Genomic DNA, 144179 nt, shown 5'->3' with positions numbered 1-144179 from the left:
CGACTGGGGCCGCGGTGGTTTGGTTTTGGATGTTAGTTCATGACGCCACCCACGGGTTGTGGTGATTGTAGAAAACACCGCTGCAGTGAAGGTATGGGGGCTCCCGGGAGTGGTGTAATGGCGCAGCTAGGTGTTGACCCCTCTGTGGGTAGGGGGTGTTGGTCCCGGGGCCCGGTTGGCGAGGGCCGGGGTGCAGGGTGAAGTGTTGCGGTGCAGTGCGGTGCGGTGCCTGATGGCACTGGTGTACTCACTCTGACACGAGACACGGGAGTCTCTGGTAAACCAAACGGAGTGATGAACGGGGCCCGCAGCCGGCTGCAGCTTCTCCCAGAATAGGTTGGTGGTTTCCGCCTTTTTCCTGCACCTCTGTATGTAAATGTTTGACTCCTATGCCTAGACACTGGTAGTCCGCTCCCCGACTTGCATATGCCGTAGGAGCCCGTTTGCCCGCAGACGCTGGCTCGTTGCATCTCTGGCCCTTGGCGGTGGCACTTATCCGTACTGGTTGGGCTGTTGCCTTCAATCGGGACTTAGGTGGGAAAGGACCTCAAGTCCAGTCCGCAATCAGTTGATTCGACTCGGCTCTGTCGGTTCAGGGCTTTGTACTGGGTCTGAGTATCCTGCCTGGTGCTCCGGTATCCAGTTGGCTCCCCGGTTTGGTCCCGGCGGGCCACTACCCTGTCCCGGTCCCGTACGGTTCCACCAGTCGTATTCCCGGTCTCCTGCAGGCGGCCACCACGTCTGCTTCCTTGCCAATGGCGACGGGGCTCCGACCCAGCCACCTGGTAGTCTCTTATCAGGGCACGGACACAGGACTGCTCTTCACTCCACCCTGAACTACACTAGACTCGACTTCTCTAGACTGTGTGTTTTCCCGCCTCCAGGCCTGTGAACTCCTCGGTGGGCGGAGCCAACTGCCTGGCTCCGCCCACCTGGTGTGGACATCAAACCTGGAGGGTGGTAACAAGGTTTTTTAGTATGCTTGGTGTTACCTAACTGGGAGGGGGTGTAGTGTTATGTGTGACTACCTGGGACGACCCGACTAGTCCGGGGCGTCACACTTCTGTTCCGTGAGAAACAGATACCAGGAGCTAGCAAGTTCTTTAACTGTAGTCTAAAGCCTAAAATTTCTGCTGAATGTTTAGGAAGGTCCAAGCTCCTGAATAATTCATCTAATTTGAGCTGTGAAAAAAGCTGCGGCTCATTTAGACTAGTGTGAAAGCCAATCACAGTGCAGCTTTCAGTTCTTAGGGGTACTTTGCATACTACGACATCGAAAGTGACGCACATCCGGCGTCGCTGTCGACATCGGAGTATGTGAATCCTTTTTGATATGATTAACGAGCGCAAAAGCGTTGTAATCGTATCATCGGTGTAGTGTCCGACATTTTCATAATTTCGCTGCAGCGACAGGTACGATGTTGTTCCTCGTTCCCCTGCGGCTGCACACATCGCTGTGTGAGAAGCCGCAGGAGCGAGGAGCATCAGCTTACCTGTATCACCGCGGCTCACGCCGGCAATGCGGAAGGACGGAGGTGGGTGTGACGCCCTGGACTAGCCAAGTAGTCAGGTAGTCACAGACATAACATCACACACACCCCCCTCCCCTGGTTAGGCAACAACAGTCAAACAAAATCCTTGTTGCCTCCTCCGGGGTCTGATGTCCACACCAGGTGGGGCGGAGCCAGGCAGTTGGCCCCGCCCACCGAGGAGTTCACAGGCCTGGAGGCGGGAAGAAGCAGTTAGTTCGGTTTTGTAGTTCAAGTGGTAAAGGAGAAACTGTTGGTGTCTGGGTCGGAGCCCAGGCACTGTCAGCAAGGTCGGCAGACGGTGGTGGCCGTCTGCAGGAGGTGGTGCAAGTCAGCGTAACCGTAGGACCGGGGACGGGCGGTGGCCCACCAGTACTGAGTCAGGGAGCAGATTTGTACCAAGCACAAAGGCAGGGCCATCAGACCCCGACCAGGCTAGGAGCCGCCGACAACGGTCAAATCCGAGAGTGACCGGAACCCCAGGGGTTCCCTAACACCCAAGACCCGACAGAAGGCAACCATCCACACAGTGAGGATAAAAAGCCACCGCTATAGGCTAGAGATCCAAGGGCCAGCGCCTGCGGGCAAAACGGGCTCCTTCGGTACATACACGCCGGGGAGTGAACTACCGTTGGGAAACCATCGGAGTCAATACATTCTACAAAGGTGCAGGGAAGGACAGCCACCATCAACCTGTCCGGGGAGAGCAAAGACACTGCAGCCGGCTGCGGGACCCGTCCATCCAGCCGTTTGGTTTACCAGAGACTTTGTGAATCTGTGCCTGAGTGAGTATAACAGTGCCATCCGGCACCGCGCCGCGCTGCCTCCGCAACCCTACACCCCAGCTACCCTGCCTCCCCGTACCACCACCGGGCCCCGGGATCACCAACCCCTACACACAGAGGGGGAACCAACATCCTAGCTGCTCCCTGCCATCGCTCCCGGGATCCCCGTCACCAGCAGCGGTGGTGCCCATTATCACCACGACTCGTGGGTGGCGTCACGAACTATCTCCCCAAACAAACCACCCCCTTTTCACTAGTGGACGAGGAGCGCTGCTCGAGTCCCCGGGTCCGGCCCACCTCTCAAGCCACCGAGCAGCAGCAGAAGCCCCGGACCCGAGCGTAGCGAGCGCGGCCCCTCCGCCCGCGACATGGGCGGGATGTTTACTTCCCGCTCATTTCCGCTTCTATTGGCCGCCTGCCGTGTGACGTCGCTGTGACACCACCAAACTCTTTGGAGACTGGAAAAAAAAAATCTTCATTTCTAACCAATCTAATGACACCAAAATGGCCCACCAAAGTTCACACAAAGGGGTCAAAGTACAGTGCAAAAAAGCAAAACTGTACGTAAGTGATAGATCCAGCAACAAAAGTAAAATTCATTGCTTTTTCTTTCAAATCCACATCTGAGTAACAAAAAATCCACAAAAAACTGCAATGGCTCCGCTTATGAGCCACTTCTCTTCCCCTATTTTCCCATCCCATCATTTGCTCTGACAAACTGCTAAAATCATTTTTACTAACGACGTGTCTGACTGCCAGCTCACTGAGGGATCAGATTACAGCTGCCTATTAGGGTCTATGGAGAGAGGATGAGCAGAGTGAGAGAGACATACCCAGACCATTGCTTATGCTTTCAAGTAAGGGCCTGTGCACACACTGCATATGTGTCCCTTTTTTCTGCACAGATTTGTCACAAAACCTCCAGGCTTTCTAGGAAAGTGAATGAGAATACTGAAGTCTTGTGCGCATGTTGCTTATTTTCTCCTTGCAGATGTGGTGCCATTTTAAATCTGCAGCTTGTCAATTGTTTCAGCATTTTTGTTGCAGATTTAACTACTACTAATAAGAAAAATCTGTAGCAAAAATGTATGTAAAAAGTACATCATAAAAGCACCGAAAATGCAGCAAAAAACACATTTTTGGAATGTGTTTTTCCTCCTATGAGATGAAAAAAATGGTGCAGAAATTTCTGCACCAAACGTTTAACGTGTGCACATACCATAAGTGTTAGAATAGTTGGAACAGCTGAGATGGGAGCGCAAGAATCCCTCTTCTCTGTTGGTGCTGTGTTTGGGAGATATCATAGCAGCTTATCTTCACCCACTAGCTCAGAGACAACTACTGCTGTATAATGTCCTCCATGCTACTGCTGCTTCTGAATATGTGCTGCATGGACACAAAGGAACAGGATTCCCTCATGTGTGTGTGTGTACTGTGTTTGGGAGACATCATAGCAGCTAGTCTCTACCCACCAGCTCAGAGACAACTAAAGCAGTGCAATGTCCTCTCTGCTACTGCTTCTGAACATGTGTTGCATAGAGTCAGAGGATCAGCAATCCCTCATGTCTGTGTGTGCTGTGTGTGGTAGACATCATAATAGCTTGTTTCCACCCACTAGCTCAGAGACAACTGCTGCTGTATAATGTCCTCCATGCTGCTGTTGCTTCTGAGCATGTGCTGCATAGAGACAGAGGAGCAGGAATCCCTCGTGTGTGTACTATGCATGGGAAGCATCATAGCAGTGAGTCTCTACCCACCAGCTCAGAGACAACTAAAGCAGTGCAATGTCCTCTCTGCTACTGCTTCTGAACATGTGTTGCATAGAGTCAGAGGATCAGCAATCCCTCATGTCTGTGTGTGCTGTGTGTGGTAGACATCATAATAGCTTGTTTCCACCCACTAGCTCAGAGACAACTGCTGCTGTATAATGTCCTCCATGCTGCTGTTGCTTCTGAGCATGTGCTGCATAGAGACAGAGGAGCAGGAATCCCTCGTGTGTGTACTATGCATGGGAAGCATCATAGCAGTGAGTCTCCACCCACCAGCTCAGAGACAACTAAAGCAGTACAATGTCCTCTCTGCTACTGCTTCTGAACATGTGCTACATAGAGGCAGGAGAGCAGGAATCCCTTATCTCTGTGTGTACTGTCTATGACAGTCATAGCAGCTAGTCTCCACCCACTAGCTCAGAAACAACTGATGCTGTATAATGTCCTCCTTGCTGCTGCTTCAGAACATGAGCTGCATAGAGACAGGAGAGCAAGAATCCCTCATGTCTGTGTGTGCTGTGTATGGGAGACATCATAAGAGCTCGTCTCCACCCACCAGCTCAGAGTCAACTGAAAAATAAAAACAAAGCCTGTGTCGTGGGCAGAGGGGCCGTGCTCGCTACGCTTGGGTCCGGGGCTGCTGCTGCTCAGTGGCTCGAGCGGTGGGCCGGACCCGGGGACTCGAGCAGCGCTCCTCGCCCACGAGTGAAAAGGGGGTGGTTTGTTTGGGAGATAGTTCGTGACGCCACCCACGGGTCGTGGTGATAATGGGCACCACCGCTGCTGGTGACGAGGATCCTGGGAGCGATGGCAGGGAGCAGCTAGGATGTTGGTTCCCCCTCCGTAGGTAGGGGTTGGTGATCCCGGGGCCCGGTGGCGGTACGGGGAGGCAGGAAGGCTGGGGTGCAGGGTTGCAGGGCAGCGCGGCGCGGTTGTACTCACTCAGGCACAGATTCACAGAGTCTCTGGTAAACCAAACGGCTGGATGGATGGGTCCCGCAGCCGACTGCAGTGTCTTTGCTCTCCCCGGATGGTGGCTGTCTTTCCCTGCACCGTTGTAGAATGTATTGACTCCGATGGTTTCCCACTGGTAGTCCGCTCCCCGGCGTGTATGTACCGAGGGGCCCGTTTTGCCCACAGGCGCTGGCCCTTGGATCTCTAGCCTATGGCGGTGGCTTTTTATCCTCACTGTGTGGACTGTTGCCTTCTGTCGGGTCTTGGGTGTTAGGGAACCCCTGGGCTTCCGGTCACTATCGGATTTGACCGTTGTCGGCGGCTCCTAGCCTGGTCGAGGTCTGATGGCCCTGCCTTTGTGCTTGGTACAGATCTGCTCCCCGGCTCGGTAACGGCGGACCACCGCCCATCCCCGGTCCTACGGTTCCGCTGACTTGCACCACCTCCTGCAGACGGCCACCACCGTCTGCCGACCTTGCTGACAGTGCCTGGGCTCCTACCCAGACACCAACAGTTTCTGTCCTCTCACTTTCAACTCCAAAACAGAACTAACTGCTTTTTCCCGCCTCCAGGCCTGTGAACTCCTCGGTGGGTGGGGCCAACCGCCTGGCTCCGCCCCACCTTGTCTGGACATCAAGCTTGGAGGACGGCAACAAGGATTTTGTTTGACTGTGGTAGACTATCCAGGGGAGGTGGTGTGTGTGATATTGTGTTTGTGACTACCTGGCTAGTCCAGGGCGTCATATTCCCCCTTGGTGAAATGCAGACCGTCCGCGGGCTGCCCGTCCATCACCGGTTTTATTTCTGAAAAATATAAATTAACATGGAAATTACATAAGAAACGGGCAGCACCCCTCTTCCCCAGTCCGGAAGCTGGAACTCGGTTCCAGGTCACCCAAGCAGGAACGGGTACGGTGTCTCGCACCCGGCTGTCATTTCAGGGGACCCCACGTCCAGGGGGACCCCTGACCCCCGGAGGATGGCCACCGGCCCTGGTGCTGGCCAGACCCCAGCCTGCTCCGCTGCGGGTCCTTCCTCCAATCTGCCTCTCCGGAGGCGACAACGGAACACGGCCCAACAAATTATTTACAAGGCCACAAGTTCGTGGTTGGCCTGCAAGTTCTCGGCCTTGTCTCTGGAAGGGGGTTAGTGGGAACACATAAAGTCCTCACGGGGACAACTTTCTTTTTTTTACTGATGGCAATCAGGTGAGGTATTCGGGTAATTAGTGTTCATTCATTCAGATGAAAACTTAAAACAAGAACAAGGTGCTGACGGTCCCCACGGGGACAACTGGGTTGCAACGGAGGACTGCTGCCTTTATTGCTCATTTCCGCACTCCTCGCCTGGCTCCAGGCGGAGAAATACAGACTACATCCCTTCCAGCACACGGCAGGCGCGACGGGGAAGGGCCGCCCGGCATCCATTATTTCCACTCCGAGTGATGTAGGTGGCCTCCATATCATACAAGCCGAAGACTCCTTCTTCCTCTGAAACAGGCTCTGTGTCAGCCACTGAGCCGCTGTCATCTGACTCCAGGGGGCTAATGGCGGGATCCGGTAGGACAGGTACGGTTTCCAGCTGAGCCCAGACCTGTGGCTCCTCAGTGGCAGGCGATTCGTCGTCAGTCGGTGCATGGAGGACCGCCATCGGTTTTTCTGAGTTACCCGCTCCGGCATTTGGTTGGCCGGCGTCCTCTCGGGCCTCCAGGCCCTCGCGGGGCATCAGCACGGACTCCGCCGTCCCCATCGGGGGCGGTGGGCTGAGCGGGGCAGTAAGGGCGGCCAGCACAGGCGATGGAGCGGGCCCTGCAGGGCCCGGGGGTAGACCAGGTCCTTCAGCCACAGCGGCCGGTCCCTCGGGGACATAAGGGCGTGGGTCACTCACCAGCTCCTCCAGCATGGCCTCTATTTCATGCGCCCGCAAGACCGCAACCAGCTCCTCCACTTCAGCGGTCCAGCGATCCAGCAGATCACGCACCTGGGCCTGGTTGTGACAGCACAGCAACATCACTTGGGCATTCAGCCACGCCGCTGTCCCGGGTGCAGGCTCCGGGGACTCGGGGCTTTCAGATGGGGTGGACATACTGGCGCTTGTGCTTCCAGGAACCGGATGTGTAGCAGAGTCCTGGTGTCCCTGCTCTTTATACCTTCCGTTACATCAGGTACACCTGCACCCGCTCCCCCCTTGGTTCTTTTTAGCACTTCCTTCTTCTGGGGGCAGGACCTCACTTTCACACCCTCCCTGCTCGGGGAAGACGCTCGAGCGGGAAATCTTCGCGCCCAAGATGGCGGAACTTCAAATTTTTCGGCCGGACGCCACCAGGTGGGACTGCAATGCGCACTTCTACCAGTAGGTAGATTGGTTCTAATCCTGTTCGTGACGCCAAGTTGTCGCGGGCGGAGGGGCCACACTCGCTACGCTCGGGTCCGGGGCTGCTGCTGCTCGGTGGCTCGAGCGGTGGGCCGGACCCGGGGACTCGAGCAGCGCTCCTCGCCCACGAGTGAAAAGGGGGTGATTTGTTTGGGGAGATAGTTCGTGACGTCACCCACGGGTCGTGGTGATAATGGGCACCACCGCTGCTGGTGACGGGGATCCCGGGAACGATGGCAGGGAGCAGATAGGATGTTGGTTCCCCCTCCGTGGGTAGGGGTTGGTGATCCCGGGGCCTGGTGGCGGTACGGGGAGGCAGGAAGGCTGGGGTGCAGGGTTGCAGGGCAGCGCGGCGCGGTGCCGGATGGCACTGTTGTACTCACTCAGGCACAGATTCACAGAGTCTCTGGTAAACCAAACGGCTGGATGGACGGGTCCTGCAGCCGGCTGCAGTGTCTTTGCTCTCCCCGGACAGGTTGATGGTGGCTGTCTTTCCCTGCACCGTTGTAGAATGTATTGACTCTGATGGTTTCCCACTGGTAGTCCGCTCCCCGGCGTGTATGTAACGAGGGGCCCGTTTTGCCCTCAGGCGCTGGCCCTTGGATCTCTAGCCTATGGCGGTGGCTTTTTATCCTCACTGTGTGGACTGTTGCCTTCTGTCGGGTCTTGGGTGTTAGGGAACCTCTGGGGTTCCAGTCACTATCGGATTTGACCGTTGTCGGCGGCTCCTAGCCTGGTCGGGGTCTGATGGCCCTGCCTTTGTGCTTGGTACAGATCTGCTCCACGGCTCGGTACCGGCGGGCCACGGCCCGTCCCCGGTCCTACGGTTCCGCTGAGTTGTACCACCTCCTGCAGACGGCCACCACCGTCTGCCGATCTTGCTGACAGTGCCTGGGCTCCTACCCAGACACCAACAGTTTCTGTCCTCTCACTTTCAACTCCAAAACAGAAATAACTGCTTTCTCCCGCCTCCAGGCCTGTGAACTCCTCGGTGGGTGGGGCCAACCGCCTGGCTCCGCCCCACCTGGTGTGGACATCAAGCTTGGAAGACGGCAACAAGGATTTTGTTTGACTGTTGTAGACTATCCAGGGGAGGGGGTGTGTGTGTGATGTTGTGTTTGTGACTACCTGGCTAGTCCAGGGCGTCACACCTGCAAATGGGAAAACTGGAGAAAAATGCAACATGCAAGACATATAATGGATAGAAATAGTGTTTAGAATAGAATAGAAAGATTATTTTGAAAAGTCATCTGAAATTACAAATGTACATTTTAAGATTCAGGTGCATGAACTTCAAGATTGATTCTAGTGACTTATGTATTTTTAAAGGGCCACTCCCTCAAGCTTCTGGAATGAGTATATTTAGACAGACAATGTATGGTTTTTTTTTGTTCTGCGCAGCCGGATGAATTTTAGGCACTTTCTATAAATACCACAGAGCGAACGGATCAGCTGCACAGTGCTCAGCAGATGCAATAAAACCTGTCCTCTGCCAAATATATCCAATGTCTTCAGGGGGGAATGTGAGATCTTTTCTATGGGAAACACCCATCAATGCAGTCCTGGGAACATCTGCATTGCTGCAAGATGACCTTGTCATTTTCTATTCAGGGAAAACTGCTGAAGCCGAAACACGTGCGCCCGGCCTGCTAAATGAACATTAAAGGAGCTGAATATTAGCTAAAATGTAAATGAAAATCTGCTGTTTCTACATTCACTCCGATCCGCCGGCTATTTTTAGTCTGCTGCAGTGTAAATCGTAGTGTCCGCAGCGTGCCACTTGTAGGATATTCTCCCCGCCTTATAGAAAGACTAAGAAGATTTTTGAATTTTATCCCATTGTTTTACCTAAATAAAATAATTGATTTTATCTTTGAAAATAATAAAAAAAAAAAATTGAATCCAAAACAAAAAAAGTAAAATAAATAAAAATTACTGAAAAAGGTGTACTTAACCTCTTCAGGACATGACGGACAGTTACATCCTGTGTAATCTCCTTGCCTTTGATGCTGCCTCGCACCCCGAGCCTGCATCCTGTCCAATCAGCCATCATCTACCTCTAAAGCCTGCTTTACACGTTGCAATTTCGCATAAGATATCGTATGCGATTTGCAACGCCCCCATCGCATGTGCGGCACGTTCAATTTGTTGAATGTGCCGCACAAACGATTAACCCCCGTCACACGTACTTACCCGTCCATACGACCTCGCTGTGGGCGGCGAACGTCCACTTCCTGAAGGGGGAGGGACGTTCGGCGTCACATCGATGTCACACAGCCGCCGGCCAATATAAGCGGAGCGGCGGAGATGAGCGGGGCGTAACATCCCGCCCACCTCCCTCCTTCCGCATTGCCGGCGGGACGCAGGTAAGCTATGTTCGTCGTTCCCGGGGTGTCACACGTAGCGATGTGTGCTGCCTCGGGAACGATGAACAAACGGCGCGCAGAAGGAGGAACGACATTTTGAAAATGAGCGACGTGTCAACGAGCAACGATAAGGTGAGTATTTTTGCTCGTTAAAAGTCGCTCGTAGCGGTCACACGCTACAATATCTCTAACGATGCCGGATGTGCGTCACAGAATCCGTGACCCCGACGACATATCGCCCGATATATCGTAGGGTGTGATGCCAGCATAACAGCCGCGCTTGGAGCAAAGCTCTGCCCAATGCTGTTAACCTGTTAAATACCGCTGTCAATCTTTGATAAGTGTGATAAGAGCCAAACCTAAAAAAAAACTGTATACCATATTTTTTGTTTTATAAGACGCACCGGATTATAAGACGCACCCCAAATTTAGAGGTAAAAAAGGTAAACAAAATCAAAAACATATGGGGTCCGTGTTATACTCTGGTGGTGTCTAACTGGAGGGGGGCGGCAGCAGTGGTTGAGCGGGGTTACAGGAGGCAGGGGCGATGCTGCAGTCACTGCGGTGGGGGCTGTGCTGGCTGCAGTGGGGGCTGTGCTGGTATGATGCCCCTGGACTAGTCAGGTCGTCACAGGGTACTGCACGCTCTTTATCTCCCAGTGCAGGACTCAACCCCTCTTGGTTCCGCGTTCCCAACTTGCAGCACTGCCTCCATCAGCATCCAAAAATCACAGTGACACCTCGCACCACACCCTGTCAGGCACACCAGTGGGCTGCTAAGCTGGAATAGCGCCGTCCACCTAGAGGTCAGGCAGGGAGGTGGGAGGTGACAAGTCAGTTCAGTGGTAGCCCTCGAGCTGTGAGGAGCTAGGAGGGAGCGTGTAACTCCCGGGGAGGAGAAGATTGGGTTGCAGACGGTGGTCTGAACCCGGAGGAGTCAGCGACCCGGTCGTAGGATATTGGGACTGGGTGCCTGAGTTAGTCTTGGATGACGGTCAGCAGCAACTACAATAGCCGGACCGAAAGCACGTCGGGGTACTGGACCCTAGTTCAGGGAGAGGCTTCAAGCAACCCGTCAATTAACCTGCGGAGGATAGGGCCTTTATGGACTGTCCTACCGTAGCTCAGAGATCGGGGGCATTAGCGCAATGAGGGAGATAGAGCTTTCCAACCAAAGCAGCCCACTGAAATCCCAAGCATGAGCTCCTGAGAACACAGCTCTTTCACACCAAAAAGTGGGGAGCGGGGCCTGGACAGCTTCAAGCTTATGGGCCACTTGGACACTACTAAAATTTGTGCACGGAGGCAGGCTCCGGACCGTCAGGCAGTACTGCAGGGTATAGAGACCCGGATGAGCTCCCTCAAGAGGGCAGCGGCACTCAGAGACTTGGTTTACTACGTTGTCAGCGTCTGCTTTCCTTCTGAGTGAGTACCTGATCACCCCTGCTCCCAGCAAGCCTGCACTCCCCTGCAATCCCACCATCCCATCCAGAGTCCTGGGACCTTACCTACCCGTGGAGGGTAACGTCATCTGGCTGCCCCATTCTATCACCCCGGGTATTCCCAATGGCAGCGGCGGTACTCCCCTTCACCGCACACCACGGGTGGCGTCATGAACTATCTAATCCCCTGTAAATAATCCCCCATTACATTTTAGAGTGACCCTGAGCCCCCGGGTCCGGAGACCCTGGTGCCACGTGTAGCGACACCCGGATCCAAGCGGTTCGACCGATGCTGGGGCGATACACTGATTGCGGGTGCTGTGGTGGCTGTGTCACAGATGCTCTGACGGCAGTGCAGGCTTCAAAAAAATGGCTCAACGACAAGCTGAGATCTCATACACGCATATGCCACCTCCGGGCGCTATTTTCCTTAAATCTGCTCCTGGGAGATCACTGGGCCAGAGGCGACGCGTGCACAGATGAGATCTTGAGCCAAGAGCGCATTATTTGAAGCCCGCACCGCCGACAGAGCATCTCACCCGCTGCACCACCCTTCTCTACACAGCCATCACCATAGCCAGAACATCCCCACACTGCCGACAGAGCATCTAACCCATCGCACCGCCTTGCTTCACACAGTCCCCACCACAGCCAGCACAGCTCCGCACTGCCAACAGAGCATGTCACCCACCACACCAGCCTGCTCCACACAGCCCCCACCACAGCCAGCAGAGCCCCCATCACAGCCAGCACAGCGCCCATTCTCAACCTCCCAGTAAGCAACATTCGGATTATAAGACGCATCCCTTATTTTCCTCCCAAATTTTTGTGAGAAAAGTGTGTCTTATAATTAGAAAAATATGGTAAATCTGGCATCAATGTAATCATACTAACTTGAGGAATAAAGCCATCTTATTACTTATACCACAAGATGAACAGTGTAAAAAAATAAATAAATAAAGCCAAATATTCAACTGCTGTTGATTTGTTTATTCTACCTTCCAAAGATCGCAGTAATGTGCGGCTCTTATTTATCCTGCACTCTACGCTGAGCACTTACACTGGGGATTACATGTAAATCTCTGCAAAAACGTGATTCATATAAAATTCCTAGTATGAGAGATGGAGTCACTTTGAACTCCTGTCTGACCTGTGGTCCGGCGGTGTCCATCTATTTACTCATCTTTTTAAGTGTGCACAAAGTGTGGTTATCAACAGTTTTTTGCAACTTTGAAAAGAAGGACACCACTGAACAGAGGCCAAGTGTAACTCTGCTGCCTCATTAGTGAATGGATCTGTTGGGGATTTTTACCTGAATCATGTATTTCAGAGATATAGATGGAAGCACTAATATAGGTGCTCAGCAAAAAGCACAGGATAAATGGGAAGTGATCTAAAATGTTCTGTACCACAACTTGCCAACAACAGCATTCAACTCAATCTAAAGAAACAAGTCACCACTCAGGTTTCTCATCTGTTAATGGAAATATAGGGAGCCTCCATGTTACTGATAGCACTAAGGGCGGCTTTGCACACTACAACATCACAGGTGCGATGTCGGTGGGGTCAAATCGAAAGTGACGCACATCCGGCGTCACTTGCGATGTCGTAGTGTGTAAATCCTAGATGATACAATGAACGAGCGCAAAAGCGTCGTTATCGTATCATCAATGCAGGCTCCAACATTTCCATAATGCCGGTGCCGCGACAGGTACGATGTAGTTCCTCATTCCTGCGGCAGCACACATCGCTGTGTGTGAAGCCACAGGAACGAGGAACATCTCCTTACCTGCCGCCAGCGGCTAAGCGGAAGGAAGGAGGTGGGCGGGATGTTTACATCCTGCTCATCTCCGCCCCTCCGCCGCCATTGGCCGCCTGCCGTGTGACGTCGCTGTGATGCCGCACAACCCGCCCCCTTAGGAAGCAGGCGGGTCGCCGGCCAGAGCGACGGTCGCAGGGCAGGTGAGTGCATGTGAAGCTAGCGTAGCGATAATTATCGCTACGCCAGCTATCACAAGATATCGTACCTGCGACAGCGACAGGAGCGGGGACTATCGCGTGCGACATCGCAGCATCGGCTTGCGATGTCGCAACGTGCAAAGCCCGCCTAAAGCTCTTTGAAGTAGCTACGGCTCCCACCCAAAAATAAAGCTAGTAAAGTCTGGTCACCCAAATCCATATACCCCCCATTCTGAGTACCAAAATGTGTCTAAGTCCCCCTTCACACGCACGTGCCTCCGGTACGTGTTAGGTCCGTTCCTGCACGTACCGGAGACACAGGCACACATACTCCAATGTTAAGCAATGTATTGAGTTACACGGTCGTTTTTCTATACGATGCGTGTTTCCATGTGCGTGATATATTTGTTGGTGCGTGAAACACAGAAGCATGTCCGTTTTTCTCCGGCATCACGGGTGTCACACAGAACGCAAACGGACCACACGGAGGTGTTCCGTGTGACACGCGCCGGAGAAAACACGTGTTTGAGAGAAAAAAAAAAACTTTACTCACCTTCTCCTGCCCTCCTGTCTCTGCCGCTGCTGTCACTTGCTGCCGACCACTTTTAAATCACATATGGGCCAGGAGAAATTGTGTAACGGACTGTATAGTCCATTTTCTATTATTACCCTTTCTGAAAGCAATATTTTAGTGGCAAAATGGTAATTTTTTTTATCTTCACAGCCCAAAATTATACAATTCTGTGAATACTATGAGGGTTAAAATTGCTCACTAAACCCCTACATGAATTCCTTGAGAAGTGTAGAATGGGTTATCTTGTTCGGAATTTCTGATGTTTTGGTATGTTAGGGGATCTTTAAATATGACATGGCAGCCATAAACTATTCCAGCTAAAATGGCGCTCCTTCCCTTCTAAGCCCTGTCATGCTCCCAAACAGTAGTTTTCCACCACATATTTGTTATCCTTGTACTCAAAAGAAATTGCACAACAAATCATATGGTCCACTTTCACCTGTTACCCTCATGTAAATGAAAACATTGGGGTTAAGGCAACATTTTTGTGAGTTAAGGCTGCTTTACATGTGTCTATTTCTCGTGCGATCGCATTTTCGATCACACACGCCCCCATCGTTTGTGCGTCACGGGCAATTTCTTGCCTGTGCGCACAATATTGTAACCCCCCGTCACAGTCACTCGTACTTACCTTCCAAACGACCTCGCTGTGTGCGGCGAACATCCACTTCCTGAAGGGGGATGGACGTTCGGCGTCACAGCGACTTCACACAGCGGCCGGCCAATAGAAGCGGAGGGGTGGAGATAAGCGGGACGTAAACATCCCGCACACCTCCTTCCTTCAGCATTGCTGGCGGGACGCAGGTAAGCTTCAGTTCATCGTTCCTGGGGTGTCACACGGAGCGATGTGTGCTGCCTCGGGAACAATGAACAACAGGACGTTCGATTTTTTGAAAATGAGCGACGTGTCAAAGATAAACGAGAAGGTGAGTATTTTTGCTCGTTCATAGTTGTCACACCCTACAATATCACTAACGATGCCGGGTGTGCGTCACTTACGATATGACCCTGCCAACATCTCGTTAGATATATCGTAGCGTGTAAAGCCCACTTTAGAGGTATTTTTCAATTTCACAGCTCAACGTCATAATATTCTGTACAGCACATGTTGATTCAAGGTGCTCAACACATCTAGATAAATTCCTTGAGGGGTTTAGTTTCCAAAATGGGGTCACTTGTGGAGGGTTTTTGCTGTTTGGGCACATCAGTCGCTTTGCAGACGCGGCATAGCATCCACTATCTTTTCCAGCAAACTTTATGCACCAAAATTCCAACAGTGCTCCTTCCCTTCCAAGCCGTGTTGTGCACCCAAGCAATAGTTTTCTACCACATATTGGGTATCCCTGTGCTCAGGAGAAATTGTACTAAAAATTGTATGGTCCACTTTCCTACTACCCTTGTGAAAATGAAAAACTTGGGGTTAAAGCAATACTTTTTTGGTAAAATGTATTTGCCCATTTTTATGACTCATTGTTATAAATTTCTGTGAAGCACATGTGTTCAAAGTGCTCAACACTTCTAGGTAAATTCCTTGAGGGGTCTAATTTCCAAAATGGGGTTACTTGTGGTGGTTTTCCACTGTTTAGACAGATCAGGGGCTCTGCAAATGCGACACCGCATACACTATCAATTCCAGCCAATTTTGCTCTCCAAAATTCAAATAGTGTTTCTTCCCTTCTGAGCACTGCTGTGTGCCCAAACAGTAGATTTCCACCACATATGGCGTATCGGCGTGCTAAGGGGAAATGGCACAACAAACTTTATAATGCATTTACTCCTGTTACCCTTATGAAAATGAAAACAATTAGGGCTAAAGCAATATTTTTGTGGGGAAGAAGTAAAATTCTTATTTTTTTTCCTACCACATTGCTTCAATTCCTATGAAGAACCTAAAGGATTAATAAACTTCTTGGATGTGGTCTTGAGCAGTTTGAGGGGTGCGGTTAGAGAAGACGGTGTGAATACAGAACTGCAAATCCCCTGCACAAACATATAAAAAATAAAATCAAAGCAGTAGATTAAAGGGGTTCTCGGGTTTAGAAAATCCATTTACATATATAATTTGAAGAAGTTCTGAGTTAACAGAGCGGGGTCTTCTCTTGAGAGTCCTGATCTCCTAACCTGAATGCATGGTCTCCTCCAAAGAACATCACTCTTTAGAAACCTTATTCTGTCCTTTTTTACTCAGACAACACTTTGAGGGTCTCAACAAAAAGAATCCTTACCAGCTAATTGTTGTATGACTCCATTTTCATTGTTCTTTTAAGACCCTACATATCTTGGGTGAGTCCTACTCTTACGGAAACCGTGACTCAGCTGCGATCTCGCTAGCGATCTCGTTATGTGTGACGGTACCTTAAGCCTTTGAGGTCAGTGAAATCAGATCTGATTATGGTGTGTTTTGAAGCTAAAATTATTGCTCACCTTCACCTTTCCACATGAACATGATCCTAAAGAGGTAATGCCATAACTCATTTACCCTCCAATGTAGAGGACAACTCTGCATGGAGACAGAGCCATACAAAATTGGAGAACTATAGGGTCATGGGCATCTATCTTCTGGATCTGACATAAATGTTCAAGGTGATACCCTTTAAGTGAGACAGACACATTATGATTTCTGTTTACACTTTTTTGAGTTAAAAGTTGGTGATCCCTATGTCAGAGTCTATGGACACCTTTGACGTGGCAACATTTTTTTTACTTATGTTAGTGGGTACTGTAATGTGGGCGTCACACGGGACGATAAATCGCGCGATCGCATAAGCGATCGCACCCGCCCCCGTCGTTTGTGCGTCACGGGCAATTAGTTGTCCGTGGGCGCACAAAGTCGTTAACCCCCCGTCACACGTACTTACCTCCCGGGCGACGTCGCTGTGGGCGGCGAACATCCTCTTCCTGAAGGGGGACGGACGTTCGGTGTCACAGCAACGTCACACGGCAGCCGGCCAATAGAAGCGGAGGGGTGGAGATAAGCGGGACGTAAACATGGCACCCACCCACCTCCTTCCGCATTGCTGGCGGGACGCAGGTAAGCTGTGTTCGTCGCTCCCGGGGTGTCACACGGAGCGATGTGTGCTGCCACAGGAGCGACGAACAACCGGCACACAGAAGGAGGAATGAGATTATGAAAATGAACGACGTGTCAACGAGCAACGATAAGGTGAGTATTTTTGCTCGTTCACCGTTGTTCCTAGCTGCCACACGCTACGATATGTCTAACGAGGCCGGATGTGCGTCACTAACGACGTGACCCCGACGACATATCGCCAGATATATCGTACTGTTTGACGCCGGTATTAGTTAAAAGTTTAAATTGCTTCATTCCTTCATTCATTCATTCACTCATTCATTCATTTCATTTTCTGACCTCCTGATATGGGCAGAGTTCTGCTGTCTTCACTATCTCTCATGTATCAGCACATTTACCAGGATTGATTTCCCATTACACTGTTTATGTGCTTTCCTACCTATTGTCACGATGACTTTAGGATAGCGAGGAAATCAGGGCTCCTAAGTAGAGATGAGCAATCCTGCCAAGGATTGGATCGGGTTGGGATCGCCGAACTCACCTGGGTTCACCAATCCAATCCACTATCCTAGCCGAACCCATTGAATACAATGGGAGGCAAAATTGCAAAATGTATGTTTAATAAAATGGTGTAGGGGGGCTGCAAAAGACAGAAAATAAAGAATGAATAAAGCGGGACATACTTAACGAGTCTCCCCGCGACTTTAACACTACTTCTGGGGCCACTAATTATCCCTCATACATATTCACTGGTTTCCCCTCCCACCTGCATCTCTGATTGGCTGCAGTTTGACCGCAACCCCACCCTTCTGACAGCATCTGTGATTGGTTGGAATCACACACGATGTCAGCATCCTTATCATGGTGTAAATTAAATTTAAAAAATGGCGTGTGGTCCCCCAATATATTGATACCAGCACAGATAAAGCTCACAGCTACAGGATGCAGCCCTCACCTTATCTTGGCTGTGTATCGAAATAAGAGAAACTGTATGCAGTTTTTATTTATTATTTAAAGAAATTATTTTTTTTAAAAAACGGCTTGCTGTCCCTCCAATTTTGATGCCCAGCCAAGATAAAGCTGACAGCTGGAGGCTGTTATTCTCAGGCTGGCGTGGCCCCCCCCCAGCATAAAAATGGCAGCCTGCAGTCGCCTCAGAATTGTCGCATCCATTAGATGCAACAATCCAGGTGCTTTACCCGGCTCATTCTGATTGCTCAACATATTCCTGCATCCAATCTACCCCTCCTGGCACAAAAAAAACACATCAAACCACATGTGCTATAATGTGGTTAGGATGAGTTTTTTGGCCAGAAAGTATAGATTGGGTGCAGGAATATGCTGTAGAAATTTCAGCATCAAATCTGCATCTCTTGGCAAAAAAATGTACAAAAATGATTTTCACGCTATTTCAGTGTGGTTTTCTGCCAGGAGGTGCAAATTTGGAATATCTAGTTCAGATATTTCAGCACCTCCTGGTAGAAAACTCCACCAAAACGGCGTCAAAACCATTTTTGTGCATTCTTTTTACCAAGAGTTGCAGATTTGGTGTTGAAATTTCTACAGCATAAAACACATCAAAGCCACATGGTTTGTGATTTGGTCTTGATGCGTGTTTTTGCCAGGAGGTATTGATTAGATGCAGGAATATGCTGTAGAAATTTCGGCACCAAATCTGCATCTCATGGCAAAAAATATGCAGTTTTCTGCCAGGAGATGCAGGTCTGTGAACTCAGTGACCACACCGGAGGGGAGGTCACTGTGTTTATTAAGGTCCCCTGAGGTCAGGTTACCTGTGGTCACAGGTAGAAGGCCGTGGGATCCTCCAGCTGTAACCACAAATAACCCGAGTGAAGTGACCGCTGATCACTACATCTCAGTCTCTGCCTGAAGTTACAGCGTGCGGTCATGTTCTATGGCCGCACACTGTCAGTTCAAATTTAGCAGAGCTGGATTGGTTGTGGAACCTTGTGTGGATTTTGTCAGACCTAGGTCTTTTGGGGCTTAATAAAGTGGTGAAAGAGGAGTTTTTTTTGTATTGTATTTCAAATAAAGGATTTTTTCGATGTTTGTGTTTATTTCTTTTCACTTACAGATTAGTAATGCAGGTCTCACACACCCTCCCCATTACAAATTCAGGGCTTACTGGCAGCTGTTAGCTGTCATTAACTCCTTATTACGCAGATTGCCACAGCACCAGGGCAATTTGGATGAGCTGGGTAAAGTTGTGAGATTGTCACATCTAATGGATGCGACAATCCCGGGCTGCTGCAGGCTGCTATTTTAGGCTGGGGAGTGGCAATAAGCATGGGACTCCCAGGCATGAAAATACCAGCCCCCAGCTGTTGGACTTTATCTTGGCTGAGCATCAAAATTGGGGAGACGGCACGCCATTTTTTTAAATTATTTATTTATTTTTTAAAACCGCATGTGGTTCCTTTTTATTTCGATACACGGCCAAGATAAGCACTTGGCTGGGGGCTTTAGCTGTGCTGGCATCAATATATGGGGTGACCGCAAGCCATATTTTAAATTTATTTTACACCAGTATAAGGCCGCAGACAGCGTATATGATTCCAACTAAACACAGACGCTGTCAGAAAGGGTAAGAACGTAGTCTGACTGCAGCCAATCATAAACACCGGTGGGTGGGGAAAGCAGTGAATATGTATGAGGGATAATGAGCGGCCCTGGAAGTAGCATTACAGCTGCGAGCAGACTCGGTAAATATGTCCTGCTTGAGCCGTTCCTTTTTTTACAGTGATTTCCCTGGTCAATATGTGACGCCCTGGGCAAGCCAGGGGTCACAGGTCATTGCACCACCACACCCTACACCCCAGTTAGGCACACACAGCTAACCCAAAATCCTTGTTGCCTTCCTCCAGAGACTGATGTTCACACCAGGGGGTGGGCCAGGCGGTTGGCTCCGCCCACCGAGGAGTTCACAGCTCTGGAGGCGGGAAAAGCCAGGCAGATGAGTGTTAGAGTTGAAAGTGGAGTCAGCTCAGGGAAGAGCTTGAGTGAAGCTAGGGCAGTGAAAGTGAAAGGAAGTGAAGTGAAGTGGTAGAGGAGCTTAAGAGAGACGCTGAAGCAAGGTGCAAGAGGGACAGTTTGAAAAGCCTGAAGTGAGTCCGGGTGTGTACCCCGGGCTAAGTGACAGCAAGGTCAGCAGACGACGGTGACTGTCTGGAGGGGTGACTGTTCGGGAGTTCCTGGAAGGACCGCGGACGGGTGGTGACCCGGCGGTCTGGAGCAGCGTACAAAGGACAGTCAGCACCAGGGCAGGGGCCTCTCGGACCCCAGCAAGGCTAGGAGTCGCCATAAGTTGCCAAATCCGTCAGTGAAGGGGACGTAGATCCCCCAACAACCAAGTCCCGATTGAAGGCAACAGCCCAACCATTACAGTAGAGACACCGCCACCGCCAGGGCACCAGTTTCTAAGGGCCAGCGCCTGCGGGCAAAGAGTAGAGCTCCTCCGGTCCAGCTTGAAGCCGGGGAGCGGGTTACCGGTGGGGACCCATCGAAACCATCAAAACAAAAGGTGCAGGAAAAGGGACATCACCGTCACCTTCTGGGGAAAGCAAGTGCAGCCGTCCGTGGGAACCGTCTTTCCAGCCGTGTGGTTTACCATAAAACTGTGTCAACGTCTCAGGCTGAGTGAGTACCACAGTGCCGCAAGGCACAGCGCTGCCCCCGCGTCCCTGCGCCCACCAGGCCCTGCACCTTCCACTCCATCCCTGGGCCCCGGGATCACCAACCCCTACCCACGGAGGGGCAACACAACAACTTGCTGCTCCACACCATCACTCCCGGGATCCCCATAAAGAGCAGCGGTGGTGAAATCACCACAACCGTGGGTGGCGTCACGGACAATAGACAATATCCCAACACCCAACCCCCTTTCACTCACGGGCGAGGAGCGCCGCTCGAGAACCCCCGGGATCCGGCCCACCGCTCGAGCCACCACTGAGCAGCAGCCGCCGGACCCGAGCAGGGGGGTGAGCGCTGTGCTGACACCCTCCTCCCCACCCGCGACAACTACTTGACATGACTTTGATGGAGTCGGGACAGGATGGTTTCTGCAAACCAAATATGTAGCGATCAGTACCAAATATTTCTGACTTTTCGGTCAAATGTTTGGTTTTCCGATCCTGACCTGATCCCGCAAAGGATCCTACAATTTTGAAAATTTCCAATCTTTTTCAATCATGATTGCTCCTTTCTACTCCTAAGCTGTCCCTCAATTTAGGGGACCCCATGCTATCCCTAATCTCAGGGATACTCTTGATGGTGGAGCAGCCTGAGTCTCCTTCCTGGCCCTAATCCTGACCAGTCATATTCTGATTCCCCGTCCCCCATGCAAAGAAGATACAGTGTTTAAAACCACAGATAAAGACAGACAAGGGAAAAAAACAAAACTCTGTCACACAACATCCACACACAAAGGTAAAGACAAAAAGAGATTCAGGAGAAAAACAAGAGCAGGAAGGAAGTACAAAACAACAGGGGTAAACTCCACAACCTCTTCAAGCAATGAGCACAACTTAAGCACAACTTTTATCAGAGAGTCTGGGACACCGCATCTCACAGACCAACATAGAACAAACTATAGCTGGCATGGGTAGAAGGATTCCACCAACATAAATAGGAGGGGAGCAGATGTGATAGGCCTCCCCACAACATGTGATTAAAGGAGCAAGCAGACCAGCAGAGATTAACACTTGCTAGCCTGCCTATGAATCAGCACACAGCAGTTTGCCAGTGTTGATCCCGACACCAGAGAAATAATCGAGCAGAGTATCAGAATCTGCAGAGTCCAATGCCGTCATGACAGTCAATGAAGTTTGTGCAAAACTCTGTGTGACATCTATGTATAGCTTGTTTCTTTGCCCTCCCTTAGAACATAGATACTTTCCCTCGTCTACATACTGGGACCTGCAATCTGCTGTTTGCCACCTTCTTGCTGCCATCTCTTATACTGGGAGAAAAGAGTGAAAATCAAAAAGAGGCAGCACATAAGTGAAAAAGTTGGACATACATTGGCTTTAAGCTTGAATGGATTATGCTTTTTAGCTGACCCAAAAAAGTATCTATGGATCCATACACTAACAAAATAATTCAACCCTAATACAAAAGGGCCATTACCCAACAGAAGACAACTCCACTCGGAAGTGACAATCACCATTGGCGTCTAGGCTGATCCATAAAATGACTACGGGATCTTCAGGATGATACAGTACATCCTATGTGCACAATAATACAATGTGTCCATGAAGTCTGACCCATCGGATCATCTCCTCTCATGGCCCAGGAACCCCAATCAGATCTATTTGCTTTGTAAGACTTCTTTAAAACTGGTATTTTTGGGAAAAACAGAATGGTAAGGTTTGATGCCGGCTATTGTCAGGTTTACAGTTCTTTTAATGACCATCATACTGTAAATTAAGTCTGTTTTTTTGGTAATTTGTGGTTGCGATACCATAAATTACTCTGAAAGTCCACACCACCCATTGATCGGACCTCTCGCGGTGACGTGGATTGCCAGAATCGCCTGTTTACTCTGCGATATCAGAGCACAGTACGCTGTGTGAACCAGGAATGTCTGTCATTAGCAGATCTTTGCGAGTTTTTGAGCAAACTTGATGAATTTTGAGTGCAACATTTCTCATCTCGGTTTCAAGAGGCCGGAGACGGTGTGACTGCACAATCCGCTTTATCTCAAGAGCAAATACTGTCTTTGCATTGGAAAACCAGCTGGTGATGCTTGACACAATGTCATGCAATAGATTCCATGCAAATTGCAAAGTGGTGTGCACGGACTCTGTAGGTTGGCAAATCTCCATTTTACACCCGAGTGCCCCCTTCATTGGCCTTGTGGCACCACATTCTCCACTAACGACCGTGGTTCTGAGATCCTATAATGCACTACATTCTGCTCATATGATACAGTAAAAGACCACTGTAACTATTGAATCCAATTACTTTTTAAAGCTTTATATGGACTTTAGGGGTCCCTAGCACTGATGTCCCCCTCAACATGTACTGATAGGTCACATACTAATGTTAATGTGTTCTATTAGTAGATGTTATGAAGGCTTTTTAGTTCATTAGGGTATACTTCAATATTGGGGGTGCAAAGATAAAATATCTACTAAGCTTAGGCACTTGCAGTACCACTCCTGAACACACGGTGTGCTGTATCCAACAATGTCATCTGTCCTCTCTGCGTAAAAACTGCTCATCAGGACCAAAGGTTTCGAGAATCCGCTTCATCAGGGAAGACATAGAAGTGACACAAACTTTATGTGATAGTAAAGTTTCTCATCACAACAGCCAGAATTAGCGACTTGCAGTACCACTCCTGAACACATGGTGTGCTGTATCCAACAATGTCATCTGTCCTCTCTGCGTAAAAACTGCTCATCAGGACCAAAGGTTTCGAGAATCCGCTTCATCAGGGAAGACATAGAAGTGACACAAACTTTATGTGATAGTAAAGTTTCTCATCACAACAGCCAGAATTAGCGACTTGCAGTACCACTCCTGAACACATGGTGTGCTGAATACAGCAATGTCATCTGTCCATGCTGCGTGACAACTGCTCATCAGGACCAAAGGTTTTGAGGATCTGCTTCATCAGAGAAGACATCAAAGGGACACAAACTTTATGTGACAGTGAAGTTTCTCATGAAAACAACCAGGATTAGTAACATGCAGTTCCACTCCTGAACACACGGTGTGCTGTATCCAACAATGTCATCTGTCCATACTGCGTGAAAACTGCTCATCAGGACCCAAGGTTTCGAGAATCCTCTTCATCAGGAAAGACATAGAAGTGACACAAACTTTATATGACAGTAAAGTTTCTCCTCACAGCAGCCAAAATTAGTGACTTGCACTACCACTCCTGGACACACGGTGTGCTGTATCCAACAATGTCTTATGTCCGTGCTGCATAACAACTGCTCATCAGGACCAAAGGTTTCGAGGATCCTCTTCACCAGTGAAGACATTAAAGTGACACATTTTTATATGACAGTAAAGTTATTCATCACAACAGGTAGAATTAGTAACTTGCAGTACAATTCCTGAACACACGGTGTGCTGTATCCAACAATGTCATCTGACCGTCCTTTGTAACAACTGCTCATTAGTATACATAAATGGAGCTGCAAGTGACTAATTCCAGCTGTTGAAATGAGAAAGTTTACTGTTATGCAAAGTTTACGTCACGTCTTCTGTATCACCTACTGCAGCCTTTGATCTGGTGGAGTGGCACGGACCAATGACATTGGTGCAGCAGAGAGATCTAGATGGATCATTGGAAACAATGGTGACCGAATTTCAACAGGAGGTTGCACAAATGGGAATCAGATGACCAGAGTTTAGGAAACGGTAACAGGTGCGACAGTGTTTATTAACCAGCAGAAGAGATTCAGTGAACTAGTGTAGCACTGCTGAGTAAAGGCCCCGTTACACGCGCCGATTTATCGTGCGATCGCCCCCGCCCCCATCGTTTGTGCATCACGGGCAATTTGTTGCCCGTGTCGCACAAAGTCGGTCACCACTGTCACACGCACTTACCTCCCGAACGACCTCGCTGTGGGCGGCGAACATTTTCTTCCTGAAGGGGGAGGGACATTCGGCGTCACAGTGACGTCACACAGCGGCCGGCCAATAGAAGCGGAGGGGCGGAGATGAGCGGGACGTAACATCCCCCCACCTCCTTCCTTCCTCATTGCCGGAGGACGCAGGTAAGCTGTGTTCGTCGTTCCCGGGGTGTCACACGGAGCGATGTGTGCTTCCTCGGGAACAACGAACAACCTGCATCCAGGAATGTGACCGATATTTTGAAAATGAATGACGTGTCAACGAGCAACAATAAGGTGAGTATTTTTGATCGTTAACAATCAAAAAAAGAAAATATGGCACTCTGTTAATATTTATGGCGGTGCCAGGATAGGGTCCAAACCCAAATACTAGAAAAAGAAGAATCCAACACTCACAATGTGCGCTTTACCCTGGCGATAGCACGCAACTCACATTAGCGCTGATACTTATGTTCCTTGGCTCTACATTGCTGTGTGATTCTGATGAAGGTCTCATATGACCGAAACGTCAATTATCATCATACTGAGAGAATTATATATTTTTTCACACAAATGAGCCGTTATTGAATAAATAATTCTGTTTTTCACGCATTGAATTGTGAGTGCTGGATTCTTCTTTGCTCGTTAACAGTCGCTCGTAGCTGTCTCACCCTACGATATGTCAAACGGCGCCGGATGTGCGTCACGGAATCCGTGACCCCGACGAGATATCACCCGATATATCGTAGCGTGTAACGGGGCCTTAAGCAGGGCCGGATTAAGGTTGGTGGGGGCCCCTGGGCAGAAAATCTGGTGGGGGCCCCATAAACGTTAACATTTTTAGCCATAACAGTAGAGCGCGAACTGTAGCATTTAGATATAAATTTAATGAACATTTATCTTCTCCTGTTCTGCCACATTCAGATTTACAGGACTACAATACAGATACAGTCCAGGATCACTCACAGCAGTCACTTATACACACACAGTACAATACAGATACAGTCCAGGATCACTCACAGCAGTCACTTATACACACACAGTACAATACAGATACAGTCCAGGATAACTCACAGCAGTCACTTATACACACAGTACAATACAGATACAGTCCAGGATCACTCACAGCCGTCACTTATACACACAGTACAATACAGATACAGTCCAGGATCACTCACAGCAGTCACTTATACACACACAGTACAATACAGATACAGTCCAGGATCACTCACAGCAGTCACTTATACACACACAGTACAATACAGATACAGTCCAGGATCACTCACAGCAGTCACTTATATACACACAGTACAATACAGATACAGTCCAGAATCACTCACAGCAGTCACTTATATACACACAGTACAATACAGATACAGTCCAGAATCACTCACAGCAGTCACTTATATACACACAGTACAATACAGATACAGTCCAGGATCACTCACAGCAGTCACTTATATACACACAGTACAATACAGATACAGTCCAGAATCACTCACAGCAGTCACTTATATACACACAGTACAATACAGATACAGTCCAGGATCACTCACAGCAGTCACTTATATACACACAGTACAATACAGATACAGTCCAGGATCACTCACAGCAGTCACTTATACACACACAGTACAATACAGATACAGTCCAGGATAACTCACAGCTGTCACCCATACACACAGTACAATACAGATACAGTCCAGGATCACTCACAGCAGTCACTTATATACACACAGTACAATACAGATACAGTCCAGAATCACTCACAGCAGTCACTTATACACACACAGTACAATACAGATACAGTCCAGGATCACTCACAGCCGTCACTTATACACACAGTACAATACAGATACAGTCCAGGATCACTCACAGCCGTCACTTATACACACAGTACAATACAGACACAGTCCAGAATCACTCACAGCCGTCACTTATACACACAGTACAATACAGACACAGTCCAGGATCACTCACAGCCGTCACTTATACACAGTACAATACAGATACAGTCCAGGATCACTCACAGCAGTCACTTATACACACAGTACAATACAGATACAGTCCAGGATCACTCACAGCAGTCACTTATACACACAGTACAATACAGACACAGTCCAGGATCACTCACAGCCGTCACTTATACACAGTACAATACAGATACAGTCCAGGATCACTCACAGCAGTCACTTATACACACAGTACAATACAGATACAGTCCAGGATCACTCACAGCAGTCACTTATACACACAGTACAATACAGATACAGTCCAGGATCACTCACAGCAGTCACTTATACACAGAAAGTAGAGTTACTCACATATTTTTTTATTCATCCCAATGTTAAGGCAGCCAGGGCCGGCTCCAGGTTTTTGTGGTCCCCGGTTGAGTCTCAGTGGACCCCATCCACACACAGACACGCACATACACATACAGGCATACGTACATATACATATTTGAAGACAAATTCACAAAAATACATTTAAACAGACAAATATATGCACAGTCATATACACTGACATACATACATACAGACACAGACGCATTACAGGTGTTAATATGGAGAAGTCACAAGCAGCATCACTCACCTCCCCCGCTTGTTTCCAGCTCCTCCAGGACATGTGGCTGTGTTGCATGATGGCCATCAATAACAGACATGACTGCACACCATGCACACTGACACAGCACTGCTGTATATACATCACAGGAGGGGCTAGGGCCTACAATATATACATTACAGGAGGGGGCATAGATGTTGCTGGAGTGGCAAACAGCTCTGGTGGCGTACACATTACTGGGATGGGTGGCTTAGCGCTCTGGGGTGCCGCACAGACTGCTCTGATTCATATATACACACACACAGCTCTGCTTCACACACACACACACACACACAGCTCTGCCACACACACACACACACACACAGCTCTGCTTCACACACACACAGCTCTGCTTCACACACACACAGCTCTGCTTCACACACACACACACACACAGCTCTGCTTCACACACACACACACACACAGCTCTGCTTCACACACACACACAACTCTGCTTCACACACACACAGCTCTGCTTCACACACACACACACAGCTCTGCTTCACACACACACACACACAGCTCTGCTTCACACACACACACAGCTCTGCTTCACACACACAGCTCTGCTTCACACACACACACACACAGCTCTGCTTCACACACACACACACACAGCTCTGCTTCACACACACACACACACAGCTCTGCTTCACACACACACACACAGCTCTGTTTCACACACACACACACAGCTCTGTTTCACACACACACACACAGCTCTGTTTCACACACACAGCTCTGTTTCACACACACAGCTCTGTTTCACACACACACACACACACAGCTCTGTTTCACACACACACACAGCTCTGTTTCACACACACACACACACAGCTCTGCTTCACACACACACAGCTCTGTTTCACACACACACACACACACACAGCTCTGTTTCACACACACACACACAGCTCTGTTTCACACACACACACACACACAGCTCTGTTTCACACACACACACAGCTCTGTTTCACACACACACACACAGCTCTGTTTCACACACACACAGCTCTGTTTCACACACACACACACAGCTCTGTTTCACACACACACAGCTCTGTTTCACACACACACAGCTCTGTTTCACACACACACAGCTCTGTTTCACACACACACAGCTGTTTCACACACACACAGCTGTTTCACACACACACAGCTGTTTCACACACACACACAGCTCTGTTTCACACACACACAGCTCTGCTTCACACACACACACACACACACACAGCTCTGTTTCACACACACACACACACAGCTTCTGTTTCTCACACACACACACACACACAGCTCTGCTTCACACACCACACATCTTTCTTCAGCTCTGCCCTTACCTGCTCTGATGCCATCCTCCTGCTGCTCCGGTATAGGCCGCCGTCCTCCTGCTGCTGTTCCGGTGCCGCGGCCATCCTCCTGCTCCGGTGAGTCTCCTCTCCTGGCCACGGTGCCGGTCTTCTCATATGTGGCCGCGGCGCCGGTCTTCTCATCCGCGGCCGCGACGCCGGTCTTCTCATCCGCGGCCGCGGCGTCCTGCTGTGACATCCGCGGCCGCGGCGGCGTCGTGCTGTGACATCTGCGGCCGCGGCGGCGTCCTGCTGTGACATCCGCGGCCGCGGCGGCGTCCTGCTGTGACATCCGCGGCGGCGTCCTGCTGTGACGGCCGCGGCATTGGACCCCGCAGCAGAGCAGGGAGCAGGCATACCTATGACCCCGGAAGTACAAACTACTTCCGGGGTCAATCAGCGTCCTGCGCCCGCAGATACAAATAAATGTAGGTGCGCGCACCTCCCCCCCCCGAAAACACAGCTGATTTATTAGACTGTCTTTACGGAGGGGGAGAGGGTGTGAAGAAGAAAAAAAAAAAATTGCTGACGGGTGGCAAGTATGGCCCTGGTGGTGGGGGCCCCCTTGGAAGCTCTGATGGTGGGGGCCCCGGGGCTGAAACCCCGCCTGCCCCGCCTATAATCCGGCCCTGGCCTTAAGGCTCCGTTCACACATCTGTTTCTGTTCTTAAATATTCGTGTATGAGGGACTGTTTCTTCCTCAAGTGTCATCCGCATTGTTTTCCTTTTGTGTCCGTGGTGCACCCTTTTTTTTCTCATCCTTTTTTACCTTAAGAAGGTAACGTGTCTGAACTCTTTTTATCCATTGACTCTTAGCAATGGATCAATTAAAAACAGGTGAAAGATGGATGGAATATTGAAGTACAGAACAAAGTCAGGCTTTTGTTTTTCATCCAGGTCTCACAAATCCCCATAGGTTTTAATGGTTGAGTGGATGAGAACAGAACCTAGTTTGAGTCTCACTGTCGTGCGGTGTTCACCATTTCGCTCATAGGGTGTCATGGCGGCATCGGACTCAGTTCACACAGCAGTGTCTGACAAACACCCTGGGATCACTTAGTTGCACAGCCTGTCATGGGCGTTGACTGGTTCTGGCCTCACTGCTCTCCAGTACAGCAGGAGTTAATTCCTACTGGCTTGTTATCATCTGCTTGGAGCTCAGGCTGCTGATTACCAGCTGCCTTCACCCTTTATAAGGATCTGGATACACTGGGGCTGAATGCTGGATATAGCTTCTGCTTCCTCGGTTCCTGTGGCTTTCCTGTTATATGGTGATCTACAAGTTGTGTTTTTGCGTGGTGTGTGAGTTCTCCAGTTGTGTGTTTATTCCCGACCCCTTTTGCTTTACCCCTGTTCACACACTGTCCCTCCTTCATGTTTAAGTACAGTGTGTACAAGTTTTCGTTTACCTTTGTTTGTGCCTATATGGGGGGTTTTGGTTACTGGGTTTCTGGCCCGCTCCCAGGGTGGGGGAGAGAAGCATCAGGGTTTGGACAGGAGACAGGGTCACGCTGGGGGCTCGAACCTGGCTACCATCAAGCCTACCTTCGAAATAAGTGACAGCGCAGGGCCTCAGTCTTGGAATCACAATAGGAGCCCCTGTTCTATCTGACACACACAGAATGGATGTCTGTATGGATCAATACAAATCTATAGGTCCGTTTTTATAAAAAATACAATACCATTTACTACCATTGGTCAGAGGTACAGATGAGTGAACCCGTAAAAGTTCGGTTCGGTGGGTGCAGCCGGACTTTAGATAAATTTCAGTTTGGGACCCGGACTTGACCTGAACCCCAATGGAAGTGCCTAATTGGGCAGTTCAGGTCTCCACCCACATGCAACCAGCCATAAACAGATCACTTCCGGAGGAGGTTTGGTGAGGTTTTTCCTTTTTTATTGTTTGGTACACATTACATCCAATCACACTGTTGTTACCCCCAGTGCGAGCCGATCAAACACTGCAATTGGCTCGCACTGGGCTGAGCACCGAATGCACCCGAGTGGTTTGCATATGTGAAGCACCCGAACTCCAAACCCAAACTCTTTTTTTTTTATAAAGTCCGTGTTTGGTTCAAACACTAAACATTGAACCTCAGGCTTGCTCATCTCTAGTCAGTGGTGGCAATTTTTATCAAAAGATCAGACATGTTTTTCCAATCCTGGAAAACCTCTTTAGAACTAATTTTTGCATTGATGGACCTCACTTGTCGATAAAGTGCCAAAAAAAAGCCACCCCTGCAATATGAGAGGTCAGAAGACTCTGCTTACCTCTCTATCCCTCTTTATTGTCATTCACAATCACTGTATACAAAGGAGATATCCGATAGTTTACAATGACAAGTCTATAGTGTATCACATCCTAGCAGAACGTAAACGCTTTTCTTTTTTTGAAGGCCATGATGATGGCTCGCGTTTCATGTTTTAATGATGATCATAGCATTAGATTATCTGCTTCACAGAGCAACATGAATGATACATGACCCCAGTTATAAGCAGCAAAAGGTGGGTCAATAATATAGACTGGCTGTCATAAAGCAAGATTTATCAAAGGAATCTGGGCCTTCTGAGCCCACGCTACGAGAAAAGTCACTTTGAACACAGATCTATGCAACGCTCTGTTAGTAAAATTCACCCAGGAGTTGCATATCGGAAAACATTATAGAAAGGCCGCGTATTTCAATCACTTCTGCAGTCAACTAAAGCTGACCCTACACATTAGATGAGAGCAGGCGAACAATCAAAGGTTGGACCACACAATGGCCCCATGGACACTTTAGATTACGTTGTGCAATGACGCTGTTTGTGTCATGCCTCGGAACTCAATCCGATGGCCTCTTGCTCTGTGGTGAGTTTCCGTCCCTGCTGAGCAACAACCTGTTCGGTCTCTGTCCAAATGCTGATGATTATTTTACCTTAGATTGCGGTTATCAAGTTTTCTCACTTGCTTATCATCTCTGTCCTATCACATCTTGGATGGGGCTACTTGTACTTGCCTGATGCCAGCCTTCTTTTCAGGCTACATTTCCAGGTAGATTTTTGATAAAGAGTTCCAGTCTTGAAGCAAGGGAGTTTGCCTGTTGGGCAAAGACCAGTGTTTTGTTACTCTGTGTTTTCTGATTTGCTTTTCCAACACCTTACTTCTTTCTTCTGGAGGCTTTCTTTGTTTGTCTACGTCTTTATTCTTATTCCTCTTGTGTTTTATTTTTGCTCACCTTGACTTTTTGTCTGTCTCTGTATGCTTGCCCTATCTTATTTGTACACTGTAAAATAAATCAATAGCGCAATCTAAGAGCACCCGATGTATTTGTGTTAGATTAATGTAGTTAGAAGCTGCTCACCTGGTTTGGTTGTGCGCCCTCGCACAACCTCGGTGATGAGCGTGTAATTCCTCTGGATTTGAGGGGCTGTGGTAACTGGTATTATCCGATCCTTTTAGGCTGGATGGAGCTGGAGGTTTACCGTTGATGGCTCCTGGTTCACCGACTCCTTTGATCCTGGAGCTTTCAGGTCGGCTCTCCGTCCTCCCGCTGGATTACTCAAAGTGAACTGATAGATTCTGTGATCCTCAGCAGCTCTTTGCCGGATTCCCCTTCAGGAGTAGGCAATGTAGATAATAGTGATGAATCCGGTCTTTGAGCGCTAATGATGGATCAGATTCTAAATGTTCTTTTGAAGATTAGGCTTTATTGTTAAAAAGATAAATCTCTTGTTATCACTTCACAACGCATTTTAGCAAGATCCCCTTTCCCTGAGGAAAGCAAGGGGATCTTGCTGAAACGCGTTGTGAAGTGATAAAAAGAGCTTTATCTTTTTAACAATAAAGCCTAATCTTCAAAAGAACATTTAGAATCTGATCCATCATTAGCGCTCAAAGACCGGTTTCATCACTATTATCTACATTGCCTATCTTATTTGTAGGCAACCTCCCCTCTGATTCCTCAGGAGGTATGAGAAACTACTCGACAGCCTTTTAGGCAGACAGGTTCGAGTTGTTGGTTTTTAGTTGCATGGCTAGGGATTTTCTAGTCTGTTCAGAAACTATTAGGGTGTTGTGCAGCTGCAGATACTAGTCTTTACGGTATCCAGTAGGATATAGGTGCAGCTACAGTTTGATAGGCCTTCTTCCCCTTTAAACTATGTTGGAATATGTACTTGCATAACAGTTGAATGCAACCGTACATGTCCGATGTAATGCCGTTACTGGTATCCCCTCACTATCCTGCCCTCCTTGCCCGACAGGGACACTAGCACACTCACCCTCGTGGTGATATTTGCTCCATCCTCTGTCCGTGGCCTCACCATTGGCGCCCAGGATCTACGCACACCATACAGATCTCCTGGGAGTATGCTTACGTTGCATCTTTTCTTTAAGGGCCAAGGCGCCATACCCCAAAAGTGCCTCTCAGCCTGTGGCTGAGTGACACCAGGTATTTACTCCATCCTCCCCCTATAGCAGGGGCCTGGACAATGTGGTTTATCATTTAGAGTTGTCAGTTGTGAGGTTCCTTGTCCCATTGCTGTTGTATTGCTGTGTTTCTGTATTGCTTACGCCACTTTGTATTCCAGTACCTGCCATAACCACTGCTATACTTATCTGCACCAGTTGGAACTGATGTAGAAGCTGCTGCACCTATCCGTAACAGTTATACCTGCCGTACTCACTGCTACATCTATCCATAATGGCTGTGCATGTGGCATCAGCCATCTCTGGCGCCAGTTGTCACAGCATCTAGTCTCCCTGGGTGGCTACTGGCAGCCAAGTCCATCCTCCCCATCAGAGGCTCTTGTGAATAACACGTGTGCGCCTAAGCTATGCCCCTCAGGTGTACCGTGTACTGCGGCCTAGTGGGTCCTCTCCCACTTGCACCCATAAGCATTACATCCAATGATATGTCAAGAAAATTGCCAATGAACCAATGGACGTTCTTACTATAGCACAATATGCTGACTATTGGTGAGCCGGCTTGTGGGATGTTGATCAACAAATAATCATCTGACAAAAATGTAATATTCCCAACTAGAGTTTAGACTTCTAAATCAAATAATCACTCATACCCAGCCGTCAGTCACTGGTTATGGGTGAGACCGGCTATTTCCATCAACTTTGGTCTAATGTCCATGAGCAGCATTAGCCAAGGTTGGGTTAGACAGGACAATGAAAGGAGCACCGCAGGCGACCAGACATTGCAAGTCAGTCTCAGTTTGGGCTAGCTGTCTCATCAGGTTGGGCAGTATACCCTCTTTCATTCTAAAAATTCAGGTACAGTTGAAATTAAAGAGCAATCAGCTCCCCGCCCTACCACTCTCCACTGCCGGCTCAGACTTAGTGCAGGAGGTGCGATAACGTAACTACATCACATCTGCTGCACTGGGATATAAGGCCTGAGATACCAGCTGATCATAGGAAAAGGACAGGGTGAGTATTTTTATTTATTTGACAATGTGGGGGGCATTATTCTGTGTGAGGACTTACTGTGAAGGGCATAATACAGTATGTTGCCCCTATTAGTGAGTCCTCACACAGATCGATGCCCCCTCACACAGCATGATGTCCCCCCTCCCCCCTGAATATTGTGAGGGGGCACTGGGGGCATCATGCTGTGTGGAGACACTGTGCCAACATCATTCTGTCTAGTGGGCACAGGGTTCATCACACTGTGGGGCATCATACTATGTGTGGGTACTGTGGGGACATCATATTGTGTGAAGAGTCTTTGTAGGGAATATCATGCTCTGTGGCAGGCATTTGTGTCGCCAGGGGTTAAGGGGATACCCAGAACCGGGCCAAGGGTCGCTTCTGGAAAGGGGATCACGGTGTCGTGACCCGGTCTGTGCTCCCTGGTTCCACAATAAAAAGGGGGGTTATGTTCGTGACGCCACCCGTGGAATGTGATCAGAGATGACCACCGCTGCTGCAGAACCTCCGGGGTGATGGAAGGCAGCTTGAGATGGGACGGCTCCCCACGGGTAGAGCCTTTTCCCCGGGGCAGTGTGTTAGTCTATGGGGGGAGTGCAGGACACGAGCACAATAAACAGGCAGACTCACGGTTTTGCAGTTTCTTTGTCTTTTACTGATGATGGTATTCAGCAGAGTACTGTCCACGGAGTCTGTGAGGGGTTCAGGGTTTCTCCCACCCAGCCGGGCCGTTTTGGCTTCCTTGCCTGCACTGTGTGTCTGTGGCCCTGCTGCTGTGTGAACTATGTAGCCGGCTCTGCTCTGCTCCTAGGTACCGACCTGACAGGCAACTCGAGTCCTTCCTAGTATGTTCCTGAACTCTCCTATGTTGCTTGTGTCTGTGGTACAGGTGAAAGATCTGGAATCTTCACTTCTCTGGTGGTAACTGTACAGTATGTAACCTGCAGTCTCGGATCCAGCATCCGTTCTGTGTGCTCCACTGGGATGAGCTCTGCAATGCTCTGTCTCCCAGGAATGTTCCCCTGTGTAATCTGTCTCCTTTCCTCAGACCCTCAGCTAGGCCTGGAATTGGTCAGTGGATCCTGAGGTGAGCTTGAGCCAGCTTCCAACCTACAGATCCTTTCTCCTCAGTGCTCTGCACTGCACTCACAAACTGAAACTACTGACCATTTCCCCTTCCCACCAGAATATACAGGGGAGCAGCTTGGTCTCCCCCTTCTGGCCAGGAGGTCTTGGTGTTGTGTGTGGGGAGTTAACCCTTTGTGTTGTTACTGTGGCAACCCTGTGGTGCCACATTTCCCCTTAGTGAAGAACAGTACTCCGGGACTGTGAAAGAAACAAACAAGTTATGAACAACAAGTGTATAAGAGTCTCAAAAGGAAAAAATACAAAAACCTTAAAGTTCAAAAAGAGTCCAAAATGTTCAAGAATATGTAAGTGGTCATACAGTATAGTCTCTGTAGGTACTGGGCTTATTGGTCTTAACGTTGCAATTATATAAAACATTTAAACAACCAAATGCTTCTTAAAGGTGTCTCTACTCTGGTCGTAAGTGCAGTAGGCCTCACGGCCCTCGGGCCATCAACAATGTGATCAAGTTGTAACTCTCCGTGCTGCCACCTTACACCACTCTTCTCTCACCTTTTCTGTACACTAAACTGTTACGGTTTTTCATATAAACATTATAACATATGTACTTTTTATATGCAATTCCACATTAGTCTTTATATCTTGCTGGTATCTGACCCTGAGTACTACGCTGTGACCTGCGTACTGCTGGTGTACTGGGTGTACTTAGCATAATGGTGTGAGTGGAAGTGTACCTATTTGGTGTTTCTTGTACTTGTGAGGATGGGGGGCTGACTGTAGGACTGGCAAGCTCACTGGGACCAGGAATCTGTTCTTCCTCTACGGTTTCAACTTCCAGTTCTTCTTGTCTTGAGACTTCTTGTGGTATGGGTTCTGATTGTGGTTCCACCACTTGAGGGAAGGCGATCATTGGGACTACTACTGCTCCATAGTAATTTGGCCATGTTTTTGGGAAATCTCCTAAGACTGTATGGAATACATCTTCTTCCTTCTTGACAGGTTGTACCTGTATGGGTAAGGTGACTTCTGGTGTCTTCAGGGTTTCAGGACACGGTTTGAGTTGATCTCTTGAAACGACAGCTGATGTCCTTCCTTCATCCTTACTGATGAGACACACTTTGGGATTATCCATACTGGATGGTAAGACTGTATATGGGGTGGTTTCCCACTGATTATCCAATTTGTTTGTGCGCCGTTTCCTCTTGAGAACTTGGTCACCAGGTTGCAATGGGGTTGCTAGAGCATGCTGGTTGAAGGTTCTCTCCTGTCTTCCCCTAGCTTGTTGGAGACTTTTCTCTACGCACTCTTGTACTTGGCGATACTGCTGCTGACGTAGGGTATCCCAATTGGATTCTTGAATTTCTGCATCTGGCTTCAGAATTCCCATATCTAAATCAATTGGCAGTTTACCGGGCCTTGCACGCATGAGGTAAGCGGGGGTGCAGTTTGTAGAACTCACCAGGACATGATTGTACAAGTCCACCAAGTCTGGCAATTTCTCTGGCCATTGATTTCTTTCTGACTCTGGTAAGGTCTTCAACAGGTCAATCACAATATGGTTCATCTTCTCACATAAGCCATTTGTTTGGGGATGGTATGCTGTTGTGCGGATCTTTTTACAGCCATACATGTTGCAGAATTCTTGGAAGATCTGTGATTCGAAAGCTGGACCTTGATCTGCAAGGACTTGTTCTGGGTAACCATTGGGTCTGCAAAAGTACGTCTGGAATGCTTTAGCTGCTGTTCTAGCTGTAAGGTCTTTCACGGGTACCACCACTAAGAAGCGTGAGTAATGGTCCACGATGGTTAAGGCATAGACATAGTCGGACCGGCTTGGTGACAACTTGACGTGGTCTAATGCGACTAGCTCAAGTGGTTGCTTGGTTACTATGGACTGGAGTGGAGCTCTCTGGTTCTGTTGATCCTTTCTTCTGAGGTTGCACGGTCCGCATTTTCTACACCAATCTTCAATTGATTTCCTCATGCCAACCCAATAGAATCTTTCTCTTAAGAGCACTTCCAACTTTTTCCAACCAAAATGACCTGCACCGTCGTGGTAAGCTTCCAGAACCATCTTGACGTCTCTCTTGGGCACGATGATCTGCCAGACCAACTCATGTGTTTTTAGATTGGTGTGCCTTCTACAGAGCTTCCCTTGGTACAGGAACAATTTACCTCTCTCTTTCCAGAGATGTTGTGTCTCAGCTGGGGCATTCTGATTAGGGTATGCACCTTGTTGTGTAAGCAGTTCTTTCACTAGCTTCACAGCTGGATCGCTGTCTTGTGTGTCAGCCCATCCGTGGTGTGCTAATGGGTTGAGAGTTGCCTGCTGTTGTTTTTGGTAGACACTCGGTTGATACTGTCCCACCTTAGGACGGTGAAAGGCCGGCAGCTCAATTTCTTCCAGTCCCTCCGGTTCCTCTTCCACGTTCCCCGAGTGTGGCATCCGGGATAAGGCATCTGCATTCCCATTCTTGTGGCCTGCCCTGTACTTGATGACAAAGTTGTAGTTTGACAGTCGGGCTATCCACCGCTGTTCCAGTGCACCTAATTTTGCCGAGTCCAGGTGGGTCAACGGATTGTTGTCAGTAAAGATGGTAAATTCTGCAGCTGCCAGGTAGTGTTTGAAATGCTCTGTTACAGCCCAAACTACTGCCAGTAGTTCTAACTTGAAGGAGCTGTAATTCTCAGGGTTTCTTTCTGTAGGCCGGAGCTTCCTGCTTGCAAAGGCAATAACTTTCTCTTTGCCTTCCTGCTTTTGAGACAATACTGCTCCTAGTCCTACGTTACTGGCATCCATGTACAAAATGAAGGGTTGATGGTAATCTGGATATGCCAGGATCTCTTCTCCTGTCAGTGCCCACTTCAACTTCTTAAAGGACTCTTCTCTCTCATCACTCCACTGGAAAGGAGGATTTCGGGCTGCAGACTTCTTTGACTGTCCTACCAGGATGTTTTGTAGGGGAGCTGCTAGCTTCGTGAACCCTTTTATAAATCTTCTATAGTAGCCCACCAGTCCCAGGAATTGCCTCACCTCTTTCACGCTGGTGGGTCTTGACCAATCTCTGATCACGGTAACTTTTTCAGGATCTGGTGCTACCCCTTCTGAGCTCACGACATGTCCCAGGTACTGTACCCTTGGCTTTAGAAGGTGACACTTGGATGGCTTGATTTTCATGGCGTATCCGGATAAGGCTTCAAACACTTCTGCCAGGTCTTGTAGATGCTGTTCATAGGTCTTGGAGTAGACTATGACATCATCCAGGTACAGGAGGACAGTTTCGAAGTTCTTATGTCCTAGGCAGCACTCCATCAGTCGCTGGAAGGTTCCAGGTGCGTTGCAGAGTCCAAACGGCATACAATTGAACTCACAGAGGCCCATCGGCGTGGTGAACGCTGTCTTCTCCTTGTCAGCCTCTGCCACAGGAACTTGCCAATACCCACTAGTCAGATCTAGGGTGGAAAAGTAAGTAGCGGATTTTAATGCAGCCAATGACTCTTCTATCCTAGGTAATGGGTATGCATCCTTGTGTGTAATGCGGTTGATCTGTCGGTAGTCTACACACATCCTCATGGTCCCATCTTTTTTCTTAACTAGCACTAGTGGGGCTGCCCAGGGGCTACAACTGTCTCTTATTACCCCTGCTTCTTTCATTCCTTTGAGCATGTCTTTGGCGCATTGGTAGTGAGCCGGTGGTACTGGTCTATACCTCTCCTTTATGGGTGGATGGTTACCTGTGGGTATAGTGTGCTCTACCCCTTTGATCTGCCCAAAGTCTAATGGGTGTTTGCTGAATATTTGTTCATATTCTTTCACTACCCTGTATACTCCATGCTTTTGATGGGAGGGTGTAGAATCGGTGCCTACATGTAGCTTTTGGCACCAATCCTCCAGCTTTCCCTCTGAGCCATTGTCTTCCGCCTGACTTGACGGCTTCAAGGGCTCAACGGTGGTGATGGCGTTGTTATCAACCGTATATAGCTTAGCCATGGTAGCATACTTTGGTAGGGTGACCTCATCTTCCCCACAATTTAGAAGGCGTATTGGCACTCTTCCCCTGTGTACCTCAACTATTCCTCTGGCCGTCAGTACAGTGGGCCTACTGTCTGAGTATACGGGTTCTACCAGGGCCTGATAGTCTCGATCTCTGATGCCTATTGCGGCTCTACACCAGACCAGCATTTCTGTTTTGGGAGGAATTACAATAGGTATTGGGTCGCTTACCCTTGCACTGCCAATTTCACCTCCTGACATTTCCACCTGCTGCTTCAGCATCAAGGCTTTAATTTCCTTCTGCAGGAGTCTCTGTTGCCCAGGTTTGGCAGACTCGACGATCTGCTGCAAGACAGTAATTACCTCTGCAAAACAATTTTCAATTACATTCATTCCTAGCAGCATAGTTGGTTCACGTTCTCGTCGGTCAACATCAACAATGATAATACCCTGATTCTGCAATTCTACTCTCCCAATCTTAATGGTCATTTCTCTGAAACCAACCTGTGGCACTAATTCATCATTGCTAGCCCATATATTCAATGCAACATTAGATGGACCACTGCTAACGTCTGAATCAGCCCAGTACCTCTTATAAAGGACATGCGGAATTGATGTTATTTGGGAACCAGTGTCCAGCAAGGCGTTGAGCGGAATGCCATCCAGCACGATGGGGATGACTGGACGTCCCCCCACATACTTGTCGTGCCAGGGTGAGGGACCTTGAGAGTTCATTCCTGAGGAGCGGCCCGCCTCCCCAGGAGATCCCCATTTAAAGCACATTCACGGGCAACGTTGTGTCGCCCTGGGCAAGCCAGGGGACACAGATAACAACACCACTACACCCCACACTCCAGGTAGGCACACCTGCTAACCAGAAATCCTTGTTGCCTCCCTCCAGGAGTCTGTGATGCACACCAGGGGGTGGGCCAGGCGGTTGGCTCCGCCCACCAAGGAGCTCACAACTCTGGAGGCAGGAAGTTATCAGGCAAAAAGCTCAGGGACATGAAGGAGTGAGGAGCAGATTAGCCCAGGCAGGGCTTGAGTGAACAGCAGAGTAGCCCAGGCAGGGGCTAGAGGAAACAACAAGAAGTGGAAGTGAAGGAAAGGAAAGTGGAAAAGGAGGAAAGCAAGAAGTGGTGACAGAGCAGAGAGAAGGAGAAGCCTGAGAGCCCAGCTGTGTGTAGGGCTAGAACAGCAAGGTCAGCGACGGCGGTGACTGTCCGGAGGGGGACCGTTTGGAAGTTCCTGGAAGGACCCCGTTGGCTGTGTGCCCGGTGGTCTGGAGCAGTGTTCCGAAGGACAGTCAGCACCAGGGCAGGGGCCTCTCGGACCCCGGCAAGGCTAGGAGTCGCCCAATTTGCCGAATCCGTCAGTGAAGGGGACGCAGATCCCCCAGCAACAAAGTCCCGATTGACGGCAACAGCCCGACCATTACCGGGGAGACACCGCCACCGCCAAGGCACCAGTTTCCCCAGGGCCAGCGCCTGCGGGCAAAGTGTAGAGCTCCTCCGGCCCAGATTGCAGTCGGGGAGCGGGTAACCGGAGGGAATCCACCGCTACCATCAGTCAAACAGGTGCAAGGAAGAGAGACGTCACCGTCACCTACCGGGAGTGCAGGTGCAACCGTCTGTGGGACCGTCCTACCAGCCGTTGGTTTACCGTACAAACTGTGTCCGTGTCTCAGGCTGAGTGAGTACCACAGTGCCGCAAGGCACAGCGCTGCCCCCGCGTCCCTGCGCCCTCCAGGCCCTACACTTCACATCTCTTCACCGGGCCCCGGGATCACCAACCCCTACCCACGGAGGGGCAACACAACACCTGGCTGCTCCTATCACCATCCCCGGGACCCCCACACTGAGCAGCGGTGGTGCCATCACCACAACCGTGGGTGGCGTCACGAACTATAATCCCAACAAACACCCCCCTTTTCACTCACGGGCGAGGAGTGTCGCTCGAGACACCCCGGGATCCGGCCCGCAGCTCGAGCCACCAGGAGCAACTGCCGGACCCGAGCAGAAGGGGTGAGCGCGGTGTGCTGACACCCTCCTCCCCGCCCGCGACAAAGTGACCTGGCTCCTTGCAACGGCGGCAAATGGGCTGTCCATCCGGCTGGTAGCGGTCGCTGGGTCGTCCTCTCGTCGCTTGGTATCTCCTAGGCCTCATCCACGGGACATCCTCCTTGCTGGTCGCCAGCTCAATCTTGGGTGCAGACTTAGATCCACGCAGCTCCTGGACGATTCTAGCCATGGAAGCAACAGTGTCTGTCAGGGCATCAAGCCTTTGATGGAGAGCCTCATTAGTGATCGGCTCCAGGTGGTTAGCAGCAGTCGCTGACATGGCCGATGTCACCGGCATTACTGGCTGCTGGGGTGCCACTGTAAGGTGTTGAACAGAGTCTATATCCTGCGGCTCCTCCACCTGCTGGAGGCGGATGGCTCTATCCTTTAGCTGGGCAAATGTTAGTCCTGGATCCTGGATCACCATCATGCTCAGTTGTCCCCGGTGGGAAGGGGATGAGAGTCCATCCAGGAATTGGTCTATCAGCAGCTTATCTGCTCCAGGGGCTAAGGCAGGTTCTGCTAATTTAAGTGCTCTGAGCGCCTCCTGTAAGTTTAAGGCAAAGTCTCTTGCGCTCTCTCTAGGTTTTTGCTTGCATCCAAAGAACCTCATTTTAGCCCGGCTGCCAACAGTGGATTCAAAAGCTGCTTTTAGTCCAGCTATTATATGCTCTACAGTGTCCTTTGCATCGTCCGGCCAGGATGTAGCCTCCCGCTGGGCATTGCCAGTTAACTGTCCCATAAGCATACCAACACGCTGAGCTTCTGTCAGGGGGTACATGCTGTAGTAGATTTTTAGCTTTCCGATAAAGTCATTAAGTGTGTTGGGCTCACCTGAGTACTGCGGCAGCCACACTGCACCCGGGGTGTACGGCATCAGGAACGGCATGATAGGTGCCGCTGCACTGCCGGGTACAACAGCGTCTCCCTGCTGCGACATCTTTGCGCCCCCTTAGTTAATTTCACCAGTCTTCTTGACAGCAAGCCTGGAACACTTTTCTGCGTTTTCGTTCGGGTCGCAGCACAGAGCGCACCTCCTCTGCAAGCGGTGGGCGGGAGATTTTCGCGCCCAAAATGGCGGCAAAGATGGCGACTTTCAAAATTTTTGCAGCGGATCACCGCTGACAGTCCAGAATAAGGCGCACTTCCTCCAGGTAACTGGATGGGTTCGATCCTGTTCGTGACGCCAAAGTTGTGTCGCCAGGGGTTAAGGGGATACCCAGAACCGGGCCAAGGGTCGCTTCTGGAAAGGGGATCACGGTGTCGTGACCCGGTCTGTGCTCCCTGGTTCCATAGTAAAAAGGGGGGTTATGTTCGTGACGCCACCCGTGGAATGTGATCAGAGATGACCACCGCTGCTGCAGAACCTCCGGGGTGATGGAAGGCAGCTTGAGATGGGACGGCTCCCCACGAGTAGAGCCTTTTCCCCGGGGCAGTGTGTTAGTTTATGGGGGGAGTGCAGGACACGAGCACAATAAACAGGCAGACTCACGGTTTTGCAGTTTCTTTGTCTTTTACTGATGATGGTATTCAGCAGAGTACTGTCCACGGAGTCTGTGAGGGGTTCAGGGTTTCTCCCACCCAGCCGGGCCGTTTTGGCTTCCTTGCCTGCACTGTGTGTCTGTGGCCCTGCTGCTGTGTGAACTATGCAGCCGGCTCTGCTCTGCTCCTAGGTACCGACCTGACAGGCAACTCGAGTCCTTCCTAGTATGTTCCTGAACTCTCCTATGTTGCTTGTGTCTGTGGTACAGGTGAAAGATCTGGAATCTTCACTTCTCTGGTGGTAACTGTGCACTATGTAACCTGCAGTCTCGGATCCAGCATCCGTTCTGTGTGCTCCACTGGGGTGAGCTCTGCAATGCTCTGTCTCCCAGGAATGTTCCTCTGTGTACTCTGTCTCCTTTCCTCAGATCCTCAGCTAGGCCTGGAATTGGTCAGTGGATCCTGAGGTGAGCTAAAGCCAGCTTCCAACCTGCAGATCCTTTCTCCTCAGTGCTCTGCACTGCACTCACAAACTGAAACTACTGACCATTTCCCATTCCCAACAGAATATACAGGGAAGCAGCTTGGTCTCCCCCTTCTGGCCAGGAGGTCTTGGTGTTGTGTGTGGGGAGTTAACCCTTTTTGTTGTTACTGTGGCAACCCTGGGGTGCCACACATTGTGTGGGCATGATTCTGTGTGAGGAGGCATTGTGGGTGCCGTGATACTGTTTTTAGGGCATTCTGGGGTCATCATAATGTGTGAAAGCATTATACTGTGTATGGGGGCACAAGGGGCATCACACTTTGTGAGGACATCATATTGTGCGAGGAGGTGTTGTGCGGGTCATTATACTGTTTAGTTGAAACTATGGGGTAATCATACTGTGCAGAGGTATCATACTGTGGGTGCATTATACTGTGTGGAGGGGTATATGGGGGTATCATACTATCATACTGTACTTTGTGGGAGTCACTGCGGGCATAATACTGTGTGAGGAGAGTTATGGGAACATCATATTATGTGTGTGTGGGAATTGTGGGAACATCATACTATGTGGGGGCACTGTGGGGGCATCATACTATGTAAGGAGTACTGTGGGGGTATCATACTGTGTGACGGGCACCGTGAGGGAATTATAATATGTGAGGAGCACTGTGGGGGCATCATACTATGTGAGAGGCCACTTTGGGCATCATACTCTGTAGAGGCATTGTGAAGGCATCATACTGTGCTCTGTGGAGAGGGCTATGGGGGTATCATACTGTGTGAGAATCACGGGGGGGCATCATACTGTGTGAGTGGGCTGTGGGAACTTTATACTATGTGTGTTAAGATTCTGGGGACATCATACTATGTGGGGGCACTGTGATGACATCATACTACGTGAGGGTCACTGTGGGCATCACACCTTGTGGAGGCTCAATATGGGGGAGGTACTGCGAGAGCATCATAATATGTGAAGTGGCATCATTGTGGTATCATATGACCCTGGAATTGCTGACTCCGGTCTTCCTCCCGTCTCCTTCCACCATTCCCATTCTTATCTAAAATGACTACGCAGACACCGAATATCTTTGGATAATTCTGGCCATAGCAGCCATTTTATTAACATAAATACATAACCAATAAAATTGCAATATGGTAAGGTCCTTGAAGCTACAACCCTGGTGATCCCCATAAACCGAACCATAAAACCAACTTGCTCCCAGCCGTTACCCACACTGGCTCAGGCGCACCAACTGTAAGGGTTAATCCTTCCTTAACCCCAACACACCCACAGGGGCCCCGACATCCCCGTCGGGATTCCCCTCCAAATCACCAGGTGACCAGCAATTATGCCAATGAGGGGATCCACACCCGTATGGATTCCCCGAACAATTTTAACCAACTTCAAGGACCCACCAATAACACGCCACAACGAAGGCACCTTGATAACCTTCAAGTGCCTGAGACCCCCCTCAACCTCAGAGCCCTTTCAATACCTCCCTGCAAGCCGAGGGTCCACAAATCGATCCCTACCGCATTTATGTGTACCCCGTCCGCCAACCAAAATTCCTCTTCCGTCCTTTCCAACTCCACATGCCGAATACAAACACCCCCATTCCGACTAACAAACTTTGAAATCGCCCTATTAACCTTCGCCCGCGCCTTGTTCAGCCTCTCAACAGACCGCGCTTTCCGCCAACTCCTTCTCGCCACCATCTCTGACCAAACTACCGTAATCCCTGGAAACGACACCCATAGCCGCAACAAGTCGTGCTTGATGTCTTTTATTAGGATTCTGAAAGGCCTGTCCCCTAGATCGTTCCCCCCAACGTGTAAGACCAACACGTCAGGAGGCCTGTCTAATCGGGCATATTTATTCACCTCTTGTAACACCCTGCTCCACCCTAACCCCCGAACCCCGAGCCACCGTACGAGAGCCACTTCCTGTAATACTTATATATGTTCTGAGGATTTCGATAGCGTAGGGCAATGACAATCAGAGACGAGTTCTTGGTACAAGATATTTTATAATGTGTAACCACGGTAGATACACAACGGAAAACACAGCGGTACAAATACTCAAAATACCTTCCCGAAACGGAGCGAAGGGAATTCCCGGGGCCACGCACCGGACTCCCCCAGGGAGACCACCAGAGCGAACCCCTATACAGGGACTGTCCGGCAATCACCCCGGAAGGCCTAAATGCGCTGCAGCCGGGACACAAGGGGCAAGCGGTAAAAGTCCAGGAGTGTCCGTACGGGATGATTGTCCAGAGTGGTTACAAACCAGAGAGAACCGGGCAGAGTGCTGACCGAAGATGGCAGACGGAATCCGGGCACAGCTTTGAGAAACCGGGTAAGGTCCAGAGTCGGTCGATCGGTAGTCTTTAGGAGGATCCAAAGGCAATCAGGATTAGCAGCAGCAAAGCAGGAGCACACAGCAAGCAGTATACTCAGGCACTGGACTAGGCTTAGAGGCGGCCTTTTAAGCAGCTGGACAGGAAGTAGGGCAACAGAACAGTAAACTCCATGTTAACCGAGGGCAAGCTTATTCAAAAGAGAACTGGAAAACCTGGAAACCTGACACTTCCCTGGCGAAGCCTAACTGTCTCCCGTTCCTTCTCGCATCCGCTCGCCGGGCTCCCCAATACACGTAAGAATGGCCCAAGATCCAGACCAGCGGGGGGGAGGGAAGGGGTGTTTCTGCAATACAAAAGCACAAACAAACAACCATTTAGTGCCTGATACCCTCAAACGAAACAACCACACCCCGGCCGCCCCCCCCCCATTTCCCGTAAAAGTCCCCCACTCAGTTTCCGACCACCGCCTGGGGGCGGACGTATGACTTAAAACGCCCCGACTTCCACCTACCAATCTGTTTAACCGCGTCTGCAGACAAACCGCACATGGAAGCCTCTGTCGCCGCCCCTATCCGAAAAGAATGCGATCCAAAAGACTTAGGATCTAACCCCAACAACTTCAAACACGCCCTGAAAACACTCACAAACTGATATCGTGATAAGAAAGACCCGTCATCATGACATAACAGCGGGCCGTCCACTTGTTTACGAATCTGTTCAAAAATCTTGAAACACCTCAACGGGCACATATCCGATCCCCTAACAGCTCCCAAACACACTCGCTTCCCTGCCCCCCGTTGATCAGTTTTAGATTTACTTATCCACAATTCAATTCCCCTGTCCACCGCCATAACGTCACCACGACTCAAACCCCCAGGGGACAACTTACTGGGAGATACCAATTCCCCCACCCGCAAGGCTCCAAAAAACGCCAATGAAAACGCCAACCTAAACAAATGTTCCTCAAACGGAGATGTACAAACCTCCCCCAACACCCCACCCAGCCGTTCCAATAATCCAAATGACACTGGTCGTCTACCATCTAGTAGCTTTCGTCCTCTGCGAAAACCCTTCAACGCCTGGACAACCAAAAAACACTTAGTTAAATCTCGTAACCCTCGTAACCGGAAACCAAATGCTAACCCCGCCATGAAACGATTTGCCTTCGCAACTGACCACCCTGCTACCGCCGCTTCCCCCAACTTTTCCAACAATATTCCCAACTGATCCTCTTCAGAAAAATCCCCACCCTGCAACCATTGCTCCCAAAGCCCCCATGCTGCCTGATATGCGTTCCACGTGTTACCCGATAAGGACGCCCTAATTAGCGGTCCCGCTGCCCGAAGACCACGTTCCAAAGGTGTGCTGGGCACTCCAACCCGCTGGACTCTGCCTCTGGTGCGCAAACCCGGAACCGATCCCACTGAAAACGAGAGAGGGAATCAGCTATTAGGTTCTGAACACCTGGCACATGAGCCGCCGTAATACATGCATTAATTTGCAGACAAACCAATACCAATTCCCGTAACACCCGAACGACCGGAGGAGAGGACGCCGAAAACTGATTAATCGCCAGCACCACCCCCATGTTGTCACAGTTAAAACAAATCTTCTTGTTTGCCAACTGGCCTCTCCAAAGATGAAGTGCCACCATTATTGGAAAAATTTCCAATAGCGCCACATTCTTTGTCAAGCCTGCAGCCATCCAGTTGTCCGGCCACCGACCCACACACCACTGACCCTGGAAGAAAGCTCCGAAACCTGAACTGCCCGCCGCATCCGTAAACAACTCCAAGTCAAAATTGTCCACTGCATCCTCCATGATCAGGGAACAACCGTTATAGTGTTCCAAAAACTGTCCCCACACTGCTAAGTCCGCTTGGTGTTCTGCTGATAACCGAACGTAATGGTGCGGAGCAATCACCCCCGCCGTTGCCCTGGCAAGTTGTCGCGAAAAAATCCGGCCCATTGGCATCACCCGACAAGCAAAGTTAAGCTTTCCCAGAAGGGACTGCACTTCCCTTAATTGCAGTTTCTTCACCCGCCGTGCCCTTGCCACCTCGTCCCTCATGGCCGCAACCTTGTCCTCAGGAAGCCGGACTTCCCAGGCCACGGAATCGATTACAATGCCCAGAAAACTTAAACTAGTAGTCGGTCCCACCGTTTTTTCAGGCGCCAAGGGGACCCCAAATCGGTCCGCAACCCACTCCATAGTTGCCAAGATGCCGGCACACTGCGCCGAATCGGCAGGACCTACACACAAAAAATCATCGAGATAATGTACCAATGCTGACAAGCCTGAAACGTCCCGAACAACCCACTCCAAAAAACAACTAAACGTTTCGAAAAATGCGCATGAGATTGAGCACCCCATGGGCAAACAGCGATCTACAAAATACGCCCCCTCCCAAAAGCAACCCAACAAACGGACACAATCTGCATGCACTGGCAAAAGCCGAAAAGCTGATTCAATATCCGTCTTAGCCATAAGTGCCCCCTTTCCACATTTTTTTACCCATCTTGTGGCCTCATCAAATGACGTATAAACCACCGAACACAGTTCAGCCGGTATCCCGTCATTTACCGACCTACCCCTTGGGTAAGACAGATGGTGAATCAGCCGGAATTTCCCCGGCTCCTTTTTTGGCACCACCCCCAACGGCGAGACCACCAGATCAGGAAAAGGAGGGGCCTGAAACGGCCCCGCCATCCTCCCTAAAGCCACTTCCTTGCCTAATTTTTCGGCCACGACCATCGAATGTTGGTATGCTGACAAAAGGTTCTTCGTCGCCGCCGGCACATTAAAATTGGGAGCCGGAATTCTGAAACCCTCCCCAAATCCCAACCGCAAAACTTCAGCTTTCTCCCTATCAGGGTACCTATTTAGGTACGGAAGCATCGCGGCTAAGCTCACCGGCGTCAGACCCTTGGGTATGAGTGGTGCCGGGCTTGGATTTGCCTTTCTTAAAGCACTTTGCCGCTCCATGTGAGGTCCCATTACAATGGGTACAGAGGTGCTTAAAACGGCAGGTGGCCCCGAACTTGCATTGCCCCTCATTGAATTGCCAACACACGCCGGGCTTTTGCGAACCCCCCTGACCTTGCTGACTACCGGCACCCTGCGTTCCGGACTGGCCAGCAGACCCGGCCCCTCCCTGAAAGGGCTGGCCATATCTCGACGGCGCCATAACCCGTAACCACAACCCGATGTCCTTTTGGTCCCATCTAATAGAAGGTCGAACGGCCTTCCGCTGACGAAACTGTTCGTCATACCTAAGCCATGTCTGTCCCCCATATACCCTGTACGCCTCACCAATAGAGTCCATATAGCAAAACAAATGTGAACAGTTCTCCGGCGCCTTCTCGCCTATCACACTCGCCAAAATAGCAAAAGCCTGCAACCAATTAGTGAACGTCTGAGGGATCAAGCGCCATCGCCGCTTCTTCTCCTCCTCTTTCTTGCTCTCATCCTTTTTACCTTTGTCCAAATTAAATTTTGCCAACGGCAGCAGGGAGAAGATCTCTACGTATTTATCCTTCCATATTTTCTCCTTCACCTCTGTCTTAAGATGGGAACCCAAGGGACCCTCAAAACAGACGAAAACCTCACCCCGCGCCCGATCATCCAAATGAAGCCTGTCCTCCTTATTCTTTTCCGTCTGAACCGACACCGACACCGGGGAAGCAATACCCGCCACCGGCGCTTCACTAATGCCCAAGGGAGGCGGATTAATCCAAGCCCCCACTGGCCCTGAGTGTTCCCGTGCCCCCCCAATCCGCTCCAGCAACGTACGCACACAACCTATAAGCTCTACCACCTCCCCCCTTCCTGACACATATCCTCCACCCCCCGTGGGTATCCCCTGATTAAACCCTGGGTGACCTACATCCCCCCTTGCGTTCTGTACCTGACAATACTGGGCAGACAAACAAGACATAGAACCATACTCACCGGGCTGCACGAGGGTAGCGGCCCCGTCAGCCGGACTACCAGACTCCTGACGTCCCTCCGGCTGCTCAGTAGACTCCTGGCTCCGCACCTCCGCTTCGCCGCCGTTGGCCCCTGCTGCTGCAGGGCCGGAAGATCCCTCCAGGAGCTGATCCTGTGGCTGATGTCCGCCCCCCCCAGCCGACTGCCACGGGGTGCTGTCTGCGGTCCTCTGGATCCTGCCGACGCAGCTCCCCCCTGCCACTCCATGGGGCCCCCCCGGCATTCGGGGCCTCTGCTGATGAGGGCCCTGCACGCCAGGCCCGGTGCACTACAGATTCCAGTCGTCGCGATCCGCCCCCTCCGCTAGGGCCCGCCCCCTCATCCGACCTCCACTGCAGACAGGGCTCAGGGCGCTCGGCCGGCACATCACCAGAGCGCCCCGCCGCAGCTCCGACATCCACCGTTGACACAGTGGGAGCAGGCCCCGCCCCCAACTCCAGGCAAGGCCTGCTCACCACCGCTGGACCCGGCCGCACTCTTGAATTCCTCCCAGACCGGGGCCTGCTGGACTTTTTAGCACATGGCGCCCGGCCTGGAGGGTCCCCGGAGGGGCTTCTAATGCGTCGCTGGGCCCGGGGAGTCACCTCAGGTGATAACCGCTCCGGCGGTCTGGATCTCCGGAGGCGCCGCTCACGTGGGGGCGGAGCCCCCACCGCCTCCCGACTCCCTCCGATGAGTCCCTGCACAGACGCCTGCAGCCAGCCTGGAGGATGGACGCCAGCCGCCGCTCGCAGCCGCTCCAGGATGTTTTCCACGGACTCCATTGCCGCAGGTAAGATGCCTGCGACTCTTCCTTCAGCCAGGGGAGCGGGAAAGTGCCGCTCCTCCCCTTTGCCCATCCAATCCTTTCAAAACGGGCTCGCACCCCCTCCCCCCACCCATGACATCCTGACCTCCCCACCAATCAGGGGTCATGCAGGCCTCCGCAAATGCCCCGGGGGGGGGAGGGGGGGCAATGCTCCGTCCTCTCTTGACCGTTCCTCTTGAAACAACGTGTAAAGTTTTTCTGATTTACCGTACGTTACTTATACACCGTGTGTTCAGCAATTGACTGATTCCAGCTGTTGAAATGTGAAAGTTTACTGTTATATAAAGTTTTGTGTTGCTATGGATGAATCAATGTTGCTGTATAACTGAATATAGGTCTTTATAGCTTTTCTAGTGATAAAATATATTGTGATTCTATATTATTTATGACCAGACCTGAGTCTGTGCGGGGAGAGGAGCTGTGACGTCAGATACAGAATGTGCTCATTATGTACAGACCAGGCCCAGGGCCCCTCACCATTCACAGTGCAGATAAAAGGTCCCTGTGAATGTAGCAGCACTATCTTGGGTGTAACCTCTGCATTGTCACCTTGCCGTCACCACGAGCCCATTCACAGAAATTCACACCCTTCTACCAAAAAGCTTTATTTTTCTTAGTTTTTGAAAATTTGAAGAATTTTTGGAAAAGTGACAATGTATCATCACTGTGCTCCGACTGCGGGAAGATTGGATTTTATCAGACACATTTCCTGGAAGCAGCAAAAAGGAAACTTTACATTCATTTCATCTGATCTAATTTTTAAAGGGATACTGTATATGTATGTATATATACACTGTATATACTGTATATATATATTTTTATATATATATATATATATATACACAGTGTGATGCGAAAGTATTTGGCCCCCTTGAATTTTTCAACCTTTTCCCACATTTCAGGATTCAAACATAAAGATAAAAATGTTAATGTTTTGGTGAAGAATCAACAACAAGTGGACACAATTGTGAAGTTGAATGAAATTTAGTGCTTATTTTACATTTTTGGAAACAAGAATAAACTGAAAATTGGGGCGTGCAATATTATTCATCCCCTTTACTTTCAGTGCAGCAATCTCACTCCAGAAGTTCATTGAGGATCTCTGAATGATCCAATGTTGTCCTAAATGACTGATGATGATGAATATAAGCCCCTGTGTGTGATCAAGTCTCCGTATAAATGCCCCTGCTCTGTGATAGTCTCAGTGTTCTGTTTAAAGCACAGAGAGCATCATGAAGACCAAGGAACACAACAGGCAGGTCCGTGATACTGTTGTGGAGAAGTTTAAAGCTGGATTTGGTTACAAAAAGATTTCTAAAACTTTAAACATCCCAAGGAGCACTGTGCAAGCGATCATATTGAAATGGAAGGAGCATCATACCACTGCAAATCTACCAAGACCCATCCGTCCATCCAAACTATCATCTCAAACAAGGAGAAGACTGATCGGAGATGCAGCCAAGAGGCCCATGATCACTCTGGATGATCTGCAGAGATCTACAGCTGAGGTGGGAGAGTCTGTCCATAGGACAACAATCAGTCATACACTGCACAAATCTGTCCTTTATGGAAGAGTGGCAAGAAGAAAGCCATTTCTCAAAGATATCCATAAAAAGTGTAATTTAAAGTTTGCCACAAGCCACCTGGGAGACACAAAACATGTGGAAGAAGGTGCTCTGGTCAGACGAAACCAAAATCAAACTATTTGGGCACAATGCCAAACGATATGTTTAGCGTAGTAGCAACACAGCTCATCACCCTGAACACACCATCCCCACTGTCAAACATGGTGGTGGCAACATCATGGTTTGGGCCTGCTTTCCTTCAGCAGGGACAGGGAAGATGGTTAAAATTGATGGGAAGATGGATGGACCATTCTTGAAGAAAATCTATTGGAGTCTGCAAAAGACCTGAGACTGGGACGGAGATTTGTCTTCCAACAAGACAATGATCCCAAACATAAAGCAAAATCTACAATGGAATGGCTCACAAATAACCGTATCCAGGTGTTAGAATGGCCAAGTCACAGTCCAGACCTGAATCCAATCGAGAATCTGTGGAAAGAGCTGAAAACTGCTGTTCACAAACGCCTCCATCCAACCTCACTCAGCTCCAGCTGTTTACAAAGGAAGAATGGGCGAGAATTTCAGCCTCTCCATGTGCAAAACTGATAGACACATACCCCAAGAGACTTGTGCTGTAATCACAGCAAAAGGGGGTGCTACAAAGTATTATTTTTAAAGGGGATGAATAATATTGCACGCCCCAATTTTCAGTTTATTATTTTTTATAATAGTTTAAAATAAGTGTGTCTGGCAACAGGTACTGTTAGTTTTTATTTATGTGTGTCATGATGCCACTCACAGCTTACGGTCAGGGATATGGATGACCGCCACTGCAGGTTTCATGAGCGTCTGGGGCTGATGGGGTCTGAATCAGATGTTGTAGCCTCCCGTGAGTGAGGCAGGCCCCAGGGGCTCAGGTGTGTAGAATAACGGGTCCCAGAATAACACAGGCAGAGTCCAAAAGTCATTTAACTGATTTTACTCACTCAGATGGCGTTGCTGTGATTAACCAGGTAAGAACCCGGGCTCCTTCGGGCCAGTCTGAGGGTAACCTGTTAGCTCGACTTCCTAGCACTTCTTGTTTTGGATAACTGCCCTGCGTTGCTGCTGAGGCTCGGACTCTGTAAGGTTGGTGAGGTACTTGTAGTTCCCCTCACCGGCAGGTTTAGCAGGTAGTTAAAACTGAAGTCTGCTCTAGGGACCTGTTCCCCGTGCGTCCTAGTCACCGGCAACCTCGTACTGACTCACTGTCTGACTGACTGACCACATGACCGTTCTCCCCCGCCAACTGTCACTACACCGCGCAGGGTCTGACTGTGATAGTCTCAATGTTCTGTTTAAAGTGCAGAGAGCATCATGAAGACCAAGGAACACAACAGGCAGGTCCGTGATACTATTGTGGAGAAGTTTAAAGTCGGATTTGGTTACAAAAAGATTTCTAAAACTTTAAACATCCCAAGGAGCACTGTGCAAGCGATCATATTGAAATGGAAGGCGTATCATACCACTGCAAATCTACCAAGACCCGGCGGTTAAAACTGAAGTCTGCTCTAGGGACCTGTTCCCCGTACGTGCCTAGTCACTAGCAACCTCGTACTGACTCACTGTCTGACTGACTGACCACGTGACCGTTCTCCGCCAACTGTCACTACACCGCGCAGGGTCTGACTAGTGGCTGCGCGCGTATCCCTTAGCAACCGCCGCTCACCGCTGCCAGACTGGCTCGCTCCACTCCTTTCCTGACAACCTCTGCACTTTAGCTCCCAGCCCCTCACTACACCCCTTGACAAGAATTGAAGGCCAGACCCCTCCAGGGACTGCCCAAGGGTCCCATCTAATGGTGAGGGAGAACTGGCTGCTATGTGTCTGTGCGTACACACCTCATTCTGGCCTTTAGGATTACCTGGAAGTACTGTCCCAGCATGGGTGCAGTACTCAGTGGTGCCTGACAGGTCAGGGGCGCCACATAAGCAATACATTTCGCTCAACTTCACAATTGTATCCCACTAGTTGATTCTTCACCAGAACATTTTAATTTTTTATCTTTGTTTGAAGCCTAAAATGTGGGAAAAGGTTGAAAAATTCAAAGGGGTTGAATACTTTTGCAAGGCACTGTATATATATATAGTAGTCTAGTAATCCACATGCTACAGATAGATACAGCTGCTCATGATGGGGAATACAGTGTAGTTCTATAAGGTTGCAGCACACACAGATAGTCTGTAAGGCCATGTTCACATGCGGCATAAATCCTGTTTTTTTTTATTTATTGCACCAAATTACACAATAACAATCTCCTCTGATTATTGCATTTTTGCTGCATTTTTTATGCTTTTTCCCCCTTATTTCATAGTTTTTGATGTGAAGCAGTATCTTTATACTGTTTTTATAGTACAGGAAAGCTTTTATTTTGCACCTAATCAAATAACTGCAGATTTTTCCCTTAATTTTTTTTTAACTCTACATAGAAGCAAAAAATAAAAAAAACAAAAAAAAAACACCAAAACCACAGAGTTCAGCGGCGTGTTTTGACACACAGAGGGTGACGTTATGATGAAATCACATCCACTTTGCTTGGACAGTTAAAACACAGCAGAATTTCTGTGCAACAAAAGCAGCAAAAAAATAAATAAAAAATAAAAACCAAAACTGCAGCATTGACGGTACATGTGACTAAATGTTCCAGCAAAGTGGATGTGATTTCACGAAGAAAAATAATAAATAACACCAGTTTTTTACACCATATACCAATCATCGTAACTCACCAAATATGTCCATGTGATTTGCTGATTAGTGATGTGAAATATTTTTTAAAAAACGCATTACAAAGTCATTATTTTCATAGTTTTTTTTATTATTTTTTACTAATTTTATAAAAAGTAAAATAAAATCTCCTTATATTCTCCTTCTAGAATACAGGGACATAGATATACACTTGTTATGATCCGGAACCATGGAAGACCACCATAAATCATTGGTAAAAGGTGACAAGAGCATTGGCAACTAATCTGGCTGCCATCCCCTTACTAACCATCAACACTAGAAGTAGCCGAGGGGTGAACTAACATCCTGTGCACCACGAACCCAGCCGGAGAACTAACTATCCTAAAGGAAGGAAGGATGAATAACTCTCTGCCTCAGAAAATAGATAAAGAATAGCAAGCCCTCCACATTCAAAGACTGCGGTGGTATAGGAAAACACAATACACAGATAGATGACAGGATTAGCAAAGGTGAGGCCCCACTGACTAAATAGGACAGGATAGGAAAGGGACTGATGGTGGCCAGAGAAAAACCCTGCAAAAATCCAAAAACCTGATAGTACAAAAAGCCCTCAGATCGCTAGATCTGAACTCCATCACCAGGTGCTCTTGTCATACCAATGAACAGAAAGCAGGAATCATTACAAATTCAAGAAGCAACAAACACATGGACTAATAGGAGCAATACTCCAAACATAACTGCAGGAAGTTTCCCAGCTAAGCAACTGAGAGGGAAGATCCCTGCATGCAAATAAACTGAAAACAACCACAGCAAATGACAAACTCAGATAAGAATAAAAGAACCAAACAACAAATAAAGAGCAAAGCACTTATCTGGGGTAGATGTGGTCTGGAGCAGGAAGAAGCAGGCTGGTGAACAAAAAACAACTGACATCCGGCATAGCCTGCTATCAGACCAGGGTTAAAATAAGCAGAGAGTTAGCAATGAAAACGCCCATTGCTCAACACACCTGGTCTCTGACCAAACCATTCCTGGCCACAAGAGGGAGCCTCACAACAGCAAAAGCATAACTGACATTCACAACATACACTGCTATGTACAATGTATCTCTATGTACCTGTATAATCTGCCTGTGGAGTCAGAGGCTGCTCCGGTGACACTAGCAGAGCCTAAAGGCCGCTTTACATGCTGCAACATCGTTAAAGCGATGCCGTTGGGGGTTACGCAATTTTTGACGCACATCCGGCCGCTTTAGCGATGTCGTTGCGTGTGACACCTACGTGCGATCGAAAATCGTCGCAAACACGTGCAAAATCGCTCATCGGTGACATGCCCCCCTATTCCCAATTATCGTTGCTGCTGCAGGTACGATGTTGTTCGTCGTTCCTGCGGTAGCACACATCGCTATGTGTGACACCACAGGAACGACCTTACCTGCGTCCACCGGCAATGAGGAAGGAAGGAGGTGGGCAGGATGTTACGTTCCGCTCATCTACGCCCCTCCGCTTCTATTGGGCGGCCGCTTAGTGACGTTGCTGTGACGCCAAACAAAAGGCCCACTAAAAAGGAGGCGGTTCGCCTGTCACAGCAACGTCACTAGGCAGGTAAGTAGTGTGACGGGTCCACGCGATTTTGTGATTTGCCCGTGACGCACAAACGATGGGGGCCGGTTCTCACGCTAGCGATCTCACTAGCAAGATCGCAGCGTGTAAAGCGGCCTTTCGGCTTAGAGAGGTTGTTGGTTAAAGTCCCAGAAACACTCACTCAAAGGGGAAAATTACATTTTGGCAATTAGAAAGAATTGACATTTTTGCAATTGTTTACTTTATCATTTTTTTTTAGTAATTTTATAGGTACAAAAACAATGTGATTATTTCTTGAGCTTTAGACTACGGGGACATAGAGATACACTGCTGTCAGGGCCAGGCGGTCGGGCAGACCCAGGAGGTGGATCCACTGGTCCGAACTCTAAGATGGTGGTAAGGAGTCCGGTAGCTGAAGCACTATGGGCAGCAGAAAAGTCCGTGCAAGTGAGTGTAACGGAGAAGTCCCTGGGACCACGGAGTCACAGATGGTAGTCCGGGTGACGTAGCTCAGGTTCGGAAGCCGAGATGAGGTCAGGCGGGGTCCGGAACCTTTGGAGCGAGATGACGGGTCACCGCAGGGATCCGAGATGGTACGGACTGTCAGATGGCAGACGGACAGCGTGCGGGGTTCGGGATTCAGCAGGACCGGATGCCGAGGCAGGATCAGCTCTAGAAGAGAGATACGTGAGTATGGCAAGGAGACACAAGGAGACCTGACTCCTAGCTTGGAAAACACGAAGATCAGGCCCCGCCCCCTTGGACAATAAACCCTTATATACCCTGTACCTGTTTAGCTTCATTTCCTGTTAATGGACGCTGGCCCTTTAAGAAAGGGTCAGTGACCGCGCGCGCGCCCTAATGCGCATGCGCGCCGCCCGGGTGCCAGAAGCCAGGGAAGGAAGCTGAGGGGAGGACGCAGGGGAGCCGGCCAGGGCCTGGGAAGCCGTCAGACGCCGGGATCGGAGGCCAGGGAACCTGGGAAGGACGGGCACCGGAGGCTGGAGAGCGGGGAGCGTGGCAGGTGAGCCGGGGAGCGGGGCTGAGGACCCGGGGAGCGGAGCAGAGGACCCGGGGAGGGGAGCCGAGGACCCGGGGAGCGTGACAGTACCCCCCCCCCCCCACGCCCCCCTCCCCGCAACCGGGACATGAAGGCACGGATCAGAGGAGTGCCCACGTTCTCCCTGGGCTCCCAGGACCTATCCTCAGGACCATACCCCTCCCAGTCCACCAGGAAGAACTGTCGGCCTCGAACAGTCTTCATGGCCACGATATCCCTTACCGCATAGATGTCGTCCTCGGCAATAGGAGGAGGAGCCGGACTGGCAGCAGAGGAGAAGGGACCAAGGAAAACCGGCTTGAGCAGAGAGACGTGGAAGGAGTTGGGAATCCGCATCGTGGCCGGAAGCCTCAGTTTGTAGGAGACCTCATTGATCTTGCTGAGGACCTTAAACGGCCCGATGTAGCGAGGACCCAGCTTGTAGGAAGGTATCTTCAATCGGATGTACTGGGAAGCAAGCCAGACCAGGTCACCAGGAGAGAAACACGGAGGGTCCAGGCGCCTCTTGTCGGCGTGTTTCTTCATCCGCTGGGAAGCGCGCCCAAGGGACGCCTTGACAGAGTCCCAAATGGTAGCGAAGTCACGGGCTACAGTATCAGCAGCAGGGACATCCGAAGAAGGGGATATAGGCAACGGGACGGAGGGCTGAAGTCCGTAAACGACATGGAAGGGAGACTTGGAGGACGACTCACTGATGTGGTGGTTATGGGAGAATTCAGCCCAAGGAAGAAGCGTGGACCAGTCGTCGTGATGGGCGTTGACATAGTGACGTAAGAAGGAGGTCAAGATTTGATTGACCCTCTCCACTTGGCCATTAGACTGAGGATGGTAAGCAGAAGAAAAGTCCAGAGTCACTCCCAGATGTTTGCAGAGCGCCCTCCAGAAGCGGGAGGTGAACTGAGTTCCCCTGTCGGACACGATGTGGGATGGAAAGCCATGCAAGCGGAAGATGTGTTGTATATAGGCTTCCGCGAGTTCCTGAGCAGAGGGCAGTCCGGCCATAGGGACGAAGTGAGCCATTTTAGAGAACCGATCCACCACGACCCATATGACTGTGTGCCCGGAGGATAATGGCAAGTCCGTAATAAAGTCCATCGCTATGTGTTGCCATGGAACTGAGGGTATAGGCAGAGGCAGAAGACGGCCATATGGCAGGTGCTTGGGCGTCTTGTTCCTGGCACAAGAGGAGCAGGCAGAGACAAAAGCAGCGACGTCCGTGCGAAGGGATGGCCACCAGTAATGGCGTACAATCGCACCCCATGTTCTCTTCTGACCTGCATGACCGGCTGTTTTTGAGGCATGACCCCAGTGTAAGACTTTTTGCCTGTCGGTCTCAGAGACATAGGTCTTCCCGGGCGGTATCTGGGCCAGGGTGACAGGAGCTACCGGAATAATCTTGCTAGGAGAGATGATAGGTTGGGTACTCTCTTCCTCCTGCTCCATGGGCATGAGAGACCTAGACAGGGCATCAGCGCGTACATTCTTGTCCGCGGGTCGGAAATGGAGCTGGAAATCAAACCTGGCAAAGAATAAGGACCACCTGGCTTGCCGTGGGTTCAGTCGCTGAGCGGACCGAAGGTATTCCAGGTTCTTGTGGTCCGTGTAGATAATCACGGGGTACACTGCTCCTTCCAGGAGGTAGCGCCACTCCTCCAGAGCCAGTTTGACCGCCAATAGTTCTCGGTCACCGATGGTGTAATTACGTTCAGGCGCTGAGAAGCTCTTGGAGAAGAAACCGCAAGTCACCATCTTCCCGGAGGAGGACTTCTGCATGAGCACTGCTCCGGCTCCTGAGGAGGAGGCATCCACCTCCAAGGTGAACTGGCGGTTTAACTCCGGTCGGTGGAGTACAGGAGAGGAGGCAAATGCTCGCTTCAGAGAGCAAAACGCGGCGTCGGCCGCAGGTGACCAGTCCTTTGGATTAGCCTCCTTCTTGGTCAAGGCGGAGAGAGGAGCAGTCAGGGCAGAGAAGTGAGGGATAAACTGGCGGTAGTAGTTGGCGAATCCCAGGAACCGTTGGATTGCCTTCAGTCCAGAAGGGGGAGGCCAGTTGAGAATGGAGGAGACCTTCTTTGGATCCATCTGCAGCCCTGTACCCGAGATGATGTATCCCAGGAAAGGGAGAGAAGACTGCTCAAAGACACACTTCTCATATTTGGCGTAGAGACGATTCTCTCTCAGTCTCTGTAGAACCAGCCGTACGTTCTCTCTGTGGGTCTGGAGGTCCGGAGAGAAGACAAGGATGTCATCCAGATAAACTACTACACAGATGTAGAGGAGGTCCCGGAAAATGTCGTTCACCAATTCTTGGAATACGGCAGGAGCGTTACACAGACCGAAGGGCATTACGCAGTATTCATAGTGCCCATCGCGAGTATTAAACGCGGTCTTCCATTCGTCCCCAGAGCGGATACGAACTAGGTTGTAGGCACCCCGAAGATCCAGTTTGGTGAACACACGGGCTCCTCTGAGCCGGTCGAACAATTCGGGGATGAGCGGCAGGGGGTACTTGTTTTTTATGGTGATCTGATTCAAACCCCGGTAGTCAATGCATGGGCGTAGGTCACCCTCTTTCTTCTTAACGAAGAAGAAGCCTGCTCCCGCAGGAGAGGAGGATCTCCGGATGAATCCCTTTGCCAGGCTTTCTGTGATGTAGGTAGACATGGCCCTGGTTTCGGCTGGAGACAACGGATATATCCGTCCTCGAGGTGGTGTTGTTCCTGGGAGCAGGTCGATGGCGCAATCGTAGGGACGGTGTGGCGGAAGTACCTCAGACTCCTTCTTGTCAAAAACGTCTGCGAAGGACCAATAGGCCGAGGGCAGTTCCGGTAGGTTCTCTGGAACCGGAGGTCGTCGGATGGGTTGTATAGACTTCAGACACCTCTCATGACAGGCGGAGCCCCATCGGGTGATTTCGCCAGTGCCCCAGCTGACTGATGGTTCGTGTGTCCGCAACCAGGGAAGTCCCAGCAGGATTTGATGGGACATGTGTGGAAGGACGTAGAGAGCGATGTTCTCGGTGTGCAGGGCACCGATACGCAGTTCGACCGGCCTGGTGACCCAGGAGATGGTATCAGCGAGGGGTCTCCCATCCACAGAGGCAATCACTAGGGGCTTATCGAGTAGAGTAACAGGCAACTGGTACTTGTCCACCGTGGCCTGCTGGATGAAATTGCCTGCTGCTCCAGAGTCGAGGTATGCCTCAGCCGTGAAGCGCGTCTCTCCCGCTGACACTTGCACGGTCCACATAACCGGGTCTGAGAGAGTCCCAGCACCTAGGGTGGCCTCTCCTACCAACCCTAGGCTTTGGAGTTTCCCGGCCTTTCCGGACAGGAGCGTAGGAGATGTGTGCCCTCTCCGCAGTAAAAGCAGAGACCCTTGGCGAGCCGCTCTGCTCGACGTTGTTCAGACCGCCGTACTCGGTCAATCTGCATGGGCTCGTGGACGGGAATCCCAGCTGTTGATGACTGAGGTACGGAGGGCTTCCGTGGAGGAGAGGAATGCCGTACCGGACGTCTCTCACGAGATAGCTCTTTGGAGCGCTCCTGAAAACGAATGTCCACTCGAGTTGCTAGGGCAATCAGGGCATCTAGGGTGGAGGGCACGTCACGACCCGCCAACTCGTCTTTGATGCGACTCGAGAGTCCTTCCCAGAAGGCGGCTGTTAGGGCCTCATTATTCCACCCGAGTTCTGAAGCCAAAGTGCGGAAACGAATGGCATATTGGCCTACCGTCAGTGTTCCTTGACGTAAGCGGAGAAGGGATGAAGCAGACGCAGAGGCGCGTCCCGGCTCGTCGAAGGTGCTGCGAAAGGCCTGCAGGAACTCTTGAAGGTCCTTGGTCATAGGGTCCTCCTTCTCCCACAAGGGATTCATCCACGCCAGTGCCTCGCCCTCTAGGTGAGACATGATGAAGGCGACCTTGGCTTGGTCGGAGGCAAACAAATGTGGCAGCTGCGTGAAATGAAGGGAGCATTGGTTTATGAAGCCCCTGCAGGTCTTGGGATCTCCGGCATAACGAGGTGGTGAAGCCAAACGGAGTCGGGAAGCATCCGAAGAGACTGCCACGGGTGCGGGAGCCGTGGATTGACTAGTGGAGGCCCGGAATGTTGAAGGCGTAACTGCCGCTTGTAACGTGTACAGGCGGGTGTCCACGGAAGTCATAAAGTTCAACATGCGGGTCTGGACTTCACGCTGGCGTTGGAGTTCCTCTTGCAAGGCCGCTAGTGCTGCAGCGGGATCCATGGCCTGATCTTACTGTCAGGGCCAGGCGGTCGGGCAGACCCAGGAGGTGGATCCACTGGTCCGAACTCTAAGATGGTGGTAAGGAGTCCGGTAGCTGAAGCACTATGGGCAGCAGAACAGTCCGTGCAAGTGAGTGTAACGGAGAAGTCCCTGGGACCACGGAGTCACAGATGGTAGTCCGGGTGACGTAGCTCAGGTTCGGAAGCCGAGATGAGGTCAGGCGGGGTCCGGAACCTTTGGAGCGAGATGACGGGTCACCGCAGGGATCCGAGATGGTACGGACTGTCAGATGGCAGACGGACAGCGTGCGGGGTTCGGGATTCAGCAGGACCGGATGCCGAGGCAGGATCAGCTCTAGAAGAGAGATACGTGAGTATGGCAAGGAGACACAAGGAGACCTGACTCCTAGCTTGGAAAACACGAAGATCAGGCCCCGCCCCCTTGGACAATAAACCCTTATATACCCTGTACCTGTTTAGCTTCATTTCCTGTTAATGGACGCTGGCCCTTTAAGAAAGGGTCAGTGACCGCGCGCGCGCCCTAATGCGCATGCGCGCCGCCCGGGTGCCAGAAGCCAGGGAAGGAAGCTGAGGGGAGGACGCAGGGGAGCCGGCCAGGGCCTGGGAAGCCGTCAGACGCCGGGATCGGAGGCCAGGGAACCTGGGAAGGACGGGCACCGGAGGCTGGAGAGCGGGGAGCGTGGCAGGTGAGCCGGGGAGCGGGGCTGAGGACCCGGGGAGCGGAGCAGAGGACCCGGGGAGGGGAGCCGAGGACCCGGGGAGCGTGACAACTGCTATGTATAGATGTATCTCTATGTACCTGTATAATCTGTCGCTTGACATAACGGAAATAGACAGTGATATAACCTGATTATGTCTGACTGCTCGTATGTCGATCTCGGGGGGATCTAGGATCAGACGGTCTCAGCGTATTGTTGATCACAGATCCACTTTGGAGTATATTTAATTCCATCCGGTACTGAAGGGGTTAATGTTCCTTTCTATCCTGCAGTGATCTAACAGGTAGTTATAACCTCAGCTCCAGCCACTCCCTTCTGCTATCCCATCCTCACTCCTTCCTATGCTGGCTATAGCTCATAACTATGCTGACCATTTTTGAAGGAGCCAGTCTCTGGAGAGAGCTGAGTTGCCGCTTTTGTTGCACCTGAGAAGTTTCTGCTTGGGAAATTGTGGAGTGTTATTTGTTTCTTTCCTTTCTTGTGTTGTCTTATTGCATATATGTATTGACATTATTTGAGCACTGTATAGCGGTATTATTTGAATAATTATTATAATAGTGTATGTTGGTATTATTTGTGCACTATATGGTCGTATATTTGACCACTGTACAGTGATTTAATTTGAGCACTATATATTTTATTTGAGCACTGTGTGGCGGGATTATTTTAACAGTATATGTTGGTATTATTTGTGCACTATATGGTTGTATTATTTGACCACTGTACAGTGATTTAATTTGAGCACTATATATTGATATTATATGAGCACTGTCTGGCGGTATTATTTGAACAGTGTCTGTTGGTATTATTCGTGCACTATATAATAATAATTTATTTATATAGCGCTGTTAATTCCACAGCGCTTTACATACAATTGCAACACTGTCCCCATTGGGGCTCACAATCTAGAGTCCTTATCTGTATGTCTTTGGAGTGTGGGAGGAAACCGGAGTACCCGGAGGAAATCCTCGCAAACTCGGGGAGAACATACAAACTCCTTGCAGATGGTGTCCTTAGTGGGATTTGAACCCAGGACCCCAGTGCTGCAAGACTGCAGTGCTAACCATTTAGCCACCACAAGACTGCAGTGCTAACCACTGAGTTATCGTGCCACCTATATGGTTGTATTATTTGACCACTGTACAGTGATTTAATTTGAGCACTATATACTGATATTATTTGAGCACTGTGTGGCGGTATTATTTTAACAGTGTATGTTGATATATTTTTGTGCACAATATGGTTGTATTATTTGACCACTATAAAGTAATTTAATTTGAGCACTATATACTGATATTATTTGAGCACTGTGTGGCAGTATTATTTTAACAGTGTACGTTGATATATTTTTGTGCACAAAATTGTTGTATTATTTGACCACTATAAAGTAATTTAATTTGAGCACTATACACTGATATTATTTGAGCACTGTTTGGCGGTATTATTTTAACAGTGTATGTTGATATATTTTTGTGCACAATATGGTTGTATTATTTGACCACTATAAAGTAATTTAATTTGAGCACTATATACTGATATTATTTGAGCACTGTGTGGCGGTATTATTTTAACAGTGTACGTTGATATATTTTTGTGCACAATATGGTTGTATTATTTGACCACTATAAAGTAATTTAATTTGAGCACTATATACTGATATTATTTGAGCACTGTGTGGCAGTATTATTTTTACAGTGTATGTTGATATATTTTTGTGCACAATATAGTTGTATTATTTGACCACTATAAAGTAATTTAATTTGAGCACTATATACTGATATTATTTGAGCACTGTGTGGCAGTATTATTTTAACAGTGTATGTTGATATATTTTTGTGCACAATATGGTTGTATTATTTGACCACTATAAAGTAATTTAATTTGAGCACTATATACTGATATTATTTGAGCACTGTGTGGCGGTATTATTTTAACAGTGTATGTTGATATATTTTTGTGCACAATATGGTTGTATTATTTGACCACTATAAAGTAATTTAATTTGAGCACTATATACTGATATTATTTGAGCACTGTGCGGCGGTATTATTTTAACAGTGTATGTTGATATATTTTTGTGCACAATATAGTTGTATTATTTGACCACTATAAAGTAATTTAATTTGAGCACTATATACTGATATTATTTGAGCACTGTGCGGCGGTATTATTTTAACAGTGTATGTTGATATATTTTTGTGCACAATATAGTTGTATTATTTGACCACTATAAAGTAATTTAATTTAAGCACTATATACTGATATTATTTGAGCACTGTTTGGCGGTATTATTTTAACAGTGTATGTTGATATATTTTTGTGCACAATATGGTTGTATCATTTGACCACTACAAAGTAATTTAATTTGAGCACTATATACTGATATTATTTGAGCAGTGTGCGGCGGTATTCACATTCTGTGCTTTGCTATACAGGCACTGTACATTTTTATTGCACTTGATGGTTATTAAGGCAAGTACGGTACATGGAAGCTTTGCAGCATATGGCGCTGATAATAAGGTACTATATGGCAATTTGTAGGAGTTGCAGTTTGCAGGTTTTTAGTTACAGGTTCCTGAAATGTAAATCCACATCTCCTCATCTTCTGGCATATCGTCAGATTTGGATTCGGGAAAGCTGGGTGACAAGGGCCATATTGGTTTTTATCAAACATAAAGGGAACCAATGATGGACTTACATTTTCGTGGCGATTTTTTCTATTCTCTGCAATGTAAGAAGCCGCGCCATTAATGTCATCTGTGAAATCTAATGATTTAATGCTGACAGTGTTGTCTCGGCATTAATGGAGGAACATCTGCGTGCGATACGGCTAATGGCAGATGGGAGCTAGGCCGGCGCTGCTGCAACATGAACAGTCAGACAGGTGGCCACGCCGCGCAGAACGGGCCGGGAGATCGCAGATAGCGCGGCGGACAGATTACTTTCCTGTCCCACCAGACGGATCTCTTTACCCAGTGGCTGAGGCCGGCTACGTCCACATCATCACAATGGGAAATGGAGACAAGTAATGTTTTGTGTCTGTATGAATGGGCCGGGATCTGTGACACGACGCGTCTTCATGTTTCCAAAACAACTGATCATTAGGGGATGATTTGGAAAATCACGCGCTCCTCCTTGCCGCTTTTTTGTATCTTTGTCCCTTCGGGAATCTCCATTTTTGCACTAATAAAAAGAGACACGGCTCAGATTAGCAATTCAACACCCCTCATGGGTAAGGATGAGCGAACCTGGCGAAATTCAGCCAAGAAATTCCATTAGCATTGACTTTATGTTATCGCCGGTAATAACATTGTCGGTAAAAGACGTTTATCAATCTCTGAGGTCTCTGTGGATCCCAGAGCAAAATAAATAGAGGGGTTAAAAAAAAAAAAAAAAAGACTGCAATGCTTGGCACTATGGAGTACATTAATACTAGCCACTAGGTGGCGCTGGATGGGAAGCTAGACACTATGTGGCGTAGTATAAAGTTAGTAACTAGATGGCGCTGGAAGCACTAGTGCACTGAAAAAGCTGGTATCAGAAACCAAAAGGACACGACAGAACAAAGGGAGCAGGTAGAAACGAGGTCAAGATAAAAGCCGAGGGTCAGGATACCAGGAGAGTACGTATAGGATGCAGGCGGGGACGTGGACAGGAGGAGGTCCGAGGTCAGAAGCCAGAAGGTAACGACAAGGTCCAGTGGGGCGCTGGCAGAACAGAGTCAATAACAGTCCAGGGTCGAGTAGCCGAGATCAGAAAACAAGACACAACAAAAGCCAAGCACTTACTGCAGAACTGGAAATATAACTGGCGTCGTTCCGGTGACGCACGCTCCCTGAAAAAGCAGAGCAATCACCCGGAATGCAGAGCATGTGAGCAAGCCCCTCCGAGCACCAACGTAGGACCCGATGCGGGGAAGCAACCTGTCCACGGGAGTGCAAGACAACAGAGCATCAAGACAAGAAGCTCAGCGCAGAGAAACAGGTAAACACCGGCTCCACAGGAGAGCATAACAGAACATCACAAAACAAAGGATGCACCGCAAATCAGAACCGTGACAAAAACATTATACTGACCTGCTCTGTTGCACAACTCTCTGGCTCGATTTCTTCCTCTGTTTTCACGTCCATCTTCATTCTTCTGGTGCCGACTAGCTCCCGAGCGACTTGATGACATTCTGTTGTGACATATCATGGCATTACTGGAGGAATGGTCAGCACAAGAGGTGGTGGAAAGTGAATGTAGTGCTGGCGTTCTTGCATCCCTTGCTCCTCTCTTGACAAGGTCTCGCACTCACCCACCGCTGTGGCGTCTCTGCAGTGCTCCATGTGAGTGTCTGTTGCTCCGCCCTCCAGGGGCCTGTGCATGAAGCACAAGTCCTCCAGGAGTGCTCCTAGGGCGTGCGCGCACACCACTGACCTTCTCTTAAAGGTCCAACATTTCACTCCCAGGAAGTGCCTCTCAGCCTATTGCTGAGAGACACTAGGTACTTAAGGCACTCTCCCACTAGGGGAGGTGCCTGATCAACGTTTAGTTTGTGTTCTGCACCCTAGCCAGCTAGTTGTCAGGTCACCCTTGCCTGTCCTGTCCTGCCTGTACCTGGGCCCAGTCCATCCTGCCCTGTTGGCACCTGGATCCAGTCCATCTTGTCCTACCTGTACTTGGTCCCAGCCCATCCCGTCCTGTTGGCACCTGGTTCCAGTCTGCCCTGTCCTGCCTATACCTGGTCCCAGCCTTTCCTGCCCTGTTGGTACCTGGTTCCATTCCATCATGTCCTGCCACTACCTGGTTCCAGCCTGTTCTGCCCTGTTGGCACCTGGTTCCAGTTCATCCTGTCTTGCATGTCCCCTGTTCCTGTCCATCCTGTCCTGTTGGTACCTGATACCTGTTCATCCTACCTTGTGGACTCTAGTGACTCTGCCTGTCCGTCCTGACTGTGCCATCTGCCTCAGACACTCAGGTGATTGCAGGATTGCTAGTGACACTACCTGATATCCATCCTGCCCGTGCTGACTGCCTCAGCTACCCTGGTTGTCCTTGTCTATACTAGAGACTCAGCCTGCACCTGTGTCTGTCCCTGCCCCGGGAGTCAGCTGCCACAGTCCCAATCTTTGCCCTGGGAGTAGCACCTGGCGTCCGACTCACAGTGGACGCTTAGTGAAGCCCCTCTCACTAAAGGGTAAGCCCGAGGTTCCCCTGTGGTCCAGTGGGTCCACTTCAGCTCGCCGCTTCACCATGTCTGGCATAGAGTGTGAAGATGGAGGTCAGAGGGAGGAAGTGAGCCAAAGGTAGACCCGAACCAGGAGAGCTGAGTATAATCTAGTTATATGGCAGCTGACCAGCCAACTCTACCGGAACATCTTGTAAAAAGGAGAGACCTTCCAGACTCCAAGAGTCAGCAAGTGTTTGGACCTTAGAAAACTTCTAAGAATCTATTCCATTTATTCCGGAAAGGTTCATTTTGCTCAAGCATCTTGGGAAGATTGGTGCTGAAGAGTGGAGGGTCAGAGAATTAGTAGGGGATTGCTACATAGCTGATCTACCGGTCTCATGGATGCTAACCATCTTGAGTTGCCACAAGTGTAATTTTATTGATGTCTACTACAAGTAAACTAATCAGTAAAAGTTGTATTATCAGAATTTACTTATCCCCCTAACTTACTCTTCATGAGCAGAATTTTTGTAATTCGAATTCCGGAAGCTTTCTTGAATTTGAGGAAAAACTCGACTTTGTTCAATTAGAATCGATAAAGCCTTATGGTGCCTTAATAAACACAGGGTGAGAAAAAAAAATCGTGTTCACTATTTTCTGTCCCTCGCTTCCTTGTCGCAGCTCCTCGCCTGATCTGATCTTTGGTCTTCATCCTTAAGGCTGCTTTACACGAGTCAATCCATCGTGCGATTTATTTGGCTAAGTCTTTTTTTTTTTTTTTTTGTTTGTATCGCTGATAGGTAGTTGTCCATGTGTCACACGTTGAGTGTTGTCAAACGACCACAAAGCGCTCATCGATATATTGATTGGCCATGGCGGACGTCCAAAAGGCTTCACACATGTTTTCCTTTGGTCAATCTGTCTTTTGTATGGTCGTAATTAGGCAAACTATACAGCCCTCCGTGACGTTGTCTGGATTGTTGCACGCCCTGAATTCTTCTGACCTGCTCAATCCAGTTCTGCTAATGTGGTTGATTGGTTAGATCCCATATATATAGTTTCTCTTCTGCGTCTGTCTTTGTTCCCTCGTGTGTCCTTAGCATCAATCTTGTTTGTTGTTTGTGGTCTGGTTAATGTCGATTTTGATCCAAAAAGGAAAGATTGGCATATAACAACTTACTACAAAAAAGGGATAACAAGGAGTGAGGGCGGAAAATCCAGCGAACAAACAAACGTAAGAAAAATTAGGAGTAATGCACTATAAAACACTGTGCATGACGCCAAGGCTGAATGTTCACACATCATGACTACAGCTCCGTATTTTATAACAGTAATAACCAATCAAAACGCATCTGCTACAACCAATCCGATTAGATTAGGCGTGATTATTTAAAACCACAAATACGCCCTGAACGTTTAATGACGTCACAAATAACTACGAAGATGGCCGATTACACGGTGTCACACTTTGCAATGTGTCGTTCATTAAGACTAAACTGACCGATTTTATGGAATTAAACGATGAGTACACGATGGCAAAATTTCAAACGATTAGGCATCGGTTGGACTCGCAAGGAGCTGTCACATGAGGAGATGTCGTTACGAATGACGGAAGTGCGTCACAAAATCCGTGACCCCAACGATGCATCGCACAATAGATCGACTCGTGTAAAGCAGCCTTAACAGTTCTGGTCCGGTCTCCCTAGTCATTTTGAACGGACGGTTGCCAATTTGCAAAATTATTTGGCAATTCCAAAATTTTGGGGTGAAATTAATGTCACATTTGTTTTGACTGGAGTAAATTCGCTCAACTCTACTGTTGGTCCAACCACTTGGATCCACAGACATCCCAAAAATGTTGCTACAAATTTTGAGAACCAGTCTTGTCTTGAATGGAATACACAGAAATTTGATCAATGAAAATGACCGTGCACCACACTAAATAGTTAAGGTGTAAAGAAATTGGTACATATTCAAAATGATAGTGTGTGGGTCATATGGATGTGATTGACCTACGGTAACATAACTAGGCACCGAAAACAGAACAAAAAAAAAAAAATTCAAACCCCCTGACGAAGGTGACGCCGAAATGTGCGCGTCGGGGCTGGCATCACATGTGAGCATTGGTATCTCCGTGTCCAGGTAAAAAACCTCTCTATATGTTTCCTTTATATCCAAATCTTGGCTGAATTTCTGCCACAGTTACTCCTTGTGTCGCGGGCGGGGAGGAGGGTGTCAGCACACCGCGCTCACCCCTTCTGCTCGGGTCCGGCAGCTGCTCAGTGGTGGCTCGAGCGGTGGGCCGGATCCCGGGGTTTCTCGAGCGACACTCCTCGCCCGTGAGTGAAAGGGGGTGTTTGTTGGGTGAAGGGATTGTTATAGTTCGTGACGCCACCCACGGTTGTGGTGATTGCACCACCGCTGCTCAGTGTGGGGGTCCCGGGGATGGTGATGCGGAGCAGCCAGGTGTTGTGTTGCCCCTCCGTGGGTAGGGGTTGGTGATCCCGGGGCCCAGTGACGAGATGTAAAGTGTAGGGCCTGGAGGGCGCAGGGACGCGGGGGCAGCGCTGTGCCTTGCGGCACTATGGTACTCACTCAGCCTGACACACGGACACAGTTTGTACGGTAAACCAACGGCTGGTAGGACGGTCCCACAGACGGCTGCACCTGCACTCCCGGTAGGTGACGGTGATGTCCCTCTTCCTTGCACCTGTGTTGACTGATGGTAGCGGTGGATTCCCTCCGGTTACCCGCTCCCCGGCTGCAATCTGGGCCGGAGGAGCTCTACACTTTGCCCGCAGGCGCTGGCCCTGAGAAACTTGTGCCGTGGCGGTGGCGGTGTCTCTCCAAGACGGGTTGGGCTGTTGCCTTCAATCGGGACTTGGTTGTTGGGGGATCTGCGTCCCCGTCACTGACGGATTTGGCAAATCTGGCGACTCCTAGCCTTGCCGGGGTCCGAGAGTCCCCTGCCCTGGTGCTGACTGTCCTTCGGAACACTGCTCCAGACCACCGGGCACACAGCCAACGGGGTCCTTCCAGGAACTTCCAAACGGTCCCCCTCCAGACAGTCACCGCCGTTGCTGACCTTGCTGTTCTGGCCCTCACAAAGCTGGACCCTTCAGGCTGTCTTTCTCTTCTGTTACTTTACTTGCTTTCCTCCTTTACCACTTTCACTTAGTTGTTTACTTTAGCCCTGTCTAGACTACTCCTCCACTCCTTCCACTTCCTCCTCCCTGACTGAACTGCCTGGTTTCTTCCTGCCTCCAGAGTTGTGAGCTCCTTGGTGGGCGGAGCCAACCGCCTGGCCCACCCCCTGGTGTGCATCATCAACCTCTGGAGGAAGGCAACAAGGATTTGTGGTTAGCTGTGATGTGCCTACCTGGAGTGTGGGGTGTGGTGGTGTTGTGACCTGTGTCCCCTGGCTTGCCCAGGGCGACACATTCCCCCTTAGCAAAATGCAGACCGTCCGCGGGCTGCCGTCCTACACCGGTTTTATTTTTCTGTAAAAAGGGGATAACAGGGTTAAGCAAAACATAATTACATTTTTAATAACTCTTCCCAAGACGGGAGGCACATTTACTTAAACGTTGCAACGGTGTACGGTCACGGTTTCCGCTCTCTCCCACCCAAGCAACCTGGCCCTAATGCTGCCCCTAAAACCCAGGCAGCACCCCTTGACCCACAGTCCAGCACAAGTTACCCGAGCGGGATCTGTCCTTCCCCTCCAGAGGGTGGCCACCGGTTCCTTTGGTGGCTGGGCCCTGGCCTGCTCTGCTCAGGGCCCTCCCTCCAACCTGCCTCTCCGGAGGCGGCATAGCGGAAACGGTAACGGTACCCAACATATTTACAAGCCACTTAACGTTTGTGGTGCCCTGCAAGTTCACGGGCTTGTCCATGGATAGTTCCCATGTATTTTAAACTTTAAACGGTCCCCACGGGGACAACGGTGCCGGCTCCTGCCGGTTGCAAATCAACAAACAAATCAGGTGACTTCTTCGGTAATTGCACTTATCATTCTTTCAACAACTTTTTCAAAACTTTTTCAAACAAACAGCAACACTCTTACATTTGCGGACCCCTTTCATTCATAGAACGGTCTCCCTGTACCTAAGTGGGGGTCTACCTAGGTTGGAACGGGTGGACCTTCGGGGCCCGGTGTCAGTGGTGCTAGACAGTGGGGTAGAGGGAACAATCGGTTTCTCCTCCCTGCTATAGTGTGGAGCAGGCGGAGGTGCAGGGGGGCTGGGTACAGGTTCATCCCTGGGCACCGGCACTGGTTCTGGCTCACGGTTGACCGCTTCCACTACTTCTTCATCCACGGGTTGTGGGAACAGTATCACTGGAAGAATCACCGCGCCGTCCTGTGTAGGCCAGTCTGCTGGGAAGTCACCCATTACAGTGTGGATTACCTCCGCTGCCTTCTCCACTGGTGGAGGAACCGGTACTTCAGCCTCTGCCTTCAGCGCTGGGGGCATTTTTTTAGATGGTCCCGGGAAACTGTGGCTAGGGTGTCCCCTTGGTCACGACTGATCTGGTAAGTCTTCCCGTCTCCCCATTCTGTGGGTTGTATGACATAAGGGACTTGCTCCCACTGATCATCCAGCTTGTGGGTTTTCCTCTTCCGTTTCAGCACCACATCCCGTGGCTGGAAAGGACCTGCGGGCGCCTTCTGGTTGAACCGGTGCTCCTGCTGCTCTCGACTTCGACTGAGGTTTTTCTCCACATACTCCTGGATTTGCCGGTACTGTGCCCTCCTCCGACTTTCCCACTCTGCCGTTGAGGGGAGTGCTTCCGGGGCTTCCAACCCCATCTCCAGATCCACCGGCAGGCGGCCAGGCCGAGCCCTCATCAGATACGCTGGGGTGCACTTCGTCGAGCTGGACGGGATATTATTATACATGTCGACCAAGTCAGGTAGCTTTTCCGGCCACATGTTCCGTTCTTCCAGCGGTAGCGTCTTGAGGAGCCCCAGGACCAAGTGATTCATTTTCTCGCACATGCCGTTGGTTTGGGCGTGGTACGGAGTGGTCCGGATCTTCTTGCAGCCGTACAACTGGCAGAATTCGTGAAACACCTCTGCTTCAAAAGCCGGGCCTTGGTCAGTCAGCACCTTCTCGGGGTACCCATGGGGTCGGCAGAAATAAGCCTGGAACGCTCGAGCAGCGGTTCGACCAGTTAGGTCCTTAACGGGGACTACCACCATAAATCTTGAGTAGTGGTCTACCATGGTCAATGCGTAGGTGTACCCACTTCGGCTAGGGGCGAGCTTGACATGGTCCAGGGCGACCAGCTCCAGCGGCTGATGGGTGACTATGGGATGTAACGGTGCCCTCTGGCTAGTCTCGTCCTTTCTCCTCAGTGTACAAGGACCACACTCTCGACACCAGGCTTCCACCGATTCACGCATCCCACTCCAATAGAACCGCTCCCTCAACAGCATCTCCAGCTTCTTCCACCCGAAGTGGCCAGCACCATCATGGTATGCCCGCAGGACAGTAGCGACCTCAGCTTGAGGAACGATCAACTGGCATATCTTCTCATGGGTCTTCGGGTTGATCAGCTCACGGTACAGCCTCCCTTGGTTTAGGTAAAGCCGTTTTCGTTCTTTCCACAAGCGTTGAGCTTCGGCTGGAGCGGCAGGGTCTATTCCCATAGCACCTTGTTCCACCAGAGTCTTGACAAGGCGGACAGCCGGCGCTTGGTCCTGGGCGTCCTGCCACTCTTGACTGGGCCGCGGGTCCAGATCCACCCTTTGCTGACAGACTTGTACCCTCTCAGTAGGCAGCTGGTGAAACGCAGGCAACTCGATCTCCTCGAGGTCGTCATCCTCGCACCCCTCTTCTGACAAATGGGGCATACGGGAGAGTGCATCAGCATTTATGTTGACACGACCAGCTCGGTACTTTATGGTGAAATCATAGTTGGCTAGCCGGGCTACCCACCGCTGCTCCAGCGCGCCCAACTTGGCCGTGTTCAGGTGAGTCAGCGGGTTGTTGTCCGTAAACGCTGTGAATTTGGCTGCCGCCAAGTAGTGGCGGAACCGCTCCGTGATAGCCCACACCAACGCCAATAGCTCAAGCTTGAAGGAGCTATAGTTCTCAGGGTTCCTTTCGGTCGGCCGGAGTTTTCGGCTAGCGTAGGCAATCACCTTCTCCTTTCCATCCTGGACCTGGGATAGGACCGCTCCTAGCCCCACATTGCTGGCGTCCATGTGGAGGATGAACGGGCTCCCATAGTCAGGGTACGCCAGGACCTCTTCTCCGGTCAAGGCCGCCTTCAACTGGCAAAAGGACTCCTCATGCTTGTCTTCCCACGACAGTGGGGCCCCAATGGGTCTACCACCTTTGGTCTGTCCCACGAGGAGATCTTGCATGGGGGCAGCCATCTTCGTGTATCCCTTTATAAAGCGCCGATAGTACCCCACCAGACCCAGGAACTGCCTTACTTCCCTCACTGTAGTTGGTCTCGGCCAGCTCTGGATGGCAGTAATCTTCTCAGGGTCGGGGGCGACACCATCCGCACTCACCACATGCCCTAGATACTGCACTCTGGGTTTCAGCAGGTGGCATTTTGAGGGCTTCAACTTCATCCCGTACTGGGCAAGGGACGCGAACACCTCGGCCAGGTGCTCCAGATGGGCTTCATACGTCTGGGAATAAACAATCACATCATCCAAATACAGCAGGACGGTCTCGAAGTTTAAATGTCCCAGACAGCACTCCATCAACCGTTGGAAGGTCCCAGGGGCATTGCACAGCCCAAACGGCATGCTATTGAATTCGCAGAGTCCCATCGGGGTGGTGAAGGCGGTCTTCTCCCGGTCCTCTGGGGCCACGGCCACTTGCCAGTATCCGCTGGTGAGGTCAAGGGTCGAGAAGTAGTTTGCGGTTCTCAGTGCAGCCAAAGACTCTTCAATACGAGGTAAGGGATAGGCATCTTTATGGGTTATCTGGTTGATCTTCCGGTAGTCCACACACATCCGCATGGTACCATCCTTCTTCTTGACCAGTACCAACGGAGCGGCCCAGGGACTACAGCTGTCCCGAATAACCCCTGCCTCCTTCATATTCCTCAACATATCTTTGGCACACTGGTAATGTGCAGGGGGAATAGGTCTATACCTCTCTTTGATAGGGGGATGTTCACCTGTGGGAATGTGGTGTTGAACCCCCTTGATCCGCCCAAAGTCTAGGGGGTGCTGACTGAAAACCTGTTCGTACTCCTGCACCACCCTGTGTACACCGGCCCTGTGATGTGTAGGGGTATCATCGGTGCCTACATGTAGCTGTTGGTGCCACTCCTTTGTGTCCCCCTGGGGTGGGGAAGTGCTGGGGGTAGGTGGGAGTGTGGATGGACTGGTTTCCTGGATAGTGTGAGGGTCCAGGGTGAGCAGCTTGGCAATGGTGGCATACCGGGGGAGCCTGACTTCTTCCTCCCCACAGTTCAACACTCTCACGGGCACTCTCCCTTTCTTCACATCTACCACCCCTCGGGCGGCCACTACAGTGGGCCAGTGCTCGGAGGGCATGGGCTCCATCATCGCAGGGTAGTCACGCCCCTGAGGCCCTACTGCTGCCCTACACCAGATCATCATCTCACTCCTAGGGGGCACAGTCAATGGAGCAACATCCATCACTCTCACTCCACCAATCTCCCCTCCTGTTGAGCTTACATGCTGGCGGTACATCAGGGCGCGGATCTCACGCTGCACAGCCCTCTGCCGGCTCCCCGCCGCTGTGGCGGCTAGCTGTTGCAATAGGTTCAACACATCAGCCATGCAGTGTTCCATCACATTGGTTCCCAGCACTATTTTCGGGTTATGATCACTGGGTTCATTCATGATCACAATCATACCCTGGTGTTGCAGTTCAGCTTGCCCCACTGTCATAGCCACTTGTTTATACCCCACCTGGGTCAATGGAAGTCCATTAGCGGCAATCAAATTTATACTATTGTCTGGAGGCTCCAGCTCGTCTGTGGCCCAATACTGCCGATACAACGTGTACGGTATGGTAGTTACCTGTGATCCAGTGTCCAAGAGAGCCATCACTGGTATGCCGTCCACAGCCACGGGGATGATAGGGCGGGCCCCGACATATCGGTCTCGCCAGTCCGGGGGGCCACGGTGTTCTACTCCTGAGGATTGGCCCAGGGCCCCAGGGGTTGCTCATTTAACGGGCACTGTCGGTAATAATGGCCCGGCTTACGGCACTTGTAGCATATTGGAGGTCTGCTCCGCGGGTTGTTAGCGCTTCTCCGCTGCATCCAGGGAACATCTTCGGGACTGTCAGCAAGCTGTATCTGCGCTGGAGGCTGAGATCTGGTCAGAGGTTGTAGCGCAGCAAGGATCTTGGCAAGGTCTCCGTCCAGGCGACGGACCTGGGCTGCCAGTTCTTCCACGGTGCTGCTCGGGGCTGCAGGTATTAAGGAGGTTGGTTTGGCTGGGGCCGCCACAACGGGAGCTGTCTCAACGGGCCACGGGACGGGTTCCAGGACTTCAGCAGCTGGGGGCTGTAGTGCCTTGATAGCCCGCTCCTTTAACACAGCAAAGCCCACATCAGGATGTTCCAGGGCCCACAGCCGGAGTTGTTTACAATCCTCAGGGGACCTCATCCCCTGCGCAAATTGCTCCACTAACATCTTGTTGCTATCCGCCTCGTTAATAGAGTTCACCCGCTTCAGCGTGCGGAGGGCGGTCTGCAGACGTAGCGCATAGTCCCGAATGCTATCTCCAGCTCGTTGCCGGCACTGGTAAAACTGCATCCTCAGCTCAGCTTCAGTCCGGGTCTCGAAGGCAGTCTGTAGCTTCTCGAAGATGGTGGCTACAGAGAGCCGGTCCCCCTCGGCCCAGGTCTCCGCCTCCTGCTCCGCCGCACCGGTTAACTGGCCTAGCACTATCGCTGCACGTTGCTTATCAGTCAGGGGATACAGCTCTAGCAACGGGTTAAGCTTTTTCCGGAAGGCCTGTAGGGCATCCGGTTTCCCGTCATACCGCGGTAGCCAGGCAGCTCCGGGCGCATAGGGCAAGGAGAATGGCATGACCTGAGCAAACTCGGGGGCCGCGGCACCTCCCGCCGGTACGACCGGGACCTGGGCAGGCCCATTCCCATCCGCGGGTGCCGCTGCGGCTGCGACCACCGCTCCTCCAGCGGCTCCGTCGGGCGCAGACATCTTGTTTCCGTCCCCCTTAGCTCTTTCCGGCCCCTCCTCTCTCGGGGCGGAGTTTTGGCCTTCGCGCCTCTACTGCTCGAGAAGACGCTCGAGCGGGAACTTTTCGCGCCAAAGATGGCGGCTTCTGAAATTTTTCTGCCGGATGCCTCCGGCGGTAACAAGTTGCACCTCTACCTGACGGCAGAGCGGTAAGATCCTGTTCGTGACGCCAAGTTGTCGCGGGCGGGGAGGAGGGTGTCAGCACACCGCGCTCACCCCTTCTGCTTGGGTCCGGCAGCTGCTCAGTGGTGGCTCGAGCGGTGGGCCGGATCCCGGGGTTTCTCGAGCGACACTCCTCGCCCGTGAGTGAAAGGGGGTGTTTTTTGGGTGAAGGGATTGTTATAGTTCGTGACGCCACCCATGGTTGTGGTGATTGCACCACCGCTGCTCAGTGTGGGGGTCCCGGGGATGGTGATGCGGAGCAGCCAGGTGTTGTGTTGCCCCTCCGTGGGTAGGAGTTGGTGATCCCGGGGCCCAGTGACGAGATGTAAAGTGTAGGGCCTGGAGGGCGCAGGGACGCGGGGGCAGCGCTGTGCCTTGCGGCACTATGGTACTCACTCAGCCTGACACACGGACACAGTTTGTACGGTAAACCAACGGCTGGTAGGACGGTCCCACAGACGGCTGCACCTGCACTCCCGGTAGGTGACGGTGATGTCCCTCTTCCTTGCACCTGTGTTGACTGATGGTAGCGGTGGATTCCCTCCGGTTACCCGCTCCCCGGCTGCAATCTGGGCCGGAGGAGCTCTACACTTTGCCCGCAGGCGCTGGCCCTGAGAAACTTGTGCCGTGGCGGTGGCGGTGTCTCTCCAAGACGGGTTGGGCTGTTGCCTTCAATCGGGACTTGGTTGTTGGGGGATCTGCGTCCCCGTCACTGACGGATTTGGCAAATCTGGCGACTCCTAGCCTTGCCGGGGTCCGAGAGGCCCCTGCCCTGGTGCTGACTGTCCTTCGGAACACTACTCCAGACCACCGGGCACACAGCCAACGGGGTCCTTCCAGGAACTTCCAAACGGTCCCCCTCCAGACAGTCACCGCCGTTGCTGACCTTGCTGTTCTGGCCCTCACAAAGCTGGACCCTTCAGGCTGTCTTTCTCTTCTGTTACTTTACTTGCTTTCCTCCTTTACCACTTTCACTTAGTTGTTTACTTTAGCCCTGTCTAGACTACTCCTCCACTCCTTCCACTTCCTCCTCCCTGACTGAACTGCCTGGTTTCTTCCTGCCTCCAGAGTTGTGAGCTCCTTGGTGGGCGGAGCCAACCGCCTGGCCCACCCCCTGGTGTGCATCATCAACCTCTGGAGGAAGGCAACAAGGATTTGTGGTTAGCTGTGATGTGCCTACCGGGAGTGTGGGGTGTGGTGGTGTTGTGACCTGTGTCCCCTGGCTTGCCCAGGGCGACACACTTGCACTATAGATTTTTAACTATTATCCATGCTCCATAAAACTGTTATCTATATATGCCTCACATGTACACTCTTTCAACCTCCACTTATACATGTGTATATACACTTTGAACCCCCCCCCCTACTTTTACATGTAAACCTTTACTTTACATACCACTGTTAATACCACTGTACATGTGCAGGCTGATAACTGTGTGCTTTTTGGTTTTTCTCTTTATGGTTATACTATTGATGTCAAATTGATATGAGATTCCAACCTTTTTGAATTTTTCTAGCAACTTTCAGCTTTAGTATTATGAATTGATTTTACATTTTTGTATGCCTTTAATCGGCCCCAACATTAATATTGTAATACCTGTACTTTGATACCTGCCCTCATTGCACACAATATTTATACATGTGATGCCACTGTTTTTAGGTTTTCTGCCAGTTGGCAATCATTTTTAATAATAAAGTTGTTATACTTTTTGACCTAATCGGTTTCCTCTTGAATTTTTTTGTTCTGTTTTCGGTGCCTTGTCTTGAATGGAGCAGAGGTGTCCATGTGTCGCCCTGGGCAAGCCAGGGGACACAGGTCATCACACCACCACACCCTACATCCCAGTCAGGAACACCAAAGCTAACCAAACATCCTTGTTGCCTTCCTCCAGGGGCTGATGTTCACACCAGGGGGGTGGGCCAGGCGGTAGGATCCGCCCACCGAGGAGTTCACAGCCCTGGAGGCAGGAAGTACCAGGCAGTTAAGCCCAGGCAGGGCTAGAGTGAAGTTCATTTTAGGAGGGAGAAGTGGAAGGAGTCAGCTCAGGGACGAGCTTGAGTAAACAAGTAGTGAAAGTAGAAAGAAGTAAAGTGGTAAAGGAGGAAAGCAAGAGTGGTGACAGAAAGAAAGCCTGAAGTAGTCCAGCTGTGTGCAGGACAGGTCAGCAAGGTCAGAAACGGCGGTGACTGTCTGGAGGGGGACCGTTTGGAAGTTCCTGGAAGGCCCATATTGAGCAGCGGTGGTGAAATCCCCACAACCGTGGGTGGCGTCACGGACAATAAGCTATTCCCACACCCAACAACCCCCCTTTCACTCACGGGCGAGGAGTGCCGCTCGAGAACCCCCGGGATCCGGCCCACAGCTCGAGCCACCACTGAGCAGCAGCCGCCGGACCCGAGCAGAAGGGGTGAGCGTAGTGTGCTGACACCCTCCTCCCCGCCCGCGACATCCATGCTTGTGCTCCATCTCCACTCCATTCTTGGTCAATGGAACTGCCAGAGAAAGACGAGTACAGCGCTTCAAAACGTTCGGCATTTCTATAGAGAATGAGTGGAGATGAGTTTGAGCTTGGGATGGGCATGTCAAGACAGGAGTGCTCACTCTTATTCTCCAGAACACTGATCTATCCCTTTAATTCTGAGAATCTCTTTCACGCTAGGTACGGGAAAGTAACAAGCGCACGGAAAAAGTGATGGGAAGGAAAACCCTGTGTCTAGGGAAAGTGAAGATGGTGGTGACCCCTGACCAAACCTATTGCTGGTCCCTGGGGTCCCTCACTACCCTACATATGTTCTGCATCTATGCACCAAGCCGGATACCTAACCCTAGGTGTCCCTAGTGCTGGGTCCTAACTAGGGAACGGGTGGGATGAGCTCTTCGTCAACCCCACTAATCACTATGGAAGACACAAGGAGGACACCCAGGGGGAAAATGCATGAACTACTTATCTACAGATGACACAAGTAGAATTTCGGCAAAGCATCAGCAACGATAGCACAGAGGAGTACAAGCCACCTGCTTGCAACCAAAGCTTGAATAAACTAAAAAATACCATAAGCACCAGTCAAAGGAAGGAAGGGGGTATTTAAGCACCAAGATAATGCTGATGACCAGCAGTTGGGTTGAAGTCGAGCTCCTGCTCGGTCTAAAGAGGAGAGATGAATCTAGCAGGAAAGCTACCTATACCAATGAATACTGACAGCAGGAACAATAGAAAGTCAGAGATTATTCTGTGCAGCCAAACGCTGTGACCTTCAATAGCCAGAAAGCACATGACTGTCTGTCACCCGTGACAAAATCCCTTTAGCTTTGATTCTTTTTTTAGGATACCCTTATTCAAATGGTAGTTGCCTTGAGCCTTAGGCGGGCTTTGCACACTACGACATCACAGGTGCGATGCTGGTGGGGTCAAATTGAAAGTGACGCACATCCGGCGTCTCTGTCGATATCGTAGTGTGCAAATCCTTTTACATACGATTAACGAGCGCAAAAGCGTCATAATCGTATCATCGGTGTAGCGTCGCTCATTTTCATAATTTGGAAATGACCGATGTTACGATGTTGTTCCTCGTTCCTGCGGCAGCACACATCGCTGTGTGTGAAGGTGCAGGAGCGAGGAACATCTCCTACCTGTGTCCCGGCTGCCAATGCGGAAGGACGGAGGTGGGCGGGATGTTTACGTCCCACTCATCTCCGCCCCTTCGCTGCTATTGGCCGCCTGCCGTGTGACGTCACTGTGACGCCGCACGACCCGCCCCCTTAATAAGGAGGCGGGTCGCCAGTCAGAGCGACGTCACAGGGCAGGTGAGTGCATGTGAAGCTGGCGTAGCGATAATGTTCGCTACGGCAGCAATCACAAGATATCGCACTCGGCATCGCAAGCATCGGCTTGCGATGTCGTAGTGTGCAAAGTGCCCCTTAGACTAATCTCTACCTCTACCGTCGTGCTTGCTAAAAATGCACAGGAAAGTCCTATACAGATTTTTGCAAAGGGAATGGGACTATTCGGGGTTGGGGACTTTCCATGTCCCTTGTGGCAGATGCACTTTCGGACACAGATGGAAGATGGCCACTGTGCAAGAACAATATATGGCTCCTTTGCAGCCCATGAGCTCCTCATAATGCACATTTCCTCCTCCTTTGGATGTAGAAATGGGCCACCAACCTCTTGGCTCCCTGTGCACCCGGAGTGTCTGGCAGATGCATGATGCTGTTCAGGGGTGGGCTGGCCTGGGGGGGAAGGGAGGCAGATGCCCCCGGGCCCGTCCCCGCAGCAGCAGTTTTGGGCCGCCCAGATGTCTGCTGCTTGCACTGTGGATCTCGGATGTAGCACTGAGACTATTGCAGTCGGGACCGGTCTGTAATGAATTTCCATGTTCCATATAATAATATCTAGACACATGGTATTTCCAGACAGAAGTCACTTGTGCATTTCAGTTTCTATAACAACACGAAATGACAATAATTGAGATATCGTTTTATTCCAGGGCCAAACGCGGCTCAGCGGACTCTCGTCTGGAACAGGTTACAATCTAATTTCGGTGTCTGAAGCACAGGCGTATAAAGAGATTTGTCCCAGATACAATGCACTCAGTTCTCTGCTCCGCTCTGTATATTGCATTATCTGTGGCTGGAGGGCTGACCGGGGGGGGGGGGGGGGGGATATACAGGGAGGCCATGCGGAACACAGGAAGCAAACGAGACGGGATTTATGTATCATACACTGAGAATTATCAGCATTTTTAAGGGGAATTTGGAACGTTTACCAAAAAATTTAGGGAACTTAGCAGCGAAGGGTTTGTCATCCACCCTGGTTATCATGCGCCATCATGGGTTCTAGATGCACAAGTGGTTTTAAAGATTTCCCTCCATTGTCGCCCCTTGTTCATTATCGACATTGATTACTCTGCAGTCTTTTGTGGTATATATAGTATATATTCACATCCAAGTGTAATGCAGAATTGTGACCCAGCGCACGCAGCCCCATGTCAGTCCATGTAAATGTCTTTGGAACCAAGGAAAAGTATTACTGATAAGTGCGGTACATCTGTATCATAAATAAACAATAGACCATTATTTGTTTATTCCTCTACAACCCAGCAAATTGATAAAAAAAAATCCAATATGCGTCCGGAGCTTGTTCCTCCTCAGAAACATGTTCTTCACGTTCCCACGCAATTACTTTTCTTGCAAGGAATGCAGCTCAGGTCATTGATTTGTGTAACGCGTTCTGAAGCAAAAGGTTTAGCAGAAATGCTGAAGGTAGACGCTCTAAGAAGAAGCAGCAAAACAGCCAAATCGACTCCGTCCTAAATTGCATTACTGTACCCACGACACAGACCTGGCGTCAGCAAAAAAGGCAAAACGTGTAACTAATCATATAGAAAAGTGTAACTAACCATATAGAAAGGTGTAACTAACCATATAGAAAAGTGTAACTAACCATATAGAAAGGTGTAACTAACCATATAGAAAAGTGTAACTAACCATATAGAAAGGTGTAACTAACCATATAGAAAAGTGTAACTAACTATATAGAAAGGTGTAACTAACCATATAGAAAAGTGTAACTAGCTATATAGAAAAGAGTAACTAACCATATAGAAAAGTGTAACTAACCATAAAGAAATGTGTAACTAACCATATAGAAATGTGTAACTAACCATATAGAAAAGTGTAACTAATCATATAGAAAAGTGTAACTAACCAGATAGAAATGTGTTAACTGACCATATAGAAAGGTGTAACTAACCATATAGAAAAGTGTAACTAACCATATAGAAAGGTGTAACTAACCATATAGAAAAGTGTAACTAATCATATAGAAAAGTGTAACTAACCAGATAGAAATGTGTTAACTGACCATATAGAAAGGTGTAACTAACCATATAGAAAAGTGTAACTAACCATATAGAAAGGTGTAACTAACTATATAGAAAAGTGTAACTAACCATATAGAAAAGTGTAACTAACTGTATATAAAGCATAACTAACCATATAGAAAAGTGTAACTAAGCATATAGAAAAGTGTAACTGATCGTATAGAAAAGTGCAACTAATCGTATAGAAAAGTGTAACTAACCATATAGAAAAGTGTAAGTAACTGTATAGAAAAGTATAACTAATCATATAGAAAAATGTTTAGCAGAAATGCTGAAGGTAGACGCTCTAAGAAGAAGCAGCAAAACAGCCAAATCGACTCCGTCCTAAATTGCATTACTGTACCCACGACACAGACCTGGCGTCAGCAAAAAAGTAAAAAAGTGTAACTAACCATATAGAAAAGTGTAACTAACCATATAGAAAGGTGTAACTAACCATATAGAAAAGTGTAACTAACCATATAGAAAGGTGTAACTAACCATATAGAAAAGTGTAACTAACCATATAGAAAGGTGTAACTAACCATATAGAAAAGTGTAAATAATCATATAGAAAGGTGTAACTAATCATATAGGAAGGAGTAACTAACCATATAGAAAGGTGTAACTAATCATATAGAAAGGTGTAACTAACCATATAGAAAAGTGTAAATAATCATATAGAAAGGTGTAACTAATCATATAGGAAGGAGTAACTAACCATATAGAAAGGTGTAACTAACCATATAGAAAGGTGTAACTAACCATATAGAAAAGTGTAACTAACTGTATACAAAGCATAACTAACCATATAGAAAAGTGTAACTAACCATATAGAAAAGTGTAACTAACCATATAGAAAAGTGTAACTAACCATATAGAAAGGTGTAACTAACCATATAGAAAGGTGTAACTAACCATATAGAAAAGTGTAAATAATCATATAGAAAGGTGTAACAAATCATATAGAAAGGTGTAACTAACCATATAGAAAAGTGTAAATAATCATATAGAAAGGTGTAACTAATCATATAGAAAGGTGTAACTAATCATATAGGAAGGAGTAACTAACCATATAGAAAGGTGTAACTAGCCATATAGAAAGGTGTAACTAACCATATAGAAAAGTGTAACTAACTGTATACAAAGCATAACTAACCATATAGAAAAGTGTAACTAACCATATAGAAAAGTGTAACTAACCATATAGAAAAGTGTAACTAACTGTATACAAAGCGTAACTAACCATATAGAAAAGTGTAACTAAGCGTATAGAAAAGTGTAACTGACCGTACAGAAAAATGTAACTAACCATATAGAAAAGTGTAACTGACCATATAGAAAGGTGTAACTAACCATATAGAAAAGTGAAACCAACCATATAGAAAAGTGTAACTAACCGTATAGAAAAGTGTAATTAACCATATAGAAAAGTATAACTAACCATATAGAAAGTTGTAACTAACCATATAGAAAAGTGTAACTAATCGTATAGAAAAGTGTAACTAACCATATAGAAAAGTGTAACTAAGCATATAGAAAAGTGTAACTAACCATACAGAAAAGTGTAACTAACCATATAGAAAAGTGTAACTAACCGTATAGAAAAGTGTAACTAACCATATAGAAAAGTGTAACTAAGCATATAGAAAAGTGTAACTAACCATATAGAAAAGTATAACTAACCATATAGAAAAGTGTAACTAATCATATAGAAAAGTGTAACTAACCATATAGAAAGGTGTAACTAAGCATATAAAGAAAAAAAGAGAGAGATACTTAGCTTATGTATTGGCCAATGCATGTGAGCCCGGTACCAACGGCAAGGTGATCTCAATATAACGGGTCCCTAACTTAAATGCCTCTGTGACGACATGAACACCCAATGCCTAGCATGGGTTAAAGTTTCTTAAAATTCAGCCAGACATATTGTTCTTCTGTGTGTTAACTCCTGTTTGCTAAACTATTGTTTCTACCAGACCCTCTGAGCATTCATTGTAATGTAGTTGTGTATTGCTAATCTAATGTAAATTACCTTAGTAGCCATTGTCTAGTCTGTGACTTGCAGACTTCATGTAGATATCCTCAGTCTTTCTATCCACATCATTTAAATGAACATTATCCATGCACCTTGAAATTCATCCAATAAGAGAAGCAATCTTGTACAACCAATCCGATAAGGACACAGTATATCCAAAGGGAAGGCGATGGCTATAATAAGGGACTTCTTTAAGTCACCAGTTGTTGATGGATTTTGCATGATCCAGTTTAAGCTCTTAGGAGCTGACTAGAGGATCAGAACCAGGATACCTTGTGGACTCAGTCTAGGGACTTTGGCTCCGACTAGAGGATCATTTGGCTACATGACTTCAAACCAGAGACTACTTAAGGAGGAAACCCAGTCAATTCAGTCACCTGGTACAGACTTTGCAGACCTCAGCCAGCTTCCTAAATCTGGCGTTATTCCAGTCTCGGTGGGTGCCCGCCAAAAGCGAGGTGAGGCTGGATTGGAGTAAGTAGCCCTGGAAGCTCTGAGGCATGGACATTCTAATCCCTGGTGAGCCAGCGGAAGGGTGAGACTCTGTTGCCGGTTACATTTGTGTTTTGCTGGTTATGTGTTATGTGCCGTTAATAGTTTGGGGATCCAATAAAGTCTTAATATTGTGATTCCCTCACCCTGTGTTGTCTGAGTACTGTTCCGCCCACGGTTAAGGAGGTTGTGAGTTCAGTTGGGATGAGCCCTGAGCCACGCTGTCTTTCTAAAGGCGGCTGGGCCAGCGGACAAGAGCACCCACTGACCCCCGTGTCTCCACATGAGAGCACCCACTGAGCCCCGTGTCTCTATAGCTTCTATCTGTTTTAAAAACCTACATGTCTCGTCAGAAAGGATCCAGCTATAAAGGAGGATGGGCTCAGCCTGGTTATAGGCTGGAGTGCTCAATCACAAAGAAACGCACTACAAATATATCAAAAAGATGATCCGCACATCCAACAGCTAGCACCTGTTCACACCTGTTGGATGTGCGGGTCAGCCTTTTTGATCTATCTGTCTGTCATTATGATCCTCCTATGGATGCTAGCCTGTGGCTGGCGTTCATAGGTGATTGTGATTTTTGCTATACAGAGTACAAGGAATTGGCCAATCATACATTAAAATACCCTAATGGGAAACTATTCAATACATTAAAAGTGAGAAAAAAGTTTTTAAAACTTGGAGAGACACACAGAGCTTACATTGAGCCTATATAACTGGGATAGACACACAGAGCTTACATTGAGCCTATATAACTGGGATAGACACACAGAGCTTACATCCAGCCTATATTACTAGAGATACACAGAGCTCACATCCAGCCTATATTACTGGGAGAGACACACAGAGCTCACATCCAGCCTATATTACTGGGAGAGACACACAGACCTCACATCCAGTCTCTATTACTGGGAGAGACACACAGAGCACACATCCAGCCTATATTACTGGAGAAACACACATACCTCACATCCAGCCTGTATTACTGGGAGAGACACACAGAGCTCACATCCAGCCTATATTACTGGGAGAGACACACAGAGCTCACATCCAGCCTATATTACTGGTAGAGACACACAGACCTCACATCCAGCCTCTATTACTGGGAGAGACACACAGAGCACACATCCAGCCCATATTACTGGAGAAACACACAGAGCTCACATCCAGCCTATATTACTGGGAGAGACACACACTGACCTCACATCCAGCCTATAGTACTGAGAGAGACACACACTGACCTCACATCCAGCCTATATTACTGGGGGAGACACTCAGAGCTCACATCCAGCCTATATTACTGGGAGATACACACAGAGATCACATCCATCCTATATTACTGGAGAAACACACAGAGATCACATCCATCCTATATTACTGGGAGAGACACACAGAGCTCACATTCAGCCTATATTACTGGGAGAGACACACAGAGCTCACATCCAGCCTATATTACTGGAGAGACACACACTGACCTCACATCCAGCCTATATTACTGGAGAGATACACAGACCTCACATCCAGCCTTTATTAGTGGGAGAGATACACAGACCTCACATCCAGCCTATATTACTGGGAGAGATACACAGACCTCACATCCAGCCTATATTACTGGGAGAGACACACAGACCTCACATCCAGCCTTTATTAGTGGGAGAGATACACAGACCTCACATCCAGCCTATATTACTGGGAGAGACACACAGAGCTCACATCCAGCCTATATTACTGGGAGAGACACACAGACCTCACATTCAGCCTACACTACTGGGAGAGATACACAGACCTCACATCCAGCCTATATTACTGGGAGAGATACACAGACCTCACATCCAGCCTATATTAGTGGGAGACACACAGAGCTCACATCCAGCCTATATTACTGGGAGAGACATTAACCTCACATCCATCCTATATTACTGGGAGAGACACACAGACCTCACATCCATCCTATATTACTGGGAGAGACACACATATCTCACATCCAGCCTATATTACTGGGAGAGACACACAGAGCTCACATCCAGCCTATATTACTGGGAGAGACACACATATCTCACATCCAGCCTATATTACTGGAAGAGAAACACAGAGCTCACATCCAGCCTATATTACTGGAAGAGAAACACAGAGCTCACATCCAGCCTATATTACTAAGAGACACACAGAGCTCACAACCAGCCTATATTACTGAGAGACACACAGACCTCACATCCAGCATACATTACTGGGAGAGACATTAACCTCACATCCAGCCTATATTAGCAACAGAGACACTCAGATCTTAAATCTGACCTATTTCACTTGGAGAGACACATACTGTTGGTCACATCCAACCTCTATTGCTGGGAGAGACATTCCCGCCAGGAGACAAATGTCCGAAATTCAGATCCAGCTGCAAACTGCATATTACTAGCTATGCAAATGAATGCAGGAATTAAATTTGCAGGCTGAAGTTTAGGCAAGTTTATTACCTAAAATTATTAAAATATGTAAAAATCCTCCCTAACCTTTAATTAAATATTGTGCCGTCTTCATTGCTTTCAACCATTTGAAGACTCTTTGCGAATACTGAGCTATTATGTGTAAGGAAAGGTGTTACATGTCATTAGTAAAGCCTTGTCTTTCTTATCTCGACAACCCCTATGTGTTATGTAATAAATGAACATGGGCCCCTGTCACATTCCTGGAGGAAACAACACACAATACTCTTAAAAACATTGTTAGTCATGAAGGCATGACATGAGTCCACCCTGGCTTCTATAGGCAAGGCCACCTCATCCGTCTTTGATGTCTTCATTGGAAAAAGACAACCAAATAAAGCCAGAGACAGAGATAATACCGTAAACATTCTAGAACCCTGTTGATTTAATGGAATGTAACATATACAAAGGCCCTAGTGTCGTCTATCCATAGCTCCTTAAAGGGTAAATCCACTTACTTTAGCATCTTTTTACATGTCGTGATGAAATCAACAAATCAGAAGCCGAAGCATTAATTTAGACGTCTCCTACAAGAGCACTGACAGAGAAAAAGCAGTTGCATCAGAACTCTGTTCTCTGAGGCTCTGGAGACACATGAAAGCCTTAAGGCCGCTTTACACGCAGCGATATCGCTAGCGAGCGTACCCGCCCCCGTCGGTTGTGCGTCACGGGCAAATCGCTGTCCGTGGCGCACAACATTGCTAACACCCGTCACACATACTTACCTGCCTAGCGTCGTCGCTGTGGCCGGTGAACCGCCTCCTTTCTAAGGGGGCGGTTCGTGCGGCATCACTAAGCGGCCGACCAATAGAAGCGGAGGGGTGGAGATGAGCGGGACGTAACATCGTGCCCACCTCCTTCCTTCCTCATTGCATGCGGCCGCAGGTACAATATTGTTCCTCGTTCCTGTGGTTTCACACATAGCGATGTGTGCTGCCGCAGGAACGACGAACGACATCGTACCTGCAACAGCAACGATAATCGGGATAGAAACGACTGGACAACGATCAATGATATGGTGAGTATTTTTGATCGTTACCGGTCGTTCCTGTGGTGTCACACGCAACGACGTCGCTAACGAGGCCGGATGTGCGTCACGAATTCCGTGACCCCCAACGACATCTCGGTAGCGATGTCGTTGCGTGTAAAGCCTGCTTTACACCTTACGATCCATCATACGATATCGTATGCGATCGTATGTGCGGCACGTTCAATTTGTTGAATGTGCCGCACAAACGATTAACCCCCGTCACACGTACTTACCCGTCCATACGACCTCGCTGTGGGCGGCGAACGTCCACTTCCTGGAGTGGGAGGGACGTTCTGCGTCACATCGACGTCACGCGGCAGCCTGCCAATAGAAGTGGAGGGGCGGAGCTGAGCGGGATTGTGGGCCGGGAGCCGCAGGACGCAAGTAAGATCTGTTCATCGTTCCCGGGGTGTCACACACTGCGATGTGCACTACCCCGGGTACGATGAACAATCTGACGTTCAATGCTAGAGAAATGAACGACATTCGTGCGATTAACGTTTTACCGTTCAATCGCAATCGCACGTACCTGTCATACACTGCAATGTACCTTACGATGCCGGATGTGCGTCACTTACGACGTGACCCGGCCGACACATTGTAAGATACATTGCAGCGTGTAAAGCGGGCTTTAAGCCCGCTTTAGAAATTGAACCTATCAGGTGGTGGATCTCTTACCGATTTTGCATTGGAGCTCAAGAATAGAGATGAGCGATTTTGCTCGAAAAAGTTTGCAAATCTCAAATTCGGCATGAGCATTACCCATTCCTAAACACTTTTCTCAAAATCGGCCAAATTTGTCCTCTGTTAAGTAACTCTTCGCGTTTGCACTAATGCCTTTCTTCTACCTTCTTAAGACATTGGCTAGGATTGTGGTGCTGTATCATGAGTGGGGGGAGATCTTTGATGAGGAAGGGGATTACTTACCAGTCCCCGCTCACGTGGCTGTCACACTGCTTCCAGGTCTGCTCATTACATCTCATACATATTCACTGCTTTCCTGCCCACCGTCTATGATAGCGTCTTTGACTGGTTGCAGTCAGACTGCCCACATGCTGTCATCTCTGATTTGTTACCCTCACAAAGGCTGTCTGGGTCCCCTAATGGAGTGTAAAAAAAATTAAATATTAAAATGACATAGGGTCCTCTGTATATTGATACACATTGCAGATAAAGCATAGCGCTACAGGCTGCAAACCCCCAGCCGTGCTCTCTATCTTAGCTGTGTATCAAAATACTAGAGACCCCATGTGGCTTTTTTAATTATTTAAAAAAAAAAATGACGTGGTCCCCCCAATTTTAATAGTCAACCAAAATAATGCCAACAGCTGGGCACTGGTATTCTCAGGCTGGAGAGGCCCATGGTCATTGGGTCCCCCCAGACCTAAAAAAGCAGACCGCAGTCACCACAGAATTGTCACATCCATTAGATGCGACAATTCCGGCACTTTACCCGGCTCATCCCGTATGTATAACTGTCTGCTTTATTTCTTATCTTCTGGGGCGATTTTGAAGCCTGACCTAGCCTATAGTAACACCATTTTATAACAAATAAGTTTGGGTGCCTTAGACTTATATGGGGTTTGGCATTCAGGGTCAAGTTTGGCTGTTGAACCCATTTTTTTCTTTTTTCTTTAAATCATGCTGGTTAGGAAATTGATTTGCTCCCAATGGTCACTATAACATTGGCCACAAACTTATTGTGACCCTTTATGAAAGCAGGCCATATGTCGTAGATAAATGTTGGCCAAGCCTAAGTATTTTGGCAGGATTGACCTATAATCCAATGGGCATGGAGGCCTCCTAACTATATCTTGATGACATATCTTGGGGAAAAAATTAGTTTTTGGTCTACATACAGTTAAGACTGGGACCAGCTAATTTGCTGGATAAGTGGGGGCTTTGTTTGCTGAGAACCACCATAAAGGCTTTTACAACATATCTAAAACAGTCCATTTTACCAACTTCTGCATTTTCTCCCATGTCAGTCCAAAGTACGAAAGAAAATGGACTTCCTCAATTTCATGGGAATCCAGTTTTAACAATTTGAGGTCAAATTCTTGACCAACTCCAAATTCTAGTTTACATCTAAGCCACCTTGGTGGAAATAATTAACAAGAACTTGACCGAGTCACTTTATTACTTTCCATCCAAGGTGTCTCTGTAGGGTTCGGCTCATCTGTGCTGTCGACCACAATAAATATAATTGGTGTTTCCGTCTGAACATTAACCAGCATTCAGAGTTCCTACCTTTGAAAAGTCCATTAATGGTCGATAAATCATGAGACTTTAAAAGAAAAAAAAGTTAATTGTTTTGGTCAATATTTACCAAGCGTAAGAATTTTTAAGCATTTTTCACGATTTTGTTCCTATGCAATTACACCTTGTTTAATCAGTGTTAGTTATGTGTTTGTTGTTACAATGGACATGTAGCCTTCAAATCTTTTGTACTATATACTTTGACCTTTTTGCATGCCTAGTAAGAACTTTATGTTTCCTCAAATGTTAACAGTTGGTTAATTGTAAAGTTTTCTCACAGTTTAGAATTGTAAAAAAAAGGTCAAGGTCTTACGCAAAGATGTGCTGACTTCTTAGGTTTTTGTTGCTTAGTCCTATACTATATTTTTACAGGTATGGCAGATAAGGGTGTGGGGGAGGATATCATTTATATACTAAGTAGGTGATTAATGTTAAATTGATTAAGGTCTGAGGAATAGGAACCCCATCGATGGCTAGAGAAGTGGACTACATGGCCAAGATGGATGGTTGGTATAGATTGCAAGTGAGCACATTTGGCTAAGTAGGTGATTAATGTTAGATTGATTAAGGTTTGAGGAATAGGAACCCCATCGATGGCTAGAGAAGTGGACTACATGGCCAAGATGGATGGTTGGTATAGATTGCAAGTGAGCGCATTTGGCTATTTCTGTAAATCCCCACTAGAGTTAGGGTAGTAGTGTGCATGGTCAATCTCAGCTCCACAAAAAGTCATTGTGGTCTTAAAAGTAAATACAGTAGAGGACTACCATCAAGGATATGATGGGGAATATCATTTATCCACTAACTAGGTGATTAATGTTAGATTAATTAAGGTCTGAGAAATAGGAACTCGACCGATGGCTTGAGAAGTGGAACCTAAGTGCCCTGCACCTAGAAGGCCAAGATGGATGGTTGGTGTAGATTGCAAGTGAGCGCATTTGGCTAAGTAGGTGATTAATGTTAGATTGATTAAGGTCTGAGGAATAGGAACCCCATCGATGGCTAGAGAAGTGGACTACATGGCCAAGATGGATGGTTGGTATAGATTGCAAGTGAGAGCAGTTGGCTATTTCTATAAATCCCCACTACAGTTAGGGTGGTAGTGTGCATGGTCAACCTCAGCTCCACAAAAAGTCATTGTGGTCTTAAAAGTATATACAGTAGAGGACTACCATCAAGGATATGATGGGGAATATCATTTATCCACTAACTAGGTGATTAATGTTAGATTAATTAAGGTCTGAGAAATAGGGACCCCACCGATGGCTTGAGAAGTGGAACCTAGCTGCCCTGCACCTACAAGGCCAAGATGGATGGTTGGTGTAGATTGCAAGTGAGCACATTTGGCTAAGTAGGTGATTAATGTTAGATTGATTAAGGTTTGAGGAATAGGAACCCCATCGATGGCTAGAGAAGTGGACTACATGGCCAAGATGGATGGTTGGTATAGATTGCAAGTGAGAGCAGTTGGCTATTTCTGTAAATCCCCACTAAAGTTAGGGTGTTAGTGTGCATGGTCAACCTCAGCTCCACAAAAAGTCATTGTTGTCTTAAAAGTAAATGCAATAGGGGACTACCATCAAGGATGTGGTGGGGAATATAATTTATCCACTCAGTAGGTGATTAATATTAGATTGATTAAGGTCTGAGAAATAGGAACCCCACCGATGGCTTGAGAAGTGGAACCTAGCTGCCCTGCACCTACAAGGCCAAGATGGATGGTTGGTGTAGATTGCAAGTGAGCACATTTGGCTAAGTAGGTGATTAATGTTAGATTGATTAAGGTTTGAGGAATAGGAACCCCATCGATGGCTAGAGAAGTGGACTACATGGCCAAGATGGATGGTTGGTATAGATTGCAAGTGAGAGCAGTTGGCTATTTCTGTAAATCCCCACTACAGTTAGGGTGTTAGTGTGCACGGTCAACCTCAGCTCCACAAAAAGTCATTGTTGTCTTAAAAGTAAATGCAATAGGGGACTACCATCAACGATGTGGTGGGGAATATAATTTATCCACTAAGTAGGTGATTAATGTTAGATTGATTAAGGTCTGAGGAATAGGAACCCCACCCATGGCTAGAGAAGTGCACCTAGGTGCGGTCCACCTACATGACCAAGATAAATGGTTGACATAGATGTGAGTGCGAGCAGTTGACTATTTCTGTAAATCCCTTAGAGTTAGGGGGTAGTGTGCATGGTCAACCTAAGTTCACAAAAAGTCATTGGGGTCTTAAAAGTAAATACACTAGGGGACTATCACAGTAGTCAAACTAGGGGAATTTAGCTGAGGATCCCACACCAATCCCTAGAAAAATGGACCCTAGTTGCTCTCCACCTACATGACAAAGTGAAAGGAAGCTTTTGTGAAGTAGTAGTTGATGGCTGGCATGGATTCCAAGTGATTGAGATCAATTGGTTGTTTCTGTAACTCCCGTAGCAGTGGTAGTATGCATGTCCAACCTGTTATCCAAAGGACGTTGTGGTCATAAAAGCAAGAAAAGTGGTGTCTACCATAAAGAGTCTAACTATTGTGACCTAGTAATTGAATCCCTGCTTGTAGGATCTCTACTCACTCGACACCAGAACCAACATGACCAAGTTGCAAAAGGGGTTTTGTGAAGTTTTTTTGATGGTTGGTTTGGATTGCATGTAAGTGAGAACATTTGGCTATTTCTGTAAAGAGTTGTTTTAGGTGGAAGGATATGGTACATGCTCAACCTCAGGTCCTCAAAATGTCATGTAGGAGACCATAGTATTTCTCAGTGGGTGTATAATTGCTGTGACATAACAATGGTGCGTCCACCCATATGGCCAAGGCTAAGATGAATTTTTGTGGAGTGATGATTGATGTTTCTTAATGGTGGGAATACAGGAAGGCAGGGTGAGATGCTTAGGATCTAGTATTGTAGAAATCATTGCTTTTTTATAGAAACCTAACAGCTGTCAGTCATTCAGTGCATAGGTGATATTTTGTTTCTCGTAGATTACCACATAGTAATGTGTAACACTGGTGGGTGTGGACCTATTGCACCACGGGCCAGGATTACCCTTGAGGAGTGTAGCTAATTGACTACCATGTTTCGATAGAGCCTCTGATGGTAAGTCAGGAAACTGGGTCAGGAAACGGGAGAGACAACACTAGAAGCAGCATGCAGGAACCTTCACAGAAACTGAACCAAGAACCGTGAAAGTAGCCCCTTACACCCATTCTTATTTTGTCAGCCCGGTGCAGGTGCACAGATGTTCCTGCAGGCTCCCAGGGTCTCTTTGCCACCGTCGACTCTCCCACAGGAGTACCTACACATATCCCTATCTCACCATATCATTGGTGATCCAAAAGAGATGATTTTTTTTTTTGTTTTGCCTATGTGGATTGGTTGGTGTATTGGTATTCACATTGAGAGATAGGGATATGTTTAGGGACACCTAAGGGAGCGTTGACTGTGAGCGGGGGTGCCATATGCTCAATTTAGGGTACAAACCTCCGCGGCTAGGTAGGGCGTTCTATCAGTGACAGCAGCAGAACATTATAGGTATAATATTGGTTGTATTCTGCAGTGCTGCATACCTACATATATCTCCCGGTTTGTTCCCGCTGTGTGATATTTTTAAGTGGAGTTTTTTGTATATTTGCAGATGCTAGTCTTTTTTTAAAAAACATATCAAATAAACATCGTTTTTTAGGAATTTTTGGAATTCTTAACCTTATTCATTGGATTCCTCTGCTAATTTTATATTGTTAATACAACTGGGCACACCCTGCCAGAAGGTCACTACCAGAGCTTCTTTGTTCCAAGCACGTTCTGCAACCATGGTGTGGAAGCATAAGGCATTCTGCGGTACAGTATCCAAGTTTTGCCTCAAGGACAAAAGTGACAAAGCAGCCAAGGAGATGCGAACAGGCACCTCAAATACCATGTGGAAAACCTCCAGGAACTTCCCAACATGATGGGTCTCCTGACCACCAGGCTGCCAAATGGGATTTTCTCAGGCCAGGGCTTGTCCAGACAGCAGAGAGACCATAAACACTATCTTGTCTGGTCCAAAGGAAAGAGGTGAGCGTGGAGCATGAAGTGGATCTCACTCTGGTTAATGAAGCCTCAGCTTTCCTTGGGGTCTCCATTGTAGAGCAAGATGGAAGTGGAAACTGGAGTTTAGTTAGTATTTATTATTATTATTATTATTTATTATTATAGCGCCATTTATTCCATGGCGCTTTACAAGTGAAAGAGGGTATACGTACAACAATCATTAACAGTACAAGACAGACTGGTATAGGAGGAGAGAGGACCCTGCACGCGAGGGCTCACAGTCTACAGGGAATGGGTGATGGTACAATAGGTGAGGACAGAGCTTGTTGCGCAGTGGTCTACTGGGCTGTGGGCTATTGTAGGTTGTAGGCTTGTTGGAAGAGGTGGGTCTTGAGGTTCCTCTTGAAGCTTTCCACGGTAGTGGAGAGTCTGATGTGCTGAGGTAGAGCGTTCCTGAGTATGGGGGATGCACGGGAGAAATCTTGTACACGATTGTGGGAAGAGGAGATAAGAGAGGAGCAGAGAAGGAGATCTTGTGAGGATCTAAGGTTGCGTGCAGGTAGGTACACTAGAAACTGAGGTCCCAGGTGGTTCACTTGAGGAGGCTGATGGTCCTGAGGTAGAGGCGGGGGACAGGTTGCAACCACATTGATGGCCTGCATCATCTGGTCCTTATGCACAAATTGAGAGCACACCTCCTCGTAAAGAACCAGTCTGAGGTCAGGGTAGGCAGCACAGGTTCAGTATACGTAGCTGAGGTCAAGAGCAGAGAGATTAGGAAAAGTGAAAAGCAAAACCAGGTTAGGAAATGTGAGAGACAACACTAGAAAAATCTTGCAGGAAACTTGACAGAAACTGAACAAGAACCAATATCAGGTAACGAATGGAGAGAGAAGCTGCCTGATAAATCCCCTGCTACTTGGGGATTGGTAAGGGTCCAGGGAAGGTTAACCCTGTAGGACACATGCGGTTTAAATCTCAGCAGGAGCCAGCCACACCTCCGTAAATTGCAATGAGTAGCATGGTGCTGGGGACTTGTGCGCATTACCATTATGACATGGAACATGCAAATTGGATCTGTTGCACCGAAAGTAAGACCTCTCTGTGACCATTGATATCTGCACTCTAAGAGCCCAATGAAAGGCCAAATATACTTTTAACTGAACACTTGCTATGTACTCTTGACCAACTATGCTGACAAACAAGCTGCATTTGTTGTTGGTTGCGTGCAATTTTACATAGACTTAAAAAATTCTAGTTGATCGGAAGAACATCGTAGCAGCACAAATATGACAGTACTGAGAGAAAGCATTCATTTGAACCTCAAAAAAATGGTTGAGTGCCAAATTGTCTTGACATGTTTTTGCATATACCAATAAAATATTTATTTTTGAAAATTTGTAAAAACATTCAAAATTGTGATCAAAATTGGGAGTGTCGCACTGTTTTGGCTTTTCTCCACATCATTGTTAAGTGTTGTATGATCTTAGTGATGTCATGAGTCCAAAGAAGATGGGCAGGTCCTTCACCGGAAGAAGACTCTTTGGTCTTGAAGCCAATGATAGAACTGCTGATTAATTTGCCTTCTCACGGCATAATCAATAACAAACACTTAGCATCAATATGCAACTCTCTATCCCTCCATTGATTGTTCCGTTGATGATCTGTACCTCAATCACACCCCCCCATGACCTTGAGTAGGGTTGCTGTCGAGAGATCAATCATGGAGTCATCAGTAGAGGATTCACTTAACCTTTTTTTTTTCCCCCTATGGGAACAGCATGTGATTGAAAGTTATGCATGGCTGAAAAAGCATACATGGAGATGAGGTCACTGTGAAAGACAAATCAGTTAATTAACGAGCCTTCAAGGAGCCATGTTGGATGTATATAAATCAAAGGATCTTCGAAGCACCACAAATACATTTCCAGGCTTAAAATATAGCTGTCGCACATTGGGCAAAGGGCAGCGCCGACTGACAGCCATTGAAAAGTGATCTCTGTATGAGGCTTCTGGTCATATCTAAAAGTTGGCGCTCTGCTACCAAAATGTCACACCAACGTACTACTTGTATAACTGGCGCCAACTGCCAAACCGCTACCGGCTGCTCCAAAACTCTACAATCTATCAAATTACTGTCAATACAGTGAAGGATGAGCTGCGTTTAGATGTGATCAAATTTTCGTCGGTACTAAACTGGAAGTGGGCACTAGAAATTCGAATTCTGTAGCTGTAACCCCTCTTCCAACCAGGATATTTTTTCAGTTTTGTTTTGTTTTTTTTTTGGAGGGGAATCTTCTTCTTCGAAGGACTATACGTTTTGGAGGACGGATTGTAGCTTTGTATGACACCAAACTATAATATATTGAAAAAGAAGGGGGAGAATTTTAAGTGAGGCGAAAAAAATCCCAATTCCTCCATTGAATTTTTGGGGACTCTATTGTTACAGCGTATATTGTGCAGTAAAAATGATTTGTCAAGATTACAGTGATACCAACTTTCTATCTATTTTATTGCTTAAAAAAATGCAGATCTTTAGTTTAGGCGGCTTTCACACTATGTTTTTTTAACATGCGTCATGAACGTTTTTTTGCTGGAAAAATGGATCCTGTTTTTACAAAGAAAAATGTATGCAAACGCATGTGTTATTTTGCAGGATCCTGTCACTTGAAGTTTATGGGCGGGCATTGAAGTCATGTGATCGGGAGTGAGGGGAACTGAACGTGATAGACTGGGAGCCGGCATCTGACAGCTGCAGACGCTGGTAACCAAGGTAAACATCGGGTAACTAAGCGAAGTGCTTTGCTTGGATACCCAATATTTACCTTGGTTACGAGCGTCCGCAGCTGCTAGGAGCCGGGCTGCCTGCTCCCTGCACACGTAACCAAGGTAAACATCGGATAACTAAGCAAGCGCTTTGCTTGGTTACCAGATATTTACCTTGGTTACAAGCGTCTGCTGCTCTCAGGCGGGGGAGAGAGAGAGGAGAGAAAGGGGGAGAGAGGGAGGGGGAGAGAGGGAGAGACTGATCACGCTAGGCTGGTTTCTGGGCATGCTCAGTAGAGCAAGCAGGATCCTGTCTATCAGCATGCCAGCGTACACTTGCGTTTGCGTGCAGTATAGTCAGGATCCAGTGAAAAACAGTATTTGGACGCAGCTCAAAAACGCTACAAGTAGCGTTTTTGAAAAAAGTTAAAAAACTGCAAGTCGCTGGATCCTCACTATAACGCACGCAAACGCAGATGAACGCATGTTGACGCGAGTCCATTGCAAATGCATTGAAATTAAAACGTAATTGCACTGGATCCGTTTTTGCGTTAAAAAAAACGTTCATGACGCATGTTAAAAAAACATAGTGTGAAAGCTGCCTTATTTCATCATTATTTTTGGATCTGTTGATGGAGCTGTATAAGGAATATTTATTTCGTACATAGAATGAACATGTAGTGTTTCACTTTTTATTACATCTTTTAATAGAGTGCGGCAACTCAAAAATGGAAAGTCTAGCGTTTCAATTTTTTTTGGTCACTTTACAGCATTAACCATATGGGTTAAAGGGGTTGTCCACAAACTTTTACAATGATCGCCTATTCTTAGGATAGGTCATCAATGTCTGATTGGCTGGTGGTCCGAAACCCGACTCTCTGTGCAGGTGGCAGGAAAGGCTCAGTTCCAGAGCTGTCCCTTCTTCAGATAGTGGCCGTTGCCGGTTACTGCACATCCACCTCCTATTGATTTGAATGGGGGCGGTTGTGTACTACCCTGCAGTGGCCGCTATCAGAAGACAAGGCAGCTCCAGAACTGTTCATTTCCAGTGACCTGCTGCCACCGAGAACAGTTGATTGGTCGGGGTGCCGGTGTTGGACCCTGGCCGATCAGACACTGATGACCTATCCTAAGAATAAACCATCAATGTAAAAGTAGTGGACAAGCCCTTTAATTAATTGTTATTAATATTACTATTTTCTTTTTTATTACAGCTGTAAGGAAAAAGAAAATAGTAATAATAATAACAATTAATTAAAGGGCTTGTCCACTACTTTTACATTGATGGTCTATCCTTAGGATAGGTCATCAATGTCTGATCAGCCGACACCCCCACCAATCAGCCGTTCTTGGTGGTGGTGGCAGCAGGTGGCCAGAAATGATCAATTCTGCAGCTGATCCATCTTCTGATAGCGGCCGCTGCCGGGTACTACACAACCGCCCACATTCAAATCAATAGGAGGCAGATGTGCAGTACCCGGCAACGGCCACTATCTCAAGAAGGGACAGCTCCGGAACTGAGCCTTTCCAGCCACCTGCACAGAGAGCAGCAGATCAGCGGGGATGATATATATATATATATATATATGCACACACACATACACATTTTTTTTCCATTTCTCTCACAATCCTATACTATTCGCTTTGAAATGTTTGAATAAATGGATAACTGGGTGTTAGCTGCTGTTTGGACAACAGCATCACACTGTTGTGACAAACCAATCAGTGCTGTCTGTGTTAGACTCTGTATGGGCACACCCCTTTGACAAATTGAAAGGTAACACCCAGTTGTCAATGACGTGAATGTCATCTAAGCTGCAGTACCCAGGAACTGTCACTATAAAGTGAGTGGCGCTGTGCTGTACCAGACCCGTACACTGTTGACATCTAGCAACTATGGGAGCTTAAAACATCTGATCGGTGTTTGTAACGGGTGTCAGACCTCCACCAATCTGATATTGATAATCTATTCCAAAGGAAGGGCTATCACTCGCTAAATAGTGGCCAACCAATTTAATTTGTAAAAACAGCAATTGTTAAAAAATCATCATTATATATTCTATCAATTTATACTGTGGTACTGCGGTTTGTAAATCTAAATCTCCCATATCTGCACCTCGTATTCTCCGGGGAGGGGGGTGCAGTTGTATATTGCTGTCTTGTTTATGCTACTTTACTGAAGCAGATGCTCAAACTGATTGATTACCCTTCAGTCACAGACTACATTTTGAGTCTGAGATTGATTTGTTGCTGCAGAAAGGCGTTGAGGATGCTGTTTTATGTGTGTGTATATATATATATATATATATATATAATTTTAATTATATATATATATATATATATATATATATATATTTTTTTTTTTTTTTTATTTTTGGGAAAACTCTTTCAAATGGTAGAAAAAAAAATAAAAAAAACCTAGAATATATTTTATATATACCATTTGACAGAGTTTTCCAAAATTTAAATTTACTACTGAAACTAAATGAAATAAAAAAATAAATTAACAATGTAATCTCACATAAAAAAACAGTAACGCAATACTAATAATTACATTAAATAAAAATAAACTCATAATGTAATCTCAAATTAAAAAAAAAAATACTAATAATTAAGTTAAATTAAAAAAAATGTAATCTCAAATTTTAAAAAAACAACTAATAATTCAATTAAATTAAAAAAATAATAATAAGTAATAGGTAATCTCAAGTTAGAAAAAAAACAACTAATCATAATTAAATTAATAAAAAATAAATTAATAATGTCATCTCAAATTAAAAAAACAACTAATAATTAAATAAAAAAATCTAATCTCAAATTGAAATAAAAGCAAAAAACCCAATTAATTAAATAAAAAGAAAAATAATAATAATAAAATAATAAATTAATAATGTAATATAAAATAAAAAAAACAACTACTAATTAAATTAAATAAAAAAATAATAATGTAATCTTAAAAAAAAACAACTAATAATTAAATTAAATTAAAAAAAGAAATTAACAATGTAATCTCAAATTATAAAAAACAACTAATAATGATTTGAAATAAAAAAAGAAACTAATAATGTAATCTCAAATTAAAAAAAAGCAACTGATAATTAAATAAAAAAATGTACTCTCAAATTAAAATAAAAGCAAAAAAAACCCCTATTAATTAGATAAAAAGAAAAAAAATTAACAATGTAATCTCAAATAAAAAAAATACAACTAATTATGATATTAAATAAAAAATAAATTAATAATGTTATCTCAAATTTAAAAAATGCAAAAAGATAAATGAATAATTAAATTAAATGAAATTAAATAATTAAAAAAAAATCAGCATAATGTAATCTCAAATTAAGTATTATTGCAGTGAAAACAGTCTCTCAATGACGTCAATTATAATCCATATAATCCAACATGGAATTGCTAATTAAATCTTTACAAGTTTTGTTATAGCGCAGTCATAAAATATTAATATCCTTGCATCATTTTTTTCTGCAGATTACATAACATCATGTGTGCATTAAAATGTTTTTTGTTTTTTTTTTGTTTCCTTGGTGGAGTAATATAAAATCGAGGCGCAGCAGAATCTGAGGCATCAGCGCTCTGAAAGAAACAATTAACATGAATTTCTATAAATTGCTTAAAACTGCAATTATTCCCTGGAAATAAAAACATTCATGAATGATGGAAAAGAGTAATTAATCTATTGTGTGGGTTTATCATCGGCAAATTGCTGTTTATTAAAGGCTTGTTTATTAAAGGTCTTAGAGTATGTTCATATGTTGTCTTTCTCCGGATTTTTTTGAGTGGGTTTATTCCTATAAAAAAAAGTGTTAATAAAACACTCAAAAGAATCTTCCTAATCATTTTTATGATAAAACAACTTATTGCTCCTATGTTCAGGATTATTAGTGTCTTTTTTTTTTTTTTTGCAGCTTCAACCTTTCAAAAGACGTCAAGCAGACAAAGGAAGCGTCCATCTTTCAGGCGTTTCACGCTCAACACTTTACGAAAGAAGTCAACGAGAAAGCTAAAAAAAATAAAATAACCGGCATACACCCAAGTATATTTTTGAGCATTTTGTGAGCTTTTTCGTCTCCAAAAATTAATTACTTAATGGGTTTAAAAACAAAAAAACTAGCAATGAAAGGACACCCCAACAAGTTCAGAAAAAATAGTAACCAAAAACACAGGCGAAAAAAATATTTGTAAATGTTAACAAAATAGCAAAAATGCCATTTTTGAGCCTTTTCGTCTCCAAAAATGCAAGAGTTTTATTTATTTCTTAATGAATTAAAAATTTTGAAAAATAGCAATGAAACCCAAAAAAACCCCAAAATTCAGAAAAAAATGTCAACCAAAAACACGATCAAAAAACCTTTGTAAACATTAAAAAGGGCTCAGGGTTGCAAAATGCAGAGAATGCCTGGAAAGAAGTGATCACCAGGGGTGTCTTCCCCTTAAAAAACAAACGTTTTTGACCACTAATTATACGCAGTATGAATGTGCTCTAGAGGCTCATTCATACACCCATTTTTCATGTACGAGTTGTACCCGTGTATTTCACAGAGCTTGTATCTGGTATAGTCAGTGGGACTGTTCTTATTTCGGATTTTTGGGGATAATCCATGTCTGATCATTGGGTGTCTGACTCTCGAGATCCCCACCGATCAGCTGATTCAAGATTCTTGGCGTACTGGAAGCTCTGCGCATGAAAAGTGGTCACAAATGGTGCTGCAAGGTCCATACCATTCCCTTTGTATTTCGCAGAGCTTGCAGTACCTTTTAGGGTCACTACATGAGGTATAAAACTATGACTGTTTTGGAGTGTCATGGTATGGTACATACAATCATGTGATCATGGGGGCTAATGGTTGTTGGCACCCAACCCTAAAGCCTGCTTTACACGATACGACTGATTGTGCAATAGCACGATCGATCATACCCGCCCCCGACGTTTTTGCGTCACAGGCCATTAGTTGCTCGTGGCGCACAAACTCGTTTAACCCCCGTCACACGTACTTACCTTCCGGACGACCTCGCTGTGGGCGACGAACGTCCACTTCCTGGAGTGGGAGGGACGTTCGGCGTCACAGCGTCGTCACACGGCAGCCGGCCAATAGAAGCGGAGGGGCGAAGATGAGCGGGATGTAAACATCCCGCCCACCTCCTTCCTTCCATTAAGCCGTCGGGTGCCGCGGGAGGCAGGTAAAGCTACTGTTCATCGTTCCCGTGGTGACACACGGAGCAACGTGTGATGCCACGGAAACGATGAACAACCGCCGCCATTTTAATTAAACAATTTTAAGAAACCTAGCGACGAGTACATGACTCACGATTTGTGAGCGATACTGCGTCGCTAGGAGGTGTTACACGAGACGCCGTCGTGTACGATGCCGGATGTGCGTCACGAAAACCGTGACCCCGACGATGCATTGCACGATCAGTCGTCTCGTGTAAAGCCCGCTTAAGAATAGGCCATCAATCAATATTAGAATTTCTCACGCAGTTTTTTGGTGCAAATTTTTAAGGCAGAATTGAATTTGAAAGGAATTTTTACATAGTCTTCCCCTTCCTACTGGATCCACTGTTGACTTTGGCTTCAAAAAGAGTAATACAGCTGCATTTGTGTTTCTCAAAGTGCTGTGTGTGAAAACCAACCTAATGAGCCAATTGTGGCCAGTTTCCTAGATTAGAAGTCATATATCAATTTCTTATCTCCGAGCCCAGCACTTGGTCTCTAGCAGAGCTTTTCCCAAAACCCATCAAGGTCAAAGATGTTCAGTCTCGTCGTAATGTGGAATGATTTCACATAATGAACTTGATGGCCATAAACGTTTTCAAAACGTTATAGGGTGGTTTCACACAACTGGCCAGATTCATTATAGAAGTTGTGACTTTTTAGGCCATTTACACACCTTGAATATTTGGTCAGTATTTTACCTCAGTATATGTAAGCCAAGACCAGGAGTGTGACAATAAGAGGAAAAGTGTAATAAAAATGGGCACCACGTCTGTATTTATCACCCATTCCTGGTTTTGGCTACAAATACTGAGGTAAAAAATGCACCAAATACTCAAAGTGTGCACGAGGCCTGAGGGGTCAGGTGATGTAGTATTAGGCCACGTGCACACGTTGAGTATTTGGTCAGTTTTTTACCTCAGTATTTGTAAGCTAAAACCAGGAGTGGAACAATCAGAAGAAAAGTATAATAGAAATATGGGCATCACTTCTGTATTTTTTATCCTCTCCTAGTTTTGGCTTACAAATTCTAAAGTAAAAAACGCACAAAATGCTCAACATATCCACGGGGTCTGAGGGGTCAGATGATGTAGTATTAGGCCATGTGAACACGTAGAGTATTTGGTGAGTTTTTTACTTAGCATATGTAGCCAAAACCAGGAGAGGAACAATCAAAGATAAAGTATAATAGAAACATGGGCACCACTTATGCATTTTCACCTACTCCTAGTTTTGGTTACAAATACTGAGGTAAAAAAACTCACCACATGCTGAATATGAGCACAGGGCCTGAGAGGTCAGGTGAGGTAGTATTAGGCCACGTGAACACGATGAGTATTTGGTGAGTTTTTTACCTCAGTATTTGTAGCCAAAACCAGGAGTGGAATTAACAATGAAAGGAATAGTATAATAGAAACATGGGCACTACTTCTACATTTTTCATCCACTCCTGGTTTTGGCTTACAAATACTGAGGTAAAAATATCACCAAATGTACCGCCCCGCGGGCTAGGCTGCGACCGCCGAGCCGCTCGGATCCGTGCTCGCACTACGGGTGGTGGCTCGAGCCTCTCACGGACCCGGGGGTCACGTCGCTCTGCAAGGGAGTTGTCGCTACATGCGGGGGTTTGGTTTGAAATGATAGTTTGTGACGCCACCCACGGGTTGTGGTGATTGTAGACACCACCGCTGCGGTGAAGGTGTTGGGACCCCCGGGAGCAGTGTAGAAGCGTAGCTAGGTATTGACCCCTCTGTGGGTAAGGGATGTTGGTCCCGGGGCCCGGGTGCAGGGTGTAGTGTTGCGGTGCAGCGTGGCGTACCTGATGGCACTGGTGTACTCACTCTGACACAACGCACTGGAGTCACTAGTAAACCAAACGGAGTAATGAACGGGGCCCGCAGCCGGCTGCAGTTTTTCCCAGATTAGGTTGGTGGTGTCCGCCTTTCTCCTGCACCTCTGTGTGTGAATCTTGACTCCTGTGCCTAGACACCGGTAGTCCACTTCCCGACGTGTATCTGTCGTAGGACCCCGTTTGCCCGCAGACGCTGGCCCTTTGGATCTCTTGCCCTTGGCGGTGGCACTTATCCGGAATGGTTGGGCTGTTGCCTTCAATCGGGACTTAGGTGGGAATGAGCCCCTGAGGTCCAGACCGCAATCAGTTAATTTGACTATGTTGGTGGCTTCTAGCCTAGTTCGGGGTCTGGTGCTCTGGTATCCAGTTTTCTCCCCGGTTCGGTTCCGGCGGGCCACCGCCCTGTCCCGGTCCCTTATGGTTCCACCGGTCATTTTCCCGGTCTCCTGCAGGCGGCCACTACCGTCTGCCTCCTTGCCAGTGGCGACTGGGCTACGACCCAGCCACCTGGTAATCTCTGGGCAGCCTGGACACAGGACTGCCCGTGAATTTGAACTTGACTCTTCCAGAGCCTGAGCTAGACTAGACTAGACTACTTGGGTTCCCGCCTCCAGGCCTGTGAACTCCTCGGTGGGTGGAGCCAACCGCCTGGCTCCACCCCTCCTGGTGTGGACATCAAACCTGGAGGGTGGTGACAAGACTTTTAAGTTTGACTGATGTTACCTAACTCGGAAGGGGTGTGTAGTGTTGTTGTGTGTCTACCTGGGACGACCTGGATAGTGCAGGGCATCACACAAATACTCAACGTGTGCACGGGGCCTGATGGGTCAATGTGATGTAGTATCAGGCCACGTGAACACGTTGAGTATTTGGTGAGTTTTTTACCTCAGTATTTGTAGCCAAAACCAAGAGAGGAACAATCAGAGGAAAAGTATAATAGAAACACGGGCACCACTTCTGTGTTTTTTACCCACTCCTGGTTTTGGCTTAGAAATACTGAGGTACAAATCGCACCAAATACTCAACGTGTGCACAGGGCATGATGGCTCAGGTGAGATAGTATTAGGCCACGTGAACACGATGAGTATTTGGTGAGTTTTTTACCTCAGTATTTGCAGCCAAAACCAAGAGTAGAACAATCCAAGGAATAGTATAATAGAAACACGGGCACCACTTCTACATTTTTCATCCACTCCTGGCTTTGGCTTACAAATACTGAAGTAAAAAACTCACCAAATACTTAACGTGTGCACGGGGCTGGATGGGTCAAGGTGATATAGTAACAGGCCACGTGAACACGTTGAGTATTTGGTGAGTTTTTTACCTCAGTATTTGTAGCCAAAACCAAGAGTGGAAGAATGAGAGGAAAAGTATAATAGAATCACGGGCACCACTTCTGTGTTTTTTACCCACTCCTGGTTTTGGCTACAAATACTGAGGTAAAAGAGTCACCAAATACTCAACGTTCACACTTAGCCTTTTTTCAGATTTTTTTCTGTTTGGTTTTAGCCGATTTTTGATATGTGCCCAACTCTCCATTTTATTTCCACCAATTTTTTAAGTAAATTTTATATGTTCTTTTTTTTTTTCATTGTGAACGTGATCAAATTTCAACTTTTACATTTTGTTGTCAAATGTTTTCAAAAATGTACTCCTTCCCCTAGATATTCCCTTCCCGTAGTTATTTTATGTACAACAGAATTTTAGGGGTAAAATTTTGCCACATTTTAGCAGAACATTTACTGCAAAAGTGTGCTAAAAAAGGTAAAAGACACAAATAAAGTGCACTTCTCATTTTGAGTAAAATTCATGAAACTTGTCAGCCGTTTTGAAGAATTCAGAGCAACAAAAATTAATAAATTACAAAGTGCAAAGTAAGAAAAGTGATTTCTGTAAAAAAGCAAGTGATGAATTGAGAACAGTGAGTGAATAAAAAACACCACCCTGAAGGAGCCGCCCGGGGTTCCACTGAGGGCAGAAAGAGTAGTCGCGCCCCCGAACGGCTCTCTCCATGAAACAGGAATTGGTTGAATAATGAATTTAGCGTGGAACCTGATCTCATATAACATGTTCTTGTTACCTTCAATGTAGCTCCTAGTCCCACTAAATTGGAGACAGACTCTCGGTTCTCATTCAACAGTTGGTCTTTAATAATGTTAAATAGATCCTCTTTTCCAGAGGAAAGGCACAACTTCTTTACCGGCGAGTCATACATTCCCTCACGATTCCCACTATCACGGCTGCCAGAAATCCCCACCGGTTTCCTGGTTTACCGGCCCTTCTCCCTGCAAGTTTGGACATTTCGGCCATGCTGATCCCCACTTCTGGAGTCCCTCAGCATACACTACACAGTGGCAGTCCCTAATACTTAGCCCCATGCTTTCTGCATCCGTGCTTTTCTACACCAGTCCACAAGCCACAGGAGCGGCCTTCTATTCCTCAGGAACCTGTGTCTCTCCAATAATTCTGCATAGCCTTTCTCTCCCTTGTCTTCTTCACTACTTCCTCCTAAACTACACCTCCTCCTTTTTCTACTCTCTGCTGGGCTCATCCACTTCCCCCCAACCAAACTCTGGGCTCTGGGGGTACTGTGCCACCTTGATGTAGATGACGAAACTACACCCCAACCTAGCCATTGCATACTGTTAATTATCCGGTACCCTATATATCCCTTACATCAATGAGGCCAGGTTGTCGGGGAGATTAATTGGGCTTCTGTCACACCCTTACAACCCCACAAATACTCATAAAAAATACATGGAATTCAGTTTGTTTTTTTCCCCTCTAGCCTATAAGAAAAATGCAGAAACAACAAAATGTGTGAAGGGAGCCATAGAAAACTCTATAGGGGGACTCTCTTGTAAGACTCTCATCTCATTGGCCCTGGGACACAAGGGTTTGCTGGTGGGACTGTGGCACCCCTGAGGCTCTGGTCGCCACAGGGTACTGCAACTGAGTTAAGGAGCAGTATATATCTGGGGTAAGTGACAGGTGGTTTGCCGGTGCTCACATCAGTCACATTACACATGCAGTTAGGTGCCTTCCCCACAGGGGGGAGTAGACTGGGGTGGACAGGGAGAGTTAGCCATCCAGTAGTATGGGACTTACTAAGTTTATCTCAGCTCCACAAATGAATTAATTGTAGAATTGAATATTCATGCAAAGGTTCTTTATTGTATTGATAATAACAGAGCAACCAAACTTGAATAAGACCAACGTTTCGGCCTTGTGGCCTTTCTCAAGGTCTCTAAGTAGCGGTTGCTTGGCGTAAAGTGTCCATCAGGCTGAAACAGCTTGCAGGTTCCAAAGCTGAGGAGATAAGGAGTTATCAGGACCCCGTCAGATCAGAGAGATCATAAAATGCCATAAATATATGTTCCACCTCTGGGACCCTCAACTATCATGAAAAAAAGACTATCTCTATAAAAGTCAATAGCCCTGCTTATCCACAGAAATCAATGAGTTACGTAACTCGATCAGTTGATTGCCCCGGGCCGTGGACATATTATTAATGAGGTTGTCAAGTGCCAGACTATCAGGTAAATTTCCTCAAATCTGGCTGGAAATTATCCTCTTTAAGAGGCTTTCCAGCCCATTAGGCTGCACAGTAATGAAATTTTACTGTCTGTCTTGTTAATGTTTTATTATTTTTATTGTTATAATTTTTGCTTGTTTTCTTTTTTTATTTTGTCCTTTATTTTTCTTTTTTACATTTTTTATTATTATTTTTGCTGAAAAAATATCCAAGCTGCAAAAATATTGTTTTATCGTCAAATATAAACCATGTTATCCCAATACCCCAGTGTCCGTACTCTTTTTTTATTATTTTTTTTCCGCTTTCTTTGCAAATTCTAAGCATTTTCCCTCTAATTGCCCTAATATTTTTCAGAATTTAATGTTTCAGCGACAACATAGAACATCTTCAATTTTTAAATACCCTCATACAGAATTAATGGATGTCGCTTGGTTTAACCTTACTGTTTTTTTTTCTTTTTTTATTATTTCTTTTTTTTTTTATTATTTATTTTCTCTACGGGATAAAAATGTATCGCCTAATAAATAAAATCAGAAAATTTCATCGAAATCTCTCTCCCCCCTCCACTGTAATTCATATGGCAGTAAATAGAGATAATAGACTTTATAGAGGTTGGGAAATTTTTTGGAGAGGGGGACATTGTGGGCAATAACCACCCGGAGCTGCATTCATCTTCAAGGTCAGGGCTGAAATAAATGGCTTTTTTATATTTATTGTGTATGCTGACCGTCCCAAACTTGGAACGATTGACTTACAAAAGCAAACACTGCTTTATAAATATGGGAGTTTGTTTTTTTTTAATGGTGTTTGCCCTCTGGATATTTTTTGCTAACTCAGTAAATATCCGCCGAGCTCGTAGACAATTCCATTTCTTAAGTGACAATAAATTTCTCGTAGGGTTGAGCTTTCTGCAGGTCCATCAGCACAATTGCATCCAGCGTAATGGAGGGATGTAGAAGTTATAATTCCACGGGGACGGATGTAAATGTTGGTTTGAGACCAACTGACAGTATGGGGGCATCAAGACTCTATTACGGAAGGTTACGGTAAGACATTTTGGGCATGGGAATTTTTACGAAAAGCATCATTTAAGAAAAAACAAAAAGAAAAATAAAATCCAATCATTTTTTATTTATTTAGTGAATAATACACTAACACCGGTCAGGGGTTGTACAAAATTAGACCAACACGGCTGCTTTCATCTAAATTGTTGGTTGTGTCCGGTACGGCAATCCAGATCAATTGAAATAAATAAGGGGTACTCTGCACGTTGCGACATCGCGATATCGTCGTGGTCAAATCGAAAGTGATGCACATCCGGCGCCAGTAACGATGTCGCAACGTGTAAAGTCTTGATGCGCCGATAAACAATCGCAAAAGGCGATATGATGTTGTTCCTCATTCCTGCGGCACCACACATCGCTGTGTGTGAAGCCGTAGGAGCGAGGAACATCTCCTTACCTGCCTCCACTGGCTATGCGGAAGGAAGGAGGTGGGCGGGATGTTACGTCCCGCTCATCTCCGCCCCTCCGCTTCAATTGGCCGCCTGCCGTGTGACGTCGCTGTGACGCCGCACGACCCGACCCCTTAGGAAGGAGGCGGGTCGCCGGCCAGAGCGACGTCGCAGGGCAGGTAAGTGCGTGTGAAGCTGCCGTAGCGATAATGTTCGCTACGGCAGCTATCACACAATATCGCATCTGCGACGGGGGCGGGTACTATCGCGCTCGGCATCGCTAGCATCGGCTAGCGATGTCACAGCGTGCAAAGTACCCCTTAGGATTGACCTGTAATACCACATGCAACCTGTATTCATGTGTGGCGCTGTTTTTGGAGGAAATCAGCCATGGTTTTGTAATCTTTTTCAATCAAGGTCTACATTTGTCAAGGAGTCTTGTCTAAAGAAAATATCTAGCTCACCCCCAATAATGTGTTTTGTACAATCCAGACGAGATGGTGTTATGCTCGCTGGGCGAGTGCTGTATTAGTGGGTTCACTGGGGGAGCAAACTGGACTGGCTGTCAAGTCTTCAGGTACACACGCTGGTAGGAAGTCAGCAGAGGGAAGCCCCAGGGTATCTTCGGTACTCTGGCAACTGGCACCATGGATACTATACAGTCTCTGATAGCAATGACAGCAACAGCAGGCAGAGTCGTGGATCCATCCGAGATGGAGCAGTGATCGGCATGGATACTTGCAGTGGCGAGTCTCATGGTAGCCGACCGGCGTTGATGGTAGGACAGCAAATTGGCACAGGACCAAAATATAGATAAGTGTTAGCAGCAGAGCTCAACACAATGACAACAGCAGCAACATTGGAAACTCTTTGCCCAGGCATCTCCCTTAAGTGGAAGGTGCCTTAAATACCTGAAACCTCTCAGTTGACCTGAGAGGCACTTCCAGGTCAGAGTGTGCTGCCCGTTTAAGAAAAGAGGCAAATATAAGCCCCCAGTTGTCTGCTGTCCCTTGCAGGTTTTTAGAAAAAATTGGGGGATCTCATAATGTTTTTTTTTAAATTATTTGTTCAATATTTATAAAAATCAGCATGGGATCTCCTCCATTTTTTAAAACCAGCAAAAATACAGCTTAGGTTTGTATCCCGCAGCTGCAGTTGCACCTGTGCCCATTAAGAACATTGGGGGGACCCCATGTAATTTTTTTCCCCTAAGTTATTAATTCTGCTAATTAGCTGTACAAGCTATCTTGCTCTTGATCTATTCTATTATTCTATCCATTCATCTATCTATCCATCTGATCTATCCATCTATCTACTGTACCTATTATCTATCTAGCATTTATCTATCATTCTTCTGCCATTCTCCTGAATCCAGAAAACTTTTTCTTTTGTTTCTGCTCCTCTCCATTCCTGAGATAAAGCCCTCTCTTTCCAGCATATGAATCTACTCTTATTAGTCAAGGGGGTGTGGTCTTCAAGGAGATGCCCACAGAGAAATACTGAGGAACTCACCCATTTGACAAACAGGACTAGATTTATATACAAGAAGGGGAGAGCGATATCTCAGGAATGAAAACATACAAAAAAAATCATCCAATTTCAACAGAACAGCGTCATTTACACCTAGTAAAAACATACTTTATTTACAGAGCCTTGCGGAAGTATTTGGCCCCCTTGAATTTTTCAACCTTTTCCCACATTTCAGGCTTCAAACATAAAAGATACAAATTTTAATGTTATGGTGAAGAATCAACAACAAGTGGACACAATTGTGAAATAGAACAAAATTTTTTTGCTTATTTTAAACTTTTATAGAAAAGAGTAAACTGAAAATTGGGGTGTGCAATATTATTCATCCCCTTTACTATCAGTGCAGTAAACTCACTCCAGACGTTCATTGAGGATCTCTGAATGATCCAATGTTGTCCTAAATGACTGATGATGATAAATATAATCCCCTGTGTGTAATCAAGTCTCTGTATAAATGCACCTGCTCTGTGATAGTCTCATGTTCTGTGTAAAGCACAGAGAGCATCATGAAGACCAAGGAACACAACAGGTAGGTCCGTGATACTGTTGTGGAGACGTTTAAAGCCGGGTTTGGTTGCAAAAAGATTTCCAAAACTTTAAACATCCCAAGGAGCACTGTGCAAGCGATCATATTGAAATGGAAAGAATATCATACCACTGCAAATCTACCAAGACCCGGCTGTCCCTCAAAAATTTGATCTCAAACAAGGAGAAGGCTGATCAGAGATGCAGCCAAGAAGCCCATGATCACTCTGGATGAAATGGTGTTCCAACAGGACAATAACCCGAAGCATATGGCGAGATTGGAGAAGAAATGGTTCAATGAGAAGACCTCAACCCAATCCAACACTTGCCGGTAGAAGTGAAGAAAAAGCTTTATACATACCCAAGTGACTGACCAGTATACACCATCACTGGAACCTCAAGACCCACCTCTTCCAACAAGCCTACAACCTACAATAGCCCTCAGTCCAGTAGACCACTGCGCAACCAGCTCTTTCCTCACCTATTGTACCATCACCCATTCCCTGTAGACTGTGAGCCCTCGCGGGCAGCGTCCTCTCTCCTCCTCGCGGGCAGGGTCCTCTCTCCTCTACCAGTCTGTTTTGTACTGTTAATGATTGTTGTATGTATACCCTCTTTCACTTGTAAAGCGCCATGGAATAAATGGCACTATAATAATAAATAATAATAATTATCTCTGGGAACGTGTAGAAGAGACCTGGGATCAGATTTTGGGTGAGACATGCTTGAATCTAATCTAGAGCCCAGAAGGATTCAGACAGAGCTGAAAGCCAAAGGAGAAGTTACAAAATACTAACAAAATAATAGAATTTACAATTTAGATTTTTAGGAGCAAAACTGTAACAATGCAGAGACATGATAAGAATCGGCATAACTAATCATATGCTAAATAGCCGCAAGTCACGTTTATGTATGAGATAGCCAAGATGATTGTCTATAAAATGAAGGTCGTCTCACGCTCAAAGCTGTAGAGGATGGTGAGATATGGAGCCTCAAAAGGTCAAAATATTGTTACCCTTTTGCTCATCAGTGTATAATATTAGTTAGTGTATAAGCTTACAAGAATCTGCTATTGTCTTGTATACAAGGGCAAACTTCAGAGTATATTGGATATTCACATCCCTTGCTAGATAGAAAAGTCACTAATTTCAACATTTGTTGTGTTTAAGAGCTGAATGGGTTTGCTAGGGATTTTCTCCTACTCCATTCCATGCATAGATGATCTTCTCAGCTCATTGACCCTCACGGTTGTTATTTTCTGATACGTCTACAATAAAGAAAATGTCAAGACATTTTTTTTCTTCTGTGGAAATCCCCTTTAAATTTGAACATCACAGGTGTCACAGGTCACAAATGATCCATTTGTCTTATGCTCAAGCCAAAATGTTTATGAAGGCAAACTGGGCTCCTATTGTTCCATATTAGAAATAAATGAGCTCTCTGTGTGCTGCCATATGGTGCCATTAGTCAACCTGAGAACCAGCGCCTAAACTTCTATCCTCAGGCAACTGATGAGATATCATATGAATCCATTAGAAAAAACCTCTGTCCGAGACTGTTCTGTGTTCATACTGTATTTCTTTAGGTTGTTTGGGGTCTGTAATAATCAAGGGAATCGATAAGGCAAACTATGAAGGGCAGTGTCAGAACACGAATTTTCCTCCATAATGTTTCTTCCAAAATTATATGTGCCGCCCCCGTGGAAGCAGCCGAGCTGCTCGGATCCGGGTTCGCTGTGGCTAGAGGGTCTCCGGACCCGGGGGTCGTGCGGCCACTCAAATATAAGGGGGATATTTACAGGGGAGTTGGTATGTAGTTCGTGACGCCACCCGTGGTGTACAGTAATTTGGGGAGTACAGCTGCTGCCGTTGGGAGTACCAGGGGGTGATGAAGAGGGGCAGCAAGGTGTTGTAACCTTCCACGGGTAGGGGAGATGCCCCAGGACTTGGTGAGGGGTGCCGTGGGGTGCAGAGGTCACTCTCGTACTCACTCAGTTCATAAGCAGACACTGACAACCGGGTAAACCAAGTCTCTGGGTACCGCTGCCGCTGAGGGGAGCTCGTCGGGGTCCCGTCCCCAATGGTGCTGCCTGGTGATCCGTGACCTGCCTCCTGGCACTTAGTTTGACTTCAACTTGATGGCCCGGTAGCTTGGAACTAGCCGGGCCTCGCTCCCTACTATGGCCAAGTATGGGAGCTTGCTCTCAGGGCTCACGCTTGGGATTTTCTGGACCGTTTTGGATTTGTAAAGTCCTATCCCTATCCCCCTCGTTGCGCTAATGCCCCGATTCTGAAGCAGGTGGGAACAGATCATAAAGGCTCCGTTCTCCTCAGGTGAATTGTCGGGTTGCCTGAAGCTACTCCCCGACTTAGGGTCCGTGTACCCCGTCGTGTCTTCGGTCCCGGAGTGGTGATAGTGCTAGGCTGCCTGCTGTCCTCCTTGACAGTTCCATGCCCCTTGCCAAAATCCCCTGCGACCGGGGGTCCGACTCCTCTAGGCCCAGACCACCGTCTGCAACCTAGACAGTTCCTTCAGGAGTCACCACTCCCGACTTCCTCTGAGCTCCTCACAGCTCGAGGGCTACTTCCTCACTCCTCACTCACCAACTACTAACTGACTACACTCCTCAACTCCCCTCCCTGACCCCCCAGGTGGGCGACTCTATTCCACTCAAGCCGTCCACTGGTGTGTCTGGTGGGTGTGGTGCAGGGTGTATCTAGGAGTTGATTTGCTGTTGGAGGGAACACCATGTAGTTGGGGACCCAGAACCAAGAGGGAGGTGGATACTGCACGGGAGGGCAGATTGTGCAATACCCTGTGACGACCTGATAGTCCAGGGGCGTCACATATACATCGGCACTTATCAGTACCCGTGGAGTCAGGGGTGGACATAGAAACCATGGAGCACTTGTCACGCTAGGTATGGGAGAATACTGGGCAAACAACAAAAAAAGGAAGGAAAGAGAGGAATCTTGTCTCTAGGGAAGGGGGAGATGGTGACCCCAGATAAAACCTACTTCCGCTCCCTGATGTCCCTAGATGGGTTGTGCACCTATGCGCCGAGCAGGATACTGAGGCCCTGGCTGACCCTGAAATAAGCCCTAGGAAGTGACCGGATGGGATGAGCGCTAGTCACCCCTTTAAGTGCTAAAGAACACACAGGGAAAACAAACAGGGGAATACAAATGGACAACTTATCTCCAGGAGGACTTTGGGAGAAGTACAGCAACATGCAACAATGCGTCTCTACAGGTGATTCCAAACCAGCTGCTTGCAATCTAGACAGCATAGTAGTAACTCTATCACCAGCAACAGACCAAGGGGAAATGCAGATACAGTATATATGGACACAGGAAGAGGGGATAAGGGTAGGCAGATGAATTGCCAAGGTGTCCACAGAGGCCAAAAGGAAAAAGGTTTAATCCTGACAGAAAAGATACATGGAACTCAATTCACACCAGAGAAGAAAGAATGAAATATCATGGAGCAGTTTGTGCAGCCAAACACAGCGACCTTCTGCAGCCAGATACCACAGGGTTATCTGTCAACTGTGACAGCAGCATAGCTGAAGTCCAAATTTGGCTTCCTTACCTTCCAAAAAAAAAGTGGTAATGTTTGTGGGTTCACAACGTATAGGCAGAGCCACATAAATATATACCTCCCAATTTTTAAAGGCAGGGGGAGGGGGGGTACATGTATTGTGACAAAAACAGTGGTTGTGCCCCTATTGAGGCCCCATAGTGTTCTCCACTACTATTCTTTTCATGAACCCCATCATAGAGAATATTGTCTCCAAAATGCTCCCACACACAGTCTGATAACCTCCCAGTCATGATGACCCCACACTCCCCCACACAGTATGATGACCTCACAGTCTTCCATACAGTCTGATGACCTCACAGTCCTCCATACAGTCTGATGACCTCACAGTGCTCCATACAGTCTGATGACCTCACAGTCCTCCATACAGTCTGATGACCTCACAGTCCTCCATACAGTCTGATGACCTCACAGTCTTCCATACAGTCTGATGACCTCACAGTCCTCCATACAGTCTGATGACCTCACAGTGCTCCATACAGTCTGATGACCTCACAGTCCTCCATACAGTCTGATGACCTCACAGTCCTCCATACAGTCTGATGACCTCACAGTCCTCCATACAGTCTGATGACCTCACAGTCCTCCATACAGTATGATGACCTCACAGTCCTCCATACAGTCTGATGACCTCACAGTCCTCCATACAGTCTGATGACCTCACAGTCCTCCATACAGTATGATGACCTCACAGTCCTCCATACAGTCTGATGACATCACAGTCCTCCATACAGTCTGATGACCTCACAGTCCTCCATACAGTCTGATGACCTCACAGTCCTCCATACAGTCTGATGACCTCACAGTCCTCCATACAGTCTGATGACCTCACAGTCCTCCATACAGTCTGATGACCTCACAGTCCTCCATACAGTCTGATGACCTCACAGTCCTCCATACAGTCTGATGACCTCACAGTCCTCCATACAGTATGATGACCTCACAGTCCTCCATACAGTCTGATGACCTCACAGTCTTCCATACAGTCTGATGACCTCACAGTCCTCCATACAGTCTGATGACCTCACAGTCCTCCATACTGTCTGATGACCTCACAGTCCTCCATACAGTCTGATGACCTCACAGTCCTCCATACAGTCTGATGACCTCACAGTCCTCCATACTGTCTGATGACCTCACAGTCCTCCATACAGTCTGATGACCCCACACTCCCCCACACAGTATGATGACCTCACAGTCCTCCATACAGTCTGATGACCTCACAGTCCTCCATACAGTCTGATGACCCCACACTCCCCCACACAGTATGATGACCTCACAGTCCTCCATACAGTCTGATGACCTCACAGTCCTCCATACAGTCTGATGAACCCTACTCTTTCCCCTAACACTTAACAGTATGACTACCACCACAGCCACGCACACAATATGATGCCCCCACAGTCTGGAAAGGAAAAAAAACTGCTCACCTTGCCCCGTTCCCCTTATGCAATGCTCTGTATTGTGCAGTGTATAGGAATACTATGCTTCTGTTCTGATGGTTAACTGTCACGATGTCACCGCCAGCGGATCCAGGAAGGCGGTGAGCGTCCGGGGTGTAGGAGTGGACCCTTTGGACCACAGGGGGAAACCTGGACTTACAGTTAGGTCCAGAAATATTTGGACGGTGACACAATTTTCGCGAGTTGGGCTCTGCATGCCACCACATTGGATTTGAAATGAAACCTCTACAACAGAATTCAAGTGCAGATTGTAACGTTTAATTTGAAGGTTTGAACAAAAATATCTGATAGAAATTGTAGGAATTGTCACATTTCTTTACAAACACTCCACATTTTAGGAGGTCAAAAGTAATTGGACAAATAAACCAAACCCAAACAAAATATTTTTATTTTCAATATTTTGTTGCGAATCCTTTGGAGGCAATCACTGCCTTAAGTCTGGAACCCATGGACATCACCAAATGCTGGGTTTCCTCCTTCTTAATGCTTTGCCAGGCCTTTACAGCCGCAACCTTTAGGTCTTGCTTGTTTGTGGGTCTTTCCGTCTTAAGTCTGGATTTGAGCAAGTGAAATGCATGCTCAATTGGGTTAAGATCTGGTGATTGACTTGGCCATTGCAGAATGTTCCACTTTTTTGCTCTCATGAACTCCTGGGTAGCTTTGGCTGTATGCTTGGGGTCATTGTCCATCTGTACTATGAAGCGCCATCCGATCAACTTTGCGGCATTTGGCTGAATCTGGGCTGAAAGTATATCCCGGTACACTTCAGAATTCATCCGGCTACTCTTGTCTGCTGTTATGTCATCAATAAACACAAGTGACCCAGTGCCATTGAAAGCCATGCATGCCCATGCCATCACGTTGCCTCCACCATGTTTTACAGAGGATGTGGTGTGCCTTGGATCATGTGCCGTTCCCTTTCTTCTCCAAACTTTTTTCTTCCCATCATTCTGGTACAGGTTGATCTTTGTCTCATCTGTCCATAGAATACTTTTCCAGAACTGAGCTGGCTTCATGAGGTGTTTTTCAGCAAATTTAACTCTGGCCTGTCTATTTTTGGAATTGATGAATGGTTTGCATCTAGATGTGAACCCTTTGTATTTACTTTCATGGAGTCTTCTCTTTACTGTTGACTTAGAGACAGATACACCTACTTCACTGAGAGTGTTCTGGACTTCAGTTGATGTTGTGAACGGGTTCTTCTTCACCAAAGAAAGTATGCGGCGATCATCCACCACTGTTGTCATCTGTGGACGCCCAGGCCTTTTTGAGTTCCCAAGCTCACCAGTCAATTCATTTTTTCTCAGAATGTACCCGACTGTTGATTTTGCTACTCCAAGCATGTCTGCTATCTCTCTGATGGATTTTTTCTTTTTTTTCAGCCTCAGGATGTTCTGCTTCACCTCAATTGAGAGTTCCTTAGACCGCATGTTGTCTGGTCACAGCAACAGCTTCCAAATGCAAAACCACACACCTGTAATCAACCCCAGACCTTTTAACTACTTCATGATTACAGGTTAACGAGGGAGACGCCTTCAGAGTTAATTGCAGCCCTTAGAATCCCTTGTCCAATTACTTTTGGTCCCTTGAAAAAGAGGAGGCTATGCATTACAGAGCTATGATTCCTAAACCCTTTCTCCGATTTGGATGTGAAAACTCTCATATTGCAGCTGGGAGTGTGCACTTTCAGCCCATATTATATATATATTTGTATTTCTGAACATGTTTTTGTAAACAGCTAAAATAACAAAACTTGTGTCACTGTCCAAATATTTCTGGCCCTGACTGTATCCTTTAGCAAAGGGAGGGGCTTGACTAAGCGCCCGCCTCGAGGCGGGACACCAGATGCCACTTGCAGGGCAGCAACCGATACTGTGACAGCTGAGCAGGCCAGGGCGACAGCAGGACTGGGGAAACAGAAACTCAGAGCAAAGTCCTGAAGAGGAACAGGCAGGGTAAGCAGCAGCACCAACAGGCATCATACAAGACACCAAGAGCAGGACCTCGAATACGGGTCCACAGGCACAGGTCATGGATATTGGGTCAGGCTCCAGACATCGGGCAGAGGTCATCAGACCCCGCACATCGGGTCAGGCTCCAGACATCGGGCAGAGGTCATCAGACCCCGCACATCGGGTCAGGCTCCAGACATCGGGCAGAGGTCATCAGAACCCGCACATCGGGTAAGGCTTCACACATCAGGCAGAGGTCATCAGAGGGCGGCACGGTGGCTCAGTGGTTAGCACTGCAGTATTGTGGTGGCTCAGTGGTTAGCACTGCAGTCTTGCAGCGCTGGGGTCCTGGGTTCAAATCCTACCAAGGACACCATCTGTAAGGAGATTGTATGTTCTCCCCGTGTTCGCGTGAGTTTCCTCCGGGTACTCCAATTTCCTCCCACACTCCAAAGACATACAGATAGGGACTCTAGATTGTGAGCCCCAATGGGGACAGTGTTGCCAAAGTATGTAAAGCGCTGTGGAATTAATAGCGCTATATAAATGAATACAATTATTATTATTAATTATTATTATCAGACACTGGACATCGGGTACAGCAGGCAAAGACCACAGCAGGGCGGCACAGGACCAATAAGCACGGACCGCAGCAGGGTGGAGTGGGTACTCATGGCGATGCATAATAATAGATGGAGGTCTATGGAGTGCATTAAATGGTATTTGGGTATGTGGGCTGCATAATACAAGATGAAGGATTATGGGGTGAATTATAATACATGGAGGACTATGGGGGTGCAGTATAACATACCGTATGTAGGACTATGGGGTACAGTATGATCTATGGATGACTATGGGTGCAGTATAATACATGCAGGACTATGGGGGCTGCTTTATAATATATGGAGGACTATGGGGTGCAGTATAATATATGGAGGACTATGGGGTGCAGTATAATATATGGAGGACTATGGGGTGAATTATAATACATGGAGGACTATGGGGGTGTATTCTAATATATGAAGGGTTACGTGGGACCTGTTATACTACATGGAATGCTATATGGGGGAGGCATTGTAGTATTTGGTGATCTATATATGAGGGGGCAAAAAGATACAAGCATGGGCTGGTAAAGTTTTGTGCTGAGGGGAAGAGGCTCTTTCCCTCAGCACCCAGCTTTCTCATGCTCTGCTATACATCTTTCCCTCAGCATCCAGCTTTCCCATGCTCTGATATCATGGGAAAGCTGGGTGCTGAGAAACGATGATTAGCAGAGCATGGGGAAGGTGGGTGCTGAGGACAAGATGGATATCAGAACATAGAAAAGCTGGGTGCTGATAGAGGGATTACAGATCATGGGAAACCTTAGTGCTGAGGGAAAGAGCCAAGTGTCTGTACCGCCCCAGCGCCAGCAGCTGGGCTGCTGCTCGGATCCGGATCCGCGGTGGCTTGAGGGGTCTCCAGACCCGAGAGGGGTCGCGCGGACACTCGAAATAAAAGGGGGTATTTACAGGGGAGTTTGTGATTAGAGTCACCCACGGTGTGTGGTAAGGTGTAATACCACGGCTGCTGTTGGGAGTGCCCTGTGGCGATGGAATGGCAGCCAGATGTTTAACCCCTCTGTGGGTAGGGGGAGGGAAAGCGCCCCGGGGCTTGTTGGTGGTGAGAGGGGAGCACCGTTAGGGAGGAAAGGGTCACTGCGTACTCAGTCCAATAACGCTGACGCCGACAACTTGTAAAACAGAATTCTTAGCACCTCTGTAGCAAGGAGGGAGCACGCTGGGGTCCCGTGCCCGATGGGGTTGCCTGTTAGCCTCTGACCTTGACCTTGGCACTTTTTTCTGTAGTTGGTCCCTTTCAGCTTGAAACTGAACGGGTCCCACTCATCCGTATGGCTAACAGCTCTCAGGGTTCACGCTTGGGATTTTCTGGACTATATATTGGGAAAGTCCTATCCCCCTCGTTACGCTAGTACCCCGATTTTGGAGCGGGTGGGGGATGAATCGTGAAGTCTTCATTCTTGTCGGGTAAATTACCAGGACGCTTGAAGCCACTTCCCAGCCTAGGGTCCACGTACCCCGTCGTGCCCTGACCCCTGCCCGGAGATGGCTGAAGGCCGCCGGCTGCCCTGCTCGGCAGTTCCATGCCCCTTATCACGATCCCCTGCGACCGGAGTTCCAGCTTAACTTTGCACCGCGGGGCCCATGAAACTCTAGTTACGCCACTGGAATCCTATAAAACATTGACCTGATGATGTCATCACTAGAGAGTAAGCAATATCTACAAACGAGCATTTACTATACTGGACATTGCTTTATATGCACTGTGAAGGTTGCCATCAAAATTTTGTAGAATTGCAGAAACGAGTCCAGTATTCTTATCTGTAGGAACTGACAGATAAGGGAAATCTACTGCTTTTGCACAATCTGTTCTCTGACCTATATAAGACCCGGAGATAAACATGGAAACACTATTTACATTTGGTGGGATGAGGAAAACCACTTTTCAGCCCTTTACTACCTAATACCTGAATATTTTTAATTACAGAAAATGCATCTTGGCTCATGGTCAAAGTTCAAGGAATTTATGGTACAGGATTCCTGTGCTAGGCTAGACTGATATACGACGCAGATAACCCGTATTGTGCTGCGATAACAGATATATTATGGATGCCGCTGGGTGTTCCTGCATACATTTCCATAATAGTGCACATTACTCACTTAAAGGGAATGTTCTCATTCATTTCTTAATAAAGTAGGGTCATGATGCAAAGTTTCAAACTTCCTAAAATTATTATAACCGCAGCCACTAGAGGGAGCTAACTACATATTGTTTATGTCTTTGTATGGTGATTGGTTTGGTTTCAGTTGAGGGAACGGTAGTATCTTCTTCTAAAACAGTATGCCGCTTTAAACATTTTAGGATATAATCTCCCTTAATGGTAGAATGTGTCCCCATTCTCATAAATGGGGCAAGGATGCAAAATAAGAAAACTCATAGTAAGCCAACAAGCTTGATCGTTACACTATCTTACATGCAGCAACAAACTTGATGGTTACCTACTTTTAAATGCAACAACGAGCTTCATGATTCATCTAAAACACAGCATCTAGATTCATTGTTATGTAGGGAAGTGGCGACAGCCGCCTTCTGATTTTGTCACATCTAATAGGGCTAGCAGGAGAACATCGCCCTCTGCTGGTCGACAAAGCTACTAGGAACTAAAGAACAGGACAACTGTTTCCTCAGTAGAAGAAATTCAGGGAGAAACCGTCTCAGGTTATAGGAGTGGTGAAGCAGGACGTCGATTGAAGGTAGGGACTGGTGCAAAGAAGCAGATGCAAGCAGACATATGCACAGAGGTGCGGGACGTTACCCTTTCTGCTAAAGGAGTGAGTGAGCTGGTGGCAGACCATGGAGTGCGTGAGTCAGTCACTCCCGTGAGCCGCCTGCCAATGACACCTGTAAAGAGACTAAAGGCCGCTTTACACGCTGCGATATCGGTACCAATATCGCTAGCGTGGGTGCCCGACCCCATCTGTTGTACGACATGGGCAAATCGCTGCCCGTGGCGCACAACATCGCCCGGACCTGTTACACTACTTACCTGTCCGGCGACGTTGCTGTGACCGGCGAACCGCCTCCTTTCTAAGGGGGCGACGTCACAGCTGCGTCACCGATGAGCGATTTTGCACATTTTTGCAACGATCCAAAATCGCTCATAGGTGTCACACGCAACGGCATCACTAATGCGACCGGATGTGCGTCACAAATTCCGTGACCCCAACGACTTCGCATTAGCGATGTCGTAGCGTGTAAAGCCCCCTTAAGCCTGACTTACATGAACCACCCAAAGATGCCGCTAATCAAGACCCCGAGCCTGAGCTGCGTGGTCAAGCCACAGATGCCACCAGTCAGAACCTTGAGCCAAACTACGCAGTCAAGCCGCTATCACCACCGGTCAAAACACCGAACCTGAACTTTGTGGTCAAACTCCAGATGCCGTTGGTCAAGACCCCAAGAACAAATTACACAGTCAAACCTCAGACCTCGCCAGTCAAGATCGCGGCCACGAAGTAGCCTGGGCCTTTTCCAGCAAGCCTGATAGTTGCAGTCTTACATGTTGCAAATAACTTGCTGGTTCCACAGTTTACATTAGGCAACAAACTCAAGGGTTACCGTGTCTTACAATTGGCCAACAGTTTTGCATGAACAGAGATGCAGTTGGCATTTCCAAAAGCGGGTTACACTTGCGGCAGTTAGATGACACATGCCATGGTCCCTTTCTTCAGTAGTTCAGCATTCACTCATGGTTATCTCTCTAGGTAGCAATGCGGTGCCCTCTAGATGTCATCTAGATGCCTCCAAGGTTGACGCCTACCCCAACAATGACCAAACCTTATCACCACAACTCACAATACTACCTATCAACAGCAAGCAACAAAGAATACATCAGCTCTGCACATAAAAGTTTATGCAAATTCCTTCCTTTTGTAAGATTTGAAAATGGAGTGTGCCACCCTCTTACAAAAGAAAATTGCTGTAACTTTCAGCAAAACCCAAGAGAAAAACTCAAAATGAGCATATAACCTATAATAAAGTAAATAAGTAAATATTAAGTTTCCACAAAAATAAAACAGGGTCCAGAAGATGCACTAAAGCTTATTTTCGGGGGATGTCTTATATTTTGTATTGGTGTCGGTGATGGGGTCACCTGTTAATGAAAAATGAATATTCACCTCCCTCACCCATAATCCCACCCAGTCAGCGATTGGAACTTGTATTATTTAAATAATTGATATTTACCCCCTTCCCCGCCCACCCCTGTGCATTGGGTGTCAGTGATTCACTCAGACTGTCGAATTACTCGCCGGGGATCGTGTATCACTGATGCCGGTAGAGGGGTGGGCGAGATTATGGGTGGGAAGACGGGTGAATATTCATTTCAATAAATAGCCGCTACGTGACTATAAACTTCCAGGGGTTACAGCAACGTACACTAGTGAAACTTACGTATCCTGAAAAGGCTGCCCAAGCCCTGTTTCCAGATACTAATAGTATGATGAATCTGCAACTAGGGCTTATTTTTGGTGTAGGGCTTATATTTTAAGCATAATCCAAAAAGGCTGAAAAATCCTGCTAGGGCTTATTTTTGGGGAACACAGTATTAGTACTACATGTAGATAACATAGGTCAAATATTACAGAGTGTAAAACCCATCCCATCGTGACAAGATGTATCCAGTCGGGACGATCCTACTCTACTATTAAAACCTTACCTTGTGTCGGTGACATCAATGTGAATGAGGGCAGAGAAGGACAAGGCCCCAACTGCACCTACCGGTCCTGGGAAGCTATAGAGATGAAATTCCTAGATCAGGCGGAGGGATCACATCCCTACTTGTACAGAATACAAAAAACAAATAGAGAAAAAAAACACCAAAAATGAGCCAGAGCATATGGGGGTATACATGCAATAGGAGCCTGTTCACACCATGGCCATTTCCCAGACAAAACCCAAAAGAAAAACACAAAATGAGCATATACCCTATAATAAAGTAAATAAATAGTAATGATACATTTAAATAGCATAGGGTGCATGGTTACCCCTGTTTGATCAAAGAGCGTAAATCATTTTCAGCACCTTATGATCAATATATTGGGGAAGATCCATCTAACTTCAAGGGGTATTCCCACCTTTAAGATCCTATCCCAATATGTAGTAGGTGTAATAATATTAATAATATTAGCAAATACCTCCAATTAGAAATGTAGTATAGTTCTTATAATTCATTATGTCACTTACCTCATGTAGAGGGCATTGCAGGACGTTAGTGGAGCACCCCACAATGCCTGGGGGGATACTCATCGCCAGGCCAGTGAAGGGTCAGGGATGTCACGGGTGGCCTGCCTGGTTTTGTGACCCCGAGGTGTCCACGGAAGGGATGGATGGGATGGAGTGGATGAGGGTAGTAGTGGATGATTGTCTTGTGACGCCACCTGTGGTACGCGGCCAGGGGATAGCCGCTGCTGCTGTCGCTGTCCTCCGAGGCGGATGATGTCGCAGCAAGTATGGTTCTGCTCCCCACAGGTGGAGTGGGTCCCAGGGAGGATGATGAGGAGAGTAGTGGCCGTTGGCACCGAAGCCATCAAAAGGCTGAGTCAGCTGCTGTGGTTTCAGGTCTTTTACTCACTGTCTTTAGATTGCCCGGGAGGTGCCGGTCTCCGCCATGATGGACCCCAGCCATTCCCGGATAAGTTAGAGGTAGCCACCGGTATTTGAAAGGGTCCTTTCCAAGGGATGCCCCTCCAGGAGTGAGGAACCCGGGCTGACCTTTACACTCCAAGCCTCAGGCCCCGTGAAAGAAGAGAAGAAGAAAGTGGTGTCGTGTTGCCAGAACTGTAGTCCCGACTTGACTGTCGAGAGTGTGTGGTTGCTCCTACTTCTACCCCAAGTGGTGGCCGCCCCCCAGGTGGTTGTCCTACTGACTGGGAAAGTCCCATGCCTTGTGATGGCCACCCCCTCAGCCTACCCCAGTCCAGCCCCCCAGTGTGAAGGCACCTAAGCTGTATGTGAAGTAAAATGTGGAAACACCGGTGATTAACCCCCTCCTTACCCGAAATGAATACTTCACCTTCAGTGAGGTGCACTACCCTGTGGCGACTGAAGCCTCAGGGTCGCCACATTAGGTATCCATGGTTACGAACACTCATATAGTCACAGTTAGTGATTTAGTTGCTCATGGTCATAACCATGGATACCTAACCTGCAATGCCCTGAACATGAGGTAAGTGACATAGTTAATCAGGAGAACTATACTACATTTCTGATTGGGGGTATTTGCTGAGATTATTATTATTAATATTATTACACCTACTACATATTGGGATAGGATCTTGGAGATGGGAATAACCCTTTAAAGCTAGGACATACATAGGGGTCCCACAGCAAAGGTCTTAATTGGGCTCCCCTATGGGCACCGACCTGCCATAATAACAACCTATGTCACATGGGTCCAATAGAGATGACCTATGGGGCCATGTCAAACCCCTTAGCAACCATGGTTGTTGTGTTCACCACAGCATCTAGGGGTTGACCTGCTGCGATCAGAGCTGTTACCGGTGTGCGTCTGTTATATAAAATAGCCGGGAACGCCTCCCGACTTCTGCCATGCATATATGGGAGTCGTATATTGGAGTGTCGGGGAGTGGGTGTATGATGCGCAGTTGGCATGGCAACCAACTTATGGGACTAATAGTGGATACGGTCTTCCACCATTGACGGTACACAGTTCTTAAAGGGGTTCTCGTAAATACTGTAAACTACCCGTTGTTGAGCAATCTTTAAGTCTCAGCTTCTTAATGCTCATGGTCACAGGTTTCTGTCAATGTAACAAGGTGGCGACCATTGTAAAGTACCATATTTTTCGTTTTCTAAGATGCACTGGATTATAAGATGCACTCCAAATTTAGAGGGGGAAAATAGGAAAAAATAATGTTAATGTTAAAATGAGGGTCCGTCTTATACTCCTAGTGCATATTATAATATCTCACCAGTGGGGAGCGGTGGTGATGGAGCATCACAGGAATGGTGATGCTGCGGGCTCAGAGGAAGGGGTGTTGCGACTCAGGAGGGTCAGCGGACGAAGGGTCAGTGATACTGCGGGCTCAGGGTAATTCTGCGGCAGGTGCCATTGATCTGCCGGTGGACTGTGGGCTCTATTGAATTGCCCACGGTTGACAAAATTGACTTCAAGAAAATGGCCACGGAGGCAGCGCAGGCGCAGATAGCACTCCGCTTCCATTTTCATGAAGTCTATTGCGTCAATTTGCGCATGTGCCGCATCCACGTCCATGTTCTTGAAGTCAATCTCATCAACCTTGAGAAATTCAATGGAGCCTGCAGTCCATGGGCAAATAAATGGTGCCCGCCACATCACCGACCCTCCGTCCTGTGACCCTCCTGAGCCGCTCTGCTACCGTGACACCCCCTCCTCCGAGCCCTCAGTATCACCATCCCTGCTTCCTGTGACCCTGCTCCTCCACCGCCGCTCTGGTAAGCCATATCTGGATTATAAGACGCACACCCCTTTTACCGCCAGTTTTGGGGGGGGGGAAAGTGCGTCTTATAATCAGGAAAATACGGTACTACAGCAATTACCTCCCGAAAATTAAACAAATGGAATTTAATAATTGAATTTTTTAGGAATTCATTTATGATATTTTCTTTCTCCCTTTATATTTTTTTTCCTATTTCCAAGGAACCCCTTTAAAGTAATATCCAATGTTGACAAATCCCTTTAAGAGATAGAAAAATGCAATTGCTTTCTTCTAAAAACAGCGCCACCTACAGCTTGTGCCTGGTATTGCAGCTCAGCTCCAGGGAAGAGAATGGAGCAAAGTTGTAATACCGAACACAACCTGTGGAAGGGGGTGGCGCTGTTTTTTTGAAAGAAGCCATTTTTTTACGTCTGAGGACAACTGAGGCAATGAAATTGGAGGAAATGTAGAATGAAAGATCTGGAGACTTTCTTCCTCATTTGCCCCTGGGAATCGTCACTAATGCCGGTGCACTTATCTGGCGTTATAAAAGACCGATGGCGGCCGTATCCTTCCTGGCGGGATGCGAGCGGGCGGTGAGGGATTGATTTTTTTAGATATTTTATAGTCTGACTGCTTTATGCTATTTAGAGCTGATTGTGCATTTCGGAGTCGCACATCTCCAGACACCACCGACCGTCTTAAGAGTTTTCAATTTACTCAGCGCGTCCCAGAAATGGGGGAAGATGTTTATTTAGAGTGACAGTGTTTGGTACGGGGTGAGATCAGCTAATCCTGTTTATAAGACTCGCAGCGATGATGAAAGATCCCGGCAATAACCTGCTGGAGGTATTTTAAAAGGCTAAAAGCATAAAAAGCTAAAAAAGCTGCACTTTGCTGCAATTTAATATTTATTTCCATTGACACGAGCTTAAATAAGCCTCAGGGAGGGTGACGAGGCTGCGGCATTGTCTGCTTAAGTGCTAAGTGTCTTACTTGGACCAGATACAAGATTACCTTAAAAGTCCTAGTAGCCTCATGAAAGTAATGGGGGCACATCGTGGCCTGGCGGAATCCTACTAAAGGGTTATTCCCGTATTAGCAAGGTATTAGGATAGGTGACAACTAGGTATGGAGGTCTGATTTGCCATATTGAGTGGTGGCCCCACATTTGTGCCAATTCTCCATAGGATTGTCGGATAATGCAACAGTCCCGTAGTCAATGGCACAGTGGCCAAGAAATGAAAATGTAGCAGACTTGTTCAAATTTGGCCTTGCAAATTCGATTAGCATTTTTTGGTGCATAGCTTACTAAATGGATGAACCGGGTAGAGGTTAATATATAGTAGAATATACATAATCATCTTTCTCTTCCCTGGTCCATGGCAGCAAAACTGTCCACCGGTCATCTGGTTAGTTCCTAAGTCACCCACTTCGGCTCTGGTCTGCATTAGCTAGGCCTTCATGGCGTGAGTTATGATGTCATGATGTGTGTCGAAACCTAACGATAGCCAAGGGTGCCGACAACAACTGAAAGGTAGACTGGAGCCAGAGAGGGTACACTGCAAGGACCAACAAGGAGCTGAGGTGGCAGGGATATGTTAATAGTGAGGTGTATATGATATTTTTGTCATGAGTGTGTCACGGCCTGATGTGAGCTCAGGCGGATCTGGGATCAGAAGGTCACAGAGTGTTGTTGATCACAGATCCGCAATGCCCATTCGTTGTTTACTCTGAGTTGGAGTGTATTTAATTCCATCCAGTGCTGAAGAAGTTAAGGTTCTTCTCTATCCTGCAGTCATCTCACAGGTAGTTGTAACCTCAGCTGCAGCCACTCCCTTCCCAACAGCAACAGCAGCAGTACTGAGGACCTGAGAACTAGCAATGTAACTAACTCATTGCCCAGGCACCTTCCTTATAGGGAAGGTATCTTAAATACCTGAAACTTCTCAGATGACCAGAGAGGCACTTCTGGGTCAGGGAGCACTGGCACTTTAAGAAACGGTGCATGGCTGTGCATGCACCCTTCGGGCAGAACCAAGAAGCCTGTGGGGTGTACACCAACTCTGGGAGACAGCAGCATGGATTGGCAACAGGCATCTACCGCAGGATGGCCAGGCAAGTGAAAGAACTGACGTCCCCGCTGGTGGGAGCCGGACAGCGGGAGGACGTCAGTATGGGTGTTACAGCCATAATACTTGGTGAGAGATACTTCTTTCTCGCTTTATGTTTTTGTGTAGCTCAGGACCATTTGTCATATTTGGAAATGGCTGACCAAAATTACTCTCTGCTCTTCTGGTTAGTGCCATAATCTGAGGTCCCCTGTGGTTTAGCGCACTGGCCCCTGGTGTACACTATATCAGTATGTGGGTCCCTAAAGTGACCAGACACATTAGATTTACGTCAGATGAACATGCAGATTTCCTCTGGACCATACGTCCATCTAGTGTGGACACCATCTAGTTTTGGACTGATTTAACATATTGATTATCTCTTGGTATTTTGCATTTAGTGCCCAAATCTCTATTGTCCAAGGTTTTGATGCTTTGTGATTTAGCGACTTAGCCCCAGTTATCAAGCAGGACTTGCCGATCTGCTCTCTGTTGTGTATAGGCATCATCACGAAAACTAGCCAATACTTGATAACTTTCATGGATGCCCTACAAAGTGGATATTAACAGTGTCTCATGCAGTTTGCAATAAAAAATTACATCTCCGATTTCAAATCACACCCCCTTCCCTCCAATAACTCCTCCACACCTCGAGGAAAGTCTTATGGCGGAGCATCAAAGTATCACATCTTCTGGTACTTCGTCTTCAGCAATGCCCATTAGATTTCCCAATACTTCTGTGGGCATCCAGAAGGTGTCCTCTATTTCCAAAAACATCCCAGACTTTTTGGGAGAGTTGGTAAGAATGAGCTAGGCAAGTTGTGGAAGCAAATTTCTCAAGGGAGCCCTCTTTCCTATGGGTAGAAGTGCCCCATGGTAGTGTCTATTAGATGTTTACCATTTACCTCCATTTTCATAAAAGAAAAGCATGTATCTTATCTGCGGGAAGCACTGGTTCTCCTTAAAGACACCAGATGAATCTGGAGTCTTGAAAGTAATGATCCATTTGAAAAAAGCTAATTAGCTTTCTCGGCAATAAAATAATTACCTAGCCACTAGTGATGAGCGAGTACTAAAAAGCTCGGGTGCTCGAGGCTCGGGCCGAGCATCCCAAGATACTCGTGTACTCGGCCCGAGCACCGAGCCCAATGTTATCCTATGGGAGACCCGAGTATTTTTGTGAAATGACCCCTGGCAGCATGTAGAAACCCTAAAAATGTCACAAAAGTCTCAGAAGAGTGCTCAAATGACATGGCATCAGCATGGGGAAGACCCCTTGAAGCATTTATCACTCAAAAGTCACAGCTGTGAATAATTTTGTCCGCGTTTTACGCCATTTTTACGGACTCACCAGAAAACCTTCTAAAATGACACCAAAATGAATTTTCATGGCGGAAATGTTAAGGGCACATACCCAATAGTGAGATAGAGCTAATGTATGTTACTTTTTGAGATTAATACATGAAAGATTTTACGTAAAACATTGTGTGGCACTCCGATGTCCAAAACGCACGTTTTGTGCTTTTTACTAGCGATGTCGGTCATTTTTTTTTTCATTCTATCTCCCGTCGGTCGGTCTCGCTCTGTCGGTCTCTCTCTGTCTTGTCTGTCCCCCTCTCACACTCTGTCGGTCATTCTCCCCCCTCTCTCTTACTTACCGTTCCCCGATCACTGCCGCGGCGCTGCACAGCTGTTCACTAAACTCCGGCGGCTTTTCCTCTTTTGAAAAAGCCGGCCGCTCATTAAACAATCTCGTATTCCCTGCTTTCCTGCTTTTCGGTGCCTATGATTGGTTGCAGTGAGACACGCCCCCACGCTGAGTGACAGGTGTCTCACTGCACCCAAACACAGCAGCCGGTGTGTGTGTGTATACTGTGCAGTGAAATAAATAATTAAATAATTTAAAAAAACGGCGTGCGGTCCCCCCCAATTTTAATACCAGCCAGATAAAGCCATACGGCTGAAGGCTGGTATTCTCAGGATGGGGAGCTCCATGTTATGGGGAGCCCCCCAGCCTAACAATATCAGTCAGCAGCCGCCCAGAATTGCCACATACATTAGATGCGACAGTTCTGGGACTGTACCCGGCTCTTCCCGATTTACCCTGGTGCGTTGGCAAATCGGGGTAATAAGGAGTTAATGGCGGCAGCCCATAGCTGCCAATAAGTCCTAGATTAATCATGTCAGGCGTCTATGAGATACCTTCCATGATTAATCTGTAAGTGACAGTAAAAAAACACACACACCCGAAAAATCCTTTATTAGAAATAAAAAACACAAACAAATTCCCTCATCACCAATTTATTAACCCCGACAAACCCTCCATGTCCGACGTACTCCACGGACCTCCAGCGTCGCATCCAGCTCTGCTGCATGCAGGTGACAGGAGCTGCAGAATACACCGCCGCTCCGGTCACCTCCACGCAGCAACTGAGGTGAGTAGCGCGATCAGCTGCTGTCACTGAGGTTACCTGGATCCAGCGGTGGCCACGGGTAAGGCTAGTTTCACACTTGTGTTGAACGGCATCCGTCACATTGCGTTGTGTAACACATGTGACGGATGCCTTGCAAAAGTGTGATAATAAAGGCCACGGATTCTAGTGAAATAACGCATTGCGTTAAGTTTTCTTTGGGCCGAGAGAGAGAGAGCACCCATCATCCCCGCGCACAGCCCGACATCCCCGCACACATCCCCGCACACAGCCCGACATCCCCGCACACAGCCCGACATCCCCGCACACATCCCCGCACACAGCCTGACATCCCCGCACACAGCCCGACATCACCACACACAGCCCGACATCCCCGCACACAGCCCGACATCCCCGCACACATCCCCGCACACAGCCCGACATCCCCGCACACAGCCCGACATTCCCGCACACAGCCCGACATCCCCGCACACAGCCCGACATCCCTGCACACATCCCCGCACACAGCCCGACATCCCCGCACACAGCCCGACATCCCCGCACACAGCCCGACATCACCGCACACATCCCCGCACACAGCCCGACATCCACGCACACATCCCCGCACACAGCCCGACACCCCCGCACACATCCCCGCACACAGCCCGACACTACAGGCCTCATCATTCCTGCACACATCCCGACACTACCGCACCCATCATCAGCTGCTGTCACTGAGGTTAATCGCGGCACCGCTGGATCCAGCGGTAGCCGTGAGTTACCTGACTGACAGCAGCTGATCGCGCTACTCACCTCAGTTGCTGTGTGAAGCTGACCGGAGCGGCGGTGTATTCTGCAGCTCCTGTCACCTGAATGTAGCAGAGCTGGACGCGACGCTGGAGGTCCGTGGATTACGCCGGACATGGAGGGTTTGTCGGGGTTAATAAATTGGTGATGAGGGACTTTGTTATTGTTTTTTATTTCTAATAAAGGATTTTTCGGGTGTGTGTGTTTTTTAACTGTAATTTACAGATTAATCATGAAAGGAATCTCGGGGAGACGCCTGACATGATTAATCTAGGATTTAGTGGCAGCTATGGGCTGCCATTAACTCCTTATTACCCCGATTTGCCAACGCACTAGGGTAAATCGGGAAGAGCCGGGTACAGTCCCAGAACTGTCGCATCTAATGTATGCGGCAATTCTGGGCGGCTGCTGCTGACTGATATTGTTAGGCTGGGGGGCTCCCCATAACGTGGGGCTCCCCATCCTGAGAATACCAGCCTTCAGCCGTATGGCTTTATCTGGCTGGTATTAAAATAGGGGGGACCGCATGCCGTTTTTTTATTTATTTATTTATTTTACTGCAGAGTATAGACACGCCCACCGGCTGCTGTGATTGGGTGCAGTGAGACACCTGTCACTCAGCGTGGGGGCGTGTCTCACTGCAACCAATCATAGGCGCCTGTGGGCGTGGAAAGCAGGGAATATGAGATGGCTGTGTGCAGAGCACAGCGCGCCCGCCGGTATAAAGGCTCGGTCACGCTGTGCAGGCCGGCCAATCACTGCAATTCCACAACTAACAGGGCTGTGGCATTGCAGTGGTCTGCCAGCCAATCCCTGCATGAGGGCTGGCTCTCAAAAGAGCGCCAACATGCAGGGATGAAGACCACGAGTACAGCACGAGTATCGCGAAATTACTCGGTCCCCGCCGAGTAGCCCGAGTACAGTGATACTCGTGCGAGTACCGAGTAGTAACAAGCATACTCGCTCATCACTACTAGCCACCTACGAGACCAGTGGCGAGCCTTAAAGCTCACTGGAAAATATCCAACAGGGCCTTCAACTATCAAGGGTCAACAATCTCCACAAATTAGTATTAGGCCTCCTTCTAACATCCCTGTCTCCGGAACGTGTTTGGTCCGTTTCCTCACGTGCCGGAGACACGGGCACACGTAGACCCATTAAAATCAATGGGTCTGCGCTCACGTGTGTTTTTTGCCATTGATCGTGTGTCCGTGTGGAGCATACGTGTGCATGTGTGCTCCACACGTAGACATGTCCGTTTTTCTCCGGCATCATGGGTGTCACACGGCCCGCACACGGACTGCACAGATGTGATCCGTGTGACATGCACCGGAGAAAACAATATTGCCTGTGAAATAAAAAGTATTTCTATAGTCACCTTCTCCAGCGCTGCTGTCTCTGCTGCTGCTGTCACTTGCTTCCGATGACCGCTCATTATGCTCATTGCATATTCACTCCACTGCAGGCCGGAAGAAGCAACAGTGGGGAGTGGGCAGGACCGGAGACTGAAGATCAGCACCACGGACAGCAACGCCAGGGACAGGTGAGGAGAAAGTTCCCGTTCTCCATTTGTTATCACGGATAACACACAGAGAACACACCACATGTGCCATAAACACGGCACACGGAGGGCAATACGCACCTTTGACACGTCTGTGAAAAACGTGCGTGATTTTCACGGACGTGTGAAAGAGGCCTTAGGCAAATTCACTTGAGACAGCTGATAAATTTGATTTGGTCTGAATATAATTATGTGCAAATCTTATCTGCCCAGATTTCTCCTCACTCCCTTCAGTCTTTGGATTGGTCTTTTCCTCTTCCTCTGCAGATCATGTTTCCAGGCACTAACAAGACCTAATGTGGTCACATGGGGAGCAATGCACATCAATGACTTGTGTTGAACCGCGTGGTCTCGTTGGGTGCGTTGCATGAGAGTAATTTTGACGTCAATGAAACGTGTCGAGTCCGGCATAAAAGTGCAAGATCTAGACTGTGCCAGAAAATGAAGATTGGTGGAAAAAGGTGAAGACTGACCCAAAGACTTGAGGGAGCGACTGGGTGATGGCAAGGGATTGATGGAGGCTGGACAAAGACGGGTGACTATAATCTTGGACAGCAATGGACAGCAATGCACATCAATGACTTGTGTTGACCTGTGTGGTCCCGTTGGGTGAGTTGCACGTTATTGACGTCAACAAAATGTGTTGCGTCCTACGTAAAAGTGCAAGACCTAGTCTGTGCCAGAAAATACAGACTGATCCGAAAAGGTGAAGACTGATCCAAAGACTGGAGGGAGCGAGTGGATGACAACAAGGGATTGATGGAGGCTGGACTAAGACGGGTGACCATAATCTTGGCGAGCAATGCACATTAATGGACTTGTGTTGACCCGCGTGGTCTCGTTGGGTGAGTTGCACATTATTGACGTCAATGAAATGCATTCTGTCCCAAGTAAAAGTGCAAAATCTGGTCTGTGCCAGAAAATGAAGACTGATCCGAAAAGGGGAAGTCTGATCCAAAGACTGTAGGGAATGAATGGAGGATTGGAAGGGATCAACAGAGTCTTGGCAGGTGAAGAGGTGAAGAGCAGGTCAAAGATGGGTGACTATTATTATTTTATCTCCTTCCTGATCCTGCAAAAATATACAGCATAATAGCAGCCGATTTTTTTTACGGTTGAAGGAAGACACGAGTCCATCGAGCTCAGCCTACAACTTAAGATGGTGATTTGTGAAAAATTTGGATTCCAATGAACCTTAATTTTATAACAAATTCTGTTCTTTAGGAATAAATTCCCCTTTTTATCTCTAAACTTTAATACTATAGGTCTCATTTGTGACAAATGGACTCCCAGATCCGAGAGTGACTTCAAGCCATTCAGCCTTTATAGTTACATCCCTGGTAGCTGCCTTAAAAGTGAACATGACCATGGTTGAATGCCAACCAACAAACTCATGTACAAAAAGCCTGTTTCTGGGTGTTTGCCCCTCATCAGTGTAGAGAAGAGTCTGTTCGGCTGAATGTAGCATCCATGAGACAATGTGAGGGATGTACTGGCTCTCCTTGGGTCATGGGGTCTACAATAGCTCTCACCAGGTGCCATACACTCCGCTATACTTTTTCACTGATATTCCAAGATGGATATATCTGTATCAGAAGTTGGTTCTGGCTGAGGCCAGTGGATTCACCGTCACCAAACAGCAGCTTCATACAGACAGAGATGTTGCCATCATCTTGTGATTTTCCAGATCCCCGAGGCGCTCCTGCTTCTGTTTTGTAGGTAACTTACAGACCCCACGTGGCCACATGTCTGTATGTCAGGAATGTCTACAACACAAATATGCAAATATAGACCAAAGTCAACGAGCCGTGGAGAGGAGAAATTATCTCACCGCTTTTACAGTCTGCATTATTTTCTGCTCACACCATGTTAATATTACACTCACGGTTATAGGATGTTTGCTCGGGAAAGGAACAGCATGTCCGATGTAATTTCCTCCAAAGGACAAAACAGGAGCGGCTGACACTAAGTAAACTAAAGGTTCCCTCCAAAGAAGAAGAGATGGCGCTAAAGTACTTCTGCTTGTGGTCCACACACTTGATATTACTTACCGAGCCTGTATGGTGGCACATGGTTCTGTATTACCAGCTATTGGGTCACCATATGGTGTGTTCACGATGGATCCTATATGTGGCGCCTCTGACCTGGTCAGGCACCACTAAGTACTGCACCCATGCTGGGGCAGTACTTCCAGGTAATCCTAAAGGCTGGAATAGGGTGTTTACGCACAGACACATAGCAACCAGGTCTCCCACACCTTGAGACGGGACTCTTGGGCAGACCCAAGAGGGGGCTTGCCTCCACATCTCATCAAGGGTTGTAGTGGAGGGGCTGTGAGCTAAGGTTGCAGCGGCTGTCAGGAAAAGTAAGAAGAGAGCCAGTCTGATAGTGAGCGTGGTTGCTAGGCGACGCAGATGTGCGCACAGAAGAGTCAGACCCTGCACGTGTAGTAGCTGTTAGCGGGGGAGATCGGTTACCAGCAAGTCAGTCAGAAAGACGCTGAGGGAGTCAGCTGGTCGAGTATGGGGACTAGGCACCAGTGACTAGGCACGCACGGGGAACAGGTCCCTAGAGTAGACATCCATTTACTGGTCTGCTAAACCTGCCGGTGGTTGGGACTCAAGGTTACCCACCAACCATACAGAGTCCGAGCCTCAGCAGCAACGAGGGGGCCCATAAGAGGGATCAGCTTCCCATACACGGTAAGTTTTTTTAACTGCATGAGAGGACACACACAAGCTAGGGACCCCAACGTAGAGAAATACTTTGGCGTAGTGTTGGGGCTCTATTGCATTGATCAATTCAATAGCTAAATTTCTCTTGATTCATATGTTCATGGCAGCAATGCAGATTCCATTTTTCACATTTTCACTCTTACATATAGCTATTGGATTTTTCAAGTCAGTATTCACACAGCAGTTTCTGCTATTTCATGTATTCCCCTTACATAGTCACTGGTGTGCATACCTTATCTCCCCATAGTGATATTTTTTTAGGTTTTTGCACCCAGTTTGGACTTAGAATGGTGTTCCAAACGTTATTCCTATTCATAAGAGGGATCGAGCCTGAAGCCATCTTACTTGGTCCATGCTGCCGGCAAACGGGCCAAAAAGGGGAGAAAAGGCAGTAGCGACTTCCCTGGATGAATCCTACGGTACTTCAAGTCAGGGGTTATCCGAAACAAGAAGTGCTAGGAAGGTGAGTTAACGGTTACCCTTAGACCACCCTAAAGGATACCTGGTTCCACCTGGTTTAATGTCAGCATCGCCCGGGTACCTCACAAAACATCAAAAAGTGAGTAAAAACAAGTTGAAAGACTTTCCGGACTGAGACGGAGTTATTCTGGGACCTGTTGTTCTACACACCCGAGCCCCTGGGGCCAGCCTCACTCACGGGAGGCCACACCATCTAACTGCAGATTCCATCAGCCCCAGACGCTCATTAAACCTGCAGTGGTAGTCACCCATATCCCTGACCGCAAACCGTGAGTGGCGTCACGACTCCTATATATATATAAATCCGACATACCTGTTGCCAGAAATAACCATGTGGAGACCCTGTGGCATCCCTGAAGGTGGAGTGATGTCCCTGAGGCGACTCATATATATGCACTATAATACTGCCCTGTGCACAGAGCCTGTATAATGGTACAAAACAGTACCAAAAGTTCTGTATTATGGACCAATGTGAGGCCATATTGTATGCCTACGCATACAATGTGGTGAAGCGTTCTCCAGCTACAGGGATTACAAACAAACAACCACCAAGTTATGCACGCTCAGCCATATACACATTTTAAAGCTGTTTCCAAGTAGTGTAGGTGATAAGTTGCTGATCACTTGTGGTACAATGATGTGACACCCGCCGATCCCCTCAATGGACCAGCAGTCTTGCGTGGACATTGCCAGTATGTTAATCTATTGGACTAATGGAGAAAAGTACTGATCTTGGCTTTCTACGACAGTCCCATCAGACAATAAAGGTTGTGGAGCTTGAGCAGACAGAACCTTTGATTGGAATCCATCGCAGCCGTTCAAGGTTTCGCTCGGTGTCCTGTCGGTCAGACCCCAAATGATCAGTAGATCTTTGGATAGGTTATTCCTAAATGGAAAGTTATCAACTATCAAAACCTTTCCCATATGTGAGGTACATGAATGCATACTTCCCAGCCGTCCTGAACCCTTTAGGACACTCCTGAATTTGCAGAGCTTTCCATCTGTCCAGGACGTTGTGTGGTATGTTCTGACTTCACCTGTATTTGAACACTGGTACGGTTTAACACAATGGTGGAGCCGGGAACTGTCAGACTCAGTGTAGATTTACAATAAAGGATTAGCAAGGATCTTCAGGTCAGTGAATTGGCAGCAGGCAAGTGAGATGTTTGTGTGTGTTGTGTGTGAGGGGGACTGTGGGGACATCATACATCGTGTGAGGAACTTTGGGGCTGTATCATACCTTGTGGGTGGACTATAAGGGCATCATATTTTATGAGGAAGTTTATAGGTGGCATCATAAAGTGTGCGGGGGCAGTAGGGGTTTATCATACTGTGTCAGGGGACTATAAAGGCCTCATATTGTATGCAGGGCACACTGGCTGCATCACATTGTATGTGAAGGACTGGGAGGATGTAGGGGTGTCGTCTCTACAAAATAGTTGGTAGTGCTATGACTTCAAGAGGTGATGCCCCCTTGTTTTCTGTATATCATGGACTGGCCAATTCAGATGGCACTTCGTCTGTGAATTGCAGGTTTGGACTAACCTGGTCTAAAAAGTGCGGGAAAGAGAGAAAGAACAAGAGAAGTCGGATCACCTGCGAGTGTGAGAGAGAGGAGCCACTGTCTGTGGTCTGTGCGACAATGGCGGTTTTGGAAAAGGTACGGCCCTGGCTGTGAATAATTAAAAAAAATGACGCAGCGCTCCTAGGTAGTTTTGATTCTCAGCACAGATAAAGCGGATGGCTACGGGCTGCCACCCCCATCTGCCTGGCTTTACCTTGGCTGGCAATCAAAATACAGGGAAGGATTGCTTTTTTACTTTTTTTAATTATTTAAAAAAACAATAAAAAAAAATAATGCGTGGGCTTTCGCCGTATTTTGATCGCCAGACAGTTAAAACCAGGCAGCTGGGGGCTTGGCTTCTCCGCAGCCGCCCCTGGAAATGGCACATTGTTTCTTAGCACCATTTGCAGGCGCTTAACCCAGCTCATCAAGCGGCCCTGATGGCGGTGGCATGCTGGGTAATAAAGGAGTTAATAACGGCTTTGTATTGTCAGATGGTACTAAGCCTAAATTCATGGTGTCACGCCAAATTAGACATGGCCATCATGAATTCCTAATAAACAGTAAAACAAAACCACGACACATAGAAAAACATTTTTTATTAGAAATAAAACAAAAAAATACATTTAGAGACTATATCTTCATTATAAAAAAATCATTAGTCCGACGTAGTCCACAGGTAGAGTATTGTCAGCTCTGCTTCATCTTTCTGTACAGACAAACATCTGTACAGAGAGAAGCAGGGATAGCCATGTCCGCTCTGCTTCATTGCTCTGTACAGAGCGAGAAGAAGTCTGACAGTGAGAGGATGATTCCACTTGCGTCTCGCATCGGTATCAGCTGGTACGACCTGACGGTCTCCGGACAGGAGCGCCTCAGCTGCATGGAAATACATGCAGCTGACCCGCTCCTGTCAGGAGAGTGCAGCGGTGATGCCGATGCGAGACTTCCACAGTGACAGTCAAAGTTCAGTTAACAGGACATTCGATGACGTCATAGTCATGTGACCAGTCTGTAAGCTAATATCTCTACAACATTCACACCAGACTAGTCACATGGCTATGACATCATGGAAGGTCCTTTACTCAGTGACGGTTTCCGGGTGGCACAGCAATAATCGGACGCTGAAGTAGAAGCGGCCGGGAGACAGAGTCTGCAGGATGCGTTGCGGGACCTGTAAGTATAATGACAATGTTTATTATTAACTATATTCTTTATTTTACAGCCCCCCCCCCTCCACCACATCACATAACTGTAAAGCCTGAGTTCGGTGTTCGGACACAAGTTCGTGTTATTTCGATCTCGATCTTTACAAAACGTTCGGGTGAGGCTCACGATCCCAAACATCGGGGGGATTGCCCATCACTAACTGTAACTGTACAACACACCCTTAAGGTGAGTTCTGTCAGAGAGAGTCTAAGCAGACACGGCCATTACACTCTGGTAAATTTTGGATGATGCAGTGGCCCGAAGCAAGGAGGAAAGTTACACTTCCAAGGTGGTGTGCATCCATGCCACTAACTCCAGGGGAATCCGAACAGAGAAGGGGTCCTTGTCCAGGTGGTGCAAGAGCTGCAGAGCTCCCTAACCAGTATGCAGGAAAAGTTGACCCAGATGGAACGAAAAGTGGGAAATCTCTCCTCCGCCAAAGCCCCCTACCTGGCCCCGCAGTTTCCCTGTCAGACCTGCTCTCCAACGTCCGTGATGGACCCTGGTCTATCAGGTCCATCCTACCCTTCCTCTGCCCAACCAGTGTGTGGCCAGTGTGTTCAAGCCCCTTTCCATCAACCCCTAGAAGCTGGAAACTGGACCCGGGGCTTACCATGGCAAAGAGAAGTGGGCCAGTGCTGGAGATGTGGAAACAAAGGGCACTTCACTCAAGCTCAACGAGAGCTGCATTAAACCACCAACCCCCACAGTAGTGCAGCACGCTGCAGGGGAAGTGAGGCCACTCCTCATAATAAACATTTAATTGCAGATTCAAAGGTGTTCCTGTGGACTGTTTGGTGGACACTGGGTCACAAGTAACGACAATGCTTGAGGCCTCCTTCTGTCGACACTATCCTTGTCATGGGGGTTGAGTGGATGAAGTATGGGTCTGCGGTCAAGATGTATGAAGAAAATGAATCCGGTTAGTCCTGGAACCTGCTAATGTGGGCTTGCCAGTGATATTGGGGATGAACATCTTGCATCAACTGAACCAGATCATGTTTACAAAGCAAGGCCCTGGCTACTGGAAGCGGGACACCCCACATAAGCCTACTCAGGAGACTTTTCAACATTTAAAGTCCACGTCTGCAGGATACAGAAGAGTATCCTGGCCCACAAGTCCATAGGGGTCATCAGGGTCCAAAGGCATATGTGGCGCCCTGGACAAGCCAGGTCATCACAGAACAACACCAACACACCCCACACTCCCGGTCAGGCACACCGAAGTCAGACAAAAACCCTTGTTGCCTTCCTCCAGGGGCTGATGTTCATACCAGGGGGTGGGCCAGGCGGTTGGTCCCGCCCACCGAGGAGTTCACAGTCCTGGAGGCGGGAAAAGTAAGGAGTTCAGTTCAGTTTGGGAGTGAAAGTGAGAGGAAGGAAAGTGGTAGAGGAGCAGACTGAAGTTGGTCCGGGTGTGTGGCCCGGACGGATCAGCAAGGTTGGCAGACGGTGGTGACCGTCTGCAGGAGAGGCCTATTGGAGCCAGCCGTAAGGACCGTGGATGGGCGGTGGCCCGGCGGTACCGGACCGGTACGCAAAGAGAAGCCAGCACCATCCGGCAGGGGCTTACGGACCCCGGCAAGGCTAGGAGTCGCCGTGAATTTGCCAAAACCGTTAGCGAAGGGAACCTCCTGGGTTTACCAGCAGCCAAGTCCTGACAGAAGGCAACAGTCCAACCGAGAGAGGGAAACACAGTCACCGCCAAGGCTAAAGTTCCCAGGGCCAGAGCCTGCGGGCAAAAAGGGCTCCTTCAGCAACCTTCAAGCTGGGGAGCGGGTTACCGGTGGGAACCCATTGGAACCGTCACATTGCACAGGTGCAGGGAAAGGCAGTCACCATCAACCTGCCGGGAGGAGAAACACCGCAGCCGTCTGTGGGACCCGTCCATCCAGCAGTTTGTTTTACCGGAGAGTCTGTGTACATCATTGGCTGAGTGAGTACCACCGTGCCGTGCGGCACAGCGCTGCCCCCCGCGACCCTGCACCTCACCAGGCCCCGTAACCCGCCTGCAATCCATCCCTACCCCATCACCGGGCCTCGGGACAACCAACCCCCTACCCACGGAGGGGAGAACTAACACCCAGGCTGCTCCCTGTCATCGCTCCCGGGATCCCCGTGCAGAGCAGCGGTGGTGTCACAACCTCACCACAACCGTGGGTGGCGTCACGGACAGTCTCAAATCCCCACAATCAATCCCCACCCTTTTCACTCACGGGCGAGGACCGCCGCTCGAGTCCCCGAGATCCGGCCCACCGCTCGAGCCACCGCCGAGCAGCAGCCGCAGCTGCAGCGGCCGGACTCGAGCAGTGGGAGAGCGCAGTGTCCCCTCCTCCGCCCGCGACACATATGATCCTACCCGGTGCACGAAAGTGTACTACACCTGCCATTCAGGACTGTAAACTCGAAGAGATGGAGGTTCTTGTCGAGCCGGCAGTCCAGGGCAAGGAGGTGATGAAATTGCATTTATTCCAACTTTTACTTTCCCTTTTTCAGCCAGTTACATTGCGAAGTGCATGTTGTTATACAAAACTAAATTTTGCTCCAAAGAATAAAGCCCACATACAACTTTATTTATTTTTAACAATTTCAACAGAAAAAAAATATAAATGTCTTGGCTTTTGGAAAAAAAGGGAAGAAAAAAAGCGCAAAAATAAAACATTGTGTTGTCTGGAAGGGGTTAAAGAAGACTTTACTTTTTATCATTAGTAAAACAATGCCAGCTCTGCAAGGCAAAAAATGGGGAGCAAAAAGATGCACCAGAGCCGACGCTGTCATTTGATACAATTGCACGGACGTTTTCGTAAATTATTACATTTCCGGTACGTCTAGGAGCGCTGGCACCGGAGTGAGCAGATCTCTCTTCATACCCTGCACGGCGCTCTCCTGCAGACATCACACATTATGCCTGACCGCTGAGAGATGACTTGAGCAGAATTTTTCTCACCGTTTGCGCTTCGCGGAGAGGTTGCGGTGATTAATATGAAGACGTACGGCGCGCTCCGCGTCCCACATTCCTCTTCTTTTCAGATGGCCGCGGTGGTTTGTGCAGAGCAAAGATTGATTTTTTATCACAAATGTACAATATATTGCAGGTCCCAGTTGGCTGCAGCTCTAATGCCCACTCAGCTGTCTTTACTCTCTGTTCAATACAGTCATGAATTTTAATGGCAGGAACAGAAGAGGCTGGGATCACCTTCAAGCGGGAATACTATTAAGCCCAAGCAGCCGCCGCAGCCGCCGCTGCCGCCGTACACCGTGACCCGACGCATTGTGTTTACTAAGCATATTTCCTACCAGAGGGAGAGCGATATAGGGCGAGATTCATCATTTATGTTTTTGGTTTTTTAAAACTCCACTAGCAGTAGTATCCAACATTGCCTGGGATAGTAACGAAGTGTCTCTCTGTCTCCCTCTCTGTCTGTCTATCTCCCTCTCTGTGTGTGTCTTTGTCTCTGTGTGTATCTGTCTCTGTCTAACTCTATCTCTGTGTGTTTGCGTCTCTGTGTGTGTCTCTGTCTTTGTGCATTACTCTGTCTCTGTGTGTGTCTCTGTGTGTGTCTGTGTGTGTGTCTCTGTCTCTGTGTGTCTATATGTGTGTGTCTCTGTGTCTGTCTCTATGTCTATCTGGCGCACCCCATGGTGCCTGAGGGATTAAGGGATTACTCGTAGCCGGGCCAGTGAAGAGTCAGGGGTATGTCATGGGTGGCCTGCCCGGTTTCGTGACCCCGAGGTGTCCATGGAAAGCGGAGATGAGGATATATGGAATGAGGGTGATTTTGTGATGCCACCTGTGGTACGCGGCCAGGGATTTGCCGCCGCTTCTGTCGCTGTCCTCCGGGGCACATGTTAATAGCAGCCAAAATGGTTTCTGCTCCCCAAAGGTGGAGCGGGCCCTGGGGTGGAGGATGAGGGAGTGTAATGGCCGTTGGTGCCGAAGCGCGGGGCGGCAGCGCCAACAATCAAAAGGCTGACATAGTCTCTGCGGTTCCAGGTGGTTTACTCACAGGTTTTTAGACTGCCTAGGAGGTACCGGTCACTGCCATGTTAAGTCAGAGGCAGCCACCGGTATTTTGAAAGTATCCTTTCTAAGAGTTGCCCCTCCAGGAGTGAGGTACCCGGGCTGAGTGTCCCGCTCCAAGCCTCAGGCCCCGTGAAAGAAAAGAAGAAGAGTGGTTTCGTGTCGCCAAAACTGGAGTTGACTTGACTAAAGATTTGTGTGAAGTTTGCTCCGACTTCTACCCCAAGTGGTGCCCTCTCCCCCAGGGGGTTGTCCTAGTGACCGGGAAGGTCTCATGCTTCGTGATGGCCATCCGCCTATCAACCCTGGTCCAGTTCCCGGTGAAAAGGCACCTAAACTGTATGTAAAGTGTGAATGTGGAAACACTGGTGATTAACCCCCTCCTTACCCGAGATGAATACTGCAGCTTAATTGAGTTGCAGTACCCTGTGGCGACTGAAGCCTCAGGCGCGCCACATATCTATGTCTGTCTCTGTGTCTGTGTCTGTCTCTGTCTTTGTCTCTGTTTCCACCGATATTGTGGCACCCCAGGGTTGCCAGAGTAACAACACAAAGGGTTAACTCCCCACACACAACACCAAGACCTCCTGGCCAGAAGGGGGAGACCAAGCTGCTTCCCTGTACATTCTGGTGGGGGGGGAGGAAATGGTCAGAAGTAGTTTCAGGAGTAGTTTCAGTTTGGAAGTTCAG

The sequence above is a fragment of the Anomaloglossus baeobatrachus genome, chromosome 6 (genome assembly GCF_048569485.1).
Source record: "Anomaloglossus baeobatrachus isolate aAnoBae1 chromosome 6, aAnoBae1.hap1, whole genome shotgun sequence".
Taxonomy (NCBI): domain Eukaryota; kingdom Metazoa; phylum Chordata; class Amphibia; order Anura; family Aromobatidae; genus Anomaloglossus; species Anomaloglossus baeobatrachus.
The sequence above is the reverse complement of the archived record's forward strand: the minus strand, read 5'-3'. Positions refer to the sequence as shown.